The 144,179-nt window shown below is 44.3% G+C and overlaps 1 protein-coding gene across 1 annotated transcript; it reads left to right on the top strand.

The window, feature by feature from the left end:
- Nucleotides 1–37,512: 37,512 nt before the first annotated feature.
- Nucleotides 37,513–124,290, top strand: LOC128901952 (regulator of G-protein signaling 7-binding protein-like). The gene is made up of 6 exons (XM_054184153.1): nucleotides 37,513–37,674; nucleotides 70,766–70,932; nucleotides 83,674–83,804; nucleotides 113,690–113,837; nucleotides 115,276–115,346; nucleotides 124,184–124,290. Exons 1-6 carry the CDS (start codon nucleotides 37,513–37,515, stop codon nucleotides 124,273–124,275), a joined length of 771 nt encoding a protein of 256 aa, XP_054040128.1. The 3' UTR covers nucleotides 124,276–124,290.
- The last annotated feature ends 19,889 nt before the right edge of the window (nucleotides 124,291–144,179 follow it).

Raw genomic sequence — 144,179 nt, 5'->3', positions numbered from 1 at the left:
TAGGGTGAATTCAGAACTGAGATGAGGTGAGCCTTAATATATTAAATCTATAACTAAACATGGCTTAATGGATTAAAACTGTTTTAAGGAACCAATAGGGTATTTGGATGGATAATTCATACACCATAAAACTATCCATCTGCCTGACAGAATTTACAAGTGAGGACCTCATTCTAGTTGTATTAAATCAATTATAAAGCTGTCCTGAACTTCACTGGGAGTAGAATCAGGGCATAACTCATGAATATTGCAATATAAAACTAGGAATGAGGCAGTGCAAGGCAGGTCCCTGGCAGCTGGCCTGGGCAATTACATGGGCTGCTCTGCATCGTTGCCATCCAAAGGCTTTGTGTTGGGGAAAAAGTGCCTGCACTATTCCCCATGACCAGTCTTTCTGATGGGTGAGCTTTCTTCTCTGAAGTGTTAAAGAAACAGTTTTTGGCCTTGCTTCTCAAGAGTTGCTCAGTATTTGGGAGAGAGGTGAAGCAAGTGAAAAGAGTGTCTTCCTGGCTTTAAATCCAGAAGAATATACTTTACAAAGGATTTGTTAAAAGTAAAAGTCAAAAAGACAACATTATTGTGTCTTCAGGGCTGAAATCAGTAACCTATAGCCAGTTACGAGAGCTGACAGACACTTGCTGCAGAAATACCCCAGCACTTCTGTCAGGGATTCAAAGATGCGCGCAAGTGGAGCGAGCTGTTTTCTAGAGATGGGAACCCTGGCATAGAGCCTTCAAGGCTCGCTTCAAAACACCTGCAGGCTTGTCCATCTGTATGAGGATGAAAAGCAAGCCTGCAAGCTGGTTGCTGTTTGATTCACTTGTTTTATCTGTGAGCCATCCTCTTTAGGGAAAGGAGGGAAGAGAGAGACTTCCATAAACCTGGAATAAAACCTCCTCTGTTTATCAACTCTCTCTCCATTTCTCTAATTGTTTTCTTTAAAGCCCTCTCTGGACCAAGAATGTTTTCTAAAAATCTCAAATCCCCTATCAAAATAAGGTTTATCTAATGTTCAGGGCACTATCTGAGTAGAAAAATGGAGAAAATGCCAGCAGAAAGAAATGTGCAGTCTTGAATTTGACAACTGAAGGTGAAAAACTCCCAAAGGATTTTGTTTAAAAATATTTTCAAAAAGTAATGAGAAATAGGAAAAGTGCACAGAAAGACACAGAGTGCCAATTAATTCAATAGTTTTTGTAAAGCTTAGTTTGCAGTGAATAGCACTTGCATGCTAAAAACTGCTCAAAGGGATTGTTTTACTTTAATTTTAATGTATGAGAGAAAGTGACTCTAAAGCTTTTGTATTTTAGAAGAGAGAATACTCCAAGAGTTTACATCTGTCACCAAGTATGTAAGGGATAATAAAGGATGGTCTGAGTGAGACATGAAGGGCAGGGAGAAAAGGGAGAAAAGGAGGGGAAAGGGAAATAAAAAAAAAAACCTCGTGAGTTGAGATAAAGACAGTTTAATAGAACAATAACAGAAAAGGAAAATAACTATAATAATAATAATAATGACACAAGTCACTCTCACCACCCAGTGAAATGGTATCTTCCCGAGCAGCGATCGTAGATTCCCACCCCCCGGCCAACCCCCATTTATATACTGAGCATGATGTCTGTGGTATGGAATATTCAATTGGCCATTGTGTTCTTCTGTCTATGCTCCTTCTCAGTTTCTATGGGAAGCTGAAAAGAGTCCTTGAAAAGTATAAACATCGCTTAGCAACAACTAAACCAATATGCATTATTGACATTCCTTTCACAGCAATTACTAGAAAGAAAATTAACTCTTTCCTGGCTGAAACCAGGATATAGGCATACAGTATAGCATGTTTTCCTTAGCAGCCTGAGAAATTTAAATCCATATGCTACATACTTCTATAACGTATCTCCAATCGGTTTAACATATTTGTTATTTGTATGTGATTTACCTGGTCAGCCTCTACATTTCTTATCATTTTCCTGGGTGGATAGCAGATTATTAAAATTTCTGTTTACCAGCATTTGAAATCTTTTCTCCTTTAGTGCAGAAGTAGCTTTAACATTTATTATTTCTTGTAGATGGGTCTTAAAAGTCCAGCAGTGATTTTACACCTAACTTACAAAAACATCAACTGTATAGCTATGTTGGCAGGTGTTACAATGCAGTCTTCTGTTCATTTTGCCACATTTTATTACACATTCTAATAGAAAATGATGCTTTTTTCATGTAAAATAATCAGCCGAGATCAACCAAGTAGAACAGAGTGTAAAGGCACCAATCACACTGCATATTGACCAAGGAAGAAAATTATGAGCTACAACAAAAACAAAAATTTTGTGACAATTGTACTGCACAAAAAGATGGAAAACCCGATTACAGTCTTGCTTAGTCCAGTAAATAGTAATGTCCCTGAGTCTGAAAAAGGAATGAAACTCATGTGACACCATAATCGCATCCAAAGAGTTCAATATGCATTGATAACAGAACCAAAACCAAGTCAGATGAAGTAATATAAAGTGATTATCATATCCAGCAGATTATTTCATTTGTGTTCATTATCTATTTTTTTCTGTAATGAACCATCAAGTCAAACACTTTAATAAAAAAGAAGAGAGACATTCTCTTATCTTTAAGGATGCTTTCCATAGAGCGCATGAGTTCTCAATGTCTATGTGTAAGAAATCAGGAAATAGACCGGCATGGCTGAGTCAAGACCTGCTGGTCAAACTAAAGGGCAAGAAGCACACAGGCAGTGGAAGCACAGAATCACAGAATGGCAGGGGTTGGAAGTGACCTCTGGAGACCATCTAGTCCAACCCCCCTGCCAAAGCAGGGTCACCTAGAGCAGGTTGCACAGGAACACGTCCAGGCGGGTTTTGAATGTCTCCAGAGTTGGAGACTCCACCACCTCTCTGGGCAGCCTGTTCCAGTGCTCTGCCACCCTCAAAGTAAAGAAGTTCCTCCTCATGTTTAGGTGGAACTCCCTATGTTCAAGTTTGTGCCCATTACCCCTTGTCCTGTCCCCGGGCACCACTGAAAAGAGCCTGGCCCCATCCTCCTGACACCCACCCTTTAAGTATTTATAAGCATTGATAAGGTCCCCCCTCAGTCGTCTTTTTTTCTAGACTAAAAAGACCCAATGTGGTGCTGTGTTTTAGATTTTTGAACAAAGCAGTTCTAGTAACACACCAATGTTCTAGCTTTTGCTGAACAGTGTTTGCACAGCGTCAAGGCCTTCTCTGTTTCTCACTTCTGCTCCCCAGTGAATAGACTGGGGGATGTGCAACAGGCTGGGAGGGGACACAACCGGGCAGATGACCCAAATTAACTAAAGAGATATTCCATGTCATATAATGTCATACTCAGCGATAAAAGGGAAAAGAGGGGGCTTTAGGGGGGTTAGCCATCTTTTGCTCAGGAACTGGCTGGGAACCTGTCTACCCACAGGAGGTGGTGAGTGATTGCTTTTGTATCACTTGTTTTGTTTTATTTTGTTCCCTCTCCTTCCACTTATCCTTCACTTATTAAACATTTTTTTGTTTTGTTGGTTTGTTTGTTTTATCTTGACCCCCAAGTTCTCTGGGTTTTATTTTTCCTTTCCTCTTCCCCCATCCCACTGGGGGGGAAGGGGGGGGAAGTGAGCAAGAGACTGTGTGGTGCTTATCTGCCCATCTGGGTTAACCCACAGCAGCTTGTATGGCCATGGCCTCCGTCTGATCAGCACAGTCTGTTCTGTCTTCTTATTAAATTCATTTCTAACTCTGTCCTGGGTGAGGGTGTAAGAGACGACTTGTAATTTCCCCTAAATAAAGACTAAAAGAAGCAGCCTGAGGGAAGCATGAAACAAATGGTGACAGACAAAGGGGAGGGGGAGGAGGCCCTCTGAGCCTTCCTGAGAAATGTCTCAAACACTCACAAGTACCAGGCCTTCCGCTCATGGAACTGATAAGGCTAACACCTGCTTATCTCTTGTGTGATTCATTAGAGAGAAAAACTCGCCTGGAAGATGCCTGGAAGACTCTTACAGAAGAGTCTTACAGAAACAGGACAGCCCTGCTTTTCTTCAGCAAGGACAAGATAACAGGAATCTGCATAGTTCTCTGTTTCTTCAAAAGGCTACTGTGCCAGATGAACGACCTTTGCCTCATTATCTGCGAAATGCATATTAAAGTTGACACCCCAGTATATGCTAATGAAGATTATCGAGATCATGCTAAACATATATGACTATAGCTCATGTCTCCCCACCCAAATCATGCTACACATCACCTGGGGGGAGGGGAGAAACCTGAGACGAAACTGCCCTGTAGCAGTGGGGAGGGTCATACTGATAAGGCACACATAAAAAGGGAAAATAAGTGCCCCTAGAGGTGAGATTTTTCCCTAGGGAGATTTTTCCCTGGGGGATACACAGAAGAGTGCTCTTACCCCCATTGGTGGGACCAACAGTGGAACCAACGGTGGAACCAGGACTGGTGATCTCTTTCTCTCTCTCTCTTGCTCTGTCTCTCCTTCTCCATCCCTCTGTTTCTTTTTTTCTTTTCTTTTCTTTTCTTTTCTTTTCTTTTCTTTTCTTTTCTTTTCTTTTCTTTTCTTTTCTTTTCTTTTCTTTTCTTTTCTTTTCTTTTCTTTTCTTTTCTTTTCTTTTCTCTTCTCTTCTCTTCTCTTCTCTTCTCTTCTCTTCTCTTTTCTTTTAAAGATGTTACCACTTGCCATAATTTGTAAATAACTCAAGGCATACCTTACCACTCACCATAATTCATTGTATATCTGTTGTTAAGTACCGCTTGCCATAATTTGTTATATATCTAACACCCTCGCCAAGGGACAGCTCCAGTGCAGGTATGTCTGCAAGGGAGCAGGGTTCACGGCAAAAAAGGGACTTTTCACAAGCTTTCCAGAGCAGGGGAAAGGCCAGGAGAGGGCTGGCAGCTCACACGAGGGTTGCTGACGAGATGGGGATGGGACCAGCAGTAACGGCACCCCCACACACACTCCCACAAAAGGCGGCCCTAGGGAGCGCTGCGACCAGAGTGGGCAAAAAGAGTGTGGTGTGTCAGCAAGAGAGTGGTGTGGCAGTTTGTGCGGAAGGGCGTTGAAGTGCTGTACCAGCTTGACCGGGGAGCCATGGTATCCACCCGGCAGAAAGCCTTGGCCTCTCCAAGCCCTACAACCAGCAGGACTGAGGCAGCTTCCCAGATGGAGCTCTTGTGGGAGCATGCTGCCACCCAGGTGTCAGGCTGCAGGGTCTGCCCTACCCTTATGCCAGCATCACATGGCAACAGTGAGCATGTCTGTGGGAGGTGCGCCCAGGTAGAGGAACTCCTCTGCCTAGTGATGGAGCTCTGGGAGGAGCTAAGTAGATTGAGAACCATCAGGGAGTACAAGAGGGAGATAGCCTGCTGGAGTCACAGCCTACCTCCCCTGAACCAGGCCCAACAGGCAGAAAGGCCACATGATACAGAGGATTCCCTGTCCTCTCTCTGCCTAGCAAAACAAGGTAACTTAGAGGACAGGGGGCTATGGGAATGTGTTCTTGCCTGGTGAAGCAGGCATGTCTCCCCAGTAACTCCCCCACCTTCCCAGGTACCCTTAAAAATTAGGTATGAGGCTCTGCAAGGGGAACCCAATCATGACAAGGAAGATAATTCAGTGTCCACGGAGGTATTGCCGAGGTTAAGTCAAACTACACCTCACATGAAAACATCTTCAGTTAAGAAAAAAAGATGGGTCATTGTCATAGATGACTCCATCCTGAAGGGAGCAGAAGGCCTGATGTGCAGACCAGACCCACTTCTCAGGAAAGTATGCTGCCTCCCTGGGACCTGGGTTAAAGACATAAAAAGAAAACTTCCCTCCCTGGTAAACCCTTCAGATTACTACCTGCTATTAATTTTTCAGACAGGCAGAGATGAACTGATAAGAAGAAACCCAAGGATGATCAAGAGAGACTTCCAGGCTGTGGGACAACCACTTAAGGGGTCAGGAGTGCAAGTAGTGTTCTCCTCTGTCATTCCAGTCACAGGGAAGGATGAGGGAAGCAACAAGAAGAGCCAGCAGATCGATACCTGGCTCCGAGCCCAGTGTCAGTGGCAGGACTTTGGTTTTTTTGATGACAGGATGGTCTACATGACACCAGGTCTGCTGGAGACAGATGGGGTACACCTGTCTCAAAGGGGGAAAAGGATCTTTGCACAGGAGTTGGCAGGGCTTATTGAACAAGCTTTAAACTAGATTCGAAGGGGGAAGGGGATGAACCCAGCAGCAGAGATGTGAGGGTTGTGGATGGGTTAGAAACTATAGCTGCGCCTGGGAATGGTCAGGTAGAAGTTAAGGCTTCTCCCAGCAAAAAGGTGGCAGGACCAGTAGCCCAGCTGAAGCGCTTCTACACTAATGCACACAGCATGGGCAACAAACAGGAGGAGCTGGAAGCCATTGTGTAGCAGGTAAGCTATGCTGTAGTCACCATCACGGAAATATGGTGGGATGACTCGCACGACTGGAGTGCTGCATTAGATGGCTAAAAACTCTTCAGAAGGGACAGGTAAGGAAGGAGAGGAGGTGGGGTGGCTCTGTATGTTAGGGAGTGTTATGAATGTCAAGAACTTAATGATGGTGACAATAGGGTTGAGTGTTTATGGGTAAGAATCAGGGGGAGGCACAACAAGGCAGATATTGTGGTGGGAGTCTATAACAGACTGCCCAACCAGGATGTAGAAGTAGATGAAATATTCTATAAGCAGCTGGAAGAAATCTCAAGATCACTAGCCCTTGTCCTTGTGGGAGACTTCAACCTACCAGATATCAGCTGGGAACACAATACAGCTGAGAGAGAACAGTGTAGGAGGTTCCTGACACAGCTGCTGAGGGAGATGACTAGGGAAGGAGCCCTGCTGGACCTGTTGTTTGTAAACAGAGAAGGACTTGTGGGGGATGTGACAGTTGGAGGCTATCTTGGGCATAGTGATCATGAAATGATTGAGTTTTTGATTCTCAGAGAAGCAAGGAAGGGGGGGATCAGCAGAACTGCTACCATGGACTTCCGGAGGGCAGACTTTGGTCTTTTTAGGAACCTGCTTGACAGAGTCCCTTGGGAGGCAGTCCTGAAGGGTGAAGGAGTCCAGGAAGGCTGAACATTTTTCAAGAAGGAAGTCTTAAAGGTGTAGGAGCAGGCTGTCCCCATGTGCTGTAAAATGAGCCATTGGGGGGAAAGACTGGCTTGGTTGAACAGAGAGCTATGGATACAACTCAGGGGGGAAAAAAGGAGAGTTTATGGCCTTTGGAAGAAGGGGCAGGCCACTCAGGAAGGCTGCAAAGATGTTGTAAGGCTACGCAGGGAGAAAATTAAAGGCCAAAGCCCAACTAGAACTTAACCTGGCTTTGGATGGTGAGAACAATAAAATGAGTTTCTATAAATATATTAGTAACAAAAGGAGGACTCGGGAGAATCTCCATCCTTTATCAGATGAGGGTGGTGATGCAGTGAAATGCCGAAGTTAAGACTCAATAGCCTTGGTGACTATTAAGCAGGTATTCTTTATTGCAGCGCCAGGCGCACAGGGGATTGCTCCACCTAATGTGCACGCCGACTGATTTAGATGTACAGTTTACATACATACTATGTATGCATATTCACTAGTTTTCCAAGAAATGATTACCTATTCATTACCTCATTACAGGTTACTGCCCACTCCCGCATGCGCACTAGAGTCTCTCGATGGTCTTCAGAGACATCTGGTGGTCGTTTACTTCCTCCACTCCTCTTTATCGCTGTGACCCTGTGGGTGAACTGCAGGCCTCTACTCCTTTATTCTTGCTGGCGCATCAAAAGTGTTAGCTTTGACTAGTCTCTGCATTCCTCAGTAACCCTGGGCCCCTTGTTTTGAGAGATAAGCTTCTAGTATAAGGTTATATTCTCCTAAAGCATTCTGTCTCAAAAAATAGGAGATAAGTTAAGTTCTGTCGTTTAGTACTGCAACTGTTGCATCTGCTCTTTGTACAGCCTTAAGGCACCCAGTGTCTTAAATTAAGCTCCTACTCTAATTTACAGTTCTAATATATTAAGCCCCTACTTCAATTAGTTTACAGCTTTAATATATCAAACCCTACTTCAGTGGGAACATGGTGACAAAGGATGAGGAGAAGGCTGAGGTACTTAATGCCGCCTTTGCCTCAGTCTTCAGTAGTAGAGTCAGTTTTTCCCTGAGTACCCAGACCCCTGAACTAGTAGATAGGGGCGGCGAGCAGAATGAAGCCCCCGTAATCCAAAGGGAGATGGTGAGGGACTCTAGGACTAGACATTCCTCTGTCTAAGTGTCAGGGCCCTGCACAGGAGGTTAAGTTTTTAGGGGTCTGGTGGATAAAAGGAGCTGCTTCTATTCTCCCAGACACACTGGAGAAGATAGAGCAGGGGCAGGAACCATCTAACAGAAAAGAGCTACAGCAACTGTTGGGGACTCTGGGTTATTGGCGCAAACATGTTCCTGGTTTTTCTATTATTGCATGCCCATTGTAGAACCTATTGAGAAAGGGAAAAAAATGGGAACTGACTGAACAGCAGGCGAAGGCCCTGAAGACCTTGATCAGAGAATTAAGGTTGTTCCAGCAATTAGGCCCGATACATCCATCTGATCCCATTTTCGTGGAATGGGGATTCAGTGAGCATGGTTCTCATTGTAATTTGTGGCAGAAAGGACCAGATGGGCCTGAGAGGCCATTGGAATTCAGCTCTCACTCTTTTAATGATACTGAGATGCGATATTTGGATCTCAAAAAGGGCCTACTATCCTTAGTACCAGCCGTAGAACGGGCTGACCACATTAGGAGAGGTCAGAATGTGATCATCAGGGGTCCTTTCCGCCTTTTAGACCTAGTTCATAAGGGTACAGCGCCACCCGCAGGCATTGCCCAGAAACCTACCGTCTGTAAGCGGTATGCCTATTTGGAAGGTATCAATGAGATAATGCCTATCACGGAAGGCAGTGTTAAATTATCTAAGTTACAGAAAGACATAGATAGCACTTTACTATTCCCCACCGAGTAAGTAGTCTCCAATACAAGAGGCGCCACCCCTGGAAGAAGGTAGCGACCTAAAAGGAGTGTGGTTCACGGCTGCAACACCCTATAGACAGAACAATGAGTGGAATGATAAGGCTGTGGCATTGGAGGTGGCCACGGGGAAAGGCTGAGTGAGGAAGGTAAGGGAAGTGCACAAGTGGGGGAACTTAGAGCAGTCCTGCTAGCTGCGCAACATGGTGCTAGCCAGATCTATACCGACTCATATGCCATTTTCAAAGGGGTCACAGAGTGGATAGGTCATTGGGCAACCAATGATTGGCAAGTAAATAGAGTTCCAGTCTGGCAAACTGACAGTTGGAAGCAATTGCTAGAGATAGGGGAGCAAAGAATGCTGTGTGTTGGATGGGTAAAAGGACATGATCGATCAGCTTCTATTGCTGCCCAGTTTAACCGACAAGTTGATAGTCTCACACGACTGCGAGAAATTGATATCATAAGTGATAACCAGGAATGGGAACGCTTGCTCAAATGGTTGCATGTTAAATGAGGCCACACTGGACAAGCTGATCTTTACCGGGAAGGCATAGTCCGTGGATGGCCTGTATCCGTAAAGCTGTGTGAACAAGTGGTGACAGCCTGTTCACAATGTCGTTTAGGACTTAACAAAGACCATCCAAGTAAAGCACCTCCCCTGCATGCAACAATCAAAACCACATGTGACAAATTTCCCTGGGGAATGCACTTACCCAAAATATGGGAAGAACCCAAAATGGGTGACTGGCATTACATGCAGACCACTGACTGGTGCATTGATTGGGATGGGACCATTGGACCATCAAAGACCCTTGTTGATGTATATACCGATTTTAAGGTTTCTCGTTCCATTAAACCAAAAAGCTATAATTGGAATTGTACCAAAGTTTACAATTGCACTAGCAATGAGAGTGAAATTCAGAAATTGGGCCCGATAGCTCCAGCCCTTCGCCTGGGTTGTATTTGCCATAAATATACCACTCCTATCAATGACACCTGGTCACATTTGACAGTTAAGGATACCCATGTAAATTGTAAAAAGCTACCATTGCCTTCTATGGGACGTACTGTTTGGGTTAGTAGTGATGGAACATGGACTACCGATTTGCCAGTGGAAGGCCCATGACACCAACACACATTGGGATTGCTGACACTCTGTCCTCTCTGGCAAAAACAACCCCTTGTGCCACCCCTATGGGGCCGGATCAAACGGGAAGCAGGAGACCCTTGGCAGCATCCGACGACAGGAAATGTAGTTGGATGGACTTTGGAATCCATCTTTACACCCCAGATAATGGCTTTCCAGAATCGCATGATGCTGTATAACCTTACGGGACAAATTGAAGCATTGGCTAATGTGCCTCAGGTTGGACTGGAAAAATTAAATGAACAGCTGCAGGCAACATCAAAAATGACATTGCAAAATAGACTGGCATTAGATCTGCTATTGCTGCATGAAAATGGAGTGTGTGGATATTTGAACTTAGTAAATGATACCTGTTGTGTTCATATATCAAATGTGACTACAGATCTTGACGAACAACTAGATCACATAAAGCGTGTGGCAAAGGCCAGCCGTGAATTGAGAAAAGGGATGGACACAACAGGGTTGAATAAGCTGTTACACAGATTGGGATTTTCACTATCAGGATGGCTTGCTTCTTTATTGCAATCTGTGATCATTGTAGTCATAGAATCATAGAATCATTAGGGTTGGAAGGGACCTTAAAGATCATCATTGTAGTCATTGCTTTTTGTATGATATTGGCTTGTGTCAAATCTATGTTGACCTGGGTGTTAATTCATCAGGTGCGGATGATCTCTGGCTGGACAGAATTGAAGGTGAGTCCTGGAGTGGAGGACGAGAAGTCTAATGTAAGGGATAACCCCAAAATCGATTTTATGAGAGTGTGATTTGGATTTAGATTGGAGTGACTATAGTCATGGGGTGGATAATGAGGTGAAGTCTCTGTGCTCAAAGAGCAATTAAGACTGGCCTTGCTATCTCTTGTGCAACCCAGGGGAGTGAAGGCTTGTCTGGCTATCACAGGATACATAAATAACGGGGTAGTCTTGGGGAGCCAGGACAGCCCTGCTTTTCCTCAGCAGAGACAGTAAAATCAAGATAACAGAGACCTTGTGTAGCTCTTTGTTTCTTCGAAAGGCTGCCATGCCCAGTAATTGACCTTTGCCTCATTACCTGTGAAATGCATATTAAAGTTGACACCCCTGTACATGCTAATGAAGATTTTAGAGCTCATGCTAAACATATATGACTATAGCACTCGTCTCTCCACCCCAATCATACTACACGTCACCTAGGGGAGGGAAACCTTGTAATTTTGGGGATAAAAGGATGGAGAAAATGACTGTTAAATTGGGAGGGAAGAAACTTGATACCTGACGGACCAGTCGATGGGCTGCATTCTCTTCCTCCACCCCAGGCAGGGACGCCTTTCTGGGTAAGCATTGCACCTTTCACCCTCTGGTGAATGGTATCCCCAGGTTGTTGTATTATTATTTTTGCTAGCAATATTAACCTTAAATAATTAGCGCTATTGTAGTTAGTGAATTTATCAACGTCAATCTCTAATCTGTTCTGTCGCTCTCAATAAATAACTGATTTCAATTTTTGTGAATCTGATTCAGTGAAAGTCCTTTGCTGGGACTCGGATAGACAAATCAGTGAAAGTCCTGGGACTCTGACAGACAAATATCGAAACTACAGTCCTTTTAATGCGACAGGTCCTTGGCACCTAACTCCCCTTAGAATAGAAGTATCTGTTATGTATAATGATACATGTGCTTATCACAGATCATGACATATCATCACTTTTTCTATAGTTTAGTGGCCAGAGTGCTTCCAGGAAAAGGCTTTTTCTCCCAGTCAGCATATGACTATTGTGAATCCCATTCTCCTGCATCTAATCTTCTCTCTTCTAGATAGAGGGAATCTAAGTCCTATTTTGAATTACAGTTTCCTTGGTAAGTGCCTAACTTGAAGATCTGAGTATGTCGATAACTTGAGCCCTTTGGAATCATGATCCTTCATGAATCCAGCTCCTAGAAAGCAACTGTTTGTACTTCTGAAAAAAATCCCATTTCAGTGTTCTAAAAGCAGACACAGCTTGATGAGGCTATATTCAATACATTCTGGGATGCTCTGTAAAAATGAAATAGAGTTAAATGCAATTAAAACTGCTGTCTATTTAAAAACTTTTTAATATTTAATGAATGCAATATGAATGTGCTGGATTTTTTAATATTTTACAATATATAGGGAGAAGGTATAATTATAGTACTAAGCATATTAAAACCATAGCATATCAAAGTAAATACCTGGAGATACTTCTCTTTCCCATTAAATAGTCATAAGGAAAAATATTTGAAGAAATGTTTTCCCTTTCTATGTCAATTTATACCAGTTGTCTAAGAATCTTCCTGCAATCATTATTATAGCCTAGGTAAGCATAGTTATGATTTTACTAGGTATTTTTATATAGGAAACCAGCAGGTTTCTCATTTATTTTTATATTGGTAAATAGATTTCTAATTTAATATTATAAACAAAGAGATTTATTGCAAGCTAGCACTTTCAAGTAGTGGACATCAAAATTAATTGAAATTTACTGCAATAATATATCAACAAGAATAGGAAAATAATATTTTCATAAAGCCACCAACAGAAGTCAATTACTAAAGTCACCCTACCAGCTCAAGAGGTCTCTGCCAGGATGGTGGCCACTCACCTCAGAGCTAAAAACAGTGTTTTTCTACAGAGAAAGCCCCTGTGATGTCTAACGCTTCTACCCAGACAAAACTGGTAAGAAAGGAGACTTGAGTACAGATGGTAGGTTGCAATGAGTGCCCAGACTCTTCTCCTGGAGAAAAGGAAAGTACCTGCAAAAGCTGTGCACAGGCTGATGATCTGTTGCATCAGGTGGCTGAGCTGCAGGAAACAGTTAAAAGGCTGTGCAGTATTAGAGGGGCTGAGACGGAGATAGATAAGTGGTTTCAGAACCATGTTCCTGTAGCGGATGTCACAGATAATGAGGCACCTTGGACCCTGGTGACCCACAAAAGCAGGACTATGCTTCAGCCCCCACCCTCCAGTATTACAACCATAAACAGAGATGAAGCTTTAACAGCTGTAGACGCCCACAAGCACGATGAGTGCTAGTAGTGGGCGATTCCCTGTTAAAGGGCACCAAGGCGCCCATCTGCTGTCCTGACAGGGAGTCACATGAGGTATGCTGCCTCCTGGGAGCTAAGGTTCGAGATGTTGCCGAGAGCGTGTCGCAACTTGTCAAGAGCACAGACTACTAACCACTGCTACTCTTTCATGTGGGCATGAAGGACACTGCAAGCTGGAACCTGGGCAGAATCAAGGAAGACTATAAAGCCCCAGGGGTGCAAGTGAAAAACATTGGTGCCCAAGTCATCATTTTCTCCATTTTACCAGTCAGAGGAAAGGGAGCAGCTAGAAATGGGCGGATAATGCATATCAACTCCTGGCTACGTGGCTGGTGCCATCGTGAGGGTTTTGGCTTTAATGACAATGGGACATTCTTCAATAACTATAGCCTGTTAGGGAGGGATGGGATCCCACCTGTCTAGAAGAGGCAAGGGAATCTTTGTCAGCAGGCTGGCCAACTTGATGAGGTGGGCTTTAAACTGAAGGACTCGGGGGGTGGGGTCCAAAGTAGCAACGCTCACGCCATTGCAACAAACTGGGGAATAAGCCAGGCCAACCAGAGCAGTGACAAATGTTCCTTAGCTGCATCTCAAGATGACTGCTCACCTCAGCTCAAATTGACATTGTCCAGAAATATCAAAAATGACAAGAAAGAGTTCTTCACGTACCTAAACAACAAGCAGAAACAGAAGGAAAATATTGGCCCGCTGTTAAACAGGAGAGGGGAATTAGTCACCAACAACACTGAAAAGGCAGAGGTTCTCAACACTTTCTTCACCTCTGTCTTTTTCAGCACTGTTGGGCCCCAGGCCTTGGGAACAACAATCCAGGTTGACGCAATCACAGACTCACTGTCAGTGAAGGAAGAGTTGGTATACAAACTGTTACAGGAGCTTGACCCCTACAAATCAATGGGCCCTGATGTTATCCACCCAAAGGTGTTAAGAGAGCTGGTTGACGTTATTGTGAGGACGCTCTCCATAATTTTTGAGAAGTCGTGGAGATTGGGGGACATCCCAGAAGACTGGAAGAAGGCTAATGTCACCCCTATCTACAAGAAAGGCTTAAAGAAGGATCCAGGAAATTATAGGCCCATCAGTCTTACTTCAGTCCCTGGGAAAGTTATGGAACGAATCCTCCTGGGGGCTATCACAAGTCAAATGAAGCACATGATTGGGAAAAGCCAGCATGGATTCACCAAGGGCAAATCGTGCTTGACAAACCTGATTGCCTTCTACGACAAAGTAACCTGCTTGGTTGATGTGGGGTGAGCAGCGGACATTGTCTACCTGGATTTCTCCAAGGCTTTTGATACGGTTCCCCACAGCCTCCTAGAGAAACTAATGCGTTAAGGTCTAGACAAGTGGTCTGTGTGGTGGGTGGGGAACTGGCTGACAGGCCGCACCCAGAGGATGGTGGTAAACAGCTCCTTTTCAAGCTGGCAAGCTGTCACAAGTGGGGTCCCCCAGGGATCAATACTGGGCCCAACGCTGTTTACTATCTTCATAAGTGATCTGGATGATAGGATCAAGCATACCCTGAGGAAGTTTGCTGATGATGGCAAACTGAGTGGGGAAGTGGACTCTTCAGAAGGGAGATCCGCCCTGCAGGAAGACCTGGATAGGCTGGAAGAGTAGACTAACAAGAACCTGATGAAGTTCAACAAGGACAAGTGTAAGGTCTTGCACCTGGGAAAACAGAATCCAGGAGTGCAGCACAGGCTGGGATCTAGCCAGCTGGGGAGCAGCTCTGTGGAAAGGGACCTGGGGGTCCTGGTGGACAACAAGCTCAATATGAGTGAACAGTGTGCTCCTGCGGCAAAGAAAGCCAACAGGATGCTGGGTTGCATCAACAAGGGCATCACCAGCAGAGATAAAGAAGTCATTATCCCACTCAGCGCTTGTCAGGCCACACCTGGAATACTGTGTTCAGTTTTGGTCCCTGCTATGCAGAAAAAATGTGGACAGGCTGGAGAGGGTCCAGAGAAGGGCCACCAAGATGATCAAAGGACTGGGAAGCCTGCCATATGGGGAAAGGCTGAGAGAACTGGGTTTGTTCAGCCTTGAGAAAAGAAGGCTTAGGGGAGACCTTATCACCATGTTCTCATGTTCTAGTAAAGGGTGGCTACAAAGAAGATGGATGCTCCTTTTTTACAAGGAGTCACGTGGAAAAGACTAGGGGTAACAGGCACAAGTTACTCCAGGGGAGATTCCGATTGGACACAAGAGGAAAATTTTTCACAATGAGAAGAATCAGCCATTGGAACAATCTCCCCAGGGAAGTGGTGGATTCCCTGACACTGGATACTTTTAAGATTCAGCTGGACAGGGTGCTGGGCCATCTTGCCTAGACCGTGCTTTTGCCAAGAACGGTTTGGCCAGATGATCCTTGGGTTTCCAAGGATCCAGATGTCCCTCCCAACCTGGTATTCTATGATTCTATAATATAATTACTACAGATGCAGTAACCTTGCCTTTAAAATGGATTGATTAATTAATTACTAAATAATATTGTGATTCTTCCACATCCCTGACTAGTATTTCCTGGTATTCTATGATTCTATGATAAATATCTAAATATTTGTTTCTCAAGTTTTTAAAAACCTTTTTAAAAAACAAGAAAATATCTTGTCAGATATTTGATGAATGCAAAAATGTTCAGTATTTATTTCAAATAAATGTTTATAACAATGAAACTTTTCAACTTTAATGCAAAGAAAAAGCAAAATAACACATAAGTATGCTGAACATTTATTAAGAATTTGGTGTTTGACATTACCAGTTTATAGATGCAGTTTTTAGATACTGTATTGGACTTGATGCTGTTTATCACATTCAGTCAGAGTCAGAGTTGCTGCAGTCCTTGCTGAGAGGTGTTAGGAACACGTGCAAACCCTCCTCTCTCGCCATTTCGAGTTGTCATGAGTGTTCCTTAATTTTCTGGGAAATGTGACAAATCCTTCCTTTTATAGCTTCCTGATGTTCTTTTAACTGTGCTTTCGTCAAAGGCTTGCGGCAAATTCAAAAAATGTTGTAATAAAGTCATATAGATATACATTATAAAATAATAGAATAAAAATTGTATTAACTACTGATCATTTAAGCAATTTAAATGTTAATCTGATTGTTGGTAACTATGGTATATTTAATAAACACTTTAAACCCCTGGGTTTTTTTTATAATCTATAATTTGATAAATGATCTGAACTTCATAATTTTCTATAATTTTGTCTTTTGCATACCTCGAACTCAACAGTTCAGATACCAAGAAATGAGCCACACTCTAACCATTCTCTAACTTCCTGAACCTATGTCAGAATCCAAGAAATAGTGACAAAACCTAAAATAAACAAGACTACAAGACTAAAATAAAAAATACTACAAAGAAATAAATACAAAGACTATGATTGTAGAATGACCGGTTGTTCAAATTTTTGTAGGATGACCTTTTTTTCATTACCAGATCTCTACTTTCAATCTCATGCAGATGAGTTGAGGCTAAAAGTTAGTACTACTACTGCTTTTTGCTAGCAGTTTCTTACATTCCAATTACACACAATGCTGTTTTAAGACACCGGCCCCCAATCCCCAGCTTGAAGGAAGATCTTAACAGTAGTACTACATCACCTAGCTGTTCCTCCAGAAATACCATTAACACACCATGCAGTGAATGCACTAGAGTTATACATAGATGCCAAGTCTAACACATAGGGTGTGCATGAGCATGTAGTGCCCAGGAGCTTTTCAAGGATGAAAACTCCTGCTGATCCACAAACTAAGAACAGTCCACATATTGTGCAAAGTGAATATGATGATCGATTATTCTAATAGAAGAAAGTCATCAGTAAGTTTGAATAATATGACGAGAGGAGAGGGAGCATCATGAAAAAGAGTAATTTATTTTAAATTTTCTGTGTGAGGAAAAAGAATTTAAATATGATGTGGTGATGATGGAGACAGTATGGGATTCAAAGAGGGAGAATAACCTGTCTTGACCTGTATGCATGTATCAGGGAGCCCATTAGAGAGCCCCAGCCCACTGTTCTCATGAGCCATTTAAATTAATGTGTGGACTGTATTAGCTTTGGACAGGTTGTGAATAGGATCTCTTTCCTGCTCCAACAGGATCAATAAGGAAAGGTAAGGGAGACATCAATTAGGCCACTTTTATTACCCATCAAAAGATGCTTGAGCTAGGAGTAGATCCAGCAGAAAGAAGGCCACATTTTTTTCATTGTCTTTTCAAAGAGAGGAAAAATGGTAATGAAGCAATTCACGTGGATATAGGAAGATAAAGAGGCACAGCCAGTGAATCTAAGGGAGGACAGTGAAAGAAAAGATTTAGAAGGAAAATGAGAAGCTTCTGTTTCTCACTGAACTTCAGGACAGCTACTTTCATCAGAAAATAGATAATCATTAGGTTATCTTGATCTCTCCATTGTGAAATGCTAATAGTGTTTCTAGGTTTTGTTCTGTGGCTTTGACCCGATTTCCTTCATACTTTTTCAAAACAAAGCTATCTACTCCCAACAGAATTTCTGAAACCTTTGGGGACATGGGGTTATAAATTACTTTGGTGAAATTACAAATAGGTTTCAGCTAATGTGAATGCTTTGAGACAGAATTTTTTGTGCTTTTCAGCACCATTCATAGGAGCATGTGAGCCTTTGTCTGGCTTATGTAATTTGGATCTATGAAAATGGTTTCAACTATCTTCGCTTTTCATACCATTCTTAGGATCTGTCATCATTTGGACTGGGCTGGCCACTAAACGAATGACAGATGCTCTCTTTACCTCTCCCTTTCCAGAAGAGAAGGGAGAGACTTATGGATTGAAAAGAAAACTAAAGCTACTTTGATGAAATATTAATAATAAAAAGAAAAGATAATAATATTAATAAGAAAAATAATGAAATATACACAAAACCAGTATGGAGCTGCCAGAATGATGATCACATCACCTGCAGAAAAGTCCCAGACTGGACTCAGCAATGGACAGAAACTTGATTCCAAATCTGGATTCAGGAACGCAGGAATTGGGATCAAAGGCAGACAAACAGAGTCCTTCTCAGACACCAGCCATTGAAGAAAGAGGCTGACCCCTTTGATCCCTCAGCTTTTATACTGAGCATGATACCCCTGTTGGTCAGTTTTGGGTCACCTGTCCTGCCTGCTCCTCCCCACAGGTGCGACCCCTTTACACTTTTCTGCTTCTGGCCCTCCAACTTGGTACATAACAAAGTTAGCTGACCTTGGTTGTTATAGCAATAAGCATAAGCAAGAGCCTCTCTGCATACCATTCCTTGGTATTAACTACAAACATCAGATGTTATCTGCTAGAAGCTGACACTGTCTGAAAAATATGCTGCAAATCTCAGAGAATTAGTTAGAAGAGGCTTAACTGAAAAGTAAAATTACTGAAAATAAAATTGGTTCTGTTTTACCTCAAACTGGGACAGGATCAAAAGTATATATGTGACAGCTACTTATCCCAGAATGTCAGGTAGACTTCCCTGTCCTATTCTGAAAGAGATTAAAACATATTTGATATTGCATCTACTACAAAGTGATTTCTCTGTCACTCAGTACAGTTGGTTTAAAAAAACATATTCTGAATTTCCTGACTATGAAGCAATAAAGATTCTAAATAAGAGTCATCATTGCAAGTTTGCAAGGTGAGACATATGATACAAATAAAATACAGCATTTTATTCACAGTCTTTTGGGTGTAGGGAAAATTGAACAAGATGCAAGATAGCCAGTATAAGAATATGCCAGTATAAGAACATGCCATAAAGTGCAAAAATGTAGATGACAAAGGATAATGCCTTCTTGAGCATTTTGAATGTCCTTGACTAAAGGAGAACTGCTTTCTGGATTATTAAAAGGATTTTGTTGACTGTCTTAAACTGCCTGTAATTCCATTTGTTAGTTTTTTCTTCTGCATTCCAAACTTGGGATGGGGCGGAGTTTATTGGTATGAAAATAAGAAGAATATATTTCAGCCTGTAAAGTTCATGAATAGATTGCAAAAGTCTCTTACAGAGAAGACCTTTAAGTTAGTATTGCAGTCATCTAAAGCATCCATCCCTTCTCATAAGTAAATAGCGTTCTGAAAAAAACAGGTTTATTCAAGTATCACTGGGAAGAACCTAATAAAACCCTGAAGAGCCATATTCATGGCTGTAAAGAATAAAATTTTAGGTGGGATTTTTCAGACCTGCCCAAGTAAATCAGACTTAAAAACCACATATCCCACTTTAATCTCAGGTATACCAAAGCTAAATGGGGTCTTCCAACAGCAATGTGATCTTAGCTGCCTTTAAAGCCTTCTTTTTGGTATTAATATTATTTTAAATTCATTCAAACTTTTGTAACCATGGAAAACCCAGTACAACACAACTTCTGTCACTGGTGTCTGGAGGACACAGAGCAATGCAATCTTAGCTCTCCAGATGTCAGTACTGATATTTATGAGAGGCAAAGAAAGAAAAGGAAATAGATGGTGATAGCGCCAGGATGTATCAATAGACCTATATCCTGCAAAACCAATATTGTCACAGACTCTTTGTGAGTGTAAAGAGGGGACTTTATCAAAAAGGCTTTTGTCTCTTGAAAGCCTTATACACTAAATTGAAATCCTCTGTATGTTAAAACCACTTCCTTATAAGGGGACTAGAATTACAAAACAGAGTTTTACCTCTTTAAGTGTTTTCTACTTCCTCCATTTTCCTGTCCCTTCAGAAACCCATCTCTACATAGCTGCATGAGTGATCCCCCCAAAATGTCAACTGTGAATAATCTGTGAAGCAGCTTGTATCTGAGGAAGTATTACCATATTCATAAAGTAGCAGCTCTGTGGACTTACAGGATTGGGTACTCAGAAGCTGTCACAGAGCTTTCCTTCCTCCTCTCAGTTGCACTCTGGTAAAGTTCCCATAGACTAATATCCTAATATTTTGTATTTTGTGTATTTTATAGCTTTATTTGCATTATTCAAATTCCCAATAAACTGGATGATTAAAAGATGACCATAGAAAACAAGTCTCCAAGATAAATAAATAGTTCCATTCTCATATATGATAGTTCTGTAAATGCGCACATTTAAATGCCTATTGCAAAGTTTTTTTGAATTGTAAGGTTGCAAAAACATTAGTAATAAAACTATTAATTTTTTGGTTTATTATGATTTTTTTATTCATGGGAAAAATGAGTTGAAATTGCTTGGAGCTACCTTCTTAAATAACTTCCAGATTGTACATGTACATTTTGCATGCAAATAGGACTGAGAGATTGTGGCTACAAATAGCTATACTTAATTTGAATATGCAAAAATAGTATTTGCATATGTGAACTTTACTCAAAGATGAGTAAGAGAGTTTAAAAAATAGGCTTTATATCTGTGTTTTCTAGTCTTCTGCAGGATGGCAGGAATATTTATCAAACTAAGGACACATAGAAATATCAGGAAATTATCAAATTTGAAAACTGATGGAGGAAAAAAGGGAAAAGAATCAAATTATAATCCAGTATACTCTCATAATTCAGCAATCAATCAGATTGTACTTTATGGAAATAAAGCTTCACAAGCATGAATAATTCTCAAAAACAATAAACATCACAATTCACATTAGCCAAGTATTTCTTAATGGCAAGTTGGTAGACCTTGCTTTCCTTCAGATACAGTCCTTGGTTATTTACTCAGTCTCCTACAGTTCTGTGCCCTGGTTCTGCATCTGGATGAAGTCCAAATTCTATTCCTGCTGCCTGAGGAAATCTGGAAGTTAAGACGACAAATACTGGATAGGAAAAAGGAATAAATCAAATTAATGAACCATTCATAATAATGCAGTGTCAGACTCAGAGCAAATAAGACATTGCTCAACATGCTCTTAAATAACAAGATTAATAAGATCATACTTGCACCAAATATCCTACAATATAAGGGTATTTGAGGCAGCAGCTGTAACTCTTCCTGCCAACAATCCAGAACTGATCATCTATGTTAAGACACTACAAAATGAAAGGTATCTAAGTTTTTATATTTGCATGATATAGCAATAATATTAGAAATGTTTCTTGTAGAGAGGTAATCATCATACTTTGTACAAGTATGACACAAGGTTTATGATACCATTATCAGCATTAAGTGAAACTGTGTGAAACATTTTAAGTTTCTAAGATAATTAATATTTTCATACACAGGTAGAACAGACTGAATGATTGCTATACAGACTTTCCATCAAGACCTGGTTATCTGTAAAACTCCTTTTAAAAAGCTTCCAGCAGTTGTCTCCTTGGAATTCTGACTACTAGCAGTGGATCTACAACAGGGAGGATAGCAAAAAGATCATGCATAGTAAAATCCTCTGCTGGATATACTCAGTTTAAACAAAAGGTATCTACAAAACCATAACAGAAAATAAAGACATTTCATGTAGGGTTTTTCTTTCTGAAAACATCTGGCTATTTAATACATTTTCTTGTTGAAAGATTTGAGGTTAACTGTGGTTTGAGGTTATGCTAAATAAGAAAGAATGTATGTAAAAAAACCTGTTCAAATAACAGTGATGTAGGAGTTGATACTGCAAAGATCTTAACTTTATGTGCAGTAAAAAGTCTCAGAAAATTAAGCAAGCATGTTGATTTAATGACTTATATAGTTAGAGGTGTGTTGTTTGGGGTTTTTTTTAAATATTGCATACATGGGTAGATGAAAAAAGACAAATCTCAATCATAATCCCTTCCATCATAAAATAATAATACAGCCAACTTAAAACCAAAGCCATCCAGGCACCAGGTAAAATACTGTTTAAAACAAACAAACAACAACAACAACAACAAAACAAATAAAAAAACAGTATAAAGAGAGTAATTATTAGCTAGGAAGAATAGAAAATGGAGATAACACCACCATCAAAACTGATTGTATATGAAGAGTTGTAGAAGCTTTCATTTTTTAAATAGTTCAGTAGCATTTTGATTTAAAGCATATTTGGCAAAACCAATTGCTCTGCAGATTTAGTAAGATCAATGTTTTATATATGGGAAAAGAAATGTATTCTCAAATTGCTTCTTATTTGATTGGGGAGTGGAACTAATTGCAAAAATATGTTGCTTTCGAGGTTACAACCAGGATTTCACCCAAGCTATTTTGTCTCATTACAGTACTGCTGTACTTTAACAAAGCGTTTTTCACTCTCACCATATTTGCTCTACAAACACAATATGCTTGATTCCTGCCTTGCATACCATATACTTTAAAAGACAAAAAACCACCAAAACAAACTCATAAAAACAAAGTACAGAAAAGTAGATTTTCTAAATAATGGAAAACACCAATACGATCTAACCTATAAATACCAAATTTAAAATAATTTCTCATAAGACTATGTGTTCATATATGCACCAGTATGTATGTTATTGTACTTCAATCATAACCTGAAGCAGTTAGCTTATGTGATTAGTTCACATGTAACATGCTGATATTTTCAGTATATGTATTGATATATGAAGTAGTAAAACTTACTTTTACAACTTTTTGCTAATTTTAAGTTCCTAATTTCTTCAGTTTTCTTTTCCTCTAATATAACTATCCCTGAATTCTTTTCTGTTACAAATCCCTGACTTCTGGATTTGTTCTTACTCAGTGTCCTGGTTTGAGGTAAAACAGAACCAACTTTCTGTTCAGTAATTTTACTTCTTAGCTAGGCCTCTTCTAACTCTCTGAAATTAACAGCATGTTGTGCCGAAAATGGTTTGTTCTCAGAGTGATAAGACCAATGTTTACAGTTAATGCCAAGGAATGGTATGCAGAGAGGCTCTTGCTTAGACTTATTGCTATAACAACCAAGGTCAGCTAATTTTGTTATTTGCCCCATTGGAGGGCCGAAAACGGAAAAGCATAGAGGGATCCCACCTGCAGGGAGAAGCAGACAGGACAGGTGACCCAAAACTGACCAACAGGGTATTCCATCCCATCTGCCCCATGCTCAGTATAAAAGCTGAGGGATCAAAGGCCATTTCTTCAATGGCTGATGTCCGAGGAGGACCCTGTCTGTTCCTCTGCCTTTGATCCCGATCCATGTGTTCCTGACTCCATCTGTGGAATCCAGTTCCCACCCATCACCGAGTCCAGTCTGGGACTTCCCCAGTGCCTGCTGGTGACATCATCCTGAGAGCTCAGTATGGTTTTGTATATATACTGTATCTATTTCATTATTTCCTTTTTATTTTATTATTAATATTTTATTAAGGTAGTTTAGTTCCTTCTAAACTCGTAAATCTCTGTCTCTCCTCCTCCTCTCCTTGGAGCGAGAGGTGGAGGAGAGCATCTGTCGTCTCATCATTGGCCAATCTGGCCTAAACCACAACACTCAGGTGTTTTTGAAGGGCTACTCCAAACTAAATAATTAAGACACATTTCCAAGGTCAAATATTAACATATTCAAAACATTTTGGATTACTAAAAACGTTTTAAATGATGACTTTAAGTAGCTAGTGCTACATCAGCATGAGCAGCTTCTAGTTGCATTGGGTATAGGACTTCCCAGACTGCTTTCTGCTCTTCCCACAGTATTTATACAACCATCTAATTCTGTATCAGCTGGAGAAAGAACTACTTCTGAAGGATGATAAATAATAAGATCCTCAATATATTTATTTGCAACAAACTTTCCTTAATTCTAGAAATCTGTTTCAAAAAACATATTTGTTTTATAATTTTCAGTAGAAAAAGAAAAACATGAAAGTGTATTATCCCTTCAATCCCATAAATCTGAATAGACATACAAAACATTATTTGTTTTGGCCTTGATTAATGCCAACATTTCTAAATCCATCTAGCTTCCACTCTATGCTTATGTCTATGCTTATGAGATGTTTAACAATACCAACAAAGCTACAAAATAAATCTCTGGAGCTTATCTAAGCAGGAGGAATTCCAGTCTAGCATTTCTTCTTACTATATCCTATATAAATAATTTGCAGATAATAATGATAGTGGACAGCAGAACTGATCAAGACCTGCTGTAAGATAATAAATCCAAGACATTCCTGCAAGAATAATAAATACAGTTCTATCCATCGTTGTCCTTAGGTAGAAAGTTTGACTGGACTGCAGGAGGTGACTGCAGGTGACTGAAGTAGAGGAGTTTGTTCTCTTGCAGGGAATCTGTTCTCAAATGCAAAGGATATCTGTGATTTCACTTGTGAGCTTGGAAAAGTCAAATTTTTCCTTGTTTCATGTTGTATTTGCAAAGAGGAAGGTAAGAGGATTCAAATGATTGTACTAAATCCTATAAGAGGACTGAGAAGAATTTATCCAGAACTTGAGAATACATGGTAAGAGATAATAACCATGTTCATCAAATTAACAGGTTGTAACTTGTTGCTTAAATCCATTCTTGGAACCATCGTCAGCCACTTACATTTCCTGAGCAATCTTCTTAACTATTCTCCCAGTTAAATGTTCAAAGCAAGTTCACCTGTGGTCAGCAACAGAAATGTTTCTGCAGTTTAAAGACAGTTAAGATCAGGGATTGCAATCAACTTCACAGTCAACCTAACTTTAACAGTCTCAAAGTTTTACTGTAATGTGTGCTAGTTTTTAGTGTCTCTTGTGAATACCAATGATCTAATTAAAATTGTCTTGTCATCTCCAGAGTCCCCTCAGGAGCAGAGAATATAGCAGATGCACTACTAGAGCATGGCAAAGAATGCTTTATGGGAATCTACCTGTCATTGACTGTGTACGGTATCAGTGCTGCATATCAGAGAAAATAGCTTATTTAAATTTAATATTTTGACAGAAATATTTTATTCACAATGGAAATGCATTGTGCAACTGAACAGTGATAACTACATAAAGAATTTAAGTATAAAGCTCTAGAGATTGGAGTGTTACAGTAGTATTACTAATTGTGTGAGCTGATGCAGACAGGACGCAGAAACAACCACAAAACCACGGATGAAAGGCAAAGAACAAGTTTATTCTCGATACCTTGCGGACTGGGGAATCTCCAAAGCAACACCCGGGCAGAGGCACGCAAGCAGGGGACGCGGGCACCATGGAGTGAGAGAGAGTCCTTGTTAGCAAGAGTCCTTGGCAGCGAGAGAGTCCTTGTTAGCAAGAGCGGGCACAGACTCCCTGTTCTCGCTGGTATTTAAAGGGTTCAAACAGGCATAGTTTTCCCACTGTGCTTTCATCTTCTTCGACAACAGGCCAGGATTCTCAAGCGGCTAGATAAGGTGTCCCTGAGTCCATCACAGACTTCTGTCATCTAAGTGCAAGTGTTTTCCTTGCAAGCACCCGAGACTGAATAACAATTAGTGATATATGTGTTTTCCAGTACCCCAGGTGCGAGTCACTTGAGCATATTTACAGTCCTCCTCGCCGATCTTCCATTGCTTTCCCACACTAATAAATATTTATAATAATAAAGGAAAATCTTAATTATGGATGGTGATCTTTCAATTAGGAAGTCCCATCATCCATAAAACAGAATGTTATTGAATGTTGCATTATTTCACTCTGCCATTGCTTCTGTTGAATGAGTAACTATGTCAAGGATAAATTAATTCATATTAATCCATATATTAATCCATATATTAATCCATATACCATTCATATAATGGGGTCTATGCATCACATCAAGAATTTAGGTTGTGTTGACAATGCAAAGACCACAGACTGCATTAAAGGTAAGAACACAAGGTCCTGCCTGGGACAACTTATAATCAAAAAGCTGCAGATGACCCCCCACAACTGGGAATAAACCAACAAACCCCAGGTATTATGAAATTCAACTTACTTCATATTTATTGACCAAAGACTGCAAATGGACAGCCCATTTACAATAGGACTGGTGTTTTCCTTTTTTTTTTTGCTACACATAAAGCTGATGGTTTTAAAAGCAGTCTCCACTAAAAATAATAAGTGGATTCAGGAAATCAAATTTTTATATCTGTAGCAAATCTACAAGGAAAAAAAAACAACCACCAAAAACCAAAATAGCCTCACTTGACACACTCCTGTTGCTGTTCATCCATATTTGTAGCTTCCTTTTCATTGCTGAATTAGTAAAGCTTTAATTTGGCATTTCCTCAAAATAACTGAAAATATTTACAAATAAAACAGATGAACAATGCTCAGAACACTCCATTCTTTTTCAGATATCAATAGCAGGTATTGTCTGAATAGAAAGGGAGGGAAAAATAGAAAAAGGCTACAGGCAAAATGTGGACTCGCTCTTTTTCTGTGTCCCACTGACTTGCATTTTCTCATTCTGACCTTCACTCCTAAATAACTGCTCTCTTACTGCTTTTCATTTCACTTTATTTCATCATTCACAGGTTGCTGTTCAGCATTTTCCACCCTGTTTCTTCATGTTGGTATATGCTTCTCCTTTTCCCTTCCTTCCTTTCTTCCCTACTTCTTCATTATCCTTATGTTTAAAACCTGTACAAAATTATGAAATATTTAATAGCACTGATATTGCTGTCATTAAATCACTTCCCTAGTGCTCTATTGTGAAGAGCATTTCCAGTAACTGAATGTTAAGAAATGTTGATTCCAACAGTACTAAATTTGAAAAGTGGAAAAGATGCTGAAGTAGTGGCAAATACAGTGGATGAAAATATCTGTCTCATGAGTTGACAAATAAACTTCCATGAAATGACAAAATCTTTCATAAGACTGGGGAAGGTTGCAAAAGCAGAAGATTTTACCTCTTATAGGAATATTTATAAGTTAATATTTCTTATGAAGCTGATATGATTTTTCGTAATTCCAAAAAGTCACAGAAGAATAGAATTGAAAAGGACCTTGAGGAGTCTATAATACAGTTTCCCTCCCAAGGGATGATTAACAACACGTATGTAATTTCTGACAGAAGATTGTCTAAACTTAACAACCTTCAATTAAAGTCTCCTGTGGAAAACTAATCCAGACCTTCACTGTCCTTACCATCAAAGAGAATTTTCAGTCTAACCTGAATATTGCTGATGAAATTTATTAACTATTTCTATATTTCCAGGAAAAAATTATTATTCCTTTCCTTATGTAGTAGCATTTTGTGTACTTGAGAACTGCTGTCATTTTCCCTCAGTCCTCTACTTCCAGTACATTCAGCCTCTGCAGAGTTCATGTTTTCTAGCCCACCATTGTCCTGGTTTGAGGCAAAACAGAACCAATTTTCTGTTCAGTAATTTTACTTTTCACTTAAGCCTCTTCTAACTCTCTGAAATTAACAGCATATTGTGCAGAAACTGTTCGCTCTCAGAGTGATAAGACCGATGTTTACAATTAGTGCCAAGGAATGGTATGCAGAGAGGCTCTTGCTTAGACTTATTGCTATAACAACCAAGGTCAGCTCACTTTGTTATTTGCCCCATTGGAGGGTCAGAAGTGGAAAGGCATAGAGGGGTTGCACCTGCGGGGAGGAGCAGACAGGACAGGTGACCCAAAACTGACCAACAGGGGTACTCCATCCCATCTGCCCCATGCTCAGTATAAAAGCTGAGGCACCAAAGGGTCATTCCTCTTTCTTCAATGGCCTGGAGGACCCTGTCTGTTCACCTGCCTTTGATCCCGATCCATGCATTCCTGACTCCAGATCTGGAATCAAGTTCCCGTCTGCCACTGAATACAGTCTGGGATTTTCCCAGTGCCTGCTGGTGATGCGATCATCATCCTGGGAGCTCAAGACTGGTTTTGTATATATTTTTCATTATTTTATTTTTATTTTTTTATTAATATTTTGATTAAAGTAGTTTAGTTTCTTCTAAACTCATAAGTCTCTCTCCTTCCTCTCCTTGAAGAAAGAGGTGGGGGAGAGCATGTCGTTCATTTAGTGGCCAGTCTGGCCCAAACCATGACACCTTATAATTTTTTTCTCCCTTCCTCCCCCTTCTCTCCAAGTAGCCCACATCTTGTTTGAAGTGCAAGGCACCAGACTGGATAGCATACTCCAACTGGTAAAGTCAAGACTGAGTAAATATTAAGTGGAATTATTATTTCATGTATCTTGCTAGCTGTACCACTAATTATACCTCCTAGTATGATAGGGGTTTTTCTTCCTAATAGCTTCATCTTCACCTAAACAACAAAAATGCCTAGATCCTGTTCTATGGAGCTTTACCTACCCCAATCTTATATTTGTATGGTGGATAACTTCTACCAAAGTGCAGTATCTTACACATTTATTTCCTTACATAATTTCACAACATTTTTAAAGATGGTATCTTTGATTTGCCAGGATCACAATGAATTCTCATCTAAGTTCCAGCAGCTACCTCTTTCACATTCATGTCACTTAATTTAATAATCATATTCCAAATACTATCATCTGGGGGATATGGAAAACACTGAACAGAGCTGGACTCACAGCAGGCACCTGCTGAACCCCATTCAGTATTCCATGTTAACAGTAATGCATTGATTAAATCTCAAGCTGTTGTTCAAATTACCTTAGCTTTGGTATTCCCCAGAGAGAGGGGGAAGAAATAGCATATAAGCAGATATTAATCCATAGTATATATATTCTATATATATGTAGCATATATTCCATATATATATATATATTCTCCAGTCCCCTGTGGTTACTCTTGGTGAACAAAGTCAGGACTAGGGATCTGGCCCTGTCAGTCTACCATGTAGAGTGTAGCCTCTGTCTAAATACGAAGTTTGATGTCATTTTAAAAAATAATTTGTGTGTTAAATCTTCCTCTCTCATCATGAGTTTTAGCCTATGCAGGGAAAGTTTTGAATTTTGTTCATATTTGGGGATCTAACACGCTAACTTCAAAACTACAGTCCCCCTTGTCATTTAGAAGAACAGAACACAAAACTGTTCTTTGATTACACAGGAAAAACAAATGGGAATATGGACAACAGAGAAATGAGTGAGAAACGAAATGGGAAAAATAAGGACAAAATATAGAGTAGAAAGGTAACATGAGAATAGAAGAACAAACAGAAGATGAAAACAGGCCAATTAAAAGAACATAGGGTATATACCGTGAAGAAATTAAAGCAAAGGAGCAATAGGACAAAGTTAAGAAGTCACCATTCTACCATTCTAAAATACCAGGATAAAAAAAATATCTTTCTTTTGCTTTCATATGCCTTTTTTTTTGGTGATTTTCATGTTCTATTTTTCATGTTCTTAAATTCCCAAGTTTATTCAATTCTAGGTTTCCTTAAAATTCTCCCTGCTTTCAGTGAATGTCCTTGGAATAACATCAGGCAGCACCATCATTCTTAATCCTTTTCTAGGTTTTTCTAAAAGATAATGTAATATTTAAAGGTCGGGAAAGTAAAAAAGGAAGGTCCTCATTACTGTCCTTGTATGTCACACATGCCCAGTCAGATTCTCAGAAGTGCACAGCATTCATCATGAACAATTAGTTTTTGTTTTCTTTGTTTTGAGTTGAAAATTATACCCATGAAATTAAAAAAAATGTGAATTTAGTGGGTTGATGAGCTTGGCGAAAGCAGGTTGACAGCTCCTGATTAAGGAAAAGTACAACACAGGCACTTGCTGTCTGTTTCCATTAAGAATGGCTCAATTTTAGTGCAGTTACTCAGAGCAGCAAGGCTAAAAAGCTTGTAAGGCAGAATAAGCCCACTGAAATCACTGATTATTTGATTCAAATTAATAAATTTGATTAAGCTATAATACCTTTCAAACATGTAGCTAGTAACTAGTTATCAGGACAGGCAGAAGAGTGGAGATATAAAGTAGCCTATAAAGGCTTTTTCACAAAGGCCATACGCACATGGAAGACAGAAGAGGTTTCAAAGTACTGCTACCTCCAATGAGTTTACTAATTTAGAGTTGTATTCTCATCTTCATATAACGCAAACAGAATTTTGCCAAACTGACTAAGCCTGTGTGTCCAGTCTGATTTAGTTCCCAGACTTTAATTAGGTCACTAGTTCTGAGGGTTTTATTTGAATTATTCTTTGTAACAGCATAATTCTTGTGCTGTATTTATATTAGATACAGGAGTAAAGTTTTACTATCCTTGATGTGCTTTTGAAATCTGAAAACATTTGTCCTTCTTTAAATGCTATCAAATCTTTGCTTTTTAGAATCATAGAATAGTTTGGGTTGGAAAGGACATTAAAGATCATCTAGTTCCAATCCCCCTGCCATAGGCAGGGACATCTCCCACTAGACCAGGCTGCTCAAAGCCTCACCCAACCTGGCCTTGAACACTTCTAGGGATGGGGCATTGACAAGTTCCCTGGGCAACCTGTTCCAGTGCCTCACCACCCTCAGAGTAAAGAATTTCTTCCTAATATCTAATCTAAATCTCCCCTCTTTCATTTAAAAACCATTACCCATTGTCCTATCGCTACACTCCCTCATAAAGAGTCCCTCCCCATCCCTCCTGTAGGTACTGGAAGGCTGTTATAAGTTCTCCCTGGAGCCTTCTCTTCTCCAGGCTGAACAACCCCAACTCTCTCAGCCAGTCCTCATAGCAGAGGTGCTCCAGCCCTCGGATCATCTTCGTGGCCCTCTGCTGGACCTGCTCCAACAGGTCCATGTCCTTCTTGTGCTGAGAACTCCAGAGCTGGACATAGGACTCCAGGTGGGGTGTCACCAGAGCAGAGTAGAGGGGCAGAATCACCTCCCTTGATCTGCTGGCCATGCTTCTTTTGATCCAGCCCAGGATGCGGTTGGCTTTCTGGGCTGTGAGCACACATTGTTTGCAGATGACGCAAAACTAGTTGGGAGAGTTGATCTGCTTGAGGGTAGGAAGGCTCTACAGAGGGACCTGGACAGGCTGGATCGATGGGCCAAGGCCAACTGTATGAGGTTTAATAAGGCCAAGTGCCGGGTCCTGCATTTTGGTCACAACAACCCCAAGCAACGCTACAGGCTTGGGGCAGAGTGGCTGGAAAGCTGCCCGGCAGAAAAGGACCTGGGGGTGCTGGTGGACGGCCAGCTTAACATGAGCCAGCAGTGTGCCCAGGGGGCCAAAAAGGCCAATGGCATTCTGTCTTGTATCAGGAACAGCGTGGCCAGCAGGAGTAGGGAAGTCATCGTGCCTCTGTCCTCGGCACTGGTGAGGCCTCACCTCGAGTACTGTGTTCAGTTCTGGGCCCCTCTGTACAAGAGGGACATTGAAGTGCTGGAGCGTGTCCAGAGGAGAGCTACCAGGCTGGTGAGGGGTCTGGAGACCAGGTCATATGAGGAGAGGCTGAGGGAGCTGGGCATGTTTAGCCTGGAGAAGAGGAGGCTGAGGGGAGACCTCATTGCCCTCTACAACTACCTGAAAGGAGGTTGGAGAGAGGTGGGTGTTGGCCTCTTCTCCCAGGTGAATAATGACAGGACCAGAGGAAATGGTCTGAAGTTGCGGCAGGGGAGGTTTAGATTAGATATTAGGAAGAATTACTTTACTGAAAGAGTGGTCAGGCACTGGAACAGCCTGCCCAGGGAGGTGGTTGAGTCACCATCCCTAGAGGTGTTTAAGAAACGTCTAGATTTGGCACTTCAGGGCATGCTCTAGTGGCAGAGATTGTAGGTTGGTTTTGGGGTTTTTTTTTTGTTGTTTTTTTTTTTTCTGTGTGTGTATGGTTGGACTCGATGATCTCAAAGGTCCTTTCCAACCATGAAGATTCTATGATTCTATGATTGCCGGTTCATGTTGAGCTTCTCATCCACCAACAGCTCCAAGTCCTTCTCCTCAGGGCTGCTCTCAAACCATTCTCCGCCCAACCTGTATTTGTGCCTGGGATTGCCATGACCCAGGGGCAGGACCTTGCACTTGGCCTGGTTGAACTTCATGAGGTTCACACAGGCCCACCTCTCAAGCCTGTCCAGGTCCCTCTGGATGGCATCCCTTCCCTCTAGCATGTCGATCATGCCACACAGCTTGGTGTCATCGGCAAACTTGCTGAGGGTGCACTCAGTCCCACTGTCCATGTTGCCAACAAAGATGTTAAACAGCCCTGGTCCCAGTACTGACCCCTGAGGAATGCCACTTGTCACTGGTCGCCACTTGGGCATTTGAGTGTGGCCATCGAGCCAGTTCCTTATCCACCAAGTGGTCCATCCATCAAATCCATGCCTTTCCAATTTAGAGACCAAGATGTCATGCGGGGCAGCGTCAAACGCTTTGCATAAGTCCAGGTAGATGACATCAGTTGCTCTCCCCTTATCCACCAATGCTGTGACAACATCATAGAAGGCCACCAAATTTGTCAGGCATGACTTGCCCTTGGTGAAGCCATGTTGGCTGTCACCGATCACCTCCTTATTTTCCATGTGCCTTAGCAGAGATTCCAGGAGGATCTGCTCCATGATCTTTCCAGACACAGAGGTGAGACTGACCGGTCTGTAGTTCCCTGGGTCTTCCTTTTTCCCCTTTTTTTAAATGGGGGCTATATTTTGCTTTTTGCAGTCAGTGGGAACTTCACCAGACTGCCACGACTTTTCAAATATAATGGAAAGCGGCTTAGCAACTTCATCCGTCAGTTCCTTCAGGACCCATGGATGGATTTCATCAGATCCCATGGACTTATGTACCTTTAGGTTCCTCAGATGGTCTTGAACCCGATCTTCTCCTACAGTGGGCAGTTCTTCATTCTCATAGCCCCTCTTTTTGCCTTCTGCAACTTGAGCGGTGTGGTCAGAGCCCTTGCCGGTGAAGGCCGAGGCGAAAAAGTCATTCAGCACCTCAGCCTTCTCCATATCCTGGGTGACCAGCTCTCCTGTCTCCTTCCTGAGAGGGCCCATATCTTCCCTAGTCTTGCCTTTAGCTCTGACATACTTCTAGAAGTTTTTCTTGTTGTCCTTGATGTCCTTAGCCAGATTTAATTCTATTTGGGCTTTAGCCTAATCTGGTTCCTGGTCACTCGGACAGTTTCTCTTTATTCCTCTCTGTATTCCTCAAAATCTTGAAAGAGAACTGATGAAATATTGTAAAAATAATATTTCTTTAAAAAAATGGAACATATCTTGGATTATCTGATCTATAATTTCTTTCATTCTCTGATTTAATGCATACAATATTTCTTAAATGGCAAAAATCTCACCGCAATAATATCTAGCATTCTCAGGGCATGACTTAAGTGTCACAAAGTCTTTTGAAACACAGAGAAGGCAAGTAGAAGCAGACTAAGCCATTTTGACATTTTTGCTATCTTAAGCATGTTGTTTCACGCATTCATAACCAGGAGCAACATGCCTATACTGGGCTGACAGCTACAGACAAACTCACTGATGACTGCATTTTTTTAAAACTTCCAGTGACTGCAAGCAAAATAAGCCTCTTCCTCAGCATCTCCACTGCTAATATACCACATGGACATTAGTTTACTTAGGAAACTTGGAAATTGTTGAGACTGACACAACAGAACTTAGAAAAATGTTCATATTTTCTTTGAGATTTTATTAAATCTACGTAAATTATTAATCTACATAATTTATTTTTAGACATTTAAAAATAGACTCAATTACTGTATTTTGGGTCCAAAACACTGTACTGAGAGTATAATATTTTTCTATATCTTGTAATTAGACTAATAGACACTAAAAACATACTAATGCAAAATCTTTGCTACAAAATTATTTGACTTGGTAAGCCCTGCACTGAGCACAGGCTGAGGAGAAGGGGTGCAGAAGCTGCCACTACTGGAGGATCTCTGAAATCGGGAAGGTTAATGCTCAGCAATAAAAGACTTATTCATGGAATCAGACTAGAATAGTGCCTCCTGTGGCACTCCTTTCCCTAACTTCCCAGCCTGGAGGAAATGATTAATAAAAAAGAAATGGCCACTGAAGCTATGATTCTCAAATGCATTATTACATTGTTATTTATGAGGGTTAAACAGTTTTACTCCACAGGAAGCCTGGTACAAAAATCAAATATTTTACCTCCAGACACTAATCTGACGCTGCATTTACAGGGAATAAATTTGTGCTGTTTAAAACGTACCATATTTACTTAGAAAGACAGTCAGTTCACCTTCTTTAAAAAAAATATTTCAAGAAATGTGAAAAAAATCTCTGTTTTTATTCTTAAATTTTCATTTTCAATCTAACTTTAAAACTTTTTTTTTATTATTTTCTGCCCTAAGGAAATCATGCAGAATTACTTTTCTGTGTTTTCTTCAGTACCTGTTTCTTGGTTTCTTCTTCTCTCTCTCTATCTCTTTCTACAGAAATGGTCTTTTTTGCCTTCTCTATTCCTTTGCTTCTTTTTCATCTTCTTTTTTTTCCTCCAAAGGCATCTCACATTTTTCAGCTAATTAGTGTCTCTTTCATAACTTATCTAGTCCATTACATTCTACTCATCGTTGGCAAATATTAACAGAAACCAAAGACCAGAGAAATAAACAGATTAGATAAGGATTACTACAAAATGGAACAAGAGATACTCCCAAGTAAAAAGTTAATCTCAGTTCATTTTTTAGAATTATAGTATGGGCTAGGTATAGCAAAACCTACATATTTACTTTTATTTCATTATGAGCTGTGGATTTGCTGAAGAATTTGATTATGTAACAGGCCAAGTACCCTCTGAACTTATTTCAGGATCACCTCCCCATGCTCTTTAGAGGCTGCTGCAGGAGGGAACACCAAGCCCTGCTTGTTGTAATCCATTAAACATCAGGAGACTAAGCTAGAATAAGGCCATTTGTGACAGGAACTCTAGTTCAGACAAGAGGAAATAATCATGTTTCTCTCTTTTCAGACAAGTGTTGCAGCATATATACCTCTGTTTTCTCAGGAGAGCATTTTGTTTCCTGGTGGTATATATTTTCAAACCAAGTCTTATTGCTCCTGGTGCCCTCCCCACGACAGCATTTGGTGGCTTAGCTTGGAGCTCTTCCCCCCAGCCCAAGAACTGGGATGCCTACAAAAAATCATTGTTTCTTTTGCATCCCAGACTGACTTGTTCCCTGTCACTCCTGCTCCTCTAATGTAACCCTGGGGTGCCATCAAATTCATCATGTTCCATAATGATTTCAGAGGTCAGCTGGAAGAATCAAGAAAACATGAGGTCTTACAAATTAACAAAAGATCACCAGATCCACTTCCAAATGTGGACATACTGAAAATATAAACAATCAGGAGTGAACATGCTGTAGATTACTGGGACTTCAAAACTGTTCTAGATGTTGGCTGAATGGTAAAACTCAGCTCTGACTCAGCTTTATACAGGGCAGATTTATTGCCAGGAACTAAATTCTAACCTTTTTAAAAAATCAGTGGGACTTCTGCCATTGACTTCAAGGGACCAGAACTTCAGCCAAGACAGGTAATGTACAAGCAAACATGCTGCACTCTTTGGTAGATTTATTGTTTTTTAGTATTATTTCATTATTGGTATTACAGTAGCTCTTAGAGACCTGAAATAAGACTAGAACATATGACTAAAATGATACATGATTAACAATTAAAACACTAGCATTAATGTGTCATAGTACTGCATTTTAATTTCCCTTTACAAATATATATGCTTTGTTCCGTACAAATGTGAGGAGAAGATGTGTTCATTTTGCTTTTTGCCAGTATTCAAATATTTCCCTTGTCATTAGGTGATGGTTTTTATGTGTATGGAAGTAATATGATGTCTTTGCTCAAAGCTTGTGTTCATGCAGCACCAAATTCAAGCATTTCTTTCCTATGAGTAATAGAATTAAGTTTAATAAGAAAAGAAAATGTGGTGTGCTTAAAATAGCAAATTGCAAGTTCTTGCTGCTCTGGATGCTGAAGACCTACTAGCGTGTTTACAAGGTAGCATTATAATTACAAGGTCAGGTTTTTTTTACCTAAAGCGATGACAGTGCTTGCAAGCACTGCAAACCCATCAACACTAACACACATCCGGTAGCTTCTATTTCTGGAAAAACAGCAGGGAATTTCTAAAAAGTTTCAAAGTAGACTAGATAGACAATGTCCAGACTCAGGTAGATACCAGGGTGTCTGTGTTACAGTAATGCTCAGCGAAGCCTGAAAAGATGTCCTCAAGGGTTTAAGCGTGTGATGTATTTAGTGTTCCCTTGGTACCAAGAACATTACTGAAGCATAAAAACCTTCTATTTAATGTCATGAAGAAATAAAATTATACCAGAAGAGAGGTAAACTCCTAAAAGGCCACAGCTACCTGGCTACAGACAGGAATAGGACCAGCCCTGGAGCTGAAGCTGGCCCAGTCTGTAGATTGCCCCAGGGCAATGGGGTCCCTGAGGGGCCCTGGGAAAGGTGGCTGCAGAGAGTGTGGGCACAGCCCTGCATCCCTCTGCATCAGAGGGGCCAGTGCCCAAGGCCTGGGGGGACTGTGAGCCTGTTGAACTGCAACTGCACTGTTGCGCTGGAGCACAGAGGGAACAATTTCTCTTATCGATTATTATTTAATCTTTTCTACAGTGAACAAATACAATCTACAGTGTAGTTGCATCACACTCTGCAAACATTTTTCTTAGAGACCCAAAATAAGATTTTTTTAGTGAAAGAAAACAAATCTGAGCAGTGAACCAAGTCTTCCTTAAATAGAGAAATATTTTCTAAGCTATCAACTTCAGCAAAAGCTGCACTGGTGATGTGCTAACGTCCGTAGGAAAATTGCCCTGGCGGCCCCGAGGCGGTTCCCGCTGAGGCTGCGGCCACCCGAAGGGAAGACGCTGCCCAGCTTCTCCCTGGGGCATGCACCGGGAGGGCGCTTCGCCCCGGCGCTGACCCGCCTCCCATGGCGGCCGGCCGGGCGAGGCGCCCCCGCCGTTGGCGGGCTCGGGAGGGCGGCGATGCCCGGGGAGTGGCTGCCGCTCGCGCTCCCTCCCTGTGGGGGCGGTGCGCTGTTGACGGCGTCAGCCCGCCGGCCCCAGCCACCCCCCCAGCCCCTCCGAGCGGCTCCCGGCGGGCGCCTCGGCGAGACGCGCCGCGGGGGAGCGCGTAGCGGCGCGGCGGGGCGGGCTCCCCCGCTGGGAGCATCGAGCAGATTTCGGCGGCCGCTGGATGGGAGCGAGGACGGCAGAGCATGCCACCGGCGGGGCGGTTCCGCAGGGACTGACATGCTGCTGAAGGAGGGAAGGCGCCAGCCCCTCCGCCTCTCTCCGCGGTAGCGAAGGCGATGTTGCAGGGCGCTCCCCGGGCTCTCCCGCAGGTGCCAGGCTATCACTCACAGTAGCCGCGATCGCTGCTGTGACCAGCGCGGCCCCAGGCGGGCCGAGGCGACGAGCGGCGCGGGCCTACACTCCTCTTCGGGACGGCGACGGGGGAAGGCGCTGCCTGCACCCGCGGGGTCCCGCGCGGCGGATGCCAGTGCATGAGCTCTACACCGAGCTGGCGCAGGAGGCGCCCCCGCTCTGCCGCCTCCATCTTGCTCCAGGGCAGCAAGACCTCGCCGCACGGCCGCGACTGTCAACGCCGGAGCAGCGTCTCCGAGAGCGCCTACCAGACCGAGAGAGCTCTGGATGACTGCAAGATGGTGGGTACTACAAAAGGGCTTGCCTTAATACTTATATTTTCCGAGTGTTCCCGTCGCTGGCGATGGTGCCGCTCCTCCCGCCAGCATGCCTATTCCCATCACGTGTAGTTGCGCTATTTTAAAAACCGGAATACCCGTCGGGAGCGCTGCCCTGTAGCCTAACTCGTAGCGGTTCAAACACGGGAGAGGGGAGGGAAAAACGAGACCTGTGGGGAGCCGGCAGGGTGCTGCAGGACAGGTAAGGTAAGGTAGGGACCGGAGCTGGGTGCCTGGCCCTGCAGGAGCAGGAGCCCTTGCCCCAGCACATGCTTCTTTCTAGGCGCTGCCAAGCAGGTGGAGTTGCATTCTGCTAGATCCGGCCAAATCTGTCCCCAGACTTGCACTCACTGCAGCCTAAATAGGTAAATAGTTGCCTCCTGCTTGTTGCCTTGCTCTGTGCTTGCTGTCTTGAGTGCAGCAACCACGTTCTTGCCCTAAAATCCTTCCAAAATAGGATTCAGAATTTGAGGCCCCGAAATTCTGTCCCTGACGTACGTGGTACCTGTTTCCAGTCTCCCTGGAGTAGCTGACTGCAATTGTAAAATCTCAGATCAAGCACCTGCATCCATGTTATTTTTGGACTGTCACATTATGGTATGACATTTTTCTCCATTCACACTCAAAATGTTTGGATCCTGACACTTTCCTCCAAACCAGCACCATACACCACATATCTGGCTCCTTGGGCTACAGTCAGCTGGACATTGGGCCCCAAAATTGCTCTTCTCACCAATGACAGAAATAGAAAACAAATGAAGTTGCTGCTACTTGAAAGCTGTATCTTGCTACAGCTCTGTCCAGTAGCGTTGGAAATATATTATCTGCTACTTCTGTTCTGTTGTATTCTGGCTATTTTTCCCCTCTAATATTGCAAACTGTGCTGGCAGATACCCACTCTGATACTTCAAAATCAAGATCAACTCTCAGTGTGCCAAGGAACAAAAGCTGCCACAGTAGCTCTATAAATATACCTAACAAGTGGATCCTACTGGGTCCTGCCTTTTTTCTCATTCATGACAGCATAATTTGGTTAGTTAAACAGAAGTGCTAGCTTTGTGTCTTTGCTGTTTATCTGGTAGAATTCACTGATTAGAAATAAAATATGATTTACAGATGGATTGTCAAAATGTAGTAAGATTCAGGAGATAAAACCAATGTTTTTTTTTTTCTTTTTCTGTCTCAATGCTGCAACATCAGTATGGTTTTGTTTTCCTTGGCAATGCTGAGGTGGCTGTGTCCTCTATTTAGACAGGGGATATCGGGTGAGAACTGGCAAAATGTGTCTGGCACAACCAGTTACAGGATGAGACGCTTTTTTTCTTAATGCAGAATAATTACACTATAACAGAACGTAGCACAATTTTTTTTTCTCTGACACTTTTGTGCACCCTCTACAGAACGAGAGAGTTTAAGCCAGGTTTAGCAGAGTACAAGTATTGTGCCTGGGACTTTCGCATGTGTTTTTTTGGGTTGTTTTTTTTGCAGATATATCAGAACGCATTGGGATTGGTTTTCTGCTCCAGAAGCAGAGAAACCTATTTGCTACTCTTACAATGAAATTTAGGATGGCATGGTCAAAAAATGAGTCCCAATACTATTCTCAGTTATACAGAGTAATTGCAGCGGGATGCATGAAGAGCCAGAATGTTGCAGAATTGACTCATTTATTTTCTGAGTATGAGAATTTGAAGGCTTGACTTAAAAATTTGGTAGATCTGATAGAATCCAAGTGCCAGATCTAGGTTTTTAGGATGCTTGTATGTTGGAATATGTTGAACTCCTTGTGGTAATGCTGGCTGCAGCCTTATGAGCAGTTACTCTTGTCTAGTTTTATGTAGTTTGGAAATTGAAGTCAAATTAGCAAAACAAAGATAAATAAATATACTGTTCCATTGCTCCCGGCCTACCACCCTCGCCACCATGTGGAGCAAATGGTCTGATGTGCTTTCTTTCAGAAGACAGCAAATGCTTTGTTTCCTTAAAATATAATCCCAAATAGAAGATCAGTGGAACTAAACAATAATGATCTTTCCATCACTGTAAGAGTTACCCAATAGCATCCACGTGTATCTGCTGGATATTAGATTTCTGTGAAAAGGTTGAAGTGTTTATTTACTCCTTTGTTTTCTCCCCCGCCCCCCCATTGGAAAAAGTGCTTTCTAGAATCCTAACCAGAAAGTGCCTATCTGGTACATCTTCTCAGCTAATAGCTTCTGATCGGTTTTAAGACTGAAAGTTGTGTTAGAGACCAGTGACAGAACAGAAATCATTAAAAAATAAATTAGCAAAATCTCCAGCGTAAAAGCAAATGCTACATTACAATCCCTAAATTTGCTGTTAATCAGGAAGCAGGAGGAGCAAAGGCAATAATTTCTGGAGATATTTTTGTCTTTTACAATAGCAAAAAAATAACCTCATGCTACTAGTAAAACAGCTGTGGTTTTTTGTCTACTTAATATTTAAGATTAATAACTCAAACACTTTCAGAGATTAAAAGACAAAACACTACTTACCTGCAAATAAACATTTATACATCACAGAAGAGGCAGCTGGCATGGAGGCCCTAGGCATTTACTAAATCTTAGGCACTTGATCCTGTATGCCATTAAGTTTGGAGCGACAGGAACAAGCCATAGATTGGGCATGTTTTTTAAGAACTTGTTTGTTTTTATCAGTGTAATTAAATATCTGTTGTGGTTTGGGCCAGGTTGGCCAATGACAAGATGACAGATGCTCTCCCCCACCTCTTGCTCCAATGAGAAGAAAAAGAGAGATAAAGAGATTCATGAGTTTAGAAAAAAACCTAAAGTACTTTAATGAAATAAAAAAGAAAATAATGAAATAGATACAATATATACAAAACTGTATCAAGCTCCCAGTGAAATGTCACCAACAGACACTGGAAAAGTTCCAGACTACACTCAGTAACAAATGGGAACTGGATTCCAGAACACACTGATGGGGAACAAAGGTAGACAAGCTGACACAGTCCTCCCCAAACACCAGTCACTGAGGAAATAGAGCTGCTAAAGAAGAACCCTTCCATCCCTCAGCTTTTATCCTGAGCATGGCAGATGGGCTGGAATACCCTATTGGTCAGTTTGTGTCACCTGACCTGTCCACGCCTCCCCACAGGTGCAGCCCCTCCACAGGGTAAACAACCAGGTCAGCTGACCCTGGTTGCCACAGCAACAAGGTTAACCAAGAGCCTCTCCCACTGAACAGACAGTTGGCTCTGCTCCACCCCAAACCAGGACATTCCACCCCTTATTCCATACCATTTGCATCATGCTCAGATCTCTAATACTTCTTATCCATCAAATATATACATATACATGTACAGATATACATATATACACACAGATCAGTCATTTATGATTCATCTTTATACACAAGAGTTCATTAAGTCCATTTAGTTCATAATTATAGAATTTAATCTATTATAGCAAACTCAGGACTGATTATTCTCACCCAGGGTCAAATGTCCTTGATGTACACATTGAACTTCTCCATTCTCCAGCATCACCCACCAAGTACATCTGGGTCCTTGAGCAAAAACAGTCCCACGAATGGGTTTGCCTTTGCCTGAGGCAGGAAAAACCCAAACAGCTTTCCCCAGCATATTCCTTCCATGCACCACAGGGACTTTATCCCCTTCTACTGTATGTAAAAGGCCTGATTGAGCAGGACCAGCTCGATCGATGGATCCCCTGGTGTTAACTAACCAGGTAGCTTGTGCTAAATGCTTGTCCCAGTTTTTAAAGGTTCCACCACCCATTGCTTCCAGGGTGGTTTTTAACAGTCCATTGTATCCCTCAACTTTCCCAGAAGCCGGTGCATGATAGGGGATGTGATATACCCACTCAACGCCATGCTCTTTTGCCCAAGCACTTATAAGACTGTTTATGAAATGAGTCCCCTTGTCTGACTCAGTTCCTTCTGGAGTGCCATGTCGCCACAAGCCTTGCCTTTCAAGGCCCAGGATGGTATTCCGGGCAGTGGCATGGGGCACGGCATAGGTTTCCAACCATTCAGTGCTTCCTTCCACCACTGTAAGCACATAACACTTACCCTGACGTGTTTGAGGGAGTGTGATATAGTCAATTTGCCAAGCCTCCCCATACTTATATTTCAACCATCATCCCCCATATCACAAAGGTTTTAACTGTTTAGCTTGCTAGATTTCGACGCATCCATGGTTAAATCCACCCCTTGGTCACGGGCCCATATGTTGCATCTCTTCCTTGATGACCTGAGGTGTCATGGGCCCACCGAGCTAAAAATAGTTCACCTCTATGTTCCCGGTTGTCATGGTTTAGCCTCAGATGGCAACAAAGTACCACATGGCCGCTCTCTCAAGCTGCCCACCCCCACAGCCGTGGGGGGAGAATTGAAAGAAAAAGGCAAAACTCGGGGGTTGAGACAAAGGCAGTTTAACAGAACAGCAATGGGAACAGGAAAACAACAATAACACCGATAGAGGAAAACAACAAACATGATTACAGTACCACTGCTCACTGACCGGACCCAGGATGCCCCAGCCAACTCCCAAGCACAACTTCCTGCCTCCTCCCCCGGCTGCTCCCTATGGCTCACATGGAATGGAATACCTGTGTCCCTGCCAGAGCCTGGGGAAAATTAACCCTGTCCCCCCCAGAATCAGGACATTATACACCCCTTATTCCATACCATCTATGCCATGCCCAGATCTTACAGGTTCCAATTAATTGCCACCACTTTCCCCTGTCTTTTTTTTATATATATATATATATATGTGTACATATATATTCATACAGATATAATGCCCTTCGTCTATGGGCCATCCCTCTAAAATGTCCATTGAGTTCTTTGGGCTCCATCTGTTAGAACAGTCTCTCAGGGCAGGCGAGATGGCGTGTGGTGCTGGCCTGTTGCATGCTGTATTCTCGGGGCTTGCGGATGATGTATCTGGTGTGGCTCATGCCCACAGTCCATGCGCTGAAGATCTCAATCTCAATGAAGTTGCTGAGCACCAGCTGCTGAGGTCAGTTCTGATCCCATCACCGCTGCACCTTACTCAATTTTTCATCAAAGTCCATCTGTCATTAGTTTGGGTGATTCTTACTGTAGTACAGCTGATAGCAATTAGAGTAACGAGGACATACAGTGGCAGGATTATTTAGCAATTAACATCATACAATTTGGTTCATTGGCTATTCTCATCCAAAATCAGATCCCCATGAGGTACACATCGGACCTCCCCATCCTTCCGCATCACCCATCAAGTGCACCCAGGTCCTTGGGCAAAAGCAATCCCACAGATGGCTTTGGCTTTGGCTTTGCCTGAGGCAGGACTAACCCAGACCGTCTTCCCTGACATATTCTTCATGTTCACCATGGGGACTTTATCCCCTTCTACGGTACGTGGAAGTTTTGATTGGGCAGGTCCAGCTCGATTGGTAGATCCCCTGTTGTTAACTAGCCAGGTAGCCTTTGCTAGATGTGCATGCCAATGTTTTAAACTCCCACCACCCATTGCTCTCAGTGTAGTTTTTAACAGTCCATTGTATCGTTCCATCTTCCCAGAGGCTGGTGCGTGACAGGGGATGTGATGCTCTTTGGCCCAGGTGTCTATGAGGCTGTTTCGGAAATGAGTCCCGTTGTCCGACCCAGTTCTCTCTGGGGTGCCATGTTGACACAGGACTTGTTTTTCAAGGCCCAGGATAGTGCTCTGGGTGGTGGCATGGGGCACAGGGTATGTTTCCAGCCATCCAGTGGTTGCTTCCACCATTGTGAGCACATAGCGCTTGCCTTGACGGGTTTGTGGCAGTGTGATATAATCAATCTGCCAGGCCTCCCCATATTTATATTTCAGCCATCGTCCTCCATACCAGAGAGGCTTCAAATGCTTGGCTTGCTTGATTGCAGCGCATGTCTCACATTCATGGATGACCTGTGCAATAGTGTCCATGGTCAGGTCCACCCCTCGGTCACGAGCCCATCTATATGTCGCATCTCTCCCTTGATGGCCTGAGGAGTCATGGGCCCATCGAGCTATGAATAGTTCACCCCTATGTTGCCAGTCCAGATCCACCTGAGCCACTTCAATCCTAGCAGCCCGATCCACCTGCTGGTTGTTCTGATGTTCCTCCGTGGCCCGATTCTTCGGTACATGGGCATCTACGTGGTGTACTTTCACAACCAGATTCTCTATCTGGGCAGCAATATCTTGCCATAGGTCAGCAGCTCAGATGGGTTTGCCTCTGCGCTGCCAGTTGCCCTGCTTCCACTGCTGTAACCACCCCCACAGAGCATTTGCCACCATCCATGAGTCAGTGTAGAGATCGAGTACTGTCCATTTTTCTCGCTCGGCAATGTCCAAAGCCAGCTGGATGGCTGTCACCTCTGCAAACTGGCTCGATTCACCCTGTCCTTCACTGGCTTCTGCAACTTGTTGTGTAGGACTCCATACAGCAGCCTTCCACTTTCGATGCTTTCCCACAATCCGGCAGGACCCATCAGTGAACAGGGCATATTTCTTCTCATTTTCTGGCAGTTTATTACATGGTGGGGCCTCTTCCACATGTGTCACCTCCTCCTCTGGTGACATTCCGAAATCCTTGCCTTCTGGCCAGTCCATGATCACTTCCAGAATTCCTGGGCGACTGGGGTTTCCCATTCGAGTTCGCTGTGTGATCAGTGCAATCCACTTACTCCATGTAGCATCAGTTGCATGATGTGTGGTGGGGATCCTTTCTTTGAACATCCAGCCCAGCACCGTCAGTCGAGGTGCTAAGAGGAGCTGTGCTTCTGTACCAACCACTTCCGAAGCAGCTCGAACCCCTTCATATGCTGCCAATATCTCTTTTTCTGTTGCAGTGTAGCGGGCTTCGGATCCTCTGTATCCCCGACTCCAAAACCCTAGGGGTCGACCTCGAGTCTCCCCTGGTGCTTTCTGCCAGAGGCTCCAGGTAGGGCCGTTCTCCCCGGCTGCGGTGTAGAGCACATTTTTAACATCTTGTCCTGCCCGGACTGGCCCCAGGGCCACTGCATCGACTATTTCCTGTTTGATTTGTTCAAAAGCTTGTTGTTGCTCAGGACCCCATTTAAAGTCATTCTTCTTCCGGGTCGCTTGATACAGAGGGCTTACAACTAGACTGTAATCTTGGATATGCATTCTCCAAAAACCCACAATGCCTAAGAAAGCTTGTGTTTCCTTTTTACTAGTTGGTGGAGGCATAGCTGCTGTTTCGTTGATCACATCCATTGGGATCTGACGGCGTCCATCCTGCCATTTTATTCCTAAAAACTGGATCTCCTCCGCAGGTCCCTTGACCTTACCTTGTTTTATGGCAAAACCAGCTTTCAGAAGGATTCGGATTATTTTACCCCCTTTCTCAAAAACTTCTTCTGCTGTGTTTCCCCACACAATGATGTCATCAATGTACTGCAGATGTTCTGGAGCTTCACCCTTTTCCAGTGCAGTCTGGACCAGTCCATGGCAAATGGTGGGGCTGTGTTTCCACCCCTGGGGCAGTCGATTCCAGGTGTACTGGACGCCCCTCCAAGTGAAAGCAAACTGTGGCCTGCACTCTGCTGCCAAAGGGATTGAGAAGAATGCATTCGCTATATCAATCGTGGCATACCACTTGGCTGCCTTGGACTCCAGTTCGTATTGGAGTTCTAGCATGTCCGGCACGGCAGCACTCAGTGGTGGCGTAACTGCGATCATGCGACGATAGTCTACAGTTAGAATCATAGAATCATAGAATCATTTAGGTCGGAAAAGACCCTTGGTATCATCGAGTCCAACCATCAACTCCACTCTACAAAGGTCTCCCTTACAGCACATCCCCTAACACCACATCTAAATGAGTCTTAAACACATCCAGGGATGGTGACTCCACCACCTCCCTGGGCAGCCTATTCCAGTGTCTGACCACTCTTTCTGTGAAGAATTTTTTACTAATGTCCAGCCTAAACCTACCCTGCTGCAGCTTGAACCCATTCCCTCTTGTTCTATCGCTAATTACCTGTGAGAAGAGACCAGCACCAACCTCTCTACAATGGCCTTTCAAGTAGTTGTAGAGAGCGATGAGGTCTCCCCTCAGCCTCCTCTTCCTCAAACTAAACAGTCCCAGCTCCTTCAATCGCTCCTCATAAGATTTATTCTCCAGGCTCTTCACCAGCTTCGTTGCCCTCCTCTGCACTCGCTCCAGCACCTCGATATCTCTCTCATATTGAGGTGCCCAGAACTGGACACAATACTCAAGGTGTGGCCTCACCAGTGCTGAGTACAGGGGGACAATCACCTCCCTCCTCCTGCTGGTCACACTATTTCTAATACAAGCCAGGATGCCATTGGCCCTCTTGGCCACCTGGGCACACTGCTGGCTCATGTTCAGCCGCTTGTCAATTAGAACCCCCAGGTCCTTTTCTGCCAGGCAGCTCTCCAGCCACAGTGCCCCAAGCCTGTAGCGATGCATGGGGTTGTTGTGGCCCAAGTGCAGGACCCGGCACTTGGCCTTGTTGAAGCTCATCCCATTAGCGTTGGCCCATCGGTCCAATCTATCCAAGTCTCTCTGTAGAGCCTCCCTATCCTCATGCAGATCAACACTCCCGCTTAGCTTCGTGTCATCTGCAGACTTGCTGATGATACACTCTATGTCCTTCTCAAGGTCATCAATAAAGATGTTAAACAGAAATGGTCCCAACACTGAGCCCTGAGGGACACCACTTGTGACCGGCCGCCAGCTGGATTTAACTCCATTGACCACCACTCTTTGGGACCGCCCATCCAGCCAGTGCTTGATCCAGCAGATCGTATGCTCATCCAGGCCATGAGCCGCCAGTTTTTCCATGAGAATTCTATGGGGGACAGTGTCAAATGCTTTTCAAAAGTCTAGGTAGACAATGTCCACAGCCTTTCCCTCATCCAATAATTGGGTCATCTTGTCATAGAAGGAGATCAGATTCGTCAGGCAGGACCTGCCTTTCATAAACCCATGCTGACTAGGCCCGATCCCCTGCTTGTCCCTTATATGACTTGTAATGGCACTCAAGATGATCTGCTCCATGACCTTCCCTGCTACCGAGGTCAGACTGACAGACCTGTAGTTTCCTGGATCCTCCTTTCTGCCTTTTTTGTAGATGGGTGCTACATTTGCTACCCTCCAGTCCATTGGTACCTCCCCAGTTAGCCATGACTTCAGGTAGATCGTGGAAAGTGGCTTGGCGAGCACGTCTGCCAACTCTTTCAGCACTCTGGATGTAACCCATCCGGTCCCATAGACTTGTGTGCATCCAAGCGATGTAGCAGGTCACAGATCACTTCCTCTTTCATTGTGATGACCTCATTCAGCTTCCCCTCCCTGTCTCCGAGCTCACGAGGCTGGGTGCCCAGGGAACAGCTAGTTCCACTGCTAAAGACCGAGGCAAAGTAGGCATTGAGCACCTCAGCCTTTTCCTCATCCTTTGTGACTATGTTTCCCTCTGCATCCAGTAAGGGAGGGAGATTTTCCCTAATCCTCCTTTTGTTGTTAATGAATTTATAGAAACATTTTTTGTTTCTATATATAGAAACCCAGTATATGCCCAGTATAGGGGCAACTGATACTGGCACGGGTTGGTTTTCTGGTTCAGCTGCAGTGCCTGCCACCGGGGTTGGAGCAGCTGCAGTGTCTGTTGCAGGGGTTGGGATAGCCGCAGTGTCTGTCGCAGGAGTTGCAGTAGCCACAGTGCCTGTCGGCCTGGTTTCCCTCTCTTTCTCCCGAGGGTGCTACATGACATCGAGCAGTGCTTGGTAGATACTGGCCAGGGACAAGCACAGCGCGGTGAGTTGTGCCTCTCTGGAATAGCCACAGCATTTTCCTTTCAAATATTCTATGACTTTATCAGGGTCCTGTAGTTGTTTGGGGGTGAAGTCCCAGACCATTGGAGGTGAGAAGCTCTCTAGGTACCTGCCCATGTTCGCCCACATGCCCTGCCACCCCTGACTATCCAGCCTCGGAGCAGATCTCCGGGTGGCAGTCTTAAATAGTTGTTTAACTCTAAACAAGACCTGGAACACATTCAGGAGACATAACACTAGGAACATCCTGGTTTGAGTATCCCAAGGATATTAAAAATTCCAAAAGTTGTCATACCTGACCCAAAGGAGAAAAGGGAGGCAGAAGAGCTGGGGAAAATATCTCCTGCCGTTTCCCCCACAGACTGGGTGTAATTATTAATAAATTCCAAGAGACGGTACCCAAGGTACAGGCAGGACAGCAATACCACATAAACACCCTAAAATAACCATCTGAACAGTGATGTTATCATATCATAAGTTGATATCACACAAGACAGCAAAATGATAATCCTGATCCCTCTCCCAGAGGTGATAAACAGCATCGTGGGGAGTACATAAACCATATAGGAATTTATATAACACAGCCATGAGAACAAACCAAGCAACATGGTGACCAGCGACTATTTAACTAATATAATAATTGCACACAACAAATTTGTTTTAACAAGCTCTGGTTGGATTCTGTCGTTATCTCAACCCTTCGAGCCCCACGTTGGGCGCCAAAAAGGACTGTCGTGGTTTAGCCTCAGATGGCAACAAAGAACCACGGTCTGCTCTCTCGGGCTTTCCCAATATGGGAAGAATCAGAAGAAAAAGGCAAAACTCTTGGGTTGAGACAAAGGCAGTTTAACAGAACAGCAAAGGGAACAATAAAAAAACAATACCATGGATAGAGGAGTATACAAACACAATTACTGGACTCAGGATGCCCCAGCCCGCTCCAAGTGGTGACTTTCTGCCCCCTCCCCCGGCAGCTCAGAGTGGGCATGGCTCACATGGGATGGAATAACTGTGTCCTTGCCGGAGCCTGGGGAGAATTAACCCTATCCCCACCGGAACCAGGACACCCCCCCACGGCTGTGGGGGGAGAATCAGAAGAAAAAGGTAAAACTCAGGGGCTGAGACAAAAGCAGCAAAAGCAGTTTAACAGAACAGCAAAGGGAACAGGAAAACAACAACAATAACACCGATCGAGGAAAACAACAAACACAATTACAGTCCCACCTCTCACTGACCAGACCCGGGTTGCCCCAGCCCACTCTCAAGTGCAACTTCCTGCCCCCTCCTCCAGCAGCTCCGACTGGGCATGGCTCACATGGGATGGAATACCTGTACCCCTGCCAGAGCCTGGGGAGAATTAACCCTATCCCCCCCAGAACCAGGACACCAGTCCAAATACATCTGGAAAATCTTAGCAGCCTGGCCCACTTGCTGATTGTTTCGATGTTCCTCAGTGGCCTGATTTATGGGTACGTGGGCATCTACATGGCATACCTTTATGACGAGTTTCCTTAGCCAGTCAGGAATATCTTGCCATAATTCAGCAGTCCAGATGGGTTTACCTTTTTGCTGCCAGTTGCTCTGCTTCCACTGCTTTAACCATCCCCACAGAGCATTTGCCACCATCCATGAGTATTTGCCACTTTTCTCATTCAGCAATGTCTAAGGCCAGCTGGATGGCTTTTACCTCTGCAAAGTGACTCGATTCACCTTCTCCTTCAGTCGCTTCAGCAACTCATCGTGTAGGACTCCATACAGTAGCTTTCCACCCTCAATGTTTTCCCACAATACAACAAGATCCATCAGTGAACAGAGCATACTGTTTCTCATTATCTGAGAGTTCATTATACAGAATCATAGAGTCATAGAATGGTTCGGGTTAGAAGGGACCTTAAAGATCATCTTGTTCCAACACCCTTGCCATGGGCAGGGACACCTCCCATTAGACCAGGCTGCTCAAAGCCCCATCCAGCCTGGCCTTGAACACTTCCAGGGATGGGGCATCCACATCTTCCCTGGGCAACCTGTTCCAGTGTCTCACACCCTTACAGTAAAGAAGTTCTTCCTAATATCTAATCTAAATCTCCCCTCTTTCAGTTTAAAACCGTTACCCCTTGTCCTATCATTACATGCCCTGATAAAGAGTCCCTCCCCATCTTTCCTGTAGGCCCCCTTTAGGTACTGGAAGGCTTCAATAAGGTCTCGAGGCTGAACAACCCCAACGCTCTCAGCCTTTCTTCATAGGAGAGGTGCTCCAGCCCTCTGATCATCTTCGTGGCCCTCCTCTGGACTCTCTCCAACAGGTCCGTGTCCTTCTTGTGCTGAGGACTCCAAAGCTGGATGCAGTACTCCAGGTGGGGTCTCACGAGAGCGGAGTAGAGGGGTAGAATCACCTCCCTTAACCTGCTGGCCATACTTCTTTTGATGCAGCCCAGGATTCAGTTGGCTTTCTGGGCTGCAAGCGCACATTGCCTGCTTGTGTTGAGCCTCTCGTCCACCAGCACCCCTAAGAACTTCTCCTCAGGGCTGCTCTCAAGCCATCCTCTGCCCAACCTGTATTTGTGCCTGGGATTGCCATGACCCAGGGGCAGGACCTTGCACTTGGCCTGGTTGAACTTCATGAGGTTCACACAGGCCCACCTCTCAAGCCTGTCAAGGTGCCTCTGGATGGCATCCCTTCCCTCCAGCGTGTCAACTGTGCCACACAGCTTGATGTCGTTGGCAAACTTGCTGAGGGTGCACTCAATCTCACTGTCCATGTCACCGACAAAGATGTTAGACATCACTGGTCCCAGTACTGACCCCTGAGGAACGCCACTCGTCACTGGTTTCCATGTGGACATTGAGCCGTTGACCACAACCCTTTGACTGCAGCCATCTAGCCAGTTCCTTATCCACTGAGTGGTCCATCCATCAAATCCATGCTTTTCCAATTTAGAGACCAGGATGTCATGCGGGACAATGTCAAACGCTTTGCATAAGTCCAGGTAAAGGACATCTGTTGCTCTCCCCTTATCTACCAATGCTGTGACAACATCATAGAAGGCCACCAAATGTGTCAGGCATGACTTGCCCTTGGTGAAGCCATGTTGGCTGTCACCAATCACCTCCTTATTTTCCATGTGCCTTAGCAGAGATTCCAGGAGGATCTGCTCCATGATCTTTCCAGACACAGAGGTGAGACCAACCAGTTTGTAGTTCCCTGGGTCTTCCTTTTCCCCCTTTTTTTAAATGGGGGCTATATTTCGCCTTTTGCAGTCAGTGGGAACTTCACCAGACTGCCGTGACTTTTCAAATATAACGAAAGTGGCTTAGTGACCCCATCAGGGCTACGAAGGTGATTAGGGGACTGGAACACCTCTCTTATGAAGAAAGGCTGAGGGATTTGGGTCTCTTCAGTCTGGAAAAAAAAAGACTGAGGGAGGATCTTATCAATGCTTATGAATACTTAAAGGGTGGGTGTCAGGAGGATGGGGCCAGGCTCTTTTCAGTGGTGCCCAGGGACAGGACAAGAGGTAATGGGCACAAACTTGAGCATAGGAAGTTCCACCTAAACATGAGGAGGAACTTCTTTACTTTGTGGGTGGCAGAGCACTGGAACAGGCTGCCCAGAGAGGTGGTGGAGTCTCCGTCTCTGGAGACATTCCAAACCCGCCTGGACGCGTTCCTGTGCAACCTGCTCTAGGTGACCCTGCTCTGGCAGGGGGGTTGGACTAGATGATCTCCAGAGGTCCCTTCCAACCCCTATCATTCTGTGATTCTGTGATCCGCCAGTTCCCTCAGGACCCATGGATGGATTTCATCAGGTCCCATGGACTTGTGTACCTTCAGGTTCCTCAGATGGCCTTGAACCTGATCTTCCTACAGCGGGTGGTTATTCATTCTCATAGCCCCTGCATTTGACTTCTGCAACTTGGGCAGTGTGGTTAGAGCCCTTGCCGGTGAAGACCAAGGTGAAAAAGTGATTCAGTACCTCAGCCTTCTCCATATCTTGGGTGACCAGGTCTCCTGTCTCCTTCTGGAGAGGGCCTACATCTTCCCTAGTCTTGCCTTTATCCCTGACGTACGTACAGAAGTTTTTCTTGCTGTCCTTGATGTCCCTAGACAGATTTAATTCTATCTGGGCTTTAGCTTGCCTAATCTGGTTCCTGGCCACTTGAACAGTTTCTCTTTATTCCTCCCAGGCTACCTGTCCTTGCTTCCACCCTCTGTAGGCCTCCTTTTTGCTTTTGAGCTTGTCCAGGAGCTCCTTCTTCATCCATGCAGGTCTCCTGGCTTTTTTGCCTGACTTCTTCATTCTTGGGATGCACCGCTCCTGAGCTTGGAGGAGGTGATCCTTGAATACTAACCAGCTTCCTTGTGCCCCTCTCCCCTCCAGGGCTTATTCCCATGTTACCCTGCCAAGCAGGTCCCTCAAGAGGCCAAAGTCTGCTCTCCTGAAGTCCAGGGTAGTGAGCTTGCTGTGCACCTTCCTTGCTGCTCTAAGGATCTTGAATTCTACCATTTCATGATCGCTGCAGCCGAGGCTACCCTTGAGCTTGACATTCCCCACCAACCCCTCCTTGTTGGTAAGGAGAAGGTCCAGCATGGATCCTCTCCTCATTGGCTCCTCTACCACTTGAAGAAGGAAGTTGTCATTGACACATTCCAAGAACTTCCTGGATTTCTTGTGCCCTGCTCTGTGTTGTCCCTCCAACAGATATCGGGGTGGTTGAGGTCCCCCATGAGGACCAGGGTCTGTGAACGCGATGCCGCTCCTCTCGTCTATGGAGGGCCTCATCTGCTCCATCATCCTGGCCAGGTGGTCTGTAGCAGACCCCCACTGTAATGTCCCCTGCCCCTGTGTTCCCTTTAATCTTGACCCATAAGGTCTCTGTTGGGTCTTCATCCATCCCCAGGTGGAGCTCCATGGACTCCAGCTGTTCATTGACACCCTCCAGCAACACCCCCTCCTCATCTCCCCTGCCTGTCCTTTCTGAAGAGTCTGTATCCCTCCATTCCACCAATCCAGTCATAAGAGACATCCCACCAAATCTCTGTGATGACAATAAGATCATAGCCCTCGAGGCATGTGCCCATGTCCAACTCCACTTGCTTGTTTCCCATGCTACATGCATTTGCCTAAAGGCACTTCAGCTGGGCGCCCAATGAAGCTGAGTCACTGGCTGGAGTGGCTGCATTTCCTTCCTGCTGCTCTTCAGGTGGTCTTCCTTTGAGGTGTTTTATCTGTGACTCCCTGGTTTCTGGCTCTGTGGCTCTGTTTGTGGCTCTGTACATTAAGGAATGTTTTGATTGTATAGAGCTAGATTCCAGTGATGATAAAGTCGAGTGTTTATGGGTAAGGATGAAGGGGAAGGGAAATAAGGGAGATCTTGTGCTGGGAGTATGCTAGAGACCACCCGACCAGGACGAGGAGACAGATGAAGTATTCTATAAGCAGCTGGCTGAAGTCTCGCAATTGCCAGCCCTTGTTCTGGTTGGGGACTTCAACCTGCCGGGTATCTGGTGGAAATACAACACAGCAGAGAGCAGGCAGGCTAGGAGGTTCCTCGAGTGCATGGAAGATAACTTCCTGACATAACTGGTAGGCGAGCCTACCAGGGGAGGTGCCTCGCTAGACCTACTGTTCACAAACAGTGAAGGACTAGTGGGAGATGTGGTGGTCGGAGGCCATCTTGGGTTTAGTGATCATGAAATGGTCAAGTTTTCAATTGGTAGTGATGTAAGGAGGGGGGTTAGCAAAACCTCCACCTTGGACTTCTGGAGGGCGGACTTTGGCCTGTTCAGAACACTGGTTGAGAGAGTCCCTTGGGAGATAGTCCTGAAGGGCAAAGGGGTCCAGGAAGGCTGGACGCCCTTCAAGAAGGAAATCTTAAAGGCCCAGGAGCAGGCTGTCCCCAGGTGTCGCAAGTCTAAAGGGCAGGGAAAATGACCAGCCTGGATGAACTTCTGATGGAACTTAGGAATAAAAGGAGGGTTTACCACCTTTGGAAGAAGGGACAGGCAACTCAGGAGGAGTACAGAGATCTCGTTAGGTTGTACAGAGATCTCGTTAGGTTATACAGAGAGAAAATTAGGAAGGCAAAAGCCCAGCTGGAGCTCAACTTGGCCACTAACATAAAGGACAACAAAAAAAGCTTTTATAAATACATCAACAAAAAGAGGGCCAGGGAGAATCTCCATCCCTTACTGGATGCCGGGGGGGAAAGTTGCAACCAAGGACGAGGAGAAGGCTGAGATACTGACCTCGGTACCAGGAAAGATCATGGAGAGCCAAGGGATCAGGGCCAGCCAGCACGGGTTTAGGAAAGGGAGGTCCTGCTTAACCAACCTGATCTCTTTCTATGACCATGTGACACGCCTTCTGGATGCAGGGGAGGCTGTGGACGTTGTCTATCTGGACTTTGGTAAGGCCTTTGACACCGTCCCCCACAGCATTCTCCTGGAGAAGTTGGCGAATCATGGCATAGACAAGTGTACTCTTCGCTGGGTTAAAAACTGGCTGGATGGCCGTGCCCAGCGAGTTGTGATTAATGGAGCAAAATCTGGTTGGCGGCCGGTCACCAGTGGTGTCCCTCAGGGCTCAGTTTGGGGGCCAGTTTTGTTGAATATCTTTATCAATGATCTGGATGAGGGGATTGAGTGCACCCTCAGTAAGTTTGCAGATGACACCAAACTAGGTGGGAGTGTTGATCTGCTTGAGGGCAGGAAGGCTCTACAGAGGGACCTGGACAGGCTGGATCGATGGGCCAAGGCCAACTGTATGAGGTTTAATAAGGCCAAGTGCCGGGTCCTGCATTTCGGTCACAACAACCCCAAGCAACGCTACAGGCTTGGGGCAGAGTGGCTGGAAAGCTGCCCAGCAGAAAAGGACCTGGGGGTGCTGGTGGACGGCCAGCTTAACATGAGCCAGCAGTGTGCCCAGGGGGCCAAGAAGGCCAACAGCATTCTGGCTTGTATCAGGAACAGCGTGGCCAGCAGGAGTAGGGAAGTGATCGTGCCTCTGTCCTCGGCACTGGTGAGGCCTCACCTCGAGTACTGTGTTCAGTTCTGGGCCCCTCTGTACAAGAGGGACATTGAAGTGCTGGAGCGTGTCCAGAGGAGAGCTACCAGGCTGGTGAGGGGTCTGGAGACCAGGTCATATGAGGAGAGGCTGAGGGAGCTGGGCATGTTTAGCTTGGAGAAGAGGAGGCCGAGGGGAGACCTCATTGCCCTCTACAACTACCTGAAAGGAGGTTGGAGAGAGGTGGGTGTTGGCCTCTTCTCCCAGGTGAATAATGACAGGACCAGAGGAAATGGTCTGAAGCTGCAGCAGGGGAGGTTTAGATTAGATATTAGGAAGAATTACTTTACTGAAAGAGTGGTCAGGCACTGGAACAGTCTGCCCAGGGAGGTGGTTGAGTCACTATCCCTAAAGGTATTTAAGAAACGTCTATATGTGGCACTTCAGGGCATGCTCTAGTGGCAGAGATTGTAGGTGTTGGTTGTTTGTGGGGGTTTTTTGTTGTTTTTTTTTTCTGTGTGTGTATGGTTGGACTCGATGATCTCAAAGGTCCTTTCCAACCATGAAGATTCTATGATTCTATGATTGCTATTGCCTCAGGAGCCCCTGGCTCGTCCCCATAAGACTTTGAGTGTGCTGCAGCGTACCCAGCACATCTCGGAGCAACAGGTTGAGGGCCTTCGCTAGTGACCCACCCCTCAGACCTTGGAGCATCATCCTTTGGCTTGTCATGAGCAAGCTGGGTAATATTCCCCTCCCCCAACAAGCCTAGTTTAAAGCTCGGTCAATGAGCCCCACTAGCTCATGAGCAAACACCCTCTTCCCCTTTTCAATACAGCAAGGCACCAGCAATCCAGGATGTTCCTGGAATGCATAGATGACAACTTCCTCCTCCAAATGGTAGAGGAACCAACAAGAAATGGTGCTGTGCTGGACCTCGTTCTCACCAACAGGGAAGGGCTGGTGACCAACGTGAGGCTAACGGATAACCTTGGCTGCAGTGACCACGAAGCGATAGAATTTAAGATCCTCAGGGCAACTAAGAGGATGTATTCCAAGCTTACGACCCCGGACTTTAGGCATGCAGACTTTGATCGCTTCAGGGATCTGCTGGCCAAAGTGCCGTGGGACAAAGCTCTAGAGGGAAGGGGGGCCCAGGACAGCTGGTCAGTAATCAAGGATCACCTTCTCCATGTCCAGGAGCAAAGTATACTGACAAAGAGGAAGGCAGGAAAGAATGCTAGGAAACCTGCCTGGATGAACAAGGAGCTCCTGGATACACTGTCACACAAAAAGAAACTTTATAAGGAGTGGAAGAAAGGACAGCTGGAATGGGGGGCATATAAGGAAGCTGTCCGAGCAGCAAGAGACCTGGTGAGAAAAGCTAAAGCTCAGTTAGAATTAAATCTAGCCAAGGAGATCAAGGGAAACAGCAAAAATTTCTATAGGTATATTAATGGTAAGAAGACGACTAGGGAAGGTGTGGGCCCCCTCAGAAAGGAAACGGGAGAACTGGTGACAAGTGATATGGAGAAGGCCGAGGTTCTCAATGACTTCTTAGTCTTCACTGGCAAGGGCTCCAGCCACACTCCCGGAGTCACAGAAGATAATGGCAGGGGTTGGAAAGAACTGCCCATTGTAAATGAAGATCAGGTTCGTGACCATCTGATGAACCTGAAAGTGAACAAGTCCATGGGACCCGATGGGATACACCCACGGGTACTGAAGGAACTGGCGGATGAGGTTGCTAAACTGCTCTCTATTATATTCCAAAAGTCATGGCAGTCTGGTGAGGTCCCCACTGACTGGAAAAGGGGAAACATAATCCCCATTTTCAAAAAGGGAAAGAAGGATGAACCAGGGAACTATAGGCCAGTCAGTCTCACCTCCGTGCCTGGTAAGATTATGGAGCAGATCCTCCTGGAGGCACTGCTGAGGCAGAAGAATAACAGAGAGGTGATTTGGTACAATCAACACGGCTTCACCAAGGGCAAATTGTGCCTGACAAACCCGGTGGCCTTCTATGAGAAGGTCACAACATCAATAGACAAGGGGAGAGCAACTGACGTCATTTACCTGGATCCGAGCAAAGCCTTTGACACTGTCCCGCATGACATCCTGGTCTCCAAGCTGATAAAATATGGGTTTGATGAATGGACAATTCAGTGGATAAAGAACTGGCCTGATGGCCGCACCCAAAGAGTGGCTGTCAATGGGTCCATGTCCAAGTGGAGGCCAGTGACAAGTGGAGTCCTTCAAGGATCAGTACTGGGACCGGTCTTGTTTAACATCTTCATCAGCGACATGGACAGTGGGATTGAGTGCACCCTCAGCAAGTTTGCTGATGACACCAAGCTGTGTGGGGCGGCTGAGATGCTGGAGGGAAGAGATGCCATGCAGAGGGACCCTGACAGGCTGGAGAGGCGGGCCCATGCCAACCTCATGAAGTTCAACAAGACCAAGTGCAAGGTCCTCCATCTGGGTCGGGGCAATCCCAAGCACCGATATAGGCTGGGCAGTGACTGGCTTGAGAGCAGCCCTGAAGAAAAGGACTTGGGGGTGCTGGTGGACGAGAGGCTCAACATGGGCCGTCAGTGCGCACTAGCAGCCCAGAAAGCCAATCGTATCCTGGGCTGCATCAGGAGAAGCGTGGCCAGCAGGTCGAGGGAGGTGATTCTCCCCCTCTACTCCACTCTCGTGAGACCCCACCTGGAGTACTGCGTCCAATTCTGGAGCCCCTACTACAAGAAAGATATGGACGTGCTGGAACGTGTCCAGAGAAGGGCCACGAGGATGATCAGAGGGCTGGAGCACCTCTCCTATGAGGACAGAGTGAGAGAGTTGGGGTTGTTCAGTCTGGAGAAAAGAAGGCTCCGAGGAGACCTTATAGTGGCCTACCAGTATCTTAAGGGGGCCTACAAGAAAGCTGGGGAGGGACTTTTTAGGATGTTGGGTAATGTTAGGACAAGAGGGAATGGATTAAAACTAGAGATGGGACGATTCAGACTGGACATTAGGAAGAAGTTCTTCCCCATGAGGGTGGTGAGACACTGGAACAGGTTGCCCAGAGAGGTGGTGGAAGCCCCATCCCTGGAAATTTTTAAGGCCAGGCTGGATAGGGACTTTAAACAACACAGTGTTCTGTTCGTTATTAGTAAATTAAGGCTAAGAGAAACAATACTACCATAAACTAACTTCTTAGGTCAGGATGCCCCATATCAATGTGACTTCAAGTATTTGAGTATTTCATTAAAAGCACATTAATTGTTAAATTTGTCAGTGGTATTGTTACCAAAGCACATCCTCGAAATGGTTATCAGTGACCAGTGTTGAAAGGCCATATGTATATTCTCACGGATAATGACGATTCTATCCTTGAATCTATCAAGGATGAGTTAACGAAAGAACTCCTAATCAAGGAAAGCACGTATTGTTATAATTCTTGAGGAAGCACATCCTGGAACATACGAGCATATGGACCTTGAAGATGGTACTAATCTACATGTTTTGAGAAGTTTAGCCAACTTGTCAGGAAAGTGAAAATTCTTAGTGTCCTAAGCTGAACTACCTTCATTATAATACTAAAAATCACACTCATAGGTCAAGAAGACCCTCGCCCAGGCGAAGACCCTTCCCCTGAGCATGCGTGTTAGCTATAAGTTGATTGTATAACTGTATGTAAATTACTAACTATCTCGCCGAGGAGACCAGCTCCAGTGTAGGTAAGTCCGCACTGGGGAAGGGAATTGCGGCAAAGAGAGCTGGCAAGGGGCTCATTTTGGGGTTTTTCGAAGCCGGAAAAAGTGGCTAGCCTGTGCTGGAAATGAGCAGCTGGGCGGCGGGCGGCTGAGGAGCTGTGGGTGGAGCCAGCACCCCCAGTGGCAGATCTAAACGAGGCGTACTCACCGAGACCACTACCCCCCTCATAAAAGAAGCCCTTTGGGAGCTTCTGAGCAAGCAAGCAGCGAGTGGGCATCACTCAGGGCGTCACCTGGGAGCACCATGACAAGGGTGGGCTCCCTGAGTGGGCGAACAGACTAGGCAAACAGGGCGCGGCACAACAGTCAGGTCGCAGCAGTTTGCACAGCAGGTTGCATGGGAGAGCACTGAAAGACTGCCAACTCAGCCAGGAAGTGATGGTATCCACTCAGAAGACGACCATGGAATCCGTGAGCTCTGCACCCACCAGTTCTGATGCAGCTTCCCAGACGGAGCTCTCGTGGGAACATGCTGTTGCCCAGACATTGGGCTGCAGGGTGTGCCCTGCTCTTATGCCGGTGTCAGATGGCAGTGGTGGGCATGCCTGTGGGAGATGTGCCCAGGTAGAGGAGCTCCTCCACTTAGTGATGGAGCTCAGGGAGGAGGTAAGCAGGCTGAGGGCCATCAGGGAATGCGAGAGAGAGAGAGAGACAGATGCTTGGAGTTGCACCCTGCCTCCCATGATAGAAACCAAACAGGCAAGACAGAACCCTTGCTACAGAGAACTCCCTGTCCTCTCTCTGCCCAACTGAATGTGGTGACTTGGAGGACAGGAGGCAATGGCAAGAAGTTCCTGCCTGGTGCAACAGGCGCCGCAGTCGCGACTGCCCAGCGACTACCCCATCTTCCCAGATGTCATTGCATAACAGGTACAGCGCTCTGCAAGGGAAACTGGACAACGATGAGCATGATAGTTCTTCCACCTTGGAGGTGTCATCGAGGTCTAGTCAGACCACCCCCTGCATCAAAACCTCTGCAGTAAAGAATAAAAGATGGGTCATGGTCATAGGTGACTCGCTACTGAAGGGAGCGGAAGGCCCAATATGCAGACTGGACCCGCTACATAAGGGAGGTCTGCTGCCTCCCTGGGGCCCGGGTCAAGGATGTGAAGAGGAAGCTTCCTTCCCTAGTACGGCACTCAGATTATTACCCCCTTTTGATCTTCAAGGTAGGCAGTGACGAGGTAGTGAGAAGTCGTCCAAGGGCAATGAAGAGAGATTTCAGGACCTTGGGATGACTGGTCAAGGGATCGGGAGCACAAGTTGTGTTCTCCTCTATCCCCCCAGTTGCGGGGAATGACGAGGGGGTAAATAGGAGGAGCCAGCAGATCAATGCCTGGCTCTGAGCCTGGTGCTGCCGGCAGGACTTTGGTTTCTTTGACCATGGCCTGATCTACAAGACACCAGGCCTGCTGGTAGCGGGCAGGAATAGCTTATCTTGCAGGGGGAAAAGGCTTCTAGGACAAGAGTTATCAGGGCTCATTGAGAGGGCTTTAAACTAGATTTGAAGGGGGGTGGGAACGATACTGGGCTTGCTGGTGAGGTGCCTGGGCATAGCTGCTCAGCACTTGTGGGGGAATGTGCCAGTATTTCTGAGAGCCAGAAGGCACACCACATCTCAAGGGTGAAAACTACACACACCACTCCCTCTCTGAAATGCTTATGCACCAATGCACGCAGCATGGGGAATAAGCAGGAAGAGCTGGAGATCTGTGTGCGGTTGCAGGGCCACGATCTCATTGCAATTACTGAGACATGGTGGGACAGCTCACATGGCTGGAATGCTGTCATGGATGGCTATGTCCTTTTCAGGAAAGACAGACCAGCGAGGCGAGGTGGTGGAGTTGCTCTTTACGTGAGAGAGCATCTGGAATGTATCAAGCTCTCCCTGGGGGAAGATGAAGAGAGGGTTGAGAGCTTATGGGTAAGGATTAAGGGGCAAGCTAATATGAGAGACACTGTTGTGAGTGTTTATTACAGGCCACCTGATCAGGATGGGGAAGCCGATGAGGCCTTCTACAGACAGCTGAAGGTAGCCTCGCAATCGCAGGCCTTGGTTCTCATGGGGGACTTCAATCACCCCAATATCTGCTGGGAAGACCACACAGCCAGGCACGCACAGTCCAGGAGGTTCCTCCAGTGTATTGATGATAACTTTCTGACACAGGTGGTACAGGAGCCAACAAGGAGAGGAGCACTCCTGGACCTGGTACTGACAAACACAGAGGGACTGGTGGAGGACATGAGGGTTGGGGGGCAGCCTTGGCTGTAGTGATCATGAGAAGATAGAGTTCAGGATTATGGGTAGTAAGCACAAAACAACAAGTAAAATTGCAACCTTGGACTTCAGGAGGGCTAACTTTGACCTCTTCAAGAAACTGCTTGGAGAGATCCCATGGGCTAGGGCTCTGGAAGGCAAAGGGGCTCAAGAGAGCTGGTTGATATTCAAAGACCACTTCCTCCAAGCTCAGGATCAGTGCATCCCTAAGAGCAGGAAATCAGCCAAGGGAAGCAGGAGACCTGCACGGTTGAGCAGGGAGCTTCTGAAAAAGCTCAAGTGGAAGAAGGAAGTTTACAGCAAGTGGAAGAAGGGACTGACCCCTTGGGAAGATTACAAGAATGCCATCAGAGCGTGCAGGGATAAAACGAGGAAAGCCAAGGCCTCCTTGGAATTAAACCTGGCAAGGAATGTCAAGGTCAACAGGAAGGGTTTCTTCAAGTATATCAGAGGCAAAAGGAAAACTAGAGAAAATGTGGGCCCTCTGTTGAATGAGACAGGAGCCATGGTGACGGAGGATGCGGAGAAGGCGGAGTTACTGAATGCCTTCTTTGCTTCAGTCTTTACTGCTCAGGCCAGCCCTCAGGAGTCCCAGACTTTGGAGAAAGTAACAGGGAAAGTCTGGACGAAGGAAAACTTCCCCTTGGTTGAGGAGGATCAAGTGAGAGATCAATTAAGTTAACTGGATACCCACAAGTCCATGGGTCCTGATGGGATGCACCTGAGAGTGCGGAGGGAGCTGGTGGAAGTCATTGCTGGGCTGCTCTCCATCATCTTTGAAAGGTCCTGGAGAACAGGCGAGGTGCCTGAGGACTGGAGGAAAGCCAACATCACTCCAGTCTTCAAAAAGGGCAAGAAGGAGGAGCCGGGGAACTACAGGCCGGTCAGCCTCACCTCCATCCCTGGAAAGATGATGGAACAGCTCGTTCTGGGCATCATCTCAAGGCATGTGGAGGACAAGGAAGCTATCAGAAGTAGTCAACATGGATTCACCAAGGGGAAATCATGTCTGACTAATCTGATAGCCCTCTACGATGGCATGACTGGATGGAGAGATGAGGGGAGGGCAGTGGACATTGTCTACCTTGACTTCAGCAAGGCGTTTGACACAGTCTCCCACAGCATCCTCATAGGGAAGCTTAGGAAGTGTGGGTTAGATGAATGGACAGTGGGGTGGATTGAAAACTGGTTGAAAGACAGAGCTCAGAGGGTCGTGATTAGGGGCACAGAGGCTAGTTGGAGGTCAGTGAGGAGTGGTGTCCCCCAGGGGTCAGTACTGGGTCCAGTCCTGTTCCATATATTCATCAATGACCTGGATGAGGGGATAGAGTGCCCCCTCAGCAAGTTTGCTGATGACACAAAGCTGGTGGGGTGGCTGACACACCAGAAGTCTGTGCCGCCATACAGAGAGACCTGGACAGGCTGGAGAGTTGGGCAAAGAGGAACCTTATGAAATTCAACAAGGGCAAGTGTAGGGTGCTGCACCTGGGGAGGAATAACCCCATGCACCAGGACAGGTTGGGGGCTGACCTGCTGGAGAGCAGCTCTGTGGAAAGAGACCTGGGAATCCTGGTGGACAACAGGATGACCATGAGCCAGCAATGTGCCCTTGAGGCCAAGAAGGCCAATGGCATCCTGGGGTGCATCAAGAAGAGTGTGGCCAGCAGGTCGAGGGAGGTCATCCTCCCCCTCTACTCTGCCCTGGTGAGGCCGCATCTGGAGTCCTGTGTCCAGTTCTGGGCTCCCCAGTTCAAGAAAGACAGGGAACTGCTGGAGAGGGTACAGCAAAGGGCTACCAAGATGATTAGGGGACTGGAACACCTCTCTTATGAAGAAAGGCTGAGGGATTTGGGTCTCTTCAGTCTGGAAAAAAGACGGCTGAGGGGGGAATCTTATCAATGCTTATGAATACTTAAAGGGTGGGTGTCAGGAGGATGGGGCCAGGCTCTTTTCAGTGGTGCCCGGCAACAGGACAAGGGGTAATGGGCACAAACTTGAGCATAGAAAGTTCCACCTAAACATGAGGAGGAACTTCTTTACTTTGTGGGTGGCAGAGCACTGGAACAGGCTGCCCAGAGAGGTGGTGGAGTCTCCGTCTCTGGAGACATTCCAAACCCGCCTGGACGCGTTCCTGTGCAACCTGCTCTAGGTGATCCTGCTCTGGCAGGGGGGTTGGACTAGAGGATCTCCAGAGGTCCCTTCCAACCCCTATCATTCTGTGATTCTGTGATCCGCCAGTTCCCTCAGGACCCATGGATGGATTTCATCAGGTCCCATGGACTTGTGTACCTTCAGGTTCCTCAGATGGCCTTGAACCTGATCTTCCTACAGCGGGTGGTTATTCATTCTCATAGCCCCTGCATTTGACTTCTGCAACTTGGGCAGTGTGGTTAGAGCCCTTGCCGGTGAAGACCAAGGTGAAAAAGTGATTCAGTACCTCAGCCTTCTCCATATCTTGGGTGACCAGGTCTCCTGTCTCCTTCTGGAGAGGGCCTACATCTTCCCTAGTCTTGCCTTTATCCCTGACGTACGTACAGAAGTTTTTCTTGCTGTCCTTGATGTCCCTAGACAGATTTAATTCTATCTGGGCTTTAGCTTGCCTAATCTGGTTCCTGTGCAACCTGCTTTAGGTGACCCTGCTCTGGCAGGGGGGTTGGACTAGAGGATCTCCAGAGGTCCCTTCCAACCCCTATCATTCCTGTGATTCTGTGTTTCTGTGAAATATAGGTAGGAGGTACTAACATTATAATGAAGTTGTAAAATATGTATAAGAATCGCACGGAGAGTCCTGATAGGTGTGCTTGATTTGTGGAAAACCACTGAGCACCCAGCCTTGCACAACTCTGAAATAAATAATCAGTGTCTCATCCTGGTGTGTGAGATTGGCTATTGCCGACCCGGTAACGGATCCGACTTTTCTGACAACAGTATGTCATTTTATTTTCACTAGAAAGAAAATACAGCAAATTAGTCAGAAGGAAACATAATTGATTTTTTTTCTCACAGTTTTTCTGAATGTTGTTATGTTATTCTGACATCTGAATTACACGGAAAGCACAGAGAGACTGTGTTGCTCTCAGTCTGAGGTGTGCTGACTTAATCTTAGCTAGTGGCTATGTGAATCACAGAAAGTGGTTCAACTCAACGTAGCTGTCTTTCACTGTAGCCTAGAATAATTCACTTTAACTTGCATTTGACATCAGCAATCACATACATGCAGTCATTGAATGCAACTCAACTGACCAACAGAAGTTCACTACACAACATTTACTAAAACGAGTCCAATCTTGACTTTTGAGTTAATCCCAGACTTTTACTAAGAAAGCATTTTTATCATCACTGGTAGTACTATATAGATCTAATTATAGTTTATTCCTATTCCAACTGCAGTAAAAGAAAAAACCTAAAAAGTCACTTTATAAAATTTCATAGCTCTTTCTTGCTGCCAAAGCAGGGTGATGTTCTGATAAGTTACATTCATTAGTCAGCAAATCGTATTGTTTATTCCAATGTAGCAGTCTGTGGTTTTTGTTTTGGGGCACCAGTTGAAAGAAGTCAAATCAGCCACCTATTGCTCTTCTTATTCGCTAATGGCATACTGAGATGGCCTCTTGTGGTCTGACATGCAATACTACAAACTTATTTTTTCTTTTCTTCCCCTCCCCAGTCTAAAAAGTGATTCTTTAAATCTATTAAGCAAGAACTCGGAGTAGCTCATATCATTAGTACAAGCATTTGCTGATACATGGGCTTATTCTGATCTCCCAATAGTGCTGTAAAACAACAGAGGAATACCCATGTGATGCTATCCATACAGAGTATTACAGAGACAGAGAGAGTATTTAAGATATCAGAAGAAAGAACAGACTGTCATTCATCCAGCCACAGCTTAAAAGTTTTGACTCATGTGTTAGTTAGTAGTTCTATATGTTATTCTTCAATACAAATCTATTAAAATATATTCCACTCAGACCTAAAGGTTTGTCTTTCCTTTCCACGGCTACATCTCATCATCTAGTAGCAGCAAAAGCTGCGAATTCTTGCGTTAGCATATAAAGGCAGCAAAACTGTAAGTAAACAAACCCCTCTTACAACATCTGCAGTTTAAAAACTCTTTTAATGTTTACTAGTTCTTTTATTTAAATACTGAGTTGTAAATGAAGCACGGGTTGGTTTGGTGAGTTTTTTTCAAGAGAAAAAGTTGCTAAAGATTTAGTGAGAGCAAAACAATTTCTAACTCTCTAAAAACCAATGCCTGAATATTTCTGATGCCGTTCTTCGTTAACAACTGTGTCTTTCATGTCCCTGCTGGGAATAACCCAGAAAAGCAGAAGAGAAAAAGAAAAAAAAAAACCTGTGTTCATAAATTAATTGAATACTGTTGGTTTACAACAAACTTAGAGAAGTCTTGACTAGTGTGAAACCAATACAAAAAAACATATCAGTAACTGCAAACTTTTTTTCCCCCAGTTTAAAAAGTTTTATGTAAAAACTATTCATACAGCACATCTATGCATCAAAACAATTACACAAAATAATAGTAACAATACAACATAAATACTGGAATATTTAAGTATCAGAAAAGATCCCTGGACTTCTGTCATTTGTAATCTAATTTCTGACACATGCCAAAACCAGCAAACACTAGTGACAACAGTAAATTAAGCTCATAGGGTTATATTCAAGCATACTACAAACACAGCCTTGTTCTGCTATGTACAGGCACCTGTTGGAGAAAATTGTTGTATTAATAATTCAAGAGGAATTAAAAAAAATCTATTTCTTGTTAATCTGAGATAGAGGAGGAAAAGATGCAACAGTTGGGAGCATCGATCTCTTATGGGGATTCTTTAAATGCTTATAAGAGAAAAAAATATCTCCATAGTAGATTAAACAATGCCATAAAGTCATACTTTTCCTCTTGGCAAATTGAAATAAAAGCTATTAATTGTAAGATATGTAGAGCTAAGAGATATGCTTTTCAAGCTGCCCAACACTTTGTTATAGAAGTAAATCTTCATTTGCTTGCTTCCTTTTCCAAATATTAAGTTTTGGGGTAAAATTTCCTGTCCTGATTATGACTTCCAATTAATTTTACAGTTGGAAGGCATTAGCACAACCCATTCAGCTGCTACCAAGAATAAGGTGTGGAATAAAACACTTGCTTGCTCACATTAAATTATTAATAATTTTACGAAGATAGCTAGAACCCTTTAGAAAAAGGCTTCAAATTTGACAGATCTCATTAATTAATATGCATGCGATCAGACATTTATTTAATGAATATCAAAATTAATTATTTGAATTATTTGGGACAGGAGTTAGCAGGACTCATTGAAAGGGCTTTAAACTAGGTTTGAAGGGGGACAGGGATGTAACTAGAGTGACTAAAGTGGTGCCTGGGAGCAGCATGCCAGTGCTGGTGGGTAAAAGCGCTAGCAAGGTCTTGCAGCCTGTTGTTGCAGTGGAGGTGGGAGATGATGACCCATGTGCTAGCAAAGACATGAGGAGTAGTGATGGGTTGGCAACTGCAGAAATGTCTGAGCACGGACAGGTGGGAATAAGGGCTTGTCCCCCCAATAAAGTGGCAAGGCAATTAGCCCAGCTGAAGTGCATCTACATGAATGCACACAGCATGGGCAACAAACAGGAAGAGTTGGAGGCCATTGTACAGCAGGGAAACTATGATATAGTTGCCATCACAGAAACGTGGTGGGAAGACGCGCACAACTGGAGGGCAGTGATTGATGGCTACCAACTCTTCAGAAGGGATAGGCAAGGAAGGAGAGGTGGTGGGGTGGCCCTCTATGTCAGGGGCGGTTTTGAATGCCAAGAACTTAACGATGTGCATGATGACATTGTTGAGTGTTTATGGATAAGAATCAAGGGGAAGGCCAATAAGCCGAACATCGTGGTGGGAGTTTGGTATAGACCCCCTAATCAGGATGTAGAGGCCGATGAAATATTCTATAAGCAGTTGGCAGAGGTCTCGCGATCATCTGCCCTTGTTCTTGTGGGGGACTTCAACTTCCCAGATGTCTGCTGGAAATATAACACAGCAGAGAGGGAACAGTCCCGGAGGTTCCTGGAGTGTGTGGAAGACAACTTCCTAACGCAGCTGGTGAAGGAACCAACTAGGGAAAGTGCCCTACTGGACCTACTGTTTGTTAACAGAGAAGGTCTTGTGGGGGATGTAAAGGTTGGAGGTCGTCTTGGGCACAGTGACCATGAAATGATAGAATTTTCGATTCTTGTTGAGGCAAGGCAGGGAGCCAGCAGAACTGCCACCTTAGATTTCCGAAGGGCAGACTTTATCCTGCTTAGGAGCATGGTTGAGAGTGTCCCTTGGGAGGCAGTGTTGAAGAGCAAAGGTGCCCAGGAAGGCTGGTCTTATTTCAAGGAGGAACTCTTAAAAGCTCAGGAGAAGGCCATCCCCAAGTCCCAAAAAACAAGCAGACAGGGAAGAAGACCAGCCTGGCTAAACAGAGCGCTTTGTCTGGACCTCAGGAAAAAAAAGAAAGTTTATGATCTTTGGAAAAGGGGGTTGGCTACTTATGAAAAATACCAAGATGTAGTGAAGCTATGCAGGGCGAAAATTAGAAGGGCCAAAGCTCAAGCAGAACTCATCTTGGCCACCACGGTTAAAGATAACAAGAAGAGGTTCTTTCAGTATATCAATAGAAAAAGGAAGACTAAGGAAAATGTAGGCCCACTGATGAATGAGATGGGCGCCCTAGTGGTGGAAGACACAGAGAAGGCAGAGCTACTGAATGCCTTCTTTTTTCAGTCTTCACTGTTAAAGCTGTCCCTCATGAATACCAGGCCCTGGAGACAAGGGGGAAGGTCGGGAGAGAGGAAGAGTTTTCCCCAGTAGAGGAAGATCATGTTAGAGACCACTTGGCCAATCTGGACATCCATAAGTCCATGGGCCCTGACGAGATGCACCCGCGAATGCTGAGAGAGATGGCAGATGTTATTGCTTGGCCGCTCTCCATCATCTTTGAAAGGTCATGGGGAACAGGAGAGGTGCCTGAGGACTGGAGGAAGGCCAATATCACTCCAGTCTTCAAAAAGGGCAGGAAGGAGGACCCAGGGAACTACAGGCCGGTTAGCCTCACCTCCATCCCTGGGAAGGTAATGGAGCAACTCGTTCTGGATGTCATATCCAAGCGCATTCAGGAGCAGGAAGTTATTGGAAGTGGTCAACATGGATTTACCAAGGGTAAATCGTGCTTGACCAATCTCATAGCCTTCTATGATGTTATAACTGGTTGGCTAGATGAGGGCAGAGCAGCAGATGTCATCTACCTTGACTTCAGCAAGGCTTTTGACACTGTCTCTCATAACATCCTCCTTCGGAAACTGAGGAAATGTGGACTAGACGAGGGGACAGTGAGGTGGATTGAGAGCTGGCTGTGTGACAGGACTCAGAGGGTTGTGATTAATGGAGCAGGGTCGAGTTGGAGGCCTGTAACCAGTGGTGTCCCCCAGGGGTCAATACTTGGACCAATATTGTTTAACGTATTCACCAACGACCTGGACGGGGGGACAGAGTGTATCCTCAGCAAGTTCGCTGATGATACCAAACTGGGAGGGGTGGCTGACACCCCAGAGGGCCATGCTGCCATCCAGCGTGACCTAGACAGGCTGGAGAGCTGGGCAGAGAAGAACCTAATGAGGTTCAACAAGGACAAGTGTAGGGTCCTGCACCTGGGGAGGAAGAATGTCAGGCACCAGTATAGGTTAGGGGTGGACCTGCTGGAAAGCAGCTCTGAAGAAAAGGATCGGGGGTCTTCGTAGACAGTAAATTATCCATGAGCCAACAATGTGCCCTTGTCGCCAAGAAGGCCAATGGCATCCTGGGCTGCATAGGGAAGAGTGTGGCCAGTAGGTCAAGGGAGGTCATTCTCCCCCTCTACTCTGCATTGGTGAGGCCACAACTGGAATACTGCATCCAGTTTTGGGCTCCCCAGTTCAAGAGAGACAGGGAACTACTGGAGAGAGTCCAGCATAGGGCAACAAAGATGACCGAGGGACTGGAGCATCTCCCTTATGAGGAAAGGCTGAGAGAGCTGGGACTCTTTAGCCTGGAGAAGAGAAGGCTGAGGGGAGACCTTATTATGGCATACAAGTATCTAAAGGGTGGGTTTAAGGAGGATGGTGCCAGACTCTTTTCAGTGGTTCCCAGTAACAGGACGAGGGGTAACGAGCACAAGCTGGAACATAGGAAGTTCCGAACAAATATGAGAAAAAACTTCTTTACAGTGAGGGAGACAGAGCACCGGAACAGGCTGCCCAGGGAGGTTGTGGAGTCCCCTTCTCTGGAGACTTTCAAGACCCGCCTGGATGCAGTCCTGAGTGATGTGCTCTAGGCAATCCTGCTTTAGCAGGGGAGATGGACTAGATGATCTCTAGAGGTCCCTTCCAACTCTGAAAAATTCCGTGAAAAGAGCAACAGCAGGTAGTAGTCCGAGGGTCAAACCAGGCTGGGAAGTTTCCTAGTGATGTCCCTGACCCAGGCCCCAGGGAGGCAGCACCCTAAGAAGCGGGTCTGCCCGGCACATTGGGCCCTCTGTTCCCCTCAAAAGGGAGTCACCTACTACTATAACCCACCTCTTCTTCCTTGTGGAGGCAGTTTTTAAACTGGGGCTAGGCCTTACTGGTCCTGGTAACTCTTCTGATGTAGCCGAACCATCTTCCATGCCATCCATGGGCTGGCCTACCTCCTTGAGAGCCTCATACCTATTGTACAGAGGCACCTGGTTAGGGGAGGTGGGCAAGGAGGGAGTTCGCTTGCCTCCCCCTATTACGGACTAGCCTCCACTCACTAGCCTCCTTTTGGCCACTGCCTTCAGTCTGGCAGGGGGAAGGTACCAGATCTCCTTCAGCTCAGGGTTTTTTTGGTGGCTCTTCTTTTTTTTTTTTTCCTCAGGGAGGTCAGAGCCTGATTCCACCAGTCTATTTCTTTCTCACTCTCCCTGATGCTCCTCAGCCTTTCTACTTCCTCTTTTAGCTCTGCTACCAGGCTGAGTAGATCATTCACCAGGTCACACCTCACACAGCTGTCACCTCTTCTACCATCCACTAGCCCTGAGAGGTTAAGGCACTCCCTGCAGTCAGAGACCTGGGTGGCTGCATGCTTCCATGGAAACTCAGTTTGTATGGCCACGTCTGCTCTGGCAAGTGCAGAGGATGCAGAAAGCTGCGTCTTTCGGGTAGAGACCATGACTGAGCTCCCCTCTTGAGTTTTTCCCACCTTTCTCGTGCAAACTGCCATGCCACACCCTAACTAACATGCAACGCCCCGTTCACCTGTCCTGGTCACTCGAGCTCACTAGGGCCGCCTTTTAAGGGGATGGGAGCTGGCCGCTGCTGCTGCAGGCACGGCACCACCCCTGCCTCGTCAGCCGCTCTCGCGCGAGTTCCCTGCCACTGCCAGGGCTTGTCCCTGCCTCAAAAGCTCGGGAAAAGCCCCTTTTAGCTGATTGCCCGGTTCTGCTGCGGATGTGTCAGCACCGGAGCTGTTCGTCTCGGCGAATATGGTGGGGCTTCCTCAGCACGAATCACCATCTCCTCTGATGGCATTTCAAAGTCTTTGCCTTCTGGACAGTTTGTGATCACTTCTACGATTCCTGGATGATTTGGGTTTCCTATTTGAGCTCATGGTGTGATTAAGGCAACCCACTTACTCCAGGTAGCATCGGTGGCATGATGAGTAGAAGGAACTTTACTCTTGAACATCCAGCCCAGGACTGGTAATCGGGGCGCCAGGAGGAGCTGTGCTTCAGTACCAATTACCTCTGAAGCAGCTCTGACTCCTTCATATGCTGCCAAGATTTCTTTCTCAGTTGGGGTACAGTTGGCCTTGGAGCCTTTGTATTCTTGACTCCAGAATCCTAAGGGTTGACCTTGAGCCTCCCCTGGTCCTTTATGCCAGATGTTCCAAGTAGGGCTATTGTCCCCGGCTGCAGTGTAGAACACATTTTTAATGTCCTGTCCTGTTCAGACTGGTCGAAGGGCTACTGGCTCTAGTCATTTACTAAATCTTAGGCACTTGGTCCTGTATGCCATGAAATTAGGAGCAGCAGGAACAAGCCCTAGATAGGGCATGTTTTTTAAAAACTTGTTTGCTTTTATCAGTGTAGTTAAATATCTCATGCAAGTAAATCCTCTTTGTTTTTCAGCTTGTCCAGGAGTTCAATACCCAGGTGGCTCTGTACCGGGAGCTGGTCATTTCCATTGGGGATGTCTCAGTCACCTGTTCATCTCTGCATACGGAAATGCACAAAACTCGAACCCAAGGATGTGAGATGGCCTATCAGGCTCATCAAAAACTAGCAGCAGTTTCTGGGTAGGAGCCTGATTATGTTTAATTAAAGCTTTACTCATATGCACATCTTTGCTAAATGCTACATTGAGGAGACTTTCAGCAAAAGTATTAACTTGTGTTTCTGTTTTAGGCGTAGAGATGTATGACCACAAATTCTACATGATGCTCACATCCTTATGATAGTGCAATTTTGGGTCAAATCCTGGTCCCCTTACCAAGATGGTATCTTACTGATTTCACTGGATACTTTTATGTAAGATGAACAGGATTTTACTCTGCATCACTAGATAACTTAAAAAGATCAAGGGAGAAGCCTTGCCTTTCAAGGGTGAAATAACAATAGCTTTCTGCCCAGTACTTCATTGGGTATACCTAATTGAACAGTTAGAGACAACTAATTCATCTCAACTAGAGACTTAGCAAAATTAGAGGAAAAAATAATTATGTAAGGGGAGGAATACAAATACTATTGGGAAAACTTATATTTACATTCTACATGTTTTTAAATCCTTATTTGTGTTGAAATGAGGATTGGAGCTTTGCCAGCATATAATGCTTGAATTTATTCTTTGACGGACTTAGTGTATTACATTATATACTTTCCTTTTCATGGTGACAGAATGTGTCATCACATACTTGAGAATATGCCTCAGTACAAGATAAACCAGGATAAATAGCTGTATCTTATAAAACGTGAATTCATGCTGCTTACACAAAGTCTAATTATATGTGGGTAATTGACAGTATGGTGATTGAGGCATCTGTATTAACACATGTACCTCCTGAGTTTTGTCTCTCTGACCACACTTTGTCAGAGCTTTCTGCACCTGCCTTATCCAACATAAACCACTGTGTGCCACTGGAAGAAAACTTGTTCTTTTGCAGCTCTGCCTAATCCCCATTGAAGTTCTTTCATCAGTTTAATGCATATGAGAAATCTGTCATAGGTTTAGTATATAAGGGAAGACACACTAAAAAACTAAACAGAAGAAAACACTGGTTGGTCATTTTAGTAGAACTGTTATCATTTTCAGATGTGATTTTGTGCAAAAACTCTTAAGTCTCTTACAACCTCTGATTTGTTCCTCAAAGAAAATACATGCTTTTAAGTTACTAAATTCTGTGAGAATTAAAAAAAAACCAAACCAACCACAAGATCTAGTTCTTTTAAACCAGTGTATGCTACCTCAATGCTGTAGCACTGAAAATGTGGAAACAAACAACAGTGAAATTGATCTTGTGCACTTTCAGACTCAAGAGACTAATACAAACCAAAATAATACATCTGAATAGCAGAACCTAACTTGGATTTTTATTTTTTGTTTTCATAAAGAAAATCATAAACACATGCTTATTTAGAAGTATGGAGTTTTTTTAAGTAATCATTTCATGGTTGGGAGTCTGTCATATACACAAAGATGTCCTGAAGGTTGTGCAGTTGCTGCGAGATTGACATTTAGCTAATCTAAAACTGTTTTAAATAACTATGATAATAATGTGATATCCATAACAACTGGTAGGTGTTAGAAACCCTCTGGAAATTACTTGTTTAGTTTGACAGACATTTTACAAGATGTGCTTCACATCCTCACCCTCCTACAGCTGAGGAAAGCCATGTGAGCCAACTTAACTTTTTTGGTGTATCTGTGAGGAAAGATGGGAGATGAAGGTGCAGCAAGGCTTCAGTGTAGAAAACAAATAGAAGGAGAGGACTAATAAATAGTCTCAGAGGTTCAGTCTTTAATTCAGCATGAAGAGCAATATAGCGCATAAGGCATAGGATCTGGAAGGGGAACTTAATTTGTTAGGAAGAAAAAGTATCAGGAAGTAAAATATTTAGGGACAGGAATGTATTAAATCATATTAAATAGTCAGGAGGGTAGTGTATTGCTCAGAAATCACTGGTAGTCAGCAGATGGGACAAAGGCTCATTGAGTTCACTGCTGTAGTTCAAAATGCACAGCACTGCACTGTGCGAACTCCTGGATAACACAACCAATTCCATCTTCCAAAGCTTGTTAAAGAAAGCCTATTGCTTTCCCATCCAGAGAGAATAATAACAATTAGCTAATTATGTTACTAGACCATAAAATTTCATTACACATCAGCATTCTATTAGTTAAGGTCATCGATAATATTCAGTTAGTCTCTAAGTGACCTGAGCTGTTGCAGGGCACTCTGAGTTTCTTTCAAGAAGTTGGCATCGCTGTCTCAGACAACATTAAGTTCATTAATCTTGTTTGTGCTGATGTCTTCCTTGGAAAAGTAGCAGACAGCTTCGTTTTATGCTTCCTGTTTGAATACATCAGTATTTGAGACTCTTAAATGCACTTCTGATTCAGGCAGTTAGAAGAGGCACCCTTCATAACTCATCTGTTCTACCAGACTAGGGGAGGTAACAAAGAGGAAAGGTGCAAAGACTCAGAAGGAAAGAAACAGGAATAGATCCACTAGTGCTGAGAAAGGCAGCTCTGGAAGAAAATTTGGGAACTGTGGGAAGGGAAAGAAATGCTGAGGTGGAGATAATACATTAGTAACTGAACAGGATAGAAGAAGTTATGAGGAGGAACAAACTTTGATCATGGACATATCAGTTCTGGAATATTAGATGGACATCAGAGTAGGACAGCGGTGTAATATGAACAAGAAGAGAAGACTGCAGTTGTAGCCGTTGGACCACTACCCATTACTGCTCTCCATGTGAGTGGCAATGAAGACACAATACATAGCTCAAGGGCAATCAAAAGAGACTTCAGGGCCATGGAACGGCTGGTAAGGGAATCTGGAGTACAGGTTATTTTTTCCTCTCTCCTCCCAGTAGCAGGCAGCGACACTGGAAGAAACAGAGGCCCAGTCTATTAATATATGGCTCCGTGGCTGGTGTCACCGACACACTTTTGGTTTTTTTCGATAATGGGATGGCCTACATGGCACCAGGCTTGCTGGCATCAGATGGGATTCACCTTTCTGAAAAGAGGAAGAGGGTCTTTGCTCACAAGCTAGCAGGGCTCATTGACAGAGCTTTAAACTAGGCTGGAAGGGGGAGGGGGATATGATCAGGTTTGCCTGTGACAAGCTGTGGGATGACATGCCAAGGTTAGAGGGTGCCAGCAAGGGCGTGCAGCCTGCTGCTCTGAGACGTTCTGGCTACACTGCAGCACAATAGAAGTTTTACAGAAATGAGCCAGGGGCTCCTGAGGTCATAGGAGCCAAGAGGGAAACACCAGTGAAATACCTCAAAGGAATTTAGGTGTGTTCCTCTATAAAGGTGACACAGCCAACAGCCCAGATGAAGTGCCTCTACACCAACGCATGCAGCATGGGCAACAAACAGGAGGACCTGGAAGCCACCATGCTGCTAGAAAGCTACTACCTAGTTGCCATTACTGAAACTTGGTGGGACGAATTCCATGACTGCAGTGCAGCTATCAGTGGCTACAGGCTGTTTAGAAGGGACAGGCGAGGAAGGAGGGGTGGAGCTGTTGCCCTCTACATCAAGAAATGGATAGATTGTGAAGAGCTGTCTCTGAAGAATAGCCACAAGCAGGTTGAAAACCTATGGGTAAGAATAAGAGACCGAAGCAACAAAGGAAACCTTGTGGTTGGTGTCTACTACAGGCTGCCCGATCAAGGGAAGCCTATTGACGAAGCTGCCTTACTCCAGCTACAGGAGGCATCGTGCTTGCAGGCTCTCGTCCTGCTGAGGGACTTCAACCGCCCTGACATTGTCTGGAAAAGTAGCGCGGTGAGCTGTAGGCAATCCTGGAGTGCATCGAAGATAACTTCTTAAGCCACGTAATAGACAGCCCCACCAGAGGAGATGGTCACCAACCCAAGTGAGCTAATTGGTGATGTCAAGATTGGAGGCAGCCTGGGCTGCAGTGATCATGCACTGGTGGAGTTCGCAGTACTGAGGGATATGAGCCAGGGGAAGAGTAAAGTCAGGACCCTGAATATTAGGAAAGCAAACTTCCAGCTCTTTGATGAGTTAGTCAATAGGACTCCCTGGAAAAATGCCCTCAGGGACAAGGGGGCAGAACAGAGCTGGCAGATCTTTAAGGATGGTTTCCTTAGAACACAAGAGCTCTCAATCCCCAGGTGTAAGAAATCAGGAAAAGGGGGCAAGAGATCAGCATGTCTGAGTCAAGACCTGCTGACCAAACTAAAGGGCAAGAAGGAAATGCCCAGGCAGTGGGAGCAGGGACAGGTATCCTGGGAAGAGTATAGGGACACTGCCCGGTTGTGTAGGGATGGGGTCAGGAAGGCCAAGGCACAGCTGGAGCTGAACTTGGCAAGGGACGCAAAGAATAATAAGAAGGGCAGGTATGTCAGCCGGAAAAGGAAGGTCAAAGAAAGCATCCCCCCTGATGAACACAACTGGCAAACTGGTAACAAGGGGCAAGGAGGAGGCTGAGGTACTCAACAACTTTTTTTGCTTCAGTCTTCACTGGCAACCTCTCTTCCCACACTTCTTGGGTGGATGGACCTGAAGGCAGGGAGTGGAGGAGCAAAGTCCCTCCCACTGTAAGAGAAGATTAGGTTTGTGACCACCTGAGGAACCTGAACATACAGAAGTCTATGGGACCCGATGAGATGCATCCCAGAGTCCTGAGGGAATTGGCTGATGTAGTTGCCAAGCCACTCTCCATGATATTTGAAAAGTCATGGCAGTCAGGTGAAGTCCCCAGTGACTGGAAAAAGGGAAACATTGCACCTGTTTTTAAAAAGGGTAGACCCTGGGAACTACCGCCCTGTCAGCCTCACCTCTGTGCCTGGGAAGATCATGGAACAGATCCTCCTAGAAGCTATGCTAGAGTTTCTATAAATATTAGTATTTATAGAATCAATATAGTAAATATACCAATATGTATAGAATAAATATTAGTAACAAAAGGAGGACTAAGGAGACTCTCCATCATTTATTAGATGAAGGTGGTAACATAGTGACAAAGGATGAGGAGAGAAGGTTGAGGTACTTAATGCTGCCTTTGCCTCAGTCTTTAGTAGTAGAGTCGGTTGTTCCCTGAGTACCCAGACCCCGGAGCTAGTAGATAGGGGCAGGGAGCAGAATGAAGCCCCCGTAATCCAAAGGGAGATGGTGAGGGACCTGCTCCAATACCTGGACATACACAAGTCTATGGGGCCGGATGGGATCCACCTGAGGGTACTGAGGGAGATGGTGGAAGTGCTCACCAAGCCACTTTCCATCATTTACTAGCAGTCCTGGCAAACTGGGGACGTCCCAGTTGACTGGAAGCTAGCAAATGTGACACCCATCCACAAGAAGGGCCGGAAGGATGATCCAGTGAACTACAGTCCTGTTGGTCTGACCTCGGTGCCTGGAAAGGTCATGGAACAGATCATCCTGATGGATGTTGTTTACCTGGACTTTAGTAAGGCCTTTGACACTGTTTCCCACAGCATTCTCCTGGAGAAACTGGCTGCCCATGGCTTGGATGGGAGTACTCTTGGCTGGGTTAAAAATTGGCTGGAGGGCCGGACCCAGAGAGTGGTGGTGAATGGAGTTAAATCCAGCTGGTGGCCAGTCACAAGTGGTGTCCCTCAGGGCTCAGTTACTGGGGCCAGTTCTCTTTAATATCTTTATCAATGATCTGGACGAAGGGATAGAGTGCACCCTCGGTAAGTTTACAGATGACACCAAGTTGGGTGGGAATGTCGATCTACTTGAGGGTAGAAAGGCTCTACAGAGGGACCTGGACAGGCTGGATCGATTGGCCGAGGCCAACGGCATGAGGTTCAACAAGGCCAAGTGCCGGGTCCTGCACTTGGGTCACAACAACCCCATGCAGCGTTAAAAGCTTGGGGAAGAGTGGCTGGAGAGCTGCCTGGCAGAAAAGGACCTGGGGGTGCTGGTCGACTGCTGGCTGAATATGAGCCAGCAGTGTGCCCAGGTGGCCAAGAAGGCCAACAGCATCCTGGCCTGTGTCAGGAATAGTGTGGCCAGCAGGACTAAGGAAGAGATCGTCTTCCTGTACTCAGCACTGGTGAGACTGTACCTGGAATACTGTGTTCGGTTTTGGGTCCCTCACTACAAGAAAGACATTGAGGTGCTGGAGTGTGTCCAGAGAAGGGCAACAAAGCTGGTGAGGGGTCTGGAGCACAAGTCTTATGTGGAGCGGCTGAGGGAGCTGGGGTTGTTTAGCCTGGAGAAGAGGAGGCTGAGGGGAGACCCTATCACTCTCTACAACTACCTGAAAGGAGGTTGTAGAGAGGTGGGGGTCAGTCTCTTCTCCCAAGTAACAAGCGATAGGACAAGAGAAAATGGCCTCAAGTTGCACCAGGGGAGGTTTAGACTGGATATTAGGAAAAATTTCTTCACCAAAAGGGCTGTCAAACATTGGAACAGGCTGCCCAGGGAAGTGTTTGAGGCACCATCCCTGGAGGTATTTAAAAGATGGGTAGACACAGTGCTTAGAGATATGGTTTAGTGATGTTTTTTGTCAGAGTTAGGTTGATGGTTGGACTAGATGATCCGAAAGGTCCCTTCCAACCTAGGCAATTCTATGATTCCATGATTCTAAGGCACATGGATGACAGGGAGGTGATTCGAGACAGTCAGCATGGCTTCACCAAGGGCAAGTCTTGCCTGATGAACCTAGTGGCCTTCTATGATGGAGTGACTCCATCAGTGGATGTTATGGTTTGAGAAAACCCATAAGAATTTATTGTTGTTTAGACAATTATTCTATCACCCAATGACCCCTCCCTACCTGGAAAGGGGAATTGGGGAAAGCAAGGAAACACAAGGGTTGAAATATAAATAGATTTAATAGGATAAGATTAAATAATTAACAATAATAATAAAGAACCAGTACTAATCCCAATACTAATACAAAATATACAAGAACTATACTCAGCCAATTATATCAGTAGGAAGCTGTGCACTCCCAGCAGTGGACAGGAAATGTCAGACACTGCAAGCGCAATGGCTCCAGGAGGAAGGGAAGGCCTCGGGGGTCTGGCACCAGGTCAAGAAGTTTCTCTGGACTGCCGCCATCAAGGGAGAGAGAAACTATGCAGCAAACTTTCTAATTTATACTGAATGTGACGTTCATGGTATGAAATAATCCTGTTTGCCAGCCTGGGTCAAATGCCCAGGCCTTGCTCCTCCTCATCCCTGCACCTGGCAAGGCTTGAAAACACTGAGACCTTAAATCCAGGTCAAAAATAAATTTAAATTTACTTTATAGCCTAGCTGGCTATAAAGTAAATATTTTCACGAATTCAGACACTAGAGTCTTCCAGAAATGGAGTTTTCCCCATCATTAGAAGATAAATTAGTCCTGTGTCGCTCAACCCAGGACACTGGACAAGGACAGAGCTATGGATGTCATCTATCTGGACTTCTGTAAGGCCTTTGACACAGTCCCCCACAACATCCTTCTCTCTACACTGGAGAAATATGGATTTGATGGGTGGACTGTTCAGTGGATGAGGAATTGGCTGGATGGTCACATCCAGAGATTAGTGGTCAACAGCTCAATGTCCAGATGGAGATTGGTGACAAGTGGTGTCCCTCAGGGGTCTGTATTGGGACCAGTACTGTTCAATATCTTCATTAATGACATAGTGGGATTGAGTGCACCCTCAGCAAGTTTGCAGATGACACCAAGCTGAGTGGTGCAGTTAACATGCCTGAGGGACAGGATGCCATCCAGCAGAGCCTGGACAAGCGTGAGAAGTGGGCCTGTGTGAACCCCATGACATTCAACAAGGCCAAGTGCACGGTCCTGCACGTGGGTCAGGGCAACCCCTGTTATCAATACAGGCTGGGGCATGAAGGGAGTGAGAGCAGTCCTGTGGACAAGGACTTGGGGGGCACTGATGGATGAAAAGCTGGACATGCCGACAATGTGCACTTGCAGCCCAGAAAGCCAACCACATCCTGGGCTGCATCAAAAGAAGCGTGGCCAGCAGGTTGAGGGAGGTGATTCTGCCCCTCTACTCCGCTCTGGTGAGACCCCACCTGGAGTACTGCATCCAGCTCTGGAGCCCCCAGCACAGGAAAGAAATGGACCTGTTGGAGCGGGTCCAGAGGAGGGCCACAAAAATGATCAGAGGGATGGAGCACCATGGGGTTGTTCAGCCTGGAGAAGAGAAGGTTCTAGGGAGACCTTATTGTGGCCTGTCAGTACTTAAAGGGGGCTTATAAGAAAGATGGGGAACAAATGTTTTAGCAGGGCCTGTTGCGATAGGACAAAGGGTAATGGCTTTAAACTAAAAGAGGGTAGATTTAGACTAGATATCAAGAAGAAATTTTTCACTATGGGGGTGGTGAGGCACTGGAACAAGTTGCCCAGAGAGGTGGTAGATGCCCCATCCCTGGAAACATTCAAGGTCAGGTTGGATGGGTCTCTATGGAAGCTGATCTAGTTGAAGATGTCCCTGCTCATTGCAGGGAAGGTTGGACTAGCTAACCCTTAAAGGTCCCTTCCAACCCAAATTATTCTATGATTCTAAATAAATTCAGCATTGTAAATAAATTTCCTGTAATGACCATGGCTCCTAAAAAAAATCTAAGGATTTCTAACATCTGAAACAATGCAAAGAAAAACAGGAAGACAATAATCCAGTTTTGTCTAAATCTGCTACAACAAAAGTATGTTCTCATGATGTAAGTTTTCATACTCCTGTTAGTGATAGTCTTGTGCTTAAAGACTCCTAGCTTTCAGAAGAAACAGACAGATTCAGCTTTAATCCGATAAGAGAATGGAGTACATCTGTATCTCCCTGTCAGAGAGTGCTCTCATCACTGAGCAGAAAAAGGTCATTGTTGCCATCTGTAGTGGCTTTATTTTATGTAGGTTCCATTATGCACATGAACCTTATTTGGGTGTTGTGGTTTTGGCCAAATTGGCCAATGGCCTACAACAGATGCTCTCCCCCCACCTCTCGCACAAGGAGAGGAGGAGGAGAGATAAAGAGATTTACAAGTTTAGAAGGAACTAAACTACTTTAATGAAATATTAATAACAAAATAAGAAGGAAATAATGAAATAGATGCAGTATATACAAAACCACATTAAGATCCCAGGATGATGTCACCGGCAGGCACTGGGGAAGTCCCAGACTGGACTCGGTGATGGGTGGGAACTGGATTCCACAGATGGAGTCAGGAACACACAGATCGGGATCAAAGGCAGATGAACAGACAGGGTCCTCCTTGGACATCAGCCATTGAAGAAAAAGACTGACCCTTTGATCCCTCAGCTTTTATACTGAGCATGGGGCAGATGGGATGGAATACCCTGTTGGTCAGTTTTGGGTCACCTGTCCTGTCCGCTCCTCCCTGCAGGTGGGACCCCTCTACGCTTTTCCATTTGCGACCCTCCAACGGGGCAACTAATGAAATTAGCTGACCTTGGTTGTTATAGCAATAAGTATAAGCAAGAGCCTCTCTGCATACCATTCCTTGGCATTAACTGTAAACACTGGTCTTATCACTCTGAAAACGAACCGTTTTCGGCACAACATGCTGTTAATTTCAGAGAGTTAGAAGAGGCCTAGCTAAGAAGTAAAATTACTGAACAGAAACTTGGTTCTGTTTTACCTCAAACCAGGACATTGGGCAATGCCCTGCAGGTGGAATAGGGAAATGAATGATTCATTTATCCATTACTAGTTGAATAACTGCTTGTCTTAAGGACAGAAATTCATCTAATTTTGTAGCAATTCTTTTACAGAAAATGTTGAAATCATTAGGAGCAGTACATGCAAAATGAAGGATTAGATGCTGGTCTTGAATATGCTGGTAAGATTTAGAAATAACAGTCTACTTCTGAAGAACTGATCCTGATTTATATTAAAACAAGTTAAATTTAAATCTGAGCTGTATGTGTTTTATCTTCTTTGGTTAATACCAATATGATTACATTAAAAACCTTTCTTGCCATCTGCCAATTTGAAAAGAAATGCTTATTATGGTTATTTTTTATGCAGAGAGAACAGTCAATTTCTAACAGCTAAGTGATCACAGATCTAATAGCTGTAATTCATATAACAAATAGATTGGTTAAAAATGAAAGAAACAGCAAACACAGCTACAGAAAATGTTAAGGTTTGACTCTTGTTAAACCAGTACTAGATACTATGGATTAAAGCAAGATAAAAAGTACTAGATAGTTAATGCAAGATTAAAAAGTATAAAATATTGCAATATATAAAGTAGAACCTCTAAGTATCTTAGGAGTCTGCAATTAGGTATAGTTTTTAAAAATTCAAATTTAGTTTATCCCAAAGTAATTTTGTGTGTATGTATGTGTGTGTGTTGTATTGCTGTGTGCCTTCTAAGCATAATTTTCAGTGTTTCAGAATTAGAGTTCTTTATTCTGTTATACTGCTGCTTATGCAGTCACTAAAAATACTTATGTTCATATCCTTTGAAAAGAATGTGAGATTTGATCCATTTCCAGCAAATATGTGTTTTCATATGCAGTTAAGGATTTGACTGAATAAACGAAAAATTTCTGTCAGGTACCCAATTTTTCAGGGAAAATATTCAGGGACTTAAGACTATCAAATGTTTTCAGAGTTGGAATCACTAAGAATAGGAAGAAATATTATAGCAAGCGCCTAAAAAGATATCTTTAAGGTATTGGGGAGGGAACCCTTTTTGTTCTGCCACCATAGCTTTATTCTGTATTTACGCTAAGATGCAGGAAAGACCATATATGGTATAATTTACATGGTAGAATTATATGGATATAATTATATGGTATAATTTTTCAACAAACACAGAGTTCGCTTTAAAAGTGAAACTAGATGTGGCTTAAGAGAAATGAATATATAATAGTCCAGCTAAAAGTAATAAAGCTCCTAGTAAGGGGAGGTTTATTATCATGCTTATGGTATTGCTCCTGAAGTAACACAGACCACAGCAATTGCAATTTGTACTCCAGTCATTTCCTGTCTTTTTGATGAGTTCTACTTTGTAATGGATTGGCAGGTGGGATTGATCTTCCTTTGTCCCTTCTAAGTCCAGCATGATTTCTTTTCAATTTTCAGTCTTTTCCAATTGTCTCTTTTTTCCTTATTGGCTGCATTTTTTTGCTTGTTTAAGCATTCTTGATTGTACAGCTTACCACTGCTGTGATTCTTACCAGTTTTCATTGGCATGTACAAACGTTAGTAGTCATCCTTGATAGGCCATGGAAGTGCTAAGGTTGTTCTTTCCTTTTAGGAAGGTTCTGGCCAATTCTGTGAAACCTTCATGGTCCCATTTGATTTCTGATGTCACTTGGAGGGACAGGAACCCTTGAGGACCATGGAAAACCACACAGGTTCTCTCTCATTGGAGACAGATTATGGCAAGTCCTTGCATCAAATATTCCTTTGAGATTGTTTCCTTTTCCTGCCCACTGAGCCACATATACAGAAATAAACCAGGGCCTATCTGTTTTCTTACCCCAGGATATGACTGAGCATATTCTTCCCTGGTGTCACTGAAATCAGTGGCAGAAGGTACATGCTTTCTAGGCAACATATGGTCTCCTTCATTAGAAATGATGGTGAACCTCAAATACAAGAATTAACAGGTTTTAATATGCAATATTCATTTGAACTGAACTTCAGTAAAATTGTATTAGCACAAACTGATAGGATTTTCCTTTAAATAGAGTGTTTAAGCTTTGTTCCTGACAAAAGAGCTGGACTTAATATTTTGACTGGACCCTGGATCTAGGTATAAATAATGACCTTATGTCATAAAGAACCTATTTTACTAGTTTAAATAGACATTGTCTGCTGTAGGTCTTACAGTGTTTAGCCTAGATTGATATTAATAAATTATTTGAGCATAGCGGCCCAATCTAGTGTTGCTGCAAATAATTTATCAGGCTGCGAGGAAATCCACAAGTCTAATTTTATTTCATATACAGGAGGGTCATTTGAAGTATCAGTTTAACCACAGGAAATTCAATCACTGTAAAGAATACCAGCAACCTTTTATTGTGAAAGCTTCATTTTTATTATTCATAGGCTAGAAATCTGAAAGAATGCTGAAATTTTTTTTTTTTGTTTCTTAGCAGTAGTGTTCAGAAATGCCATTAGGTTTAGGTTATTTAGAAAAGCAAGTTTCTCTAGTTGTTATAAAACCCAGTTTTGGGGGTTGTCTTACTGTTTAACATCATTATGTAGCAAACCAATAGCAAGAATGTCTGAACATGAAATGGCTGAAATCACAACTCTTCAATCTTGCCACTTACTGCCTATTGAAAGTACCTTTGGAAGGGGCATTGAAAACCTAATTCTCAGGTAGGAGTGAGTAAATCACTTCTTTAGCACTCACAGAAACAGTTAAGTTTATAAAGTAGTATGTTTATTGCCATGCAGCATTCTCAGCCTACAAAAGTGAGATTTGATGTCCGATTTTACAGCCAGGCATGAGAATTGGTTCCTGGATCTGGGTACATTATTTTCTTAGTGTCCTAAGAAATTAATTGGAGGTGTAGGATTACTCTTGATTTCAATTTTTATTTTCAAAATTGTTATTAGCTCTCTGAAAAAAAATCTTGAACCTTCCATTCTCCTCACAGTGCAGTATCACGTGACTAATAATTTAAACACAGGGGGGGAAAGGAAATTCAGGCAGAAACTATAGAACCAAAAGACTACAACTGACTTGTTTCTAATTAGTGATAAGTGTTTCTGATTAGATTGCTTGAAACAGTAGGGAAGTGGATTTGATGACCCTCAGGTCCTCACAGTCCCATTCCTAACTAAAATTTTTCTCTTTTATTGCAGTCCAGAAGATGGTGAAATTCATCCTGAAATCTGTAGATTATACATCCAGTTGCAGTGTTGCTTAGAAATGTACACAACAGAAATGCTTAAGTCCATGTGTCTGCTAGGATCGCTGCAGTTTCATCAAAAAGGTATTGAATTGCACAAATATACAGATGCTGATTTAAAAAAAAGAACAGTCTTTTGGAGCATGCATGGGTATTCATGAAAGACAAAGCTCCAAACTGTAAAATGAACTATACCACTGAAGCTTTTAATCTACTGAAAAAAATTGTATTTCTATTTCATTATCATCATTCTTACAAAAGTGTGTCATATTAGGCATGTATCACTAATGTCCTCGCAGTTTAGAAGGTGGAAATTGTTTTTAAAAGAGTGGTCCCAAACCAAAAGTTTTAGCTGTCATTAGTCAGATTAGTGAGCAAGCTATCTTAGTCATTTTATTAGAGTAACTACTGCAAAATTAAAGGTTTTGAAAAATTTCAGTTCACGCATATCATGGTGTTTTGTTTCAGGTCGGGTTTCAACAATAACGTGTTTGCTTTGTTATGAGCTTTATAGGAGTTACAGCCAGGATGCCCTGTGTCCATGTTTTTCTTCATAGGAGAATCTGTCTAGCCAGACTGCAATTCCAGTCATGCTCAGTAGTCAGAGGATGTCGGTAGGACAGTAATTAAAATAGAAGGTAACAAGGAGCTTGACCTATAACACAGGCTACCTAATGATTTAAAATCCCTTTAAAAGTCCCTATCTTCTGTTTGATACATCATTATTAAAGAACTGTTACTCAAACTAAAGTTTTCTTTTTTTCTGTTCCCTTTTCAGCATAAGAGTTTGTTTTGTTCCATTATTTTTAATTTATGCTTCCAAAAAATTACTTGCATATCCTGAATGAACCATTTTAGAGGCTGTCTAATCAAGTCACTGTGCTTGCCATTTACTTTACACAAATTCAAGCGTTCCGAAGTCTCAGAGTATACTACAGACACAGCATTTTCTCCTCCTACTCTGACAAAGAAAGTGTGAGAACACACTGATGACTTACGGTAGTAAGGAAGTTCACTTCACATTTCATACTAATGAGCAAGTCCCTCAAATATTTTGGATGCCTGTAAAGCATCATTTCCCAGGTGGGCTCCTAGGAATTGTGTCAGGTGATCTTTACAGGCCAGTCAGCCTCACCTCTGTGCCTGGCAAGATCATGGAGCAGATCCTTGTGGAAACTCTGCTAAGGCACATGGAAAATAAGGAGGTGATTGGTGACAGCCAGCATGGCTTCACTAAGGGCAAGTCATGCCTGACAAATTTGGTGACCTTCTACGACAGGGTTACAGCATTGGTGGATAAGCGGAGAGCAACAGACGTCATCTACCTGGACTTATGCAAAGCGTTTGACACTGTCCCGCATGACATCTTGGTCTCTAAATTGGAGAGACATGGATATGATGGATGGACCACTCGGTGGATAAGGAACTGGCTAGATGGCCGCACTCAGTGGGTTGCGGTCAACATCTCAATGTCCAAGTGGAAACCAGTGATGAGTGGCATTCCTCAGAAGGCTCCCGGGAGACCATATAGCGGCCTTCCAGTATCTGAAAGGGGTCTACAAGAAAGCTGGAGAGGGACTTTTTACAAGGGCATGTAGTGATAGGACAAGGGATTATGGCTTTAAACTGGAAAAGGGTAGATTTAGATTAGATATCAGGAAGACATTTTTCACTATGAGGGTGTGAGGCACTGGAACAGGTTGCCCAGGGAAGTTGTGGATGCCCCATCCCTGGAAGTGTTCAAGACCAGCCTGGATGGGGCTTTGAGCAGCCTGGTCTAGTGGGTGGTGTCTCTGACCATGGCAGGGAGGTTGGAACTAGATGATCTTTAAGGTCCCTTCCAACCTAAACCATTCTATAATTCTATGATCTCTGATGGAGCTGACTCTGGTGCTGTGTTTCCAGCACTGTGATGTCAGTATTTCAGCTGCTTTAGCCACACTGCCTTTTGGGCTGAATAGTTGTATCATAGATATCCTGGTTCTCAGCTCTCCTTTGCACACAGTATGTATGTTTTGCCTTTTGTAATGGTTGACCCCCATGTAATAAGCTACTGATGAACAAAAGGAGTAACTGGTATAACTTGAAGAGTTATTTAAAATAAGAGCATTTCTGATCACACTGATGACTGTATTGTTATGAAAATTTTCTATCTAGGAAAGAAACATCTCAGTCAGCAGAAACTGATTACTTTAAGTATAATGACCATACTGAGGTATTTGTTGTGTAAGATATTTGAGGGCTAGTGTTTGGTGGAGCAATATGGCAGGGTTTTAGTACTAAACTGATCTCTTACTATCCCTTTTGTGTTATTTATCCAGCACTTCCAGCTTTTAGCAAAAGACAGATAAATATTAAGAGCATCTTATGGTTAAAAAGCTGCCCACCTTTATAAAACTAGATACTAGATTCAGAACTGAAATCTACCCCACAGAGCATGTTTACACAAAGGAGATGTCCTTTCTTTAGTGAAAATGTATCTAATAATTTCATGTTTGATTAGCCATCTACTAAAAGGAAGATGTAGAAATGCAGATAATTTACTGAACAGGTTACTCAGTAACCTCATTACTCTGTGATGGCATGCACTTATTGGGACTGTATCTGTGCTAATTGTAACTACTCTTTTCCCAGATAATATCTCAGCAGAATATACCAGGTAAAGACAAGACAAAGTTCTGTAATGAACTGTAATGAAGGTCTTGTAATTAACCTTATGTATTTTCTGTCATGCTGAAAGATCCCATTGTTTTTCACATCTAGCTATAGGATATAGCTACAGTCAGTGATACTTTTTTAATGAAAATAAGAATTAGAGGTTTATAATTGCTCAATTGAGCTTCTCATTGATTTTCTCAATGTCCTGGATCCAGCAGGGATAGGGTTAATTCTCCCCAGGACAGGTATTCCATGCCATGTGAGCCATACCCAATCTGAGCTGCTGGGGGAGGGGGCAGAAAGTCCCTGCTTGGAGCGGGCTGGGGCATCCGGAGTCTGGTCAGTGAGCGGCGGGGAGCGGCGGTTCCGTAATCGTGTTTGTATATTCCTCTGTCCGTGTTACTGTTGTTGTTTTCTTGTTCCCTTTGCTGTTCTGTTAAATTGCCTTTGTCTCAACCCAAGAGTCTTGCCTTTTTCTTACGATTCTTCCTGTATTGGGAAGGCCCGAGCGAGTGGTTCTTTGTTGCCGTCTGAGGCTAAACCACGACAGTCCTTTTTGGTGCCCAACGTGGGGCTCGAAGGGTTGAGATAACGACAGAATCCAACTACAGCTTGGAAAAACGAATTTGTTGTATGCATTTATTGTATTAGGTAAATAGTCGCTGGTCACCATGTTGCTTGGTTTGTTCTCATGGCTGTGTTATGTAAATTCCTATATGGCTTATGTACTCCCTGCGATGCTGTTTATTGGGTCTGGGAGAGGGACGAGGATTATCATTCTGCTGTCCTGTGCGATATCTGTTTATGATATGATAACATCACTGTTCAGACAGCTATTTTGGGGTGTTTATGTGGTATTGCTGTCCTGCCCATACATTGGACACCGTCTCTCAGAATTTATTAATAATTACACCCAGTCTGTGGGGGAAACAGGGGGGGACACTTTCCCCAGCTCTTTTGCCTCCCTTTTCTCCTTCGGGTCAGGTATGACAACTTTTGAGAATTTTGAATATCCTTGGGATACTCAAACCAGCATGTTCCTATTGTTATGTCTCCTGAATATGTTCCAGGTCTTGTTTAGAGTTAAACGACTACTTAAGACTACCACCCGGAGATCTGCTCCGAGGCTGGATAGTCAGGGGTGGCAGGGCATGTGGGAGAACATGGGCAGGTACCTAGAGAGCTTCTCACCTCCAGTGGTCTGGGACTTCACCCCTGAACAATTACAGGACCCTGATAGAGTAGTAGAATATCTGAAGGGAAAATGCTGTGGCTATTCCAGAGAGGCACAACTCACCGCACTGTGCTGGGCCCTGGCCAGTATCTACCAGGCACTGCTCAGTGTTATGCAGCACCCTCAGGGGGAAGAGATGGAAACCAGACCAGCAGCCACTGCGGCTACTGCAATCCCTGCGGCAGCCACTGCAGCTACTGCAACCCCTGTGGCAGCCACTGCAGCTAGTCCAGCCTTTGCACCAGCCACTGCAGCTACTCGAACCCCTGTGGCAGCCACTGCCACTAAACCAGGGAACCAACCCGTGCCAGTATCAGTTGCCCCCATACAGAAGAAGAAGTACACAAAGAAATCAGTTCGCTCAGTAAGAGATGATGATGAACCAGGGTCATCACGAGAGCAGGAGGAAGAGGCAGAACCAGAGATAATTACTCAATCCCTATCCTTGAGTGAGTTGCGGGATATGCGAAAAGATTTTAGCCGACTTTCAGGCGAGCACATTGTCACCTGGCTGCTCCGGTGCTGGGATAACGGGGCCAGTAGCCTGGAATTAGAGGGTAGGGAGGCCAGGCAGCTGGGATCCCTGTCTAGGGAAGGCGGCATTGACAAGGCAATTGGGAAGAAGACCCAAGCCCTCAGCCTCTGGAAACGACTCCTGTCAGGCGTGAGGGAGAGGTACCCCTTCAGCGAGGATGTTGTATGTCAGCCAAGCAAGTGGACTACCATGGAAAGAGGTATCCAGTACCTGAGAGAATTAGCCGTGCGGGAGATGATTTATTATGACCTGGACAATGCAGACTTGCCCACAGACCCTGATGAGGTGCAGTGCACAAGGCCCATGTGGCGGAAGTTTGTACGGAGCGCACCATCGTCATATGCCAACTCCCTGGCAGTAATGGAATGGAAAGGTGAAGAGGGACCAACGGTGGATGAGGTGGCTGGCTGGCTGGCTCCGGCGATATGAAGAAAGTCTCTCTTCCCCCCTTGTCTCAGCTGTGGAGAAACTGTCGCGGAAGGTCCAGCAACTTGAAGAGAATATGTCCTACTCCCCACCTGCACGGGCCAGTATCTCAGCTATTAGAAGCAGGCATTTCCCCACTCAAGAGAGAGAGTACAGAGGGTACACACCACGAGGCACCCTGTGGTTCTACCTGCGTGACCACGGAGAGGACATGAGGAAGTGGGATGGACAACCTACTTTGATCCTGCGGACACGGGTACAGGAGTTGCAAGGAAGGACAACCACAAAAGGGGATCCCTCCAGGAAAAGTGCCGCCCCAGTTTCCAGCGGGCAGTTCCCCAGACAGAGCAGAAGGCCTGATCTTGCTTCTGATCCTCTTGAAGGAACTTCCAAGTCATTTCTGCAAGAAGTGAGTAATGGATACTATGACCAGTATTAGAGGGGCCCTGCCTCCGGCCAGGTGGAGGAAAGGGACAACTGGGTTTATTGGACGGTGTGGATTCGATGGCCTGGCACATCAGACCCACAGGAGTATAAGGCTCTAGTGGACACGGGTGCGCAGTGTACTTTAATACCATCAAGCTATAGAGGGGCAGAACCCATTTGTATTTCTGGGGTGACAGGGGGATCCCAAGAGTTGACTGTACTGGAGGCGGAAGTGAGCCTAACTGGGAATGAGTGGCAAAAGCATCCCGTTGTGACTGGCCCAGAGGCTCCGTGCATCCTTGGCATAGATTACCTCAGGAGAGGGTATTTTAAGGACCCAAAAGGGTACTAGTGGGCCTTTGGCATAGCTGCCTTGGAGACGGAGGAAGTTAAACAGTTGTCTACCTTGCCTGGTCTCTCAGAGGATTCTTCTGTTGTGGGGTTGTTGAGGGTCGAAGAACAACAGGTGCCGATTGCTACCACAACGGTGCACGCCGAGTACAGTTCCCTACTCCTGCTGGCCACACTGTTCCTGATACAAGACAGAATGCCGTTGGCCTTCTTGGCCACCTGGGCACACTGCTGGCTCATGTTAAGCTGGCCGTCCACCAGCACCCCCAGGTCATTTTTTGCCGGGCAGCTTTCCAGCCACTCTGCCCCAAGCCTGTAGCGTTGCTTGGGGTTGTTGTGACCAAAATGCAGGACCCGGAACTTGGCCTTATTAAACCTCATCCAGTTGGCCTTGGCCCATCGATCCAGCCTGTCCAGGTCCCTCTGTAGAGCCTTCCTACCCTCAAGCAGATCAACACTCCCACCTAGTTTGGTGTCATCTGCAAACTTACTGAGGGTGCACTCAATCCCCTCATCCAGATCATTGATAAAGATATTCAACAAAACTGGCCCCCAAACTGAGCCCTGAGGGACACCACTGGTGACCGGCCGCCAACCAGATTTTGCTCCATTAATCACAACTCGCTGGGCACGGCCATCCAGCCAGTTTTTAAACCCACCAAAGAGGACACTTGTCTATGCCATGATTCTCCAGTTTCTCCAGGAGAATGCTGTGGGGGACGGTGCCAAAGGCCTTACCAAAGTCCAGATAGACAACGTCCACAGCCTCCCCCGCATCCAGAAGGCGGGTCACATGGTCATAGAAAGAGATCAGGTTGGTTAAGCAGGACCTCCCTTTCCTAAACCCATGCTGGCTGGCCCTGATCCCTTGGCTGCCCTGCACTTGCCGTGAGAGCTCACTCAAGATGATCCTCTCCATGATCTTTCCTGGTACCGAGGTCAGGCTGACAGGCCTGTAGTTCCCCGCATCCTCCTTCCGACCCTTCTTGTAGATGGGCGTCACATTAGCCACCCTCCAGTCATCTGGTACCTGCCCTGTTGACCAAGATTGTTGATAAATGACGGAGAGAGGCTTGGTGAGCTCTCCCGCCAGCTCCCCGAGTACTCTTGGGTGAATCCCATCCGGCCCCATAGACTTGTGTGCGTCTAGGTGCAGAAGCAGATCATTGACTACTTCCTCCTGGATTATGGGTGGGTTTTTCTGCTCTCCATCCTTATCTTTCAGCTCAGGAGGCTGAACCCCCTGGGGATAGCTGGTCTGACTATTGAAGACAGAGGCAAAGAAGGCATTATCTCAGCCTTCTCCTCGTCCTTGGTTGCAACTTTCCCCCCGGCATCCAGTAAGGGATGGAGATTCTCCCTGGCTCTCTTTTTGTTGATGTATTTATAAAAGCTTTTTTTGTTGTCCTTTATGTTAGTGGCCAAGTTGAGCTCCAGCTAGGCTTTTGCCTTCCTAATTTTCTCTCTGTATAACCTAACGAGATCTCCGTACTCCTCCTGAGTTGCCTGTCCCTTCTTCCAAAGGTGGTAAGCCCTCCTTTTATTCCTAAGTCCCATCAGAAGTTCCTTATTCATCCAGGGTGGCCATTTTCCCCGCCCTTTAGACTTGCGACACCTGGGGACAGCCTGCTCCTGGGCCTTTAAGATTTCCTTCTTGAAGGGCGTCCAGCCTTCCTGGACCCCTTTGCCCTTCAGGACTATCTCCCAAGGGACTCTCTCAACCAGTGTTCTGAACAGGCCAAAGTCTGCCCTCCAGAAGTCCAAGGTGGAGGTTTTGCTAACCCCCCTCCTTACATCACTACCAATTGAAAACTTGACCATTTCATGATCACTAAACCCAAGACGACCTCCAACCACCACATCTCCCACTAGTCCTTCTCTGTTTCTGAGCAGTAGGTCTAGCGAGGCACCTCCCCTGGTAGGCTCGCCTACCAGTTGTGTCAGGAAGTTATCTTCCATGCACTCGAGGAACCTCCTAGCCTGCCTGCTCTCTGCTGTGTTGTATTTCCACCAGATACCCGGCAGGTTGAAGTCCCCAACCAGAACAAGGGCTGGCGATTGCGAGACTTCAGCCAGCCGCTTATAGAATACTTCATCTGTCTCCTCATCCTGGTCGGGTGGTCTCTAGCATACTCCCAGCACAAGATCTCCCTTATTTCCCTTCCCCTTCATCCTTACCCATAAACACTCGACTTTATCATCACTGGAATCTAGCTCTATACAATCAAAACATTCCCTAATGTACAGAGCCACACCCCCCCCCTCCTTCCTTGCCTGTCCCTTCTGAAGAGCTTATAGCCATCCATCGCAGCATTCCAGTCGTGATAGTCATCCCACCACATTTCCATGATGGCATCTACATCATAGCTGTCCTGCTGCACAATGGCTTCCAGCTCATCCCGTTTGCTGCCCATGCTGCGTGCATTCGTGTAGATGCACTTGAGCTGGGCTACCGATTTCACCCCCATCCTTGGCCCTTTATCCCTAGGCTCATTACTAGTGGGCCTGGTTTTATCCCCTTCCCCCTTCGTTTCTAGTTTAAAGCCCTGTCCATGAGCCTTGCTAACTCTTGGCCTAGTACCCTCTTCCCCTTTTGGGATAGGGTTTCCCCATTCTTAGCAAGCATGGCCGGTGTCCTGCAGATCAAACTATGATCACTGAACCCAAAGCCCTGCTCGTAGCACCAGTTTTGGAGCCAGGTGTTGATCCGTCCGATTTTCTTGTTCACCCATTCGTCAGTCCCCAAAACCGGAGGGGCAGAGGAAAACACAACTTGTGCTCCCGAACCCTTGACATATGGGGAAGCCTGGCAGATTGATTATATCACACTGCCACAAACCCGTCAAGGCAAGCGCTATGTGCTCACAATGGTGGAAGCAACCACTGGATGGCTGGAAACATACCCTGTGCCCCATGCCACCGCCCAGAGCACTATCCTGGGCCTTGAAAAACAAGTCCTGTGTCAACATGGCACCCCAGAGAGAACTGGGTCGGACAACAGGACTCATTTCTGAAACAGCCTCATAGACACCTGGGCCAAAGAACATGGCATTGAGTGGGTACATCACATCCCCTATCACGCACCAGCCTCTGGGAAGATGGAACGATACAATGGACTGTTAAAAACTACACTGAGAGCAATGGGTGGTGGGAGTTTAAAACATTGGGATGCACATCTAGCAAAGGCTACCTGGCTAGTTAACACCAGGGGATCTACCAATCGAGCTGGCCCTGCCCCATCAAAACTTCCACGTACTGTAGAAGGGGATAAAGTCCCCGTAGTGCACATGAAGAATATGTCAGGGAAGACAGTCTGGGTTAGTCCTGCCTCAGGCAAAGGCAAACCCATCCGTGGGATTGCTTTTGCCCAAGGACCTGGGTGCACTTGATGGGTGATGCGGAAGGATGGGGAGGTCCGATGTGTACCTCATGGGGATCTGATTTTGGATGAGAATAGCCAATGAACCAAATTGTGTGTTGTTGATTACTAAGTAACCCTGCCACTGTATGTCCTTGTTACTCTAATTGCTATCAGCTGTACTACAGTAAGAATCACCCAAATTAAGGACAGATGGACTTTGATGAAAAATTGAGTAAGGTGCAGCGGTGATGGGATCAGAACTGACCTCAGCAGCTGGTGCTCAGCAACTTCCTCAAGATCTACATCTTCAGCCCACGGACTGTGTGCATGAGCCACACCGGATGCACCAGTCACAAGCTCCGAAAAATACAGCATGCAACAGGCCAGCACCACCCAGCATCTCACCTGCCCTGAGAGACTGTTCTAACAGATGGAGCCCAAAGCCATGGATTAAATGAACTCAACGGACACTTTGGAGGGATGGCCCATAAACTAAGGGCATTGTATCTGCATGAATATATATGTGTATATATATAGATAGATGACAGGGGAAAGTGGTGGCAATTCATTGGAACCTGTAAGATCTGGGCATGGCATAGATGGTATGGAATAAGGGGTGGATAATGTCCTGGTTCCGGCGGGGATAGGGTTAATTCTCCCCAGGACAGGTATTCCATGCCATGTGAGCCATGCCCACCCTGAGCTGCGGGCTGGGGCTCTCTGGGTCCGGTAGGTGAGCGGCAGGGAGCGGCGGTTCCGTAATCATGTTTGTATATTCCTCTGTCCATGTTATTGTTGTTGTTTTCTTGTTCCCTTTGCTGTTCTGTTAAACTGCCTTTGTCTCAACCCAAGAGTTTTGCCTCCTCCTTCTGATTCTTCCCATACTGGGAAGGCCCGAGCGAGCGGCACGTGGTTCTTTGTTGCCATCTGAGGCTAAACCACGACACTCAAGATGAAAAGAAATATATAAAATATGAAGACAGAATTAATAGAGCCATTGTATACCAATATAACAGTAGCTGCTAAAATGAATAATCATTTTTTAAGACAGATTGTACATTTCCTAGCATTGGCTCATTTGCTACAGTTGTCAAACCACCATCTGTAATTGCAGAAAGAAAGTAGCTTGAGGAGACCTGAGTAACCCCAATGTGTCTGTCTGTCCTTTTTGCCTCTGGATGGAATCTACACAATTAACTTAAACTAAAAATCAAACTATTAGATGTCTAAAGTTGGATAAGATGAATTACAGCATTATAGTATGGGCCAACTTAGTTCCCATCTGGCAGTATTTTTGATATACATTGGTTCCTCATCTCACCATAGAAAGTCATGGTAGTTATTCTGCCATTGCTAAATAGAGTAATTTTTGTACTCTATCCATATAGAGATAACCACAGTAACATGGCTCCAAGTTTTTGTGACATTTTTTGAGAAAAATTCATAATAGGCAAAAATTATATAATCACAGGAATTTGAATAAATTGAATTTTGGAACTTAGCCAATAAAACATTGTTTTTATATATTGAATACTTGGATATTTACAACACCTAGAAGTATTGTAAAGGCATCATGCAACAAGGGAAACTGCAGTTATATGTTAAGTATTTTTTCACAGTGAAGGTAGTCAAATACTGGAACAGGCACCCAAAGAGGCTGTGAAATCTCTGTCCTTGGAGATATACATAACTGAAATGGACAAAGCCCTGAGCAATCTGATGCAAGTTGGCTCTGCTTTCAGTAGGGGGTTAGACCACATGAGCTTGCAACCTAATTTATTCTATGATTCTATATCTGCCAGAACATACTATTTTCCAAGGAGCAGAATGAACCTGTACATTTCTTTAATTTCTCTACTTACAGAGAATGGTACTGCAGTGTAGGAAAAGTGCATAAATTTATCTCTAGGAATGAAAGAGCCAGTAATTTCACCATTATAAAATATATTGTGCTGTTGCTAGTATATAGTTTTTTTACTCTTTTACCTGTTCAGTTTTTCACCAACTGACGATATTTTTTAAAAAAATTAAATTGTTTTCCTTGTCTATGAAGAGTACTACCTTAGAAACAGTGAAAATTTCCAATATGTATTAACTTTGCTTAATTCATAAATGTGCGTGTCTGATGTTATTCCCTGCATGTAATTTCTTGCCATGTCTTGAAGTTCATTTTTGAAGGTAATATTTTCCATTTGGATGTAATATTTTCCATTTTCTAATCCTCTTCCCTGTTGGATAAGTGGTTTGTTGGGTTTTTTAATCTCCCATGAGATTTCACCAATTTACGTTCTTAATTTGGAGCCAGCAGAGATTAAAGTAAAATAACATGCAGGCTGTTCTCACCAACCTTCAGCTAATAAATAATAATTTTGGTACTGGTATCTTGACCAGACACTATCAAACAAACTACAGAACTGATAAAGCTAAGGCAGTGAGCTGATGCTGATATTCTTTTCCCAAGAGGATTTTGGCCAATGCTCCCTACTGGGAAACAGATGCTGTTTTATGAAACACCACATTATGGTTTGATGGGCTCAGTTCTGGGTATTTTCACTGTCTTTTGCAGCACTGATCTTCTCATCTCTCATCTTTCTGTTCTACTGAATAAACATTCCTACATATACTGTATAGCATATATCAAGCTTCGTGTACAGAAATTTCTCACATATTTACAGTGCTTCAGATTAGCTTACTACTGTCATACAACCTCTGCTAGAAAAATCAGATAGTCTGTTACTTCTTTGAGATGTAACAGTTACAGTGGTGCCAAAAGCCATAAAATTTCCATCTGTGTTATGCAGCAAGCAAAACGAGGTAAGTGCTCTCTAATAAATGTGTTTCTAAGATACAAAGACCAAAAAAGCCCAGTGTTCAAAATACATTATGATAGCAAAGTTCACAGAATCACAGAATGGTAGGGGTTGGAAGGGACCTTTGGAGATAAACAAGTCCAACCCCCCTGACAAAGCAGGTTTACCTAGAGCAGGCTGGACGGGAATGCATCCAGGCATGTTTTGAATGTCTCCAGGGAAGGAGACTCCACCACCTCTCTGGGCAGCCTGTTCCAGTGCTCTGGCACCCTCAAAGTAAAGAAGTTCCTCCTCATGTTGAGATGGAATTTCCTGTGTTCCAGCTTGTGTCTGTTGCCCCTTGTCCTGTCACCAGGCACCACTGAGAAGAATCTGACCCCATCTTCTTGACGCCTGCCCTTTAGATATTTATAAGCATTAATAAGATCCCCTCTCAGTCTTCTCCAGGCTAAACAGACCCAGGTCTCTCAGCCTTTCCTCATAAGAGAGGTGCTCCAGTCCCTTGACCATCTTTGTAGCCCTCTGCTGGACTCTCTCCAGTAGTTCCCTGTCCTTCTTGAACTGGGGGGGCCAGAACTGGACACAGTACTCCAGATGCGGCTTCACCAGGGCAGAGTAGAGGGGGAGGATGACCTCCCTCAACCTGCTGGCCATGCTCTTTTTAATGCACCCCAGGAGACCATTGCCCTTCTTGGCCACAAGGGCACATTGCTGGCTCATGGTCAACTTGCTGTCCACCAGGATTCCCAGGTCTCTCTCTACAGAGCTGCTCTCCAGCAGGTCAGTCCCCAACCTGTACTGGTGCAGGGGGTTATTCCTCCCTAGGTGCAGGACCCTACACTTGCCCTTATAGAACTTCATTAGGTTTCTCTCTGCCCAACTCTCCAGCCTGTCCAGGTCTCTCTGAATGGCAGCACAGCCTTCTGGTGTGTGTTGGCCACTCCTCCCAGCTTTGTGTCATCAGCAAACTTGCTGAGGGTACAGCCTGTCCCCTCATCCAGGTCATTGATGAATATATTGAACAAGACTGGACCCAATACTGACCCCTGGGGAACACCACTAGTTACAGGACTCCAACTAGACCCTGCGCCACTGATGACAACCCTCTGAGCTCTGCCATTCAGGCAGTTCTCAATCCACCTCACTGTCCACCCATCTAACCCACACTTCCTAAGCTTCCCTATGAGGATGTTATGGAAAACAGACAGCCATTCAGAAATTTTGCAAAGAACAGAACGAAATGTGCCCAAGTAGCCTTAATTCAACTTTGTTTACCTGATCATATACTTTATTACTCCTCCTTTCACAATCCCAAGAGTCCTGGCTAACTAATACACATGTTAATATTTACTTAGGCATTCATCTTTCTTTTACTGTAAGATTGTAAGATTACAGGAATGCCATCAGAGCACGCAGGGATGAAACGAAGAAAGCCAAGGCCTCCTTGGAATTAAACCTGTCTAGGGATGTCAAGCTCAACAGGAAGGGCTTCTTCAAGTATCTCAGAGGCAAAAGGAAAACTAGAGAAAATGTGGGCCCTCTGTTGAATGAGACAGGAGCCATGGTGACGGAGGATGCGGAGAAGGCGGAGTTACTGAATGCCTTCTTTGCTTCAGTCTTTACTGCTCAGGCCAGGAGTCCCAGACTTTGGAGAAAGTAACAGGGAAAGTCTGGACGAAGGAAGACTTCCCCTTGGTTGAGGAGGATCAAGTGAGAAATCAATTAAGTTAACTGGATACCCACAAGTCCATGGGTCCTGATGGGATGCACCTGAGAGTGCGGAGGGAGCTGGCAGAAGTCATTGCTGGGCTGCTCTCCATCATCTTTGAAAGGTCCTGGAGAACAGGCGAGGTGCCTGAGGACTGGAGGAAAGCCAATGTCACTCCAGTATTCAAAAAGGGCAAGAAGGAGGAGCCGGGGAACTACAGGCCGGTCAGCCTCACCTCCATCCCTGGAAAGATGATGGAACAGCTCATTCTGGGCATCATCTCAAGGCATGTGGAGGACAAGGAAGCTATCAGAAGTAGTCAACATGGATTCACCAAGGGGAAATCATGTCTGACTAATCTGATAGCCTTCTATGATGGCATGACTGGATGGAGAGATGAGGGGAGGGCAGTGGACATTGTCTACCTTGACTTCAGCAAGGCGTTCAACACCGTCCCCTGCAGCATCCTAATAGGGAAGCTTAGGAAGTGTGGGTTAGACGAATGGACAGTGGGGTCTAGTTGGACAGAGTCTAGTTGGAGGTCAGCGAGGAGTGGTGTCCCCCAGGGGTCAGTACTGGGCCCAGTCCTGTTCAATATATTCATCAATAACCTGGATGAAGGGACAGACTGTACTCTCAGCAAGTTTGCTGATGATACAAAACTGGGAGGGATGGCTGACACACCAGAAGGCTGTGCCACCATACAGAGAGACCTGGACAGGCTGGAGAGTTGGGTGCTGCACCTGGGGAGGAATAACCCCCTGCACCAGTACAGGTTGGGGGCTGACCTGCTGGAGAGCAGCTCTGTAGAGAGAGACCTGGGAGTCCTGGTGGACAGCAAGTTGACCATGAGCCAGCAATGTGCCCTCGTGGTCAAGAAGACCAATGGCATCCTGGGGTGCATCAAGAAGAGTGTGGCCAGCAGGTCCAGGGAGGTCATCCTCCCCCTCTACTCTGCCCTGGTGTGAGGAGAAATAACTGGACTCCAGACGATCCAATGTGAATCAACAGAAGCCGTTTATTAAGCACAGATCATCATCTTTTATACCCTGCGTTGTAGCCGTACACGCCACTCGCTTATTTCTGATTAGCTAGTTACACTGTCCACGCGCTGTCCATGCAGTTCGTTCACACATCAGATTGGTTACAAGAATTCACATAGTAAATTGCTTAGTCATTAGCACAACATGTTTTCTGCCTTCTCAGTTCCCGTTTTTCCCATGTACTAATTCCATCTTCTACCACCTGTTTTGCTCTTAATCTAATCTCTCATAGTAGGGAGGCTGGCTCACATGGCCATTTTCTCTCAGATACATTCCTACACTGGTGAGGCCACATCTGGAGTACTGTGTCCAGTTCTGGGCTCCCCAGTTCAAGAAGGACAGGGAACTGCTGGAGACGGTGCAGCAAAGGGCTACCAAGATGATTAGGGGACTGGAACATCTCTCTAATGAAGAAAGGCTGAGGGATTTGGGTCTCTTCAGTCTGGAAAAAAAGACAACTGAGGGGGGACCTTATCAATGCTTATAAATACTTAAAGGGTGGGTGTCAGGAGGATGGGGCCAGGCTCTTTTCAGTGGTGCCCAGGGACAGGACAAGAGGTAATGGGCACAAACTTGAGCATAGGAAGTTCCACCTAAACATGAGGAGGAACTTCTTTGAGGGTGGCAGAGCCCTGGCACAGGCTGCCCAGAGAGGTGGTGGAGTCCCCATCTCTGGAGACATTCAAAACCCGCCTGGATACTGTTCCTGTGCAACCTGCTCTAGGTGACCCTGCTTTGGCAGGGGGGTTGGACTAGATGATCTCCAGAGGTCCCTTCAACCCCTACCATTCTGTGATGCTGTGTAATTGTTCAGTGTCATATGTTGTATTTATTGCACACAACTCTGTTCCAAAGGCAGAATCCTTCTGTTGCTCAGACCTTTCTCAATAACTCATACACCTGTGGCAGTGTCTTCAGAACTGCCTTGAGTAGTGAGGTAGAAGCAATTTTTCCCATTGTAAAAAAAGAAGAAAGAGATTAAAGAGTGCTAATTTAGAATCTGAGACTGCAGTGTACTTTATGCAGTGCTGTATGTGTTCATAGAGTAATTTCTTATTAGCTTCAGTTGCAGCTGAGTGCAATGAGTCTTTGGGCTGAGCAACCAGAGAATCAGCAATATTTTGTCAATAACTATTTTGAGGAGCTGAATTAAAACAACTTGGTTAGGATCACATAAAAACTAGAGTCCAGTTTTCATGGCAGCACTGTGATAAGCTTCTGTGTCTTCCCACAGTCCCTAACGTAATGGCTTTAAGGATCTTGCTGTTCCTTTTTTCATAGCAAATAAATATTTGGGGGATGGCAGATATGGCATATGGCAGCTCATGTTCCAGCTCTTCCAGGAACTCTTCTGAAACTTTTCACTGAATTTGTTTATCCCTAGCACATTTCACCTAGCTTTCTTACACATCATTCCCACATGTCATGGTTTGGGCCAGGTTGGTAAATGACAAGATGACCGATGCTCTCCCCCACCTCTCACTCCAACGAGAGGAAGAAGAGAGATAAAAAGATTTATGAGTTTAGAAAAAAATTAAACTACTTCAATGAAATATTAATAATAAAAAGGAAATAATAGAATAGACACAATATATACAAAACCAGATCAAGCTCACAGGGAGATGTCACTGGAAGGCACTGGGGAAGTTCCAGACTGGACTTGGTGATAAATGGGAACTGGAACACACTGACGAGGACCAAAAGGCTGATGGGGCTAACAGTATCATCCTCCTCAAACATGAGCCATTGAAGAAAAAGAACCATAAGAGAAATAACATTGAGGAAGAACCAACCTAACCCCCTTGCTCCCTCAGCTTTTATACTGAGCATGGCAGATGAAATAGAATACCCTATTGGTCAGTTTGGGGTCACCTGACCTGTCCACTCCTCCCCACAGGTGCAACCCCTCCACAGGGTAAACAACCAAGTCAGCTGACCCTGTTTGCCACAACAACAAGTAAGAGCAAGAGCCTCTCTCATTAAACAGAAAGCTGGCTCTGCTCTACCCCAAACCAGGACACCACGCTCAGGCAGAACTTCTTTGGATAGAATAATCTTTCTCAGTCTTTGTTATGCAACAGATGAGTTCACTTACTTGGGACCCAGAGCTTCTCTCCAGCTTTGCTTTACTTGTTCTTCTCCATCATTTGAATTATATATCTTTGTGCTTTAGGGAGCGGTGTCAAACACAGGTGTCCTGGTTTGAGGTAAAACAGAACCAACTTTCTGTTCAGTGATTTTATTTCTTAGCTAGGCCTCTTCTAACTCTCTGAAATTAACAGCATTTTGTGCAGAAAACTTTGTTCTCAGAGTGATAAGACCAATGTTTACAGTTCGTGCCAAGGAACGGTATGCAGAGAGGCTCTTGCTCATACTTATTGCTATAACAACCAAGGTCAGCTAATTTTGTTATTTGCTCCGTTGGAGGGTCGGAAACGGAAAAGCGTAGAGGGGTCCCACCTGTGGGGAGGAGCAGACAGGGCAGGTGACCCAAAACTGACCAACAGGGGTATTCTTTTCATCTGCCTTTGATCCCGATCTGAGCATTCCTGACTCCAGATCTGGAATCCAGTTCCCATCTGTCACTGAGTCCAGTCTGGGACTTCCCCAGTGCCTGCCAGTGATGTCGTCCTGGGAGCTTGATACATTTTGTATATACTGTATCTATTTCATTATTTCCTTTTTATTTTGTTATTAATATTTCATTAAAGTAGTTTAGTTCCTTCTGAATTCGTAAATCTCTTTATCTCTCCTCCTCCGCTCCCTGTATGAGATATGGGGGGAGAGCATCTGTTGCTGGCTATTGGCCAATTTGGCCAAAACCACGACAACAGGTCTTGAACCTGTTATTACTTTTAAAAATTTGAATTAGAGATTAATGGAAAGGAATCATAGAAGCATAGAATCATAGTATAGTTTAGGTTGGAAGGGACTTTAAAGATCATCTAGTTCCAACCTCCCTGCCATGGTCAGAGACGCCACCCACTAGACCAGGCTGCTCAAAGCCCCGTCCAGGCTGGTCTTGAACACTTCCAGGGACGGGGCATCCACAACTTCCCTGGGCAACCTGTTCCAGTGCCTCACACCCTCATAGTGAAAAATGTCTTCCTGATATCTAATCTGAATCTACCCTTTTCCAGTTTAAAGCCATAACCCCTTGTCCTATCACTACATGCCCTTGTAAAAAGTCCCTCTCCAGCTTTCTTGTAGACCCCTTTCAGATACTGGAAGGCCGCTATAAGGTCTCCTGGGAGCCTTCTCTTCTCCAGGCTGAACAACCCCAACTCTCTCAGCCTGTCCTCATAGGAGAGGTTCTCCAGCCCTCTGATCATCTTTGTGGCCCTCCTCTGGACCCGCTCCAACAGGTTCGTGTCCTTCTTATGCTGAGGGCTCCAGAGCTGGATGCAGTACTCCAGGTGGGGTCTCACGAGAGCAGAGTAGAGGGGGAGAATCACCTCCCTCGACCTGCTGGCCATGCTTCTTTTGATGCAGCCAGGATACAGTTTGGCCTTCTGGGCTGCAAGCGCGTGTTGCCGGCTCGTGTTGAACTTCTCATCCACCAACACCCCTAAGTCCTCCTCAGGGCTCTTCTCAATCCATTCTGCGCCCAGCCTGTATTTGTGCTTGGTAGATATTCTGAATGAGCTTAGGTACCTCTCTGAAGTGTTTACAAAATTCAGTTCTAATTCCTTTAAATGTTGTATGCTTGCTTTATTGACATTGCATATTCCAAAATTGACTATTCTTTTGATTAAATAAGCAAATCCTGGCTTATCTAGCAAGGCGTTAGAGGAAATAGTTGACTTAATTTCTGTCCATGGAAGCTGCTGGATGTGATTACCCTTTTTAAATATTAATTTTGAGGTTGTCAGGATCTGAAAATGCAGAATTACCTCAAAGTTCTTAAGTACACTTCAGCATACATTGCTGTATTCAGTCACAAATATTTTGGGGTCAAAGTTTTTCATTGATGCTTTATAAAGGACTTCATTGCATTTGAATGTGTAAACATAACAGATAAAATAGCTTCGCTGATTCATATATCCACAATAATAATATATTCCTTTCATTGTAAGTAACTCTAAAATATTACTATTATAATTGGATCATTATAGCATGTCTCTCTGGAAGTGCACGTTACCGAAGTTTAATGCCCATACATGTTTACATAGAAACCATTAATTTCTTAGGATCATCTACAGCTATAATTGACTTGTTTGGTTATATAATTACATATATTAGAAAATGTTTTTTAAAACCCTAAATTGCAGATTGGAATCATTCTATTAGCTAGCTATGCAGCATTTGAGCAAGTCACTCATTTTTCTAATTAAGGGAGTAAGCCTCTAATCAAAGAAAAGAGTGGACAGAAATTTTGAAGGTTAAAATGAACTGGAGGTGTTTTCCAGAGTTCAAAACATGCTGTAAAAATAGTTAAAGCTACCTTGTCATAGAAGTACAAGGATTGAAGCTGGTAGCCATTTATGCTGAATTTGAACAAAATAAGTCACTGCTCATGTACAGTTATAAGACTATATTATTCTTATGTTCCTGAATCAGGTGAACCTGCTATATTGTTTGTAACTTGTTGAAAAAGAAGTGTACAGCCAAGGAGAGGTAATTCCTGCTTTCAGTTATTTATACATAGCTCTACTAATTTTAATAGAATTTGAATATCTATGGGAAAAAATGAGTCCAGGATATATTAGATTCCCAGAATCTTACAATTTTTTGTATGAAATGATCTCAAAGTCTTATTTTTTCCTGTGTCTTTTTCTAATTGATGTGTTTATACATGAATAATTTCTCAGAATAATGTGCAAAATACTTTAATGCTTGTAACTTACATATTGTTCATTCTTACTACAAGTCTATTTGGAAGCCTTGAAGAAAAAATTACAGTTCTATTGCTGTAATTGAGATGTGTGGTCTCCATCTGACTTGTATAAACATAGCTGAGAGCAGAAGGATACCAGCACTGAGCAGAGTGGTAGGTACATGAATACTTAGGTAGAAAAGGGAAGAATTGAGTTTTATGGGAAAATCATGTGTACATACCATGGACAGAAAACATTAAACTTTTGTGATGTAAATTCAGACTGAACTCATTCTGCATTGTTGGTACATCAGAATTATACCAAATCACAGATAACTGTGTGTCATATACCATACAAGAAGTTCATAATATAATTGTTGTTTTTCCATTATGTGTTTTGTGAAAACAACATATATTTCCTTAAAATAGTACCTAAAAGCCTGTGATAGCTTATATTACAGATTACAAAAAGATATCCTCAATTTAGTGAAGGGATTTTTGTTTTATTTGGCTTTGTTTAAATTACATGCTATTTAGAGTTTTGAAGGAGAAAGGAAAGATTATTTAAGCATTCTATTTAAAGACTGGTTGATATGTGTAAGTAAGAGGGATAAGATGTGAGAGAAAAGAAGCACACAGGTGTGGAGAAACAAGCACTTAAAAAAATCCAGAGAATCACCCATTCTCATGCGGCCACTGTGAAGAGGCCAAAATGAATAGAAGAAAAACAGGCATGAAAGGAGGAAAACACAATTTCCACTGCAGAGTTCTTGTTCCCATTGCATTTTCCTCGATAATAATATTTCCAATGAGTCAATATCTGAGTTCTGCAGATCCCAAGTGTAAGTCAGGAATGAAGTTCATCAGACTGTTAGTCATATTTGCCACATTTCTTTTTTACTTTCTACGCGATTCTTTCCTATTCCCCTTTTTATGTTCTCCTCTTCATTTACTTTAGCTGTGATCTAGATCTTGTGCATTTATCCTTAATTGCCAGGTCAGAAATCTGATACAAATGCTGCTTTCTTTTTGAGAGATGGGTTCAGCTTTGTTAAATTCTGTTATTCCCCTCAAAGATCTTTACAGTTCATCTGCAGTGAAATCTAACTAGCTCTGAGGGACCTATAATAGATTTTTTTTTTCATTATGTAAGTTTCTCTGGGAAGCGGGTGATGATTAAGAGTATGCATAGGGTAGCATGACAGAAGCAAACACAGAGGTCACCACAGCAGCAGTAAGGAGCACAACAGCTGAGGAACATAAAACAGTGATCGTAAGTGATGTATGTAGCCTTACTGAACTGATCATTTTCTACCCTCTTATTTATCATCACTCAAGTTGGATCTTCAGCATTATTTAATTCAATTAATTTAATTTCATACCAAAGGCATTTTCCACTTATTAAAATAAAAAGATACGCTGAATTAGAGGCTAGAAGACAAAGAATACATTAAGTTTTATATTAAAATTTCACAGTAAAAAGAGACTGTCTGGTCAACTGGCAAGAACAGCAACTGAATGTGGACACGTCTGAAAACTGTTTTCAAGTGATTGAGCAGATGCTCTGAAATTCAAGGAAGGCTTCATTTATTTTTCACAATACAACAGAATTACTGGTAAAGAGCTCTTTTCAGTTGAAAAGAAATCCATGGGTTCATTCAGCTAAATCTGCAAGTGCTTGCTTTTGTGCTAACAAAAAGAAAATTACAGTCTCAGTGTTTCTGTTCTCAAGTTGGGAAAAAGAACCTTTACTGTTATTTCATCTAGTATTGTTATTGTTTCCATTGAATCACTTTTCACATCCCTGAAGGATGCATCTATAGACAGGGTTGTTCTTGACAGCATGTCACGAAAGGTCAGGTCAGAGTTACAACATAACACTTAAAAATAATGGGAGAATTAATTAATACCCAGTTCCAGCAATAACACCTTATGATGTCAGTGGCAAATTAGATGGTTTCCCTGGGGCAACCCTCTTTTACAAAGAAGTGGTAAGTGAGATATTGGTAACAGCATATTGCGTTATGGGGTTCTTGCAATGGGAAAAGTAATAAATAATGAAGCTTACACAAATGAACAATTAAAATTGTACAATATAAACTACCTTAAAATAACAGCATAAGCTGCAGTTAACAACTAGAAAGAATTTGGAAGTTATACTTACAGGATGATACACAGTAAAACATATAATCTGGGAAGAAGGCTAAAGGTCTTGATCCCTTCTCTATCTCCCCCCGCTCCCTTCTTATCTTGCCTTAACTTCTTCCTCCCTTTAGCTGCTTCTGGCCATATGATCAGCCTCCTTCTCTAGCACTTGCTCTGGAATATGCTGAGTTCTTTACTGACCTGACTTAAATCACTGCAACATCAGAAAACTATTCACCTTTTATTTTTCCTTTTGTTGGGGTAATCTACCATTTGATGGGTTAAAGTGGCTCACAGAAGGATCTGGCTAAGCAGAAGTTATAGGTGGATGCCAAAGTAAGCAGCAGAGAAAGGACACAGGACATCATTCTTTTATAGATGATAAACTTGTTATGTTGGGTCACGACATCTCTTGGAATCATAGTTAGATAACTTGGGGGAAAGCAGGGAAAAGGGCTTCCTACTGACTTCAAAGGATAACGAAAACATTAAGCAAATATACTCTGTAGTATAAGTAATGTCTATTTGACATTCAGACAAGTAACTAAGAAATATTTTTTTCAACAAAGGAATAATTTACCAGAACACAACAGTTTAGAGAACCTGCCCAAAAAGTGTTTCTTAATATCCAGGAATTTCTAATTTAAAGAAACCACAACAGGTTACAAACCTGATAGCTGGGATACTTAGTTGTGATGTGGAAGAGAAATATAGCATGGTCTGCAACCTTAGTGTCCTGGTTCCGGTGGGGATAGGGTTAACTTTTCCTGGTATTCCATGCCATGTGAGCCACGCCCACCCTGAGCTGCCGGGGGAGGGGGCAGGAAGTTGCTGCTTAAAAGCGGGCTGGGGCGGCCCGGGTCCGGCCGGCGAGCGGCGAGCGGCGGGGGGAGCGGCGGTTCCGTAATCGCGTTTGTATATTCCCCTATCCGTGTTGTTGTTGTTGTTGTTGTTGTTGTTGTTGTTGTTGTTGTTGTTTGCCTGTTCCCTTTGCTGTTCTATTAAACTGCCTTTGTCTCAACCCAAGAGTCTTGCCTTTTCTTACGATTCTTCCTGTGTTTGGAAGGCACGAGCGAGCGACACGTGGTTCTTTGTTGCCGTCTGAGGCTAAACCACGGCAGTCCTTTTTGGCGCCCAACGTGGGGCTCGAAGGGTTGAGATAACGACAGAATCCAACTAGAACGTGGAAAAAACGGTTTTGGTTTTTTTTTTTTTTGTATGCATTTATTTTATTAGGTAAGTAGTCACTGGTCATCATGTTGCTTGGTTTGTTCTCATGGCTGTGTTACATAAATTCCTATATGGCTTATGTACTCCCTGCGATGCTGTTTACCATGTCTGGAACAGGGATGAGGATTATCATTCTGCTGTCCTGTGCGATATCTGTTTATGATATGATAACATCACTGTTCAGACGGCTATTTTGGGGTGTTTATGTGGTTTTGCTGTCCTGTCCGTACATTGGACACCGTCTCTCAGAATTTGTTAATAATTTCCCCAGCCCTTTTGCCTCCCTTTTCTCCTTCGGGTCAGGTATGACAGCTTTTGAGAATTTTGAATATCCTTGGGATACTCAAACTAGCGTGTTCCTAGTGCTATGTCTCCTGAATACGTTCCAGGCCTTGTTTAGGGTTAAGCGACTATTTAAGACTACCACCCGGAGATCTGCTCCGAGGCTGGATAGTCAGGGGTGGCATGGCATGTGGGAGAGCATGGGCAGGTACCTAGAGAACTACTCACCTCCAATGGTCTGGGACTTCACCCCTGAACAATTACAGGACCCTGATAAAGTGGTAGAATATTTGAAGGGAAAATGCTGTGGCTATTCTAGAGAGGCACAACTCACCGCGCTGTGCTGGGCCCTGGCCAGTATCTACCAGGCACTGCTCAGAATTATGCAGCACCCTCAAGGGGAAGAGATGGAAACCAGACCTGCGGCGGCCCCTGCGGCTGCTGCAGCCCCTGCTGCAGCCCCTGCGGCGGCCCCTGCGGCTGCTGCAGCCCCTGCTGCTGCCCCTGCGGCGGCCCCTGCGGCTGCTGCAGCCCCTGCGGCGGCCCCTGCGGCGGCCCCTGCGGCTGCTGCAGCCCCTGCGGCGGCCCCTGCGGCGGCCCCTGCGGCTGCTGCAGCCCCTGCGGCGGCCCCTGCGGCTGCTGCAATCCTTGCGACGGACACTGCGGCTACTGCAATCCTTGCGACAGACACCGCGGCTACTGCAACCCCCGTGGTAGCCACTGCCACTGAACCAGGGAACCAACCCATGCCAGTATCGGTTGCCCCCATACAGAAGAAGAAGTACACAAAGAAATCAGTTCGCTTAGTAAGAGATGATGATGAACCAGGGCCATCACGAGAGCAGGAGGAAGAGGCAGAACCAGAGATAATTACTCGATCCCTATCCTTGAGTGAGCTGCGGGATATGCGAAAAGATTTTAGCCGACTTTCAGGCGAGCACATTGTCACCTGGCTGCTCCGGTGCTGGGATAATGGGGCCAGTAGCCTGGAATTAGAGGGTAGGGAGGCCAGGCAGCTGGGATCCCTGTCTAGGGAAGGCGGCATTGACAAGGCGATCGGGAAAAAGACCCAAGCCCTCAGCCTCTGGAAACGACTCCTGTTAGGCGTGAGGGAGAGGTACCCCTTCAGCGAGGATGTTGTATGTCAGCCAAGCAAGTGGACTACCATGGAAAGAGGTATCCAGTACCTGAGAGAATTAGCCGTGCGGGAGATGATTTATTATGACTTGGACAATGCAGACTTACCCACAGACCCTGATGAGGTGCGATGCACAAGGCCCATGTGGCGGAAGTTTGTACGGAGCGCACCATCGTCATATGCCAACTCCCTGGCAGTAATGGAATGGAAAGGTGAAGAGGGACCAACGGTGGATGAGGTAGCTGGCCGGCTCCGGCGATATGAAGAAAGTCTCTCTTCCCCCCTTGTCTCAGCTGTGGAGAAACTGTCGCGGAAGGTCCAGCAACTTGAAGAGAATATCTCCTACTCCCCACCTGCACGGGCCAGCGTCTCAGCTATTAGGAGCAGGCATTTCCCCACTCAAGAGAGAGAGTACAGAGGGTACACACCACGAGGCACCCTGTGGTTCTACCTGCAGGACCACGGAGAGGACATGAGGAAGTGGGACGGACAACCTACTTCGATCCTGCGGACACGGGTACAGGAGTTGCAAGGAAGGACAACCACAAAAGGGGATCCCTCCAGGAAAAGTGCCGCCCCAGTTTCCAGTGGGCCGTTCCCCAGACAAAGCAGAAGGCCTGATCTTGCTTCTGATCCTCTTGAAGGAACTTCCAAGTCATTTATGCAAGAAGTGAGTAATGGATACTATGACCAGTATTAGGGGGGCCCTGCCTCCGGCCAGGTGGAGGAAAGGGATAACCGGGTTTATTGGACGGTGTGGATTCGATGGCCTGGCACATCAGACCCACAGGAGTAATAAGGCTCTAGTGGACACGGGTGCGCAGTGTACTTTAATACCATCAAGCTATAGAGGGGCAGAACCCATTTGTATTTCTGGGGTGACAGGGGGATCCCAAGAGTTGACTGTACTGGAGGCGGAAGTGAGCCTAACTGGGAATGAGTGGCAAAAGCATCCCGTTGTGACTGGCCCAGAGGCTCCGTGCATCCTTGGCATAGATTACCTCAGGAGAGGGTATTTTAAGGACCCAAAAGGGTACTAGTGGGCCTTTGGCATAGCTGCTTTGGAGACAGAGGAAGTTAAACAGTTGTCTGCCTTGCCTGGTCTCTCAGAGGATTCTTCTGTTGTGGGGTTGTTGAGGGTCAAAGAACAACAGGTGCCGATTGCTACCACAACGGTGCATCGGCGGCAGTATCGCACTAACCGAGACTCTCTGATTCCCATCCATGAGCTGATTCGTCAACTAGAGGTTCAAGGAGTGATCAGCAAGACACGCTCACCCTTTAACAGTCCCATATGGCCGGTGCGAAAATCTAATGGAGAGTGGAGGCTAACTGTAGACTATCGTGGTCTGAATGAAGTCACGCCACCGCTGAGTGCTGCTGTGCCGGACATGCTAGAACTCCAGTACGAACTGGAGTCCAAGGCAGCCAAGTGGTATGCCACGATTGATATAGCGAATGCATTTTTCTCAATCCCTTTGGCAGCAGAGTGCAGGCCACAGTTTGCTTTCACTTGGAGGGGCATCCAATACACCTGGAATCGACTGCCCCAGGGGTGGAAACACAGCCCCACCATTTGCCATGGACTGATCCAGACTGCACTGGAACAGGGTGAAGCTCCAGAACATCTGCAGTACATTGATGACATCATTGTATGGGGAAACACAGCAGAAGAAGTTTTTGAGAAAGGGAGTAAAATAGTCCAAATCCTTCTGAACGCTGGTTTTGCTATAAAGCGAAGTAAGGTCAAGGGACCTGCGCAGGAGATCCAGTTTTTAGGAATAAAATGGCAAGATGGACGCCGTCAGATTCCAATGGATGTGATCAACAAAATAGCAGCTATGTCTCCACCAACTAGTAAAAAGGAAACACAGGCTTTCTTAGGTATTGTGGGTTTTTGGAGAATGCATATCCCAGATTACAGTCAAATTGTAAGCCCTCTGTATCAAGTAACCCGGAAGAAGAATGATTTTAAATGGGGTCCTGAGCAGCGACAAGCTTTTGAACAAATCAAACAGGAAATAGTCCATGCAGTGGCCCTGGGGCCAGTCCGGGCAGGACAAGATGTTAAAAATGTGCTCTACACTGCAGCCGGGGAGAACGGCCCTACCTGGAGCCTCTGGCAGAAAGCACCAGGGGAGACCCGAGGGAGACCCCTAGGGTTTTGGAGTCGTGGATACAGAGGATCCGAAGCCCGCTACACTCCAACAGAAAAAGAGATATTGGCAGCATATGAAGGGGTTCGAGCTGCTTCGGAAGTGGTTGGTACAGAAGCACAGCTCCTCTTAGCACCTCGACTGCCGGTGCTGGGTTGGATGTTCAAAGAAAGGGTCCCCACCACACATCATGCAACCGATGCTACATGGAGTAAGTGGATTGCACTGATCACGCAGCGAACTCGAATGGGAAACCCCAGTCGCCCAGGAATTCTGGAAGTGATCATGGACTGGCCAGAAGGCAAGGATTTCGGAATGTCACCAGAGGAGGAGGTGACGCGTGCAGAAGAGGCCCCACCATATAATAAACTGCCAGAAAATGAGAAGAAATATGCCCTGTTCACTGATGGGTCCTGCCGTATTGTGGGAAAGCATCGAAAGTGGAAGGCTGCTGTGTGGAGTCCTACACGACGGGTTGCAGAAGCCAGTGAGGGACAGGGTGAATCGAGCCAGTTTGCAGAGGTGAAGGCTATTCAGCTGGCTTTGGACATTGCTGAGCGAGAAAAATGGACAGTACTTTATCTCTACACTGACTCATGGATGGTGGCAAATGCTCTGTGGGGATGGTTACAGCAGTGGAAGCAGGGCAACTGGCAGCGCAGAGGCAAACCCATCTGGGCTGCTGACCTATGGCAAGATATTGCTGCCCAGATAGAGAATCTGGTTGTGAAAGTACGCCATGTAGATGCCCACGTACCAAAGAATCGGGCCATGGAGGAACATCAGAACAACCAGCAGGTGGATCGGGCCGCTAGGATTGAAGTGGCTCAGGTGGATCTGGACTGGCAACATAAGGGTGAACTATTCATAGCTCGGTGGGCCCATGACTCCTCAGGCCATCAAGGGAGAGATGCGACATATAGATGGGCTCGTGACCGAGGGGTGGACTTGACCATGGACACTATTGCACAGGTCATCCATGAATGTGAGACATGCGCTGCGATCAAACAAGCCAAGCGTTTGAAGCCTCTTTGGTATGGAGGGCGATGGCTGAAATACAAATATGGGGAGGCCTGGCAGATTGATTATATCACGCTGCCACAGACCCGTCAAGGCAAGCGCTATGTGCTCACAATGGTGGAAGCAACCAGTGGATGGCTGGAAACATACCCTGTGCCCCATGCCACTGCCCGGAACACTATCCTGGGCCTTGAAAAGCAAGTCCTGTGGCGACATGGTACCCCAGAGAGAATTGAGTCGGACAATGGGACTCATTTCCGAAACAGCCTCATAGACACCTGGGCCAAAGAGCATGGTATCGAGTGGGTGTATCACATCCCCTATCACGCCCCAGCCTCTGGGAAGATAGAACGATACAATGGACTGTTAAAAACTACACTGAGAGCAATGGGTGGTGGGACTTTCAAACACTGGGATACGCATTTAGCAAAAGCTACCTGGCTAGTTAACACCAGGGGATCTACCAATCGGGCTGGCCCTGCCCAATCAAAACTTCCACGTACTGTAGAAGGGGATAAAGTCCCCGTAGTGCACATGAAGAATATGCTAGGGAAGACAGTCTGGGTTAGTCCTGCCTCAGGCAAAGGCAAACCCATCCGTGGGATTGCTTTTGCCCAAGGACCTGGGTGCACTTGGTGGGTGATGCGGAAGGATGGGGAAGTCCGATGTGTACCTCATGGAGATCTGATTTTGGGCGAGAATAGCCAATGAATCAGATTGTGTGCTGTTAATTGCTAAGTAACACTGTCACTGTATGTCCTCATTGCTATCAGTTGTACTACAAGTAAGGCACAGGGGTGATGGGATAAGAACTGATCTCAGCAGCCGGCGCCCAGCAGTTTCCTCAAGATCTACATCTTCAGCCTACAGACTGCGTGCATGAGCCACACCAGGTGCACCAGTCACAAGCTCCGAAAGATACAGCATGCAACAGACCAGCACCACCCAGCATCTCACCTGCCCTGAGAGACTGTTCTAACAGATGGAGCCCAAAGCCGTGGATTACAAGAACTCAACGGACACTTTGGAGGGATGACCCATAAACTAAGGGTATTATATGTGTGTATATATATATATATAACAGGGGAAAGTGGTGGCAATTCATTGGAACCTGCTGGGCATGGCATAGATGGTATGGAATAAGGGGTGGATAATGTCCTGGTTCCAGTGGGGATAGGGTTAACTTTTCCTGGTATTCCATGCCATGTGAGCCACGCCCACCCTGAGCTGCCGGGGGAGGGGGCAGGAAGTTGCTGCTTAAAAGCGGGCTGGGGCGGCCCGGGTCCGGCCGGCGAGCGGCGAGCGGCGGGGGGAGCGGCGGTTCCGTAATCGCGTTTGTATATTCCCCTATCCGTGTTGTTGTTGTTGTTGTTGTTTGCCTGTTCCCTTTGCTGTTCTATTAAACTGCCTTTGTCTCAACCCAAGAGTCTTGCCTTTTCTTACGATTCTTCCTGTGTTTGGAAGGCACGAGCGAGCGACACGTGGTTCTTTGTTGCCGTCTGAGGCTAAACCACGGCACTTAGTCTCTAGTGTCCCAGGAAAATGGGCTAAATAACCACTGCTTTATTAGCTGTTCTTGTTCTTACTGTTCTTTGTCAAACCTTACAGGAAGTACTCAGGTTTGTCCTGATGTGAAAATTGTGAGATGAAAAAACATTTCCTATTCAGCTCCTCATACCACCAGTTTAAACATTGATGTTGTTTTCTCTATTTTTAGAAGGTTTTATTTGTTTCTTTCTGAGAATTGATTACTCCATTTTGTGAGAGAACTAAGAGGGGAAAAACTTTAATTTCTCAATAACGTGTCTGGGATGCACTCCAATTTTAAAATTCTCATTTAAATGATGCTCATAAAAAGAATTTGTCCCATCGGTGCCAGGGCTGTACTTGCCACTACAGAAAAGGAATACCATCAGACAATCTACAGGAGATTTGCAAGGATATAAAAAAAATCCCACCAGTACTTAACTCTCTTGCATGTTCCACTATCATGGTCCACATCCTTTATCCCATTCTCTCCCTGACAAAAGCCCTGGCAGATCTGTCATGAAGTCCCCACTCAATTCCAACACTGCATTTCATTTTCGTATAGTAAGCATGAATTAGGCAAGTGTAAGCATGGAAATTTAGAATATAATGCATATTGGGCTGTGAATGGTGGCAGCTATGTATTGCTTTTTAAATCATCAAGTACAAAACTGCACATTTTTTTCTTTTATTTTCACTTAGTATTGCAGTAATACTAGAAGACATGGATTGCAATGTTCTTTAATGTCAAAATTTTTGAAGTTACTTTCAGAATATATGCTCTAGTTCCCTATTTATTTTGTTCTGTTTTGTCCTCTGGCTCTTATTTTGTGTCACATGTGAGCCACTGGAGTTTAACTGAAACTCTTCATAATACTAAGTAAAATTCTAAGCTCCACACATGCCTGTGTGGGATTTCTCTTAGTTTTGTTTGGTAGAAGTAACATATAGCAGCACTCTGATTAGCAGATTGGTGTGATCTGCTCTTTCTGAACAGTTCTTACTCAGTGCAAGATCAAGCTCAAAACATCAATGATATAATCTGAGCATATATTTTAATTAATAAATAATGGGGATACATATTTTTTTTAAATATTTTAAAGGAAAAGATCCTTGTGCCCCATCCAAGATCCTAGATACTAAAGTGGAGGAGAGTTCCGAAGTACCTATTTCAGAAGACACGGCATCATCACCAACAGATATTCAACAGCATTTATGGCAGATTTCTACAGATATTGAAAACATTGAAAGGTATGTATAGAACTTAATTCCTAAATAATAAAAAAAATCTGTCTAGGGTTTATTTAATCTTTTCCAATTAGTCAGCCAGTATTGCTACTATAAAAGGTGTTAGTAAATTAAATATCCTGTTAACATTTTTGTTACATTTAACATATCTGAAAGCAACTCCTGAAGGGCAGAGAGAAGTGCCATCCTTAATTTGACTAATTACCAGAGGGTAATTGTCAAAAACAAAGGGTAGGAAATTATAGTGCTAGCAGGCCAGGTTCTCTAAAAGAGGCAGCTTTTGTCTCATCTTAAGTGGTTATTAATTTGTACCTAAAATCTACCGGCCTGCAGTTCTGCATTCATAAACTGAAAGCACAGAATTCATGTCAGTTGTTTCTGGCCACCCATAGTTATGAATGTGGAAGCCTTAGGAGGGGAGGGGAACATCATTCACAGATATGTCACAGTGGACTTCTCTTACCCTCTTAACTATGTAGTTGAAAGACAAGACTGAGACACTTCAGTAGGGAGTAATCCTAACATTTCTTTGCAAAAAATACTTGTTTTGATGGCTTCGTATATTAAGTTGCTGCTGAGATTTTAATGGTTACCATGTTTATTTATATAAAATAAAGTTCTGTCTACTGAGAGAGTAACTTGGAGGATAAAACTGAGCAATAAGAAAGTCATGCTGCTTCATTTCTAAGAAACATTTTATATGCAGATGACAGAGGCAAGAACACATTGTTTTTAAAGCCTGAAAGCCTTAAGGCATTACAAGCCTGCACACAAAATTGCTGATCTGCCATCTATCTGTAAAACAGGAATCTTTTTGCAACTTATGGCCTCTCTCCAAACATATCCATGTGTAATTTTCTTTGTGAGATGATATTTTGTTATCATATTTTCCATTTTCTGCCTTTTAGCAAATTTCATGCCAAAGTCCTCTTAAGAGGGGGTGAGAGTGACAGCGCTGTTTCTAAAATTTTCACTTAATACGCAGACATGGATTAGCTTTGTGTGTTTTAATTTTTATTTATAAACAATGAAACACATTCATGGCACAAGCTAAAAAATGCTGATAAGGGATATTAAGTTTACATTAGTACTGGCTTGTGCTAATTTTAAGGCGTATTGTCTTTTGCCACTAGGATCACATTGTGCTCACTAAGTCATTTAATACTCCAGGGCCAGAATAGATCATAAATTTGGACTGGATGCTACTTATTAAAATCAGACTGGCTTAAAAATGCTCCCTTATTAAATCTACTGCCCTTTATTTTGGTATGCATCTTCTGATACATGTATTTGAACCAAATGCTTGCCCAACAGATTTTTGTATTATTTAGTTTGGTTTATTGCTCCATTATTTCAGCATATAAAGCTATACTGTGAGCCATTCCCCATTTAGTCTTCAACTGCTGTTCTGCTGTATCTCTTTCAACTTTTGTTTCTACAGTGATATGAGAGAAATGAAAAACCTTTTAAGTAAACTCAGGGAGACTATGCCTTTACCACTGAAAAATCAAGGTAGGTTTTATATTTTCTTCATGTAAGGAAAATTAAGATAATTAAAGGTTTTACCTTCCTTTAGACCTGAAAAATCTAGGGGGCTTTTGGTAGAAATTACAAAAAGAAAAATCTAGGTGAAGTCCCTTCCCTACTGATTCAGTGGAGCCAGAATTGGCTCACATGAGGTATTCTGGAACTTTATAGATATGATATCTATAGATAAAATAATAGACTTTTCCTGGTGACATGAAGGCAGCAGCACAACTAATTCCCTGTATTGGGAGGCTTTCTTTTTCAAAGGTGATGAAGGTGTAAATTGCACAGACATGATATGACAAAATGATAGGGATCCTGCTGAGCGATGCAGTTTGCTTTACCCCTGTAAGGCTTGTAGATTCTGTGATATGACACTAACCCTATGCATAAGAGATACTTGCCTTGAGACTGCTAACAGCTTGCTTCTCCCAGTAGCCAGCTATGAGGCACCCTATACAAATACACAGGGGACAGAATCTCCACCCTATGCATGTATTTAGCAATGGGCCTTTATTTTGTGAACAGCAGTCTTAAATACTCCACATCCACAGAGACTCTCTTTCTTCATATGAACAACATTAAAAAGATAATAGTTTTCATTTTTTGTTCTTGATAACATGTATTTCTTAAATGCTATGTAGTCTTTGCACACTGGCAGCTGATGAAGTATGCCTAATGTGTCCTAGATCTTGTCCCAAGTAACTAAGCAGTCTAATGTTCATCATAATATGGTAAAAGATGAATATAGAATGGATTAATTCATTATACAAGTAAGAGTTTATGGCAGGATGGCTTGATAGAAAACTATTTGAAAGAAGAAAGGGAATTACTTATGATATATGATACAGATGTGCCATTACAGACACTGGAAAAATGCCATAAACTCTGTTCCTAGCCTAGAAGAAAGGAGCATGCTGGAAATAAGGAAAGAAAAGACAAATTTGGGGGGATATAAAGCATATACCAACTTGAATTCAGAACAGAGACAAAGGCATACAGAATTCTCTGCTGTCTGGTGTCTACACCGCACTACAACACTGGCCAGAAAATCACTGATCACCTGTGCAGCAGGAAGAGAAATGTGTCAGGTAGAGTTTAAAAGCTCTGAGACATGCCCCAAGATCAGGGAATCATAAGTGGTGTTTTTGCTGCTCCCACAGACAACTGTGATCACAGTTTATAGATAACCTCTGAGAATTGATTCCTAAAGAACAGACAGTCATACACATTATTCATACAGCACTTCATTTTTTCTTAAATATTCCAAGACCTTTAATAAATTAAACCTAGATAACAGTATAAGTAAATAGAAGAAACAAACAAACAACATTATCCTGGGCTGCATCAAAAGAAGCATGGCCAGCAGGTTGAGAGAGGTGATTCTGCCCATCTACTCCACTCTGGTGAGACCCCACCTGGAGTACTGCATCCAGTTCTGGAGCCCTCAGCACAGGAAAGACATGGACCTGTTGGAGAGGGTCCAGAGGAGGGCCACAAAGATGATCAGAGGGCTGGAGCACCTCTGCTATGAAGGCAAGCTGAGAGAGTTGGGGTTGTTCAGCCTGGAGAAGAGAAGGCTCTGGGGAGACCTTATAGCAGCCTTCCAGTACCTAAAGGGGGCCTACAGGAAAGATGGGGAGGGACTCTTTATCAGGGAGTGGAGTGATAGGATTAGGGGCAATGGTTTTAAACTAGAAGAGGGTAGATTTAGATTAGATATCAGGAAGACATTCTTTACTGTGAGGGTGGTGAGGCACTGGAACAGGTTGCCCAGGGAAGTTGTGGATGCCCCATCCCTGGAAGTGTTCAAGGCCAGGCTGGATGGGGCTTTGAGCAACCTGGTGTCCATGCCCATGGCAGGGGGTTGGAACAAGATGATCTTTAAGGTCCCTTCCAACCCAAACCATTCTATGATTCTATGATACGTAATTAATTAGAGTAGAGTAGAACAGAATAGAATGGAATGGAATAGAATAGTTGCACTTGGAAGGGACCTACAATGATCACAGAATCACAGAATCTTAGTGGTTGGAAGGGACCTCTGAGATCGAGTCCAACCGCAAAAAAAAAAAAAAAAAAAAAAAAAAATTAAAAAGCACCCACCTACTAAACTCCACACCCACAACCCCACACACAACACCCCACCACAAACAATAATCTTGGGCACTAGAGCATGCCCTGAAGAGCCATGTCTACACGTTTCTTAAATACCTCCAGGGATGGTGACTCCACCACCTCCCTGGGCAGGCTGTTCCAGTGCCTGACCACTCTTTCAGTAAAGTAATTCTTCCTAATATCTAATCTAAATCTCCCTTGCCGCAGCTTCATACCATTTCCTCTGGTCCTGTCGTTATTCCCTTGGGAGAAGAGGCCAACCCCTGCCTCTCTACAGTTTCCTTTCAGGTAGTTGTAGAGGGCAATGAGGTCTCCCCTCAGCCTCCTCTTCTCCAAGCTAAACATGCCCAGCTCCCTCAGCCTCTCCTCATAGGACTTGTTCTCCAGCCCCCTCACCAGCTTGGTGGCTCTCCTCTGGACATGCTCCAGCACTTCAATGTCTTTCCTGTAGTGAGCGGCCCAAAACTGAACGCAGTACTCGAGGTGAGGCCTCACCAGCGCCGAGTACAGAGGCACGATGACTTCCCTACTCCTGCTGGCCACGCTATTCCTGATACAAGCCAGGATGCTATTGGCCTTCTTGGCCCCCTGGGCACACTGCTGGCTCATGTTAAGCTGGCCGTCCACCAGCACCCCCAGGTCATTTTCTGCCGGGCAGCTTTCCAGCCACTCTTCCCCAAGCCTGTAGCGTTGCCCGGGGTTGTTGTGACCAAAATGCAGGACCCGGAACTTGGCCTTATTAAACCTCATCCCATTGGCCTTGGCCCATTGATCCAGCCTGTCCAGGTCCCTCTGTAGAGCCTTCCTACCCTCAAGCAGATCAACACTCCCACCTAGTTTGGTGTCATCCGCAAACTTACTGAGGGTGCATTCAATCCCCTTGTCTAGATCATCAATAAAGATATTGAACAAGACTGGCCCCAAAACTGAGCCCTGAGGGACACCACTGGTGACCGGCCGCCAACCAGATTTTGCTCCATTAATCACAACTCGCTGGGCACGGCCATCCAGCCAGTTTTTTATCCAGCGGAGGGTACACTTGTCTATGCCATGATTCTCCAGTTTCTCCAGGAGAATGCCGTGGGGGACGGTGTCGAAGGCCTTACCAAAGTCCAGGTAGACAACGTCTACAGCCTTCCCCTCATCGAGAAAGCGGGTCACATGGTCATAGAAAGAGATCAAGTTGGTTTAAGCAGGACCTCCCCTTCATAAACCCATGCTGGCTGGCCCTGATCCCTTGGCTGTCCTGCACTTGCCTTGAGAGCTCACTCAGGATGATCCTCTCCATGATCTTTCCCGGTACCGAGGTCAGGCTGACAGGCCTGTAGTTTCCGGGATCCTCCTTCCGGCCCTTCTTGTAGATGGGCGTCACATTGGCCACCCTCCAGTCATCTGGCACCTCTCCTGTTGACCAGGATTGTTGATAGATAATGGAGAGAGGCTTGGTGAGCTCTCCTGCCAGCTCCCTGAGAACTTTTGGGTGAATCCCGTCCGGCCCCATAGACTTATGCGTGTCCAGGTGCATAAGCAAATCATTAACTACTTCCTCCTGGATTACAGGGGAGTTGTCCTGTTCTCCATTCTTATCTTCCAGCCCAAGAAGCTGAACACCCTGGGGGTAGCTGGTCTGACTATTAAAGACAGAGGCAAAGAAGGCATTAAGTATCTCAGCCTTCTCCTCGTCCTTGGTTGCAAGGTTTCCCCCCGCATCCAGTAAGGGATGGACATTCTCTGTCACTCTCTTTTTGTTGATGTATTTATAGAAACTTTTTTTGTTGTCCCTTATGTTAATTGCCAGGTTGAGTTCCAGCTGGGCTTTTGCCTTCCTGATTTTCTCTCTGTATGACCTAACACGATCTCTGTACTCCTCCTGAGTTGCCTGTCCCCTCTTCCAAAGGTGGTAAACCTTCCTTTTTTCCTTAAGTCCCATCAAGAGCTCTTTGTTCATCCAGGCCGACCATTTTCCCCGCCCTTTAATTTTGTGCCTCATGGGGACAGCCTGCTCCTGGGCCTTTAGGATTTCCCTCTTGAAGAGCGTCCAGCCTTCCTGGGCTCCTTTGTCTCTCAAGACTACCTCCCACGGGACTCTCCCAACCAGGGTTCTGAACAGGCTAAAGTCTGCCCACCGGAAGTCCAAGATGGAGGTTTTGTTAACCCCCTTCCTTACCTCACTATGGATGGAAAACTTAACCATTTCATGGTCACTAAGCCCAAGACGGCCTCCGACCTCCACGTCCCCCACTAGCCCTTCTTTGTTTGTGAACAGTAGGTCTAGCAAGGCACCTCCCCTGGTAGGCTCACCTACCATTTGTGTCAGGAAGTTATCCTCCATACGCTCGAGGAACCTCCTAGCCTGCCTGCTCTCTGCTGTGTTATATTTCCAGCAGATGTCTGGTAAGTTGAAGTCCCCAACTAGAACAAGGGCTGGCGTTTGCGAGACTGCAGCCAGCCGCTTATAGAATACCTCATCAACCTGCTCATCCTGGTTGGGTGGTCTATAGCAGACTCCCAGCACAAAATCACCTCTGTTAGCCTTCCCTTTCACCCTTACCCATAAACACTCAACTTCTTCATCACTGGAGTCTATCTCTATAGAGTCAAACAGCTCCCTAATGTACAGAGCCACACACCCCCCCCTCCTTCCTTGCCTATTCCTTCTGAAGAGCTTATAGCCACTCATTGCAGCATTCCAGTCATGACCATCATCCCACCACGTTTCCGTGATGGCGACTATGTCGTAGTTGTCCTGCCGCACAATGGCTTCTAGCTCATCCTGTTTGTTGCCCATGCTACGTGCATTAGCGTAGATGCACTTGACCTGGGCTACTGATTTCACCCCCATCTTTGGCCCTTGACACTCAGGTTCATTACCAGCGGGCCTGGTTTCATCCCCTTCCCCCTTAACTTTCGGCTTAAAGCTCTGTCCATGAGCTTTGTTAACTCTTAGCCTAGTACCCTTTTCCCCTTCTAGGAAAGGGTTTTCCCATTGTTCTCTAGCAGTAATTTCTAAACGTCTATCACCTTTCTCTGATGAAATGTCAGAGTGGGAGTCCTCACTAATGTGGTCTCCTTCAAACCGTGGCATGCTTTCCTCAGGTTTAATCTTGACAGGCCCAGTTATCTCCCCTTCCCCCCTCATATCTAGTTTAAAGACCGGTCAATGAGCCCTGCTAACTCCTGCCCCAAAATTCATGATCATCTAGTCCAACTGCCTGACCGATTCAGGGATGACCAAAAGTTAAAGCATGTTATTAAGGGCATTGTTCAAATGCCTCTCAAACACTGACAGGCATGGAGTATCGACTACCTCTCTAGGAAGCCTGTTCCAGTGGCCTGGACTGTAATTTTTACATTTATCTGAATTACAAGCACAGTTTAAGAGAATGATTATGAGATGACTGAATGCCATTGCATGAACTGATCTTTACAAGACCTGATCCTGCTTTCAGTTAGAGTGAGTATTTTGCTGTTGATTTCAGTGAGAGCCAGAAAGGAGTTAAGACTGTAAGCCTACAAAAGCTTTACATAATGTTACTGACTGCTCACAGACCCGGGCTTTTTTGTATGGAATTTTCTTAAGTAACAGCAGCAAAGTTACTGTGCTAAGAAATTCATAACTCTTACCTATGTTCTTACAGTTAAGTATTTGTATTGCAGGAGTGTCTAGAGCCTACAATCACAATTAGATCCCTGATGTAACAAGAATAGGAACATAATGAGGCATAGTTCTTAGCCTGAAACCATGCCTGAAGATGGCTCAAATTCAAAGTAAATTATAAAGATTTTTTGAGATAGTTTGCTGACTGTGCATGAGTTAACACAAGTATAGGCAATAATATATAAATTCTGTATGAATTTAAAAGGAGTTAATATACAAGGTAGAAAGCTGACCAGAAACAGGGTGAGCATATTGTGCTAACTTTCACAGACAAGTGCTTCTAGTCTCGATGTGCCAATACAGTAGAGAGGAAACAGTCTAGGACATTCCTGGAGTGTGTGGAAGATAACTTCCTGACACAGCTAGTGAGCAAGCTAACTAGGGAAGGTGCCCTGCTAGACCGGTTGTTTGCAAACAGAGAAGGACTTGTGGGTGATGTGAAGGTTGGAGGCTGTCTTGGGCATAGCGACCACAAAATGACAGAGTTTTCAATTCTTGGAGAAGTAAGGAGGGGGGTTAGTAGAACTGTCACCTTGGACTTCTGGAGGGAGTCCAGAAGTCCTATGACCTGTTTAGGAGACTGGTTTAAAGAGTCCCTTGGGAGGCAGTCCTGAAAGGAAAAGGAGTCCATGAAGGCTGGACAATCTTCAAGAAGGAAATCTTAAAGGCGTAGGAGTTGGCCATCCCCATGTTTTGTAAAATGAGCCAGTGGGAAAGAAGACTGGCCTGGCTAAACCGAGACCTCTGGCTGGAACTCAGGAAGAAAAGTAAAGTTTATGGCCTATGGAAGAAGGGGCAGGCCACTCAAGAAGACTACAAAGATTGTGTGAGGCTACGCAGGGAGAAAATTAGAAGGGCCAAAGCCCAACTAGAACTTAATCTGGCTACTGCCATAAAAGACAATAAAAAAACATTTCTATAAATACATTAGTAATAAAAGGAGGGCTAAGGAGAATCTCTGTCCTTTATTGGATGCGGGAGGAAACATAGTGACCAAGGATGAGGAAAAGGCTGAGGTACTTAATGCCGCCTTTGCCTCAGTCTTTAATAGGAAGACCAGTTGTTCTCTGGGTACACAGCCCCCTGAGCTGAATGACATGGATGGGGAGCAAAATGAAGCCCCCATAATCCAAGGGGAAATGGTTAGTGACCTGCTATACCACTTAGACACACACAAGTCTATGGGGCCAGATGGGATCCACCCAAGGGTACTGAGGGAGCTGACAGAAGTGCTCACCAAGCCACTTTCCATCATTTACTAGCACTCCTGGCTAACCAGAGAGGTCCTAATTGACTGGAAGCTAGCAAATGTGACACCCATCTACAAGAAGGGCCGGAAGGATGATCCAGGGAACTACAGGCCTGTCAGTCTGATCTCGGTGCCTGGGAAGGTTATGGGACAGAACATCTTGAATGTCATTATGCGGCACATACAGGACAACCAGGTGTTCAGGCCCAGTCAGCATGGGTTTATGATCTTCTATGACAAGGTGACCTGCTTAGTGGATGAGGGAAAAGCTGTGGATGTTGTTTACCTGGAATTTAGTAAGGCCTTTGACACCGTTTCCCACAACATTGTCCTGGAGAAACTGGCTGCTCATGATTTGGATGTGCATATGCTTCACTGGGTGAAAAACCGGCTGGATGGCCGGGCCCAGAGAGTGGTGGTGAATGGAATTAAATCCAGTTGGCAGCTGGTCACGAGTGGTGTTCCCCAGGGCTCAGTACCAGGACCGGTTCTGTTTAATATCTTTATCAACGACCTGGATGAGGGTATAGAGTGCACCCTCGGTAAGTTTGCAGATGACACCAAGTTGGGCAGGAGCATCAATCTACTTGAGCACAGAAAGACTCTGCAGAGGGATCTGGACAGGCTGGATCGATTGGCCGAGGACAATGGTATGAGGTTCAACAAGGCCAAGTGCCGGGTCCTGCACTTGGGTCACAACAACCCCATGCAGCACTACAGGCTTGGGGAAGAGTGGCTCGAAAGCTGCCTGGCAGAAAAGGACCTGCGGGTGCTGGTCAACTGCTGGCTGAATATGAGCCAGCAGTGTGCCCAGGTGGCCAAGAAGGCCAACAGCATCCTGGCCTGTGTCAGGAACAGTGTGGTGAGTAGGACTAGGAAAGTGATCGTCCTGCTGTACTCAGCACTGGTGAGACTGTACCTGGAATACTGTGTTTGATTTTGGGCCTCTCACCACAAGAAAGACATTGAGGTGCTGGAGCGTGTCCAGAGAAGGGCAACAAAGCTGGTGAAGGGTCTGGAGCACAAGTCTTATGAGGAGCAGCTGAGGGAACTGGGGTTGTTTAGCCTGGAGAAAAGGAGGCTGAGGGGAGACCTTATTGCTCTCTACAACTACCTGAGAGGAGGTTGTAGAGAGGTGGGGGTTGGTCTCTTCTCCCAGGTAACAGGCAAATAGGACAAGAGGAAATGGCCTTCAGATTGTGCCAGGGGAGGTTTAGATTGGATATTAGGAAAAATTTCTTCACCTAAAGGGTTGTCAAGCATTGGACCAGGCTGCCCAGGATGTAGATGTAGTGCGGAGGGACATGGTTTAGTAGTATCTTAGCAGTGCTAGGTTAGACTTTATGATCTCTTCTATCTATAACAATTCTATGATTCTAAGATATTCCAGTGTTGGCATTATTTAAAACATCTTAATTTAACCTTAGGACCAACAGTTCTGAACTTGCATGTCTTCAAGATATCAAACATTTTAGCTTTTATTTGGGACCCTAATATTATTCATCCATCCAGGAATATCTTGGCTTAGGTCTCCCAGTACTGAAGGTATAATTTCCTTTAGGTTCCATAATTGAACTGGTACTCTTTGTGCCAAAATTTCTATTGTGTTATCATGGCAATCTTGATAATTAGCATTTTAAGACTCCCATATACAAAAATCAGTTTATTATTTACTCTGTGTCTAGAACAATGGGATCTACTACTTGATCTTATAGGTGCTGTTAGAACACATAAGTGATATAAAGTCTTTTGTGTGTGTGCATATTGTGTATTAAAATGTTGATTTTTCCATCACAGATGATAGCAGCCTCCTAAACTTGACTCCTTACCCATTAGTAAGAAGACGGAAGCGAAGATTCTTTGGACTATGTTGTCTTGTCTCAAGTTAGAAGATTAGATACAGAAACACCAAGAAAATCATAACTTTGATTAAACCACTGTCATTTGACCATTGAAGAGAAAATTACTATTTTTGATTATAAAGTATATTTTCTACACTAGCCTATTGCTTTTTCTCTTCTGCTCCATCCTCCTTTTCAAAATAAGGGTTTTATAGTCTAAAGTTATGGTGGTCAAGAACCAGCTGTGGAATAGGTCCAGCATAGCTAAGAACATTTTTAATACAGCATAGCTAAGAACATTTTTAATACTTTTTAAAGTATGTTTTGCATGCTTACTTTCAACCACTCAGAGAAGAGACACATGAATTACAGATAATAGATATTTTATGTTTTTTTATTGTTTGAACTACAGCTAAAAGTTTGTGCATAGTACAATACTCTTATTAGTATCATGTTAAAATACTTGATCATATTCTAACAGTCTTTAAGCAGCAACTATTTAACAGCAAAAGTATTATAGTTATAAAACCTTTAAACAATATTGTAACAGAACTTGCACAAGATTTCCAGTTGCTTTTTGTGCTCTCATTCATTTAGTCTTCCACTATATCTCAACTGAAAAGTTTCATAGAAAAATATCTTAATTTATGATACACAAACCATATATGAGAATACTTAGAACTTGTAAATACAGAGAAATCTAATATCTACATACTGTACAATGCATAGAATTAACAGATTTCCTTTTAAGCCAATAGTATCTCTACAAGCTTTTGGAAAAAATAAATAGTTTATTAAAAGGAAGTATATTACAATAAACAATGTAAAAAAACCACCAACCCATTTTGTTTCCAAAAGAATTTATAGCATGATGTCTGCATATCACTAAGTATTAACTCTTATAGAGAGCATGCCAGAATCCTCAGACTGTAAGATACTGTTTTTACATTGTTAATAGAGTTTATTTAAATTTAATGTTGTCTCATTTCTAGTTATATTGCCAGAATATATCTTTTTCCAATTTTGTTATCAGAGTACTACAAAAAGTTTTGTTAATTTTTCCTATTTCAAGATGTATGCTTGCAAAGACAAAAAATATGATGAATATATAAATGCTAAAATGACAGCTAGTAGCAGCAATAGACATGAATAGGTCAGACTCATTGTACTGATATTTCAGTATTATAGGCAAGGCACCACAACTAAACTTGTGCTAGACTGCAATGCTATGAAACCCATAACAATCTGTAACTGCCATATAGAGCAATTCGCCATAGCCTTGTAGTCAGTAATACATGAGGAAGGTAACTACAAGCCCTTTGTGACTCCACCATGACCCAGCATGTCAACAGGAACCAAATTCCTTCTTACTGCATAAGGGTTTAGTGGTGGGTAAGGAGGTATTGTTGTCTTGTCACAGGAAACATCCATACAGTTATATTCTGTATTTTTTTGATAGGATATTAGTACAATCCCAAAAGCAGTTAATTAGGGATAGCTATTCACTGAACTATATCTGGCACCTACAAAGTTTGATCTGACTTTTTCTACCATTTTTTCTCTTCTGGAATGCTGTTTGAAAAAGAAAGGAAACACCCACATTGTCAGAAATATTACTGTACTGTCTATAGCAAGGCCCAAAAATTGAGATCTAGTTTAATCCCAAGAGGGAAAGGCAGGAATTTTTCTTTATGAATAGTGATCCTGTCAGAGCCACACCATTCCAGTTTTAGAAAGTCATATAACTGAGCTTCCAGCATTTCTCTGGAAGGATATTTTTCTTTTCACTCAGATATAGCAGAATGTTTTGCTTTTTTCCAGGTTGGACTCATCTGTTCACCTTTCAGTCTCCCAGACAGAAAGTTACTTATGAATAAACAGGATCTCAGATACTCTAAATGCAATGAGGACAAATACAACTAAAATGCCCTCATGGAAATTGTGTTTCCATAAGCAAAATTGATTCCATCTGAGGAATGCATGACTAAATACTAGAAGAGCATACAGCTGCAGGCACAGTAATATTCTTTAAATAGCACAGAAAAATATAACTGCAGTGTGTTATAAGATTTCAAGTCACAAACTGTTCTTCAAAGTACACAGCATTTAACACATGGAGACCACTATACACTCACAAAACAGCGTGTACTTGTGAGCATGAATGCATTTCTAAGAATCATAGAATAGTTTGGGTTGGAAGGGACCTTTAAAGGTCATCTAGTCCAACCCCCCTGCAGTAAGCAGGGACATCTTCAAGTAGATCAGGTTCCTCAGAGCCTCATCCAACCTGACCTTGAATGTTTCCAGGGATGGGGCATCTACCACCTCTCTGGGCAACCTGTTCCAGTGTCTCACCACCCTCATTGTAAAAAATGTCTTCCTTATATCTAGTTTAACTCCACCCTCTTTTAGTTTAAAGCCATTACCCCTTGTCCTATTGCAACAGGCCCTGCTAAAGCATTTGTTGGTTCCTCCTCGGACATGGGCCACTGAAGAAAGAGAGCTGACCCTTTGATCCCTCAGCTTTTATACTGAGCATGGGGCAGATGGGATGGAATACCCCCGTTGGTCAGTTTTGGGTCACCTGTCCTGTCTGCTCCTCCCCACAGGTGGGACCCTTTACACTTCTCTGTTTCTGACTCTCCAGCAGGGCAAATAATGAAATTAGCTGACCTTGGTTGTTATAGCAATAAGTATAAGCAAGAGCCTCTCTGCATACCATTCCTTGGCACAAACTGTAAACATTGGTCTTATCACTCTGAGAACAAACATTTTTCTGCACAATGTGCTGTTAATTTCAGAGAGTTAGAAGAGGCCTAACTAAGAAGTAAAATCACAGGACAGAAAGTTGGTTCTTTGGTTCTGTTTTACCTCAAACCAGGAGACATAGCCAGTTCCCTCAGCAACCAGGAGATAAGTGTCTCTCCCCTTCTTGACAGCTGAAGTCCTTCCTCATATTTTGCAAATCCTTCATAAAGAGGGATTTAATGATTATCTCTGCATCTGAGTCCTCCTCCTGCATTGGAGTGCAGCACCACAAGTCACACAATACCAACTCCTGCATCCATGTTTAACAGAAAACCACCCCTGCAACATATTCAGGGGAACTAGCAACAAAATCATGATCTTTTAAAAGCATCATTAATTTTCTAAGCAGCCCAAAAGGTTTCCATCCCCTAGCTCTTTGACATAAGTATTGAAGGGCAAGATAAACCTTCCCCAAGGGGAACCAAAAGTGTAATTGGCAATAGAATCCATCATGTGATGCCCAAAATATGCAGGAACAGCCATTATCCAAATAACCACATTTTACATTTGAATGCCAAACCCTACAAAAAAGCATGTTTAAACCATTGCATACAAATACAAAAAGCAAGTAAACCATGCAATATATTCAGCAGGCTAAGCAACCTTGTATCTATTAACTTCAAATAAAGCTTTCTAAAGGCACAATGTAACATTCACTTTAGGAAAAGCATTCCCTGAGCAAACTGGAAGCTTGTGCCCCACATTGGGCACCAATTAATCTGTTGTGGTTTAGTCTGGGTTGGCCAATGACAAGGCAACAGTGGCTCTCCCCCACCTCTCACTCCAACAAGAAGAAAAGAGATAAAAAGATTTATGAGTTTAGAAAAAAACTAAACTACTTTAATGAAATATTAATAATAAAATAGAAAAGGAAATAATGAAAAAGATACAATATAGACAAAACCATGTTAAGCTCCCAGGGAGATGTCACTGGCAGGCACTGGGAAAGTTCCAGACTGGGCTCAGTGACAAAATGGGAACTGGAACATACTGACCAGGATCAAAAGTAAACAGGGATGATAAGGTCCTCCCTAGATGTCAGTCATTGAAGAAAGAGAACCATTGAGGAAAGAGAACCACTGAAGAAGCCAAACCATTGAAGAAGAGTCAACTTGATCCCTTTGATCCCTCAGCTTTTATACTGAGCATGGCAGATGGGATGGAATACCCTATGGGTCAGTTTGGGTCACCTGACCTGTCCACTCCTCCCCACAGGTGCGACCCCTCCACAGGGTAAACAACCAAGTCAGCTGACCCTGGTTGCCACAGCAACAAGTAAGAGCAAGAGCCTCTCCCACTGAATAGACGGTTGGCTCTGCTCTACCCCAAATCAGGACAGTGATTCTATTGGAAATTCTGACAAATAGTATCTGCATATGTTACAGGAGATTTTGTAGCATGTGGGTGACTATACTGACTTCCCTTACACGGAATACCAAATCTTTCTGTACCTACAGGCCTGTTATGTGGTGTATGAAGGCATGGACTCCGGCTGTGATGAGCACAAAATTGTTTATTGCTTCTTAGGCCTCGGCTTTTATACCCGAGTTCTAAAACTTTCCATGCACCTGCTAGGCAAGTAAACACATATTTCAGATCACTAACCCGGCCACCTTATTCAGTTCCCACCAAGATAAGCATGCGAAGCTGTTTTCTTGTTCCATGTTTATATTGAGCCAGTTCCTCTTCATTCCATCCGTATCGATATCTGCGTTCCTGTTTCTGTGTGCTCTGCTCACTGTGTCCTTGGCCGTACGCAGGCCTCTGCTTGTAGATCTGCCACACTGTTATACAGTAGGGCTGAAGTTTATTGAATATTTCAGAAAACTGAGACAAAGTAGGTAGCTTGGGTGATCTTGTTTTCTAGTCCCAAGGTGTAACGAACAAGCAGATGCTGTTTTCAGTACTTTTTTGATAGGACATTGCAACATACAGGTATACTTTTGTTCCTTGCTTCTTGGCACTCTCTCGTTTTCACCACCCCCTTACCTCTCATGGGTTTCCCTCAAAAGACAGTCAGTTATAAAACAGGAACCTAAACACCCCTGAGTTTAAAGACCCCAGAGGGGATATGTAATACTGAGGTTTTGGGATCTGCAGAAAACCATGCATTATAATGGAATGTATGTATCTCTATTGCTTAGTTTTCCAATGCTCTTCAGGGCATGGACAAGTTAGTTTTTCAACCTGGGTTTTGAAGGTTTCTCTGTTATTTTCAGTAGAATTGTCTAAAGACTATGCTTGCCTCAGTAAATCAAAGTTTAAATTCATGGAAGCTGAATCCTTTCTGGTTCTCTGATTTCTGTCATGGATTTCTTATGTTTGCTTATTTATTTATTTAAATATTTATATTATATTGTATTTATGTTTTTTATTTTTATTTGTATTTATATGATTTATATTTAAATAAATAACCTAGTTATTCAGAAAACTGTGTATATAACTGTTTAAGTCACTGGTTTTTTTCATACTCTATTCAGTTGGAAGATAGAAAGGCACCCTTTGATTTTGGAAATTCAGTTGTGACTTTCATTATGAATAGGCTCAGCTGATTAAAAATAAGACTGATCTGGTTTTGGGGGGTGGGTCTTGGGTTTCTCTTCTTCTGAGTCATGTCTTATTGTGTCTATTTAACTTATCTGTGGGCTCAGATGGGAAAATCACACACTTTCTATACCTAAAATTTGCACTATTCTGGTCCTCCTTCCTGCGTAGCATCTACTGACTTTTCTGTTATTCTCTTCACTTTATTCCCCATTTGCTTTCTTGCATCCATCCTAGTTTTGTATTATTATTATTATTATTGTTGATTCTATCTGTCCTTTTGTCATTTTTCAGGAGTGATTATTTATATCTTTTTTTTTTAATTGCCCTTTTAAGACAGTGCTTGTAATTAAAATATAAATTGCTTCAGAGTTTCCAGTGAATGTCTGTCAACATCCACGCACTTGCAGGAATTTATAAGTACATTTGTAGTGTGCAGTTATGGATCACTGGAATGTCAGATAAATATTACCATGTTCATACCGTAACTGAACAAATGCATGAGCTTTAAGAGAAGTGGAGTAATTATTAAAATTATAATGGAAAGGTCATAATAAATCAAATGAGGATTTGGCAATAAGTTATGAGTGATCTCCCTGTCCTTATCTCAACCCACGAGCCTTTCCTTATATTTTCTCTCCCCTATCCAGTTGAGGAGGGGGAGTGATAGAGCATGCAGCCAAGGTCAATGCACCACAAACACTGGTTATATTGCCTTTTTTCCCTTTATTTATTTACATAGTGTAGCTCTAACTTATGAATACAGTACAGAAAAGTCAGTCTGCTGGCTGTAGTCTTTACATGCAAGTAATTAATAGTTAATCATGTAAACAATAGTACAAAACTGCCCGCTTGAGTATAATAATTGGGAGTTTTCTTTTATTGTCATCTTAATTCTTGCATGTGTGTAATCACTCCTGTCATCACTGCTTGTTAGAGATAAATATTACCAGCTTCAAGAGCATCCAAAGTTGTCATATCTGTTTCTCAGATTTTTGTATGAGAGAAATACATTAGGATTTGTCTGAAGGCATTACTGTAGCATTGTTATTGATCACGTGATATTTTAAAAGCTGGAAGCTCTGCCTTAGTGTTCTGCTTTCAGTTTTCTGGAGGTTTGCACTATTAGTCTCTTTCTTACTGAAGGCTGAAAAACACACAACTTGCCTATTTCATTGTTAATTAATCTGTATTATAAACATAGTGCTTTTCTGGCACAATAGTCTAGTTAGAAAAGTCGTCGTTCAGTTGAACATGTAGACTGAGATATCATAAGCTTTCCAGTGGATGCTACTATATGAATTCTACACTAAATTTGATTTGTGACATTATATAAATACTGAAATAAAAAATAAACATTATTCTTGTGGCATTTTCTTTCTTTAATTACTTATCAAGCACATTTTTAACATGTTGTCTTGCCCAGACTGTCCCCAGAGCCACTGCATGAACTATTTCCTTTTTAATTTGTTCAAAAGCTTGTCATTGCTGAGGTCCCCATTTAAAATCGTTCTTCTTCCAGGTCACTTGATACAGAGGGCTTACAATCAGACTGTAATTTGGATATGCATCCTCCAAAAACCTACAACGCCTAAAAATCTTGTGTTTCATTTTTGCTAGTTGGTGGAGACATAGCTGCTATTTTGTTGATCACATCCATTGGGATCTGGCGATGCCCATCTTGCCATTTTATTCCTAAAAACTGAATCTCCTGCGCAGGTCCCTTGACCTCACTTCATTTTATGTCAAAAACATCTCTCAGAAGGATTTGGATTATTTTCTTCCCTTTCTCAAAAACTTCTTCTGCTGTGTTTACCCATACGATGACGTCATCAATGTACTGCAGATGTTCTGGAGCTTCACCCTGTTCCAGTGCAGTCTGGATCAGTCCACGGCAAATAATAGGGGCAGTCAATTCCAGGTGTACTGGACGCCCCTCAAAGTGAAAACAAACTGTGGCCTGCACCCTGCTGCCAAAGGAATTGAAAAAAATGCTTCAGCGATATCAATTGTGGCATACCACTTGGCTGCCTTTGACTACTGCAGTTCTAGCATGTCCCGCACGGCAGCACTCAGCAGTGGCGTGACTTCATTCAGGCCACGATAGTCTACTGTTAATCTCCAGTCTCCATCAGACTTTCACACTGGCCATATAGGGCTGTTAAAGGGTGAGCAAATCTTGCTGATCACCCCTTGGCTCTCTAGTTGACGAATCAGGTTCTGGATGGGAATCAGGGAGTCTCGGTTGGTGCAATATTGTTGCCAGTGCACCATTGTGTTCATGATCAGCACCTGTTTTTCCATGCCCCTCAGACACCCCACAATAAAAGGGTCCTCCAAGAGACTGGGCGAGGTAGAGAGTTGTTTAATTTCCTCCGTCTCCAAGGCAGCTATATCAAAAGTCCACTGTTACCGTTTTGGGTCCTTGAAATACCCTCTCCTGAGGTAATCTATGCCAAAGATGCAAGGAGCCTCTGGGCCAGTCACAATGGGATGCTTTTGCCACTCATTCCCAGTTAGGCTCACTTCCACCTCCAGTACAGTCAACTCTTGGGATCCCCCTGTCACCCCAGAAATACAGATTGGTTCTGCCCCTTTATAGCTTGATGATATTAGGGTACACTGTGCACCCGTGTCCACTAAAGCCTTATACTCTCATGGATCTGACGTGCCAGGCCATCAAATCCACACAGTCCAATAAACCCAGTTGTCCCTTTCCTCCATCTGGCTGGAGGCAGGGCCCCTCTAATCTTGGTCATAGTATTTGTTACTCACTTTTAAAAATGACAAATCCCTTCAGGAGGATCAGAAGTAAGATCAGGCCTTCTGCTCTGTCTGGGGAACTGCCCACTGGAAACTGGAGAGGCATTTTTCCTTTCCAGGAATCCCCTTTTGTGATTGTTTTTTCTTGCAACTCACGTACCCATTCCTCTAGGGTCGAGGTAGGTTTTTCCATCCCACTTCCTCATGTCCTCTCCATGGTCGCACAGGTAAAACCACATTATGCATTGTGCTGTGTATCCTCTGTGTGAGCCGATGCAGGTAGGATGCAGGAACAACCACAAAACCACAGATGAAAGGCAAAGAACAAATTTAATCTCAATACCTCATGGTACCTCCAAAGCAACACCCGAGCAGAGGCACGCAAGCAGGGGACGCAAGCACCGTGGAGCAAGAGAGTCCTTATTAGCGAGAGAGTACTTGTTAGCAAGAGAGTGAGAGAGCAAGAGCTCAGACTTGCTGTTCTCGCCTGTATTTCAAGGGTTCAAGCAGGCATAGTTTTTTACTGTGCTTTGATCTTCTTCAATAGCAGGGCAGGAATCTCGGGCATGTTCGATAAGGTGCCCCTGAGTCCATCACAGGCCTACTTTATCTAAGTCCAGATGTTATACTTGTCGAGCACATAAGACTAAACAGCAATTAGTGTGATATATGTGTTTCCCAGCACCCCACGTGCGAGTCACTTGAGCGTGTTTATAGTCCTCCTCACCAATCTTCCATTACTTTCCCACATCCTCTATATTCTCTCTCTCGTGCAGAGAAACACCTTCTCCTAATAGCTGAGATACTGGTCCATACAGGTGGGGAGCAGAACCTATCCTCGAATTGTTGGAACTCTCGGGACAGTTTCTCGGACACTTTCCCAGACAGTTTCCCAGCTAACATGTCTGGCAGTTTCTCCACATCCGAGACGCAGGCCTGTAGGGAGGAAGAGAGACTTCCTTCATTATTGCTGGAGTTGGCCAGCCAATTCATCCACCATTTGTCCCTCATTTTCTTTCCAAGACACTAATGAGTTGGCATATGGTGATGGTGCACTCTGTAAAAACTTCTGCCACATGGTTTGTGTGCATTGGACTTCATCTGGATCTGTGGGTAACTGCTCTGTATTTGGACCATTATAAATCACCTCCAGTATGGCTAATTTCCTCAGGTACTGGATACCTCTTTCAATGATTGTCCACTTACCTGGGTGACATGTAACATCTTCCCTGAAGTGGTACCTTTCCTTCACTCCTGACAAAAGTCACCTCCAGAGGCTGAGGGCTTGTGTCTTTTTCCCAATTGCCTTGTCACTGCCCCCTTCCCTGGATAGGGATCCCAGCTGCCTGGCTTCCCTACCCTCTAATTCCAAGCTACTGGCCCCGTTATCCCAGCATTGGAGCAGCCAGGTGTTGCGTGAAACGGGGCCAATCGGTTTTGACAGAAGATAAACCCCCTTGCGTTCTAACACTCCTCACCGAGGTGGGAGGCTAGGTGCGGCTAGGTTTAAATTCTGAGAATTTTAAATCCCACCCGACGCAGAGTCAACTTCACAGGAATTGATGGTGTGGTAAAAACATGCCCCACTGCAAAAATTAACCTCTGGTTGCCGGGAAAGCAGCGAATGACTAGGGCGGAAGTGTTAGTGGGTGCCTCACGTACTAACCTCTTAGGATTTGACGTGCTGCGTGGGCGAATGTGGAAATTCCCAGATGGAACTGTGTGGAGTTTTGCAGGATGCAAAAAAGGATTAGACACAGTTAAATTGGGCCTATTAGAAACATCTATACCTTTGCCTCCCTCTAAAATTACCAACGTCCGACAGTACCCACTGCCTGTAGCTGCACTTGCAGGAGCAGATGGGGTGGTATCAGATTTAGAAAAAAGAAACATCATTAAGAGGACTCACTCGCCTTATAATTCACCGGTGTGGCCGGTAAAGAAACCAACCGGGCAATGGCATTTCACAGTAGATTACCGAAAGTTAAACGCCAACACTGCACCCCTGACCGCTGCGGTTCCGAATATCGCGGAAATTGTGACAATGATACAAGGAGCTGCCCATCCTTGGATGGCTGCCTTAGATGTAAAAGACATGTTTTTTATGATTCCCCTCCTTGAGCAGGACAAAGCGCGGTTTGCATTCACGTGGAAAGGAGTCCAATATACCTTTAACCGACTTCCACAAGGATACAAACATTCCCCCAACATTGCTCATAATGCTTTAGCTAAAGTGCTATCAGAGATTCCTGTTTCACAGGGATGTACAGTATACCAATATATTGACGACATCTTAATAGGGGGAGAGAGCCAAGAAAGTGTACAAGACATGATGGAAAACATCCGAAAAACATTACTTGATTTAGGATTGGAAATTCCAGACTCAAAGTGTCAGGGACCCGCACAGGAAGTTAAATTCCTGGGGGTCTGGTGGATTAAGGGAGCTGCTTCTGTCCCTCAGGATACCCTGGAAAAAATAGAACATGGACAGAATCCTTCCAGCGTGAAGGAGTTACAGCAAGTTCTGGGAACTTTAAGTTATTGGCGTAAACACATCCCTGGCTTTTCCATCATTGCTCGCCCCCTTTATAGTTTGCTCAAAAAGGGTAGATCCTGGGAGTGGACTGAACAACATACTAATGCACTAGAATTGCTAATAAAAGAGCTAAGGTTATTCCAACAGCTTGGTCCTATACATCCAACTGACCCTGTCCATGTAGAATGGGGGTTCAGCGAACATGGTTCTCATTGTAACTTATGGCAAAAGGGACCAGCAGGACCGGAGAGACCATTAGAATTTAGCTCTCACTCCTTTAATGATACTGAGAGCAGATATTCAGACCTTGAGAAGGGTTTACTGTCCCTGGTGCAGGCGTTGCAACAAGCAGAGCAGATAAGAAGAGAACAGAGCGTGATTGTTCGGGGCCCTTTTCGCCTCCTAGATGTGGTCCGTAAAGGGACAGCACCACCAGCCGGCATTGCCCAGAAACCCACAGTTCGAAAGTGGTATGCTTATTTAGAAGGCATTAATGAAATCATGCCAATCTCTGAAGGTAGTATCAAAGTATCCAAGCTCCAGAAGGATATAGATGGTGCCCTATTGTTCCAATCCCCACCAAACAGACCATCTCCAATCCAAGAAGCACCTCCTCTGAAAGAAGGCAGTGATCTTACAGGAGTGTGGTTTACTGATGCGTCATCTCACCGTGAGAACAATAAGTGGAAATACAAGGCCGTAGCACTGGAAGTAGCAACGGGGGAAAGAGCAATTGAAACAGAAGGTAGTGCACAAGTAGGGGAACTCAGAGCTGTCCTACTAGCTGCACAACATGGGGCCACCTCCATTTACACTGACTCATATGCTGTTTTTAAAGGAGCCACTGAATGGATAGGTCACTGGGCAGCCAATGATTGGCAGGTGAATAGAGTCCCAATTTGGGAGACAGACAGTTGGAAGCAACTGTTGGAAATAGGAGGACAGAGAACATTGCACATTGGTTGGGTAAAAGGCCATGATCGTTCGAACTCGATCACTGCTCAGTTCAACCAACAGGTAGATAGCCTCACGCGGCTACAGCAAATTGATGTTGTAGATGATGGTCGGGAATGGGAACACTTACTCGAATGGTTACATGTTAAACGTGGCCACACAGGCCGTGCTGATCTGTATCAGGAAGGATTAGCCCGGGGGTGGCCTGTGTCGGTTAAGCTGTGCGAACAAGTAGTAACTGCCTGTTCACAATGTCGCCTACGACTCAATAAAGATCATCCAAGTAAGGCGCCTCCCTTTACACATTCGGGACAAGAAAATGTTGTGGCATTCATGGCAAATTGATTATATTGGGCCCTTGAGATCATCAGGTGGGAAAAGATACGTCCTAGTCAGAGTGGAGATTATCTCCGGCCTCACTATGGCCACCAGCTTCAAATCAGCTACTGGGGACAACACAGTGAAAGGCCTAAAAGGGTGGTTCAGCACACTTCCCCTTCCCGAGGAAATCCAAAGTGATAACGGTTCACACTTTACCGCTACAGTGGTACAAGATTGGGCCAAAGAAGAAGGGATTCGATGGGTATTTCATACTCCCTATTATCCTCAGGCTAATGGCATTGTTGAACGCACCAATGGATTGGTTAAGCGTTTTGCAAAAACTCATGAACCTGGTTGGCATTTGCGATTGGATGATGCCATCTATCAATTAAATAACAGATGGAGTGGAGATGGCTGTCCTAAAATGAAAGCTTTCTGTGTATCTGCCAATATCATCACTCCAAAAGCTCCCAATGAACTGGGAAAATACCTAGGACAATTTCACCCTGGGCAACCTGTGTTAGTGAAAATGCCTCAAATTGGCACAGTACCAATGGTGCTAGCTACTCCCAAAAACCCCCATGCATGGGAAGCCAAAGACTGTTCAGGGAAGATACACCGGATCAGCACCCGGTGGATCTCACCCTCTTTTTAACCCCGTCGGTCAAATGAGACTGAGCAGATTTTCTTTTCCTTTGTGTCTTACAGGAACCTTGGATGAACTGCACGTGGACAGACGCATTGGCCTACGCTAACCTCGAGTGTCTCCAGGGAATCCTGACATTGATCCTGGCAATAATATTATTTTTATTATGTATGGCCATCTGGAGGCCTAAATTTTAAAATGATGAATTGGCAGATGGAATTGATGCTATTCAGTTTTACCTTTTTACTCCCTGTTGTTTGTACTCAGAATGGCCGTGGTCTCAAGCTTATGTAAAACACAATGCGATGGCAGGAACAAGAAAAGGAAAATTGAGCCTGGCCACTGTAGTCCTACATGAAAATGAGGTGTTTTCAAAACATGAGTGGACCTGGAATAGCTGGTACCCAACCCTGAAAGGTAGGCCAGGAGAGGAAGTCCAAGTAGGATGTAGAATGATCAACAGCTCAAACCATGAGAAGGCCACAAGAATAGAAATATCTCGCCCTCAGAACCCACGCTCAATGACAACAAAACACTGTATCACTGATAAGGGAGATTGCTGGTATAATTTTACCCTCGTGGAACCCACTTTTGTAACCTGTCATTGGCAACAAGATGAAATAGCGCTGCTACTCGAACTCAAGATAGATATAGTCGAACCTGACCCAACTCCACAGACTAGTCTGGTTCCACTGCCACTATCTGAAACCCCCGACAATGACACCTTATTGAGCGGACTTAAGAATCTGCCCCTTGATGATGAGCTTTGGGATAATGCACTGTCACGATACACTGCAAGCACTGAGACACTAGAAAACATAAGGGATTTAAATATCTCCACTCTGGTTATACAAGGAAGTGAAGTGTATTCCAGAGATAAATGGAGTTGGAAAGACTCACTCCAAATGGCTAAGCTTGAAGCCGCCCCAGGAAAGAAAATACAAATTGGCTGCCGAGTAATCAATGGGTCTGCTCACCATAGACCAACTGTAATTGAAACCATCCATGTAGACTCTACTAAACCGGACAAATACAACACTGATTGTTACAAAATTATAGAGCCAAACTCAGATTGCTGGCACAATTTCACCTTTATCAAACCTATCGTAGTATATTGTATTTGGGGCTACAGGGGCACGGAATTGTTATTTGAATTTATGATTGACTCAAATACATCTGAACCTGCTGAAATGAACCCAAAACCTACACCCCCACAAACTTTCAAGGGTGTAGCTACTCAGCCCTCCATTAGTCTAACTCCTTACACCTTCAACATTGGCCCTTATGCCATTAAACACACAGGTCAACAACAGATACTGTTTAACCCAACATATTCCCTCAAACGAGTAGAATTGTCAATGCAGATTAATATCTCTGCGATCAACCCCACCTGCTCACCATTCCTGAGTACATCTTATGCAGGATGGTCAGCATGGTTAGGCCGACGAACTGTTGCCACCTCACAACGACTGAAGAGAGATGTGACTGGTATCTTAGGAACAGGACTGGGAGTCTTAAATAGTATAGATGCTGAGATACTTGCAAACAAACTAGTCACAACTACTAGTGATCTAGACAAATTAAAACATCCTCTACAGTCCTCTCTATCAGCATTGGGAAATCACCAATGGCTTTTATCGAATATATTGCCTCAGTGGGAAGAAACAGGTGAAAAAGACCATCAGCTGATCACAAATGCACTTGGTACAACCCAAAACAATGTTTCCTTGGCCCTTAGTTGTATCCAAGCCCAACTGTGGATGCAATCTATGACAGCCGCAATCATAAGGGAAGGTGAGGAAGGCACCTTGCCCACTGAAATTCGAAAAGTAATATGGGATAACGCAATTGAGTTTGAGAAAAAATTTCAATCCTGGTGGTATCTGGTTAATTTCACCTACGATCCCACCGAGAGCAAAGCCACAGCTTTTGTCTTAACGATATGCAATGCCTCAGTATACACCATATACCCAATCATCGCACTGGGGTTGAATCACCATGGAGCTATACTCCATCCGGTAGAGCATAGAGTGTGGGCACAACAAAATGAGAATAAATGGCAAACTGTTGATGTTGAAGCATGCATTTCACGAGATCAACAAGGATTCATTTGTGAGAGTAATACCCTCAAAGCACAAGACATTTGTCTTGACACCAACCAGAATGTTTGTCACTTTGAGATACATCCCGATGAAACCCCAGAAACTGTGCTTGTATATATTGGGAAAGGGTGTGTTTGCATGAGGTCTCCCTGTACTCTTGTATTCGTAGATGACATAGCAGTAGATATAAGTAATAACTCAAATCTTTGTGTTTGTAACTTTACTAACATCATTGGATGTGACTTCAGTTATTCAGCTCCTGTTACGTCTTTTCAATTGCTACAATCTAATTACACATTGATTCGAGATTTGCTGCCTACCCCTATCAGAATGAATCTCTCACTAGTGAAGAAGTTGCTACAACACGATGAATTGAAGCGATTGTTGAAAGAGGCCCAAGAAAATGGACAAAGAACTCTGATTACTGTCCATCATGATGTTGAAGAAATACACCATGTACTGGAAAGGGTCAAGAGAGATGGGGGACATGAATGGTGGGACACCCTCTTTGGATGGTCACCAACAGCTACAGGACTTTTTAACAAGATGCTCCATCCTGTTGTTGTTTTACTAGTACTCACTGTATTGTGCTTTGCTTTGACAATTGTTTTGTATGTTAGACTTTGGATTATGATGAAAAGCTTAACTCGCTTAATCACCCCACAAGAAGTATTTGCACTTGATATCCCTCGCCACAAGAGGACATGTGATATTCCCCATCAGTATTGATTATCGTGGAGCTTGAGTGACTGTAGTCACGGGGTGGATTATGTGGAATAATTACTAAATTGGCCAAGAATACAAAAATACAGCATTGTTCACACATTAAGGAAAGTCATAAAATCAAGAGGCTTCTGAGGTAGAATACAGCCGCAGCTAGCACACGAAGAATGCAACATCTGTGATTCCCTGTACAAGGTTGTTTGCGAAACTACACGAGGGATGGAACGGAACGCGCTTGTTCCATGGCCTTCCCTTGTGACGAACAGCAGATATGGGGACGAGATGGTACTACGGAACAGATAAGCGGCCTACACGCTACCCGAGCCAACATTTCGTCAAATGTTGATGAAATGCTGTCCTTTGTGCGAACTTTGCTCACCACAATGTACTAAAACACACCTCCATCCCGGAGGCTATCCGCCCCCGAGGTGTGAACACTCCTCCTTGAATACATTAATCATAATAAAAGTACGTATGACTAAAGTCACTCAAACTCCACTTTGAAGATAAAAAAATAGTATAAAAATAGCCCAAGAGAGAGGGGATGTCAGGGAAGACACCATCGCGAAGAATTCCACCGCTGATTTCCGGGATCAGTCGACGGGCTGAGCCTTTCTTCCCCCACATAGGGACGCCTTTGGGTAAGACTTAGATTATACCGAGCGCTTCCTCGGGGACTTAGAAATTTCTCTAGAGAATCTCTACCCTACATTTATAGCCAGGCTGTATCGTTTATAATTTTGTCGCGCGTTTGTATACTTAACAATATCTTTATTTGCACGTGCTTTGCAGACAGTGTATTTATCACCGGCAATCCTAAAGAACCTGTATATCTGTTGTTTAAATAAACTGCACTGTTTAAGTAGCTAGTCATTTTGGTTTCTCACTGAATGTGACCAAAGACTGGAGAGTGGCCGTGCTAGTTCAGGAGCACGACTAGACTGAAGGTGCAGTCCACTATTAGTGTATCCAAATCGTAATAGTTTAATACATATTAAACGCGATTGGACTGATAGTGCTGAATTGGGCATCACTCAGAATTTAAACCTAGCTGCACCTAGCCTCCCACCTCGGTGAGGAGTGTTAGAATGCAAGGGGGTTTATCTTCTGCCAAAACCACTTGGCCCCGTTTCACGCAACACCAGGTGACAATGTGCTCACCTGGATGACGGCTGAAATCTTTTTGAATATCTCACAGCTCACTCAGGGATAGGGATCGGATGATTATCTCTGGTTCTGCCTCTTCCTCCTGCTCTCGTGATGGCCCTGGCTCATCATCATCCTTTACTAAGCAAACTGATTTCTTCATGTATTTCTTCTTCTGTATAGGAGCGACTGATACTGGCACGGGTTGGTTTTCTGGTTCAGCTGCAGTGCCTGCCACCAGGGTTTGAGTAGCTGCAATACCTGTCACAGGGGTTGCAGTAGCCACAGTGCCTGTTGGTCTGGTTTCCATCTCTTTCCCCTGAGGGTGCTGCATAATATTGAGCAGTGTTTGGTAGATACTGGCCAGGGCCCAGCACAGCGTGGTAAGTTGTGCCTCTCTGGAATAGCCACAGCATTTTTCTTTCAAACATTCTATGACTTTATTAGGGTCCTGTAGTTGCTCGTGAGTGAAGTTCCAGACCATTGGAGGCAAGTACTTCTCTAGATACCTGCCCATATTCTCCCACATGCCGTGCCACCTATGACCATACTCTTGCAGAGCCTGGGTCATATTCCTAGATTGCATGATAACTTTAAATAATTTCAAGACCAAAACCACATTCAGGATACACGGCAATAGGAACATACTGGTTTGAACATCCCAAGGATATTCAAAATTCTCAAGAGCTATTGTAATTAACCTGGAAGAGAAGGGGAAGATGAAGGAAGGTGTCTCCCACACAGATTGGCTCTCCGAGGAGAAAAGGTTAAAAGTGTAATTATTAATAGTTTCTGCTAGATGGCTCCCGAAGTAAGAGGATGACAGCAATGCTGACTACAAATACAATACTGATCTTACCATCGATGATTTTATCATACCATAAGCCAGTGTTATACCGCACAGCAAAGCGGTAACCTTACTTCAACTCCCACAGGTGATAAACAGCGCATAAATACTGGTAGTGTTACATAACACAACTCTGAGAACAAATGAAGCAACATTGTGACTAGTGACTACTAAACTAATATAATGAATGCTTATAACAAATATAACAAATTTGTTTTAACACGTTCTGATCAGATCTGTCGTTATCTCAATCCTTTGAGCCCCACGTTGTGCGCCAAAAGGGACTGTTGTGGTTTAGCCCCAGCTGGCAACTAAGTACCACATGGCCACTCGCTCACTCCTCCCCCCATACCTGGTGGGATGGGGAGGAGAATCAGAAGAAAAAGGTAAAACTCGTGGGTTGGGATAAAGGTAGTTTAATAGAACAGCAAAGGAAGAGAAAAATAACAATACTACTAATTAAAAGAATATACAAAGTGGGTGACACACAGTGCAATTGCTCACCACCCAGAACCCGATGTCGAGCCCATTCCTGAGTAGTGATCCCTGTCTGGCCCCTGCCCTGCCCCCAGCCAACTCCCCCAGATATATACTGAGCATGATATCATATGGTATTGAATACCCCTTTGGCTAGTTTGGGTCAGCTGTCCTGTCTGTGCTACCTCCCAGCTTCTTGTGAAAATTAACTCTATCCCAGTCGAAACCAGGACATTTATATACTACTTTTCCTCAATGCATCTCTCATCACACACTTCAGTCTGACTAATTTTCTTTAAGGAAAGCAATAATATTTAATTTTTAGCTTATTGTAATGTTTTAAATTTTATCCACTCTTTAAAATTGGTGATCAGTTATTTTTTAATTGATGAGGGCGTCTTTTTATTTTTTTCAGAAAATAAAATGAATGATCATCTTTTCCTTTGGAAAAAATCAGTCCTTAAGTTATCTGTAAGTTTAAGAAGCTAGTGGGTTCTTTTTCATTTGCATTTTTATATTTTGTTTGAGAAATTCAGTATTTCAGATGTATAACTGACATACAGGAAAGAAAGATTACTTCAGATTTGGGTTTAGAAATACTTTATTTTTCTGAATAAGACCATTTACTTAGAGCTAAGAATTGCATGATTCATGTATTCTTCTCAAAATAATGTAGATTTTTCTGTATTCTTTACCTTAATACCATTCATTGTAAAGAAAAAATAATCTGATATACTCTTTGTAGAGTTAATGATTGGCAATAACTTAAAAGCAGACTATACTATATTAAACACAAACCCAGATTGTGTGGTGTCCTGGTTTGAGGTAAAACAGAACCAATTTTCTGTTCAGTAGTTTTACTTTGCAGCTAAGCCTCTTCTAACTAACTGAACTCTGAAACTCTCTGAAATTACAGCATATTGTGCAGAAAACTGTTTACTTTCAGAGAGATAAGACCTGATAGTTCTAATTTATGCCAGGGAATGGCATGCAGAGAGGCTCTTGCTTATACTTTTTGTTATAACAACCAAGGTCAGCTAACTTTGTTATTTGCCCAGTTAGAGTGTCAGAAGCGGAAAAGCGTAGAGGGGTCCCACCTGCAGGGAGGAGCAGACAGGACAGGTGACCCAAAACTGACCAATAGGGTATTCCATCCCATCTGCCCCATGCTCAGTATAAAAGCTGAGGGATCAAAGGGTCAGGCTCCTTTCTTCAATGGCTGATGTCCGAGGAGGACCCTGTCTGTTCATCTGCCTTTGATCCCGATCCGTGGGTTCCTGACTCCAGATCCGGAATCCAGTTCCTGTCTGTCACTGCATCCAGTCTGGGACTTTCCCAGTGCCTGCCAGTGATGTGATCATCATCCTGTAAGGTCGATACAGTTTTGTATATATTGTATATATTTCATTGTTTTCTTATTACTATTATTCTCGCCGAGACAAACAGCTCCGGTGCTGGCACGTCGGCAGCGGAGCCGGGCGATCGCGGCGAAAAGGGGCTTTCCCCGAGCTTTTCTGAGGCCGGGACAAGCCCGGGCAGCCGTAGGGAGCCCGCAGCTCCCGCGAGGGCGGCTGACGAGGCAGGGGCGGAGCCTGCGCCAGCAATAATAAAGAGGTAGAGGCCTGCAGTTCACCCACAGGGTCACAACGATGAAGAGGAGTGGAGGAAGTAAACGACCACCAGATGTCTCTGAAGACCACCGAGAGACTCTAGTGCGCATGCGGGAGTGGGCAGTAACATGTAATAATGAGGTAATGAATAAGTAATAATTTCTTGGAAAACTAGTGAATATGCATACATAGTATGTATGTAAACTGTACCTCTAAATCAGTCGGCGTGCACATTAGGTGGAGCAATCCCCTGTGCGCCTGGCGCTGCAATAAAGAATACCTGCTTAATAGTCACCAAGGCTATTGAGTCTTAACTTCGGCATTTCACAGCATCACTACCCTTGAGCTTGACATTCCCCACCAGCCTTTCCTTGTTGGTAAGGACAAGGTCCAGCATGGATCCTCTCCGTGTTGGCTCCTGTACCATTTGAAGAAGAAAGTTGTCATCAATGCATTCCAAGAACTTCCTGGATTT

This window comes from Rissa tridactyla, chromosome W (assembly GCF_028500815.1).
Source record: "Rissa tridactyla isolate bRisTri1 chromosome W, bRisTri1.patW.cur.20221130, whole genome shotgun sequence".
In the NCBI taxonomy this organism is placed as follows: Eukaryota; Metazoa; Chordata; class Aves; order Charadriiformes; family Laridae; genus Rissa; species Rissa tridactyla.
Note: the sequence above shows the minus strand (reverse complement) of the source record. Positions and strands in the feature narration are given on the sequence as shown.

Bases quoted from the DNA above. Each gene is read 5' to 3' on its own strand.
- LOC128901952 (XM_054184153.1), top strand. From the start codon at position 37,513: ATGAGCTCTACACCGAGCTGGCGCAGGAGGCGCCCCCGCTCTGCCGCC. The intron at 37,675-70,765 runs GTGGGTACTACA...TTTGTTTTTCAG, and splicing joins CTCTGGATGACTGCAAGATG to CTTGTCCAGGAGTTCAATAC. The intron at 115,347-124,183 runs GTAGGTTTTATA...TTTCCATCACAG, and splicing joins TTTACCACTGAAAAATCAAG to ATGATAGCAGCCTCCTAAAC.